This window comes from Phodopus roborovskii, unplaced genomic scaffold (assembly GCF_943737965.1).
Source record: "Phodopus roborovskii unplaced genomic scaffold, PHOROB, whole genome shotgun sequence".
In the NCBI taxonomy this organism is placed as follows: domain Eukaryota; kingdom Metazoa; phylum Chordata; class Mammalia; order Rodentia; family Cricetidae; genus Phodopus; species Phodopus roborovskii.
Window position 1 is genome coordinate 17,433,748 of NW_026126469.1, and position 130,063 is coordinate 17,563,810.

At 43.0% G+C, this 130,063-nt stretch overlaps 5 protein-coding genes and 2 non-coding genes across 7 annotated transcripts in view; 4 read left to right on the plus strand and 3 right to left on the minus strand.

The window, feature by feature from the left end:
* The window catches only part of Nrros (negative regulator of reactive oxygen species), an 18,022-nt gene extending 16,545 nt beyond the window's left edge, over positions 1-1,477 (minus strand). The window contains 1 exon segment of the mRNA XM_051191324.1: positions 1,409-1,477. The gene's annotated coding sequence lies outside the window, so the exon portion shown is untranslated.
* A 45,589-nt stretch (positions 1,478-47,066) lies between these two features.
* On the plus strand, positions 47,067-47,173 carry LOC127227278 (U6 spliceosomal RNA). The gene has a single exon (XR_007834964.1). It is a non-coding gene; the product is annotated as a U6 spliceosomal RNA (small nuclear RNA).
* Positions 47,174-52,585: 5,412 nt separating this feature from the next.
* Positions 52,586-69,108, minus strand: Fbxo45 (F-box protein 45). Its single transcript, XM_051191325.1, has 3 exons — positions 68,815-69,108; positions 60,507-60,863; positions 52,586-54,257 (listed from the first exon to the last, which is right to left on the minus strand). The coding sequence occupies exons 1-3, from the start codon at positions 69,106-69,108 to the stop codon at positions 54,072-54,074; spliced, it is 837 nt and encodes a 278-aa protein (XP_051047282.1). The 3' UTR covers positions 52,586-54,071.
* On the minus strand, positions 65,070-65,217 carry LOC127227297 (small nucleolar RNA SNORA79). Its single transcript, XR_007834982.1, has one exon. It is a non-coding gene; the product is annotated as a small nucleolar RNA SNORA79 (small nucleolar RNA).
* Positions 69,109-69,398: 290 nt separating the features above from the next.
* On the plus strand, positions 69,399-77,681 carry Wdr53 (WD repeat domain 53). The gene is made up of 4 exons (XM_051191326.1): positions 69,399-69,561; positions 70,358-70,366; positions 73,416-73,900; positions 77,055-77,681. Exons 1-4 carry the CDS (start codon positions 69,399-69,401, stop codon positions 77,649-77,651), a joined length of 1,254 nt encoding a protein of 417 aa, XP_051047283.1. The 3' UTR covers positions 77,652-77,681.
* Positions 77,682-90,278: 12,597 nt separating this feature from the next.
* On the plus strand, positions 90,279-91,458 carry Smco1 (single-pass membrane protein with coiled-coil domains 1). The gene is made up of 2 exons (XM_051191616.1): positions 90,279-90,580; positions 90,957-91,458. The coding sequence occupies exons 1-2, from the start codon at positions 90,279-90,281 to the stop codon at positions 91,399-91,401; spliced, it is 747 nt and encodes a 248-aa protein (XP_051047573.1). The 3' UTR covers positions 91,402-91,458.
* A 3,089-nt stretch (positions 91,459-94,547) lies between these two features.
* On the plus strand, positions 94,548-113,424 carry Rnf168 (ring finger protein 168). Its single transcript, XM_051191327.1, has 6 exons — positions 94,548-95,021; positions 101,539-101,615; positions 103,733-103,912; positions 106,953-107,074; positions 107,951-108,032; positions 110,989-113,424. Exons 1-6 carry the CDS (start codon positions 94,715-94,717, stop codon positions 111,925-111,927), a joined length of 1,707 nt encoding a protein of 568 aa, XP_051047284.1. The 5' UTR covers positions 94,548-94,714; the 3' UTR covers positions 111,928-113,424.
* The last annotated feature ends 16,639 nt before the right edge of the window (positions 113,425-130,063 follow it).

The window sequence follows — 130,063 nt, forward strand, 5'->3', positions numbered from 1 at the left end:
AGGTGATCAATGCCTGTCAGTGTGGTTGCAAGCCCGCTCTGTTCTGACATATGTGATCATCACATGGATGTAGCATGACCCAAGCCATCAGCTCTCCACAGAAGAGTCTGGTCTCCCACTCCCATGGTGGGATGTGTACCATAGACAGAAAGCAGCTTGTGGTCTGCACGGGTCTTTTTTTTTTTTTTTTAAGCCTGGAAGACCAGGGACAGACAAGTCAGGGCCTGTGTTTCTCCTATAGCCCCCCCACAGGACAAAGACACTGGGGAGCCTTCTCTCCTTAGGATGCTCCTGTGGGGATCGGATAGTGGCTTAAGAACTATAGGGTAGTGACTTCTAGGACAGCCAGATTGAGTGTGTGTCCACAGAACTCCCCCGAGGGACCCATCAAATGAAGGCACCTTCTCTGTGAGGCTGTATGGTTTTGTTTTTAACCTAAAGACAGGTGTTGAGGTTTTTATTTTCCTGAGCCCATGAATCTATAACCTCTTCTAGGAACTCTGAGGCTCACAAATATAGCCTATGGGGGTGTCCGACCAGACTAGAAAGATCCCAAACCCCTGCAGCCATGGAAATAGTCAGTGCCTTCATCACTAGCAAAATGGGACTCTGGAAAACCTGCCTTCCTTAGTCTGTTCCAACCCTAGTCACAATGGGGCACGTGTTCATCTCGGTAGAGCAACGTGGAGCCAGCGACCGCTCTGAGAGTAAAGCTTCTTCCTGGCTGTTTGTGGGTATATGGGTGTGTTTGTGCCCGGAGAGGCCAAGGGGACTACAGCAGAGTACTGGAAGGAGTCTGAAGAGCCTGGCTCTACCCTCCCTCTGACTCCTATAGCTGTGGATCAGAGTAATGTCCTAATAGATTTTACCGGGGCTGAACACACACACAGCTGGCCCTAGGGAGCTCCTGATAAGTCCTTGTGACTATAAATGAGCCTCCACGTCTTTGCCTGTGTAATGGTGGGTCTCAGTTTATGTCGAGGGGCAAGAGAGACAATGCAAACACCCACATGGTGAGTGTTCCCAGCGTTGTCGTCTCTCTATGTCTGGTCAGCCAGGCCAGGCAAGGATGAGATGAGAAAACGGAGGCTCAGAACGTTCACTGACCTGTTCACATTCGCCCTACAGAGGCAGGAACCGAACCAGAGCTGGTTCTAAAGTCCTTCTGTCTCAGCTCTAAACGTTCCCGAGGGAAGGACTTCCACCTACACCAGAGGTGTAGCCCCCAAATCCATCCCGGAGGCGGGGTATCTACAAACCGCAAACCCAACTTCACAAGGAGCGTGCGCGCGGGGGTGGGGGTGGGGGTGGGGGCTGACCTCCCACCACCCAATTCTTTCCCAGCTCGTCCGCCTCGAGAAGCCTGGCGATGCCGGGCGGTGAGCCCACGCACGCACGAAATACTCACCGCTCCCGCAGGCCCAGGCGGCTCCGCGGGGCGCATCGTTTCCAGGGCCCCGGCCTCCTGGACAGCAGTCGCCCCCTGCCGCGCTGCCTACTCGCTCTGGGGCATCAGATTATTTTAGCACTTGCGGAAGGAACCGACGGAAACTGAAGTCACATGGAGAGCTCGCCGCTCAGCGATTCAGCTCTCACTAAGCGTCTTAGAAGGAACTGCGACCGCGGGGGGCGCGGGGGATGGGACAAGGACGTGGGCACAAGGCCCCTTGAGGATCAGCAGGTGCAGCCTGCGAAGATGTTAGGATAGCTAAGCTTCCTCCTCCGTGAGTGAGCACGGGAGCTGGGAATCCTGGCTTGTGGTCAGTTATCCCAGGAAGGCTTTTTCACGCTTCTGTCCAAAGGATCAAGTTAGGGCAAAATTTGGTGAAGGGCAACACAAGTTTGTTTAATTGAAAAGGGGGACGAGTCCTCCATTTTAGAGGGGTTGTCCAACCATTATCTTCGTCATTATCTACTCAGCTAGTCTTTAACAATCTTTTCTTTATTCTTTTTTTTTTTTTTTTTTTTTTTTTTTTTTATGGGCACCATGCTTTTTAAAAAGGAGGGGTGGGGAGCTGGAGAGAAGGCTCTGCGGTTTAAGAGCCCTGGCTGCTTATCCAGAGGATTCAGGTTCAATTCTCAGCACCCACATGGCAGCTCACAACTGTCTGTAACTTGATTTCTAAGGTATCTGACACTTTCACACCAATGCACATAAAATAAAGTTAAATAAATTACTTTTTAAAATTAAGTAAATATAAATGGAAAAGAAAGTTGGGAATGGTGGCACACACCTGTAATCCCAACCCTGGAGAGGCTGAGACAAGAGGATCAGACTGTAAGATTGTCCTGTCCTAAATAGCAAGTTTGGGGCTGCCCTGGGGTTTGTGAGACCCTGCCACAAACAAATAAGCAAGGACAGAGGAAGACAAAGAAAGGACAAGTTTGACTTGTTTTTAATGGAACTTGTACTGTAGACTGTCAGTACTATGAACTTGTTGGCTCTATTGAGTATGGGTAGGTTGCTTGATTTGCTGTGTAGGAAGTTCTCTGCCAATGATGGAAGCATGCATAGGCCTTGCACAGATCCAAACCAGACCTGGTCTCAGGGCTGAGATGGAGAAGCAGACATGAGCTCACATCCCCAACCACTCACAAAGGAAAAATTAGTTTCTCCAAGGGAGTCTCACTGGGTATACAAACTACAGGTTAGGACAGGCCCTATGCCCAGCAGTAGATGGCCAACACAAAACCCAACCTTGTTCATCTCCAAGTTAACTCTCATCCATCTTTCATGGGGCATGACCCTAAAATAAGTGGGATCAGTTCCTTCCTTCCTTGGGGTCTTTATGGATGGCCATTGTACCCTTTCTCTGGACCACTGTCTAAATTCAGGTTCAGCTGGTTTAAGAGTTCTAAATTCTCATATCTCTCTCTCTCTCTCTCTCTCTTTTTTTTTTTTTTTTTTTTTTGAGACAAGGATTCTTCTGTGTAGCCCTGGCTGTCCTGGAACTTTCTCTGTAGATCAGGCTAGCCCTGAACACACAAAGATCCACCTGCTGGGATTAAATGTATATACCACCACCACCTAGCTACTTTTCTTTCTCTTAAAACAGGGTCTCATTTTAGTCTAGGTTGGCCTGGAAGTCACTACATAGTCACAGCAGGCCTTTGCCTGATCTCCTGCCTTCCCTTACCAAGTGCTAGAGTTTCACCACCCCCAGATCATCCACTTGTATATGATTTATGCACTGGCATTCTCTGCAAGATTTCTTTCAAGGAAACTTAAAAACTGGCAGTCTTAAAGGTTGTGGAGAGACAAGGCAATTGGCTGGAAAATGCAAAGACTGTTCTCCTATAGTAACAGCAGAAGTACCCAAAGACTTCCAGGGAACACTAAGTCAAAGTTGAAAAAAGGATGTTTCTCACACCAGCAGGGCTGAAAGCCTGACTGTTCAGCCAGGATTTTCCTACTTAGATGAATGCTCCATGTTCCCTTCCAACACCCAGATCAAAGTCCTTGGTCTCCAACTCAACCCAGAGTGGTCCCGCCATCACTGGCCAGGCATAACCCTCTAAGCATAGCTGTATGCCTCTTTCTTGGCCTATGGGGTTTGTTTTGGCTCCTGTTGAACAATGTAGGTTTTGTGTCAGATTATTAGTGTCTTGTCTTGTTGCCATGATGATATCTGACCCAAGTGATTTAAGGCACGAAAGGTCTATGTTGGTTCACAGTTCAGGCTCTATCGTAGTGCAGAAGTTATGGTGGTATGAGCCTAAGATAGCAGGTCACTTTGCATCTGCAGTTGGGAAGCAAGAGGAAGGTGAACTTTAATGATCAGCTCCATTTCTCCATCTAACCCAGTGGAGGACCCCAGGACACCGAATGGTGGCAGTCACAGTTCAGGCGGATCTTCCCTTCTCCATCTGACCTAGATAATCCTTCACAGGCATGAGGTTTGTATCTTCTGCCAGATCATACTGTCACACGTGCTCTGCATTCCTGGGTGAGAGACCTCCTTGGCTGGAATGACCTCCCTGCCTTTCCCATCCTCAAGACATGTACAGTTCCCCCTGGCCTCATGACAGGCTTATGCAGTGATTTATCTTTTGGGAATTATGTCTTGTTTCCCCAATTATACTGTAAACTTTTGAGGGTAGCAACCACGTGCTGTTCCAAAAACTGTACTGCCTAGTGTGCATAAAGAGGCCCAGTAAACATTTGATCAAAGAAGAAAGGGGGAAAGGAAAGAAGAGAGAGGGGCAATAAATCCATCCACCTATCTTGTGTGTGACTCTCCAGTTACTGACTTCTAAGAGTTGTTTTAGGGTGGCTTAGATGAGTGTGATTCCCATGTGCTCTTACGTTTTGAATACTTGGTGTTGTACTGCAGTTTCCTCTGAAAATACTCCATCCTGCAGGGAAGCTCCTTAAGCCAGAAGGAAAACAATTCAGAACAGCTTCAGGAAGTCCCTGAAACCCACCAGATTCACTGGGCACCTTGTTGAAAGAGATAACAGTAAAAGCTAAGAAGACTCTCAGATAAGACCCACTGCCTGGAAGAAAGAGAAGTCAGCTGAGCTGCCTGGAAGAGGTTTAGACCAACTGAGTCACTTGGAAAGGACACTGTCCCACCTGTGGAGCCGCCTGCAGGCTGTGCAGTGCGCTCCAGGTTCCCAGCTTTGTGAGCTGTCACCCATGCTTGGTGTGGGCTTTGGTGATGCAGCTGTCTTTGAGTCGTTTCTGCTCCTGTAACTGACCCCTTACTTGTATTCCTGTATGTAGCTTGTAGTGGTTTGGATAGAAATGATCTCTATAGATTCATGTATTTGAATGCTTTATAAGTAGGATGTGGAACTATCTGAGAAGGATTAAAAGGGCTAGGAGTTGTGGCTTTGTTGGAGTAGGTGTGGCCTTACTGGAAGAAGTGTGTCACTCTGGGTGAGCTTTTATGTTTCAAAAGCCTACACCAGCCTATGCCAGGCCCAGTCTGCCTGCCTGCCTACCCTGGGATCAGGATGTAGCTCTCAGATACTTCTCCAACTTGCCATGCTTCCTGTCGTGATGATAATGGACTACCTTCCTCTGAGATTATAAGTAATCTTCCAATTAAATGCTTTCTTTTGTAAGAGTTACCTTGGTCATAGTATCTCTTTAGCAGCAATAGAACAGCAACTATGGCATAACCAAGTATAACTCATGGTTAAACAAGTTGGGCTTTGATGGTATCCATACTTTGATCTGTCGTGGGTACCCTTCCTAGGGTGAGTAGATGTGTGTGTTGCATCTCCCTGAGTAGAGTCTTGTACAATATTTGGTCTCCAGTTGGCAGCTGTTTGTGAAGGATTAGGTACAGCTTTACTGGAGGAAGTATGTTACTAGGGGCAAGCTTTGAGGCATCAAAAGACTCAAGCCATTTGAGTTATCTCTCTCTGCCTACTTGTGGTTCAAGGTATGAGCTCTTGAGATGTTTCTGCCACTATGGTTTTACTCTGCCATCATGGACTCTAACTAATCCTTTGAAACCGTAAATCCAATTAAACACTGTCTTTTATAATTTGTTTGGCCATGGTATTTTCTCACAGCAATAGAAAAATAACTAAAACAAGTATCTTTTCTTTCTCTCCCCCCCCCCTTTTTTTGAGGCAAGGTTTCTCTGTGTAGCCCTGGGTGTCCTGGAACTCACTCTGTAGACCAGGGTGGCCTGAAACTCGAAGAGATCCACCTGCCTCTGTCTGTCAAATGCTGGGATTAAAGGTGAGTGCTGCCACCCATGGTTCTATTTCTGTTTCTTAAATTAAGCTTCCTAATAACTTGTCACTTGTGAACCACTCAGTCTCTCAAAGAGATGAAAGGAACTTGCTTTGTACGATGGCAACCAGATACTCTTCAGGTCCAGGGTCAAGAGAGGCCTATAGAGAAGACTGAAAGTTCATACATCTGGGTAGGAGCAGGTGGAGGAAAGGGGCCAGCTTCCTCCTCCTGCAGAGTGGTACTTGGGAAAGAGGAGACAGTGCATGTGAGCCAGCCATGGAGTGGCAAGAACTTGGCCTAGAAGGTCACTTCAGGACCATTTGCTTCACCTCTGGCATTTTCCATCTGCCTGGGGTTCTCGTCCCCTCACCACAGACAGTGCTTATCCTGGCCTTTTGTCTTGGCATCTGGGCCAAGCAGTGAGCTGGTGCATGCTCTATTTCTCCCAGCATCCTCACATGACAGGGAGGGGATTTCCTTTGTGGCCTTAACTGGGAATTGTCCTCTTACCCCACGTCAACTAGTTGCTACAGAAGACTCTTCAGTAGTTTCATTTCCCTCATCTGGAATAAAGTTTTAAGAACCAAAAATCCAAACCAGAAAGAGATGAGGTCAGCATCCACCCTGGTACTTCATGATGCCAACCCTGGGAAGGCTTGGGGTTATCAGAAAGGCCCCTGAGCTTTGGGGAGGGTGAGGGTACCAGTTGCCACTGGGTCCTTCCCAGTGTGTCATCCTACTCTAGCTGTCTGGAGGATGAAGCTGGTCTCAAACTCGAGGTCATCATCCCCTCCTGGTCCTGGTCATCCTCAGCCACCAACTGCAGTGACTTTCCTCTATGGGAGCACCACCTCTTCCTGTTTGAGAAATGCTGCCAGTATAAAAAATAACCGAAGATTGAATACTGTGCCAAGATAATGAGATGTGCTTGGAAGTCAACTGTCAATGCCAGGTCTTGGTGGATAAGGGGGAGGAAGGTGGGGCCTCACAGATAACCACCTCACTTCGGTGGACAGGAACTGGGTGCTGGGCTTTGTGTGGGTCATATTGACAAGATGAAGAAAACTTTAAATAAGGCCTAGGCCAAAAGGAGCAACTGTGGGAAAGAAGCCTCTCCATGTGTCTGTTCAATGCTGAAGGGGAATTACAGTCATCTGCTGTGAGTCTACACATCCCTGGGGGTCCTGAGGTCTGAAATGCTGGGGTCATGGTTTAGTCCGGTTTATATGTTTCCTTAGCATAAGGGCCTTGTAGGGGCTATGCAAGTGTGTTTCTTAACCAAACAAAGGTGGCTGCCATTTCCTTCACAGTGTTTGAAGAGGCTGAGGACTTGGGAAGTCATTCATTGGTAACTGAAGAGTACTTTTCCTTTTTAAAATATTTTTTAGGTTTGTTTATTTTATGTGCATGAGTGTTTTGCCTGCATGTAACCCTGGCTGTCCTGGAATTTGCTCTGTAGACCAGACTGGCCTCGAACTCAAAGAGATCCACCTGCCTCTGCCTCCTGAGAGCTGGGACTAAAGGCGTGTGTCACCACTGCTCAGCTAAAATAAAATTAATTTTAAAGAATTTTGCCTTGGAGCTTTCACCTTTTTCCTTCCTAGGTCTAGAATGTTCTTAGGCCCCTGTGTGCTGTGGAACAATCTTTGTACACTGCAAATGTATTATTCTCGTTGGTTGATAGAGAGTTGACTGGCCTATAGCTGGGCAGGAAGAGATTGGGCAGGAAAGCCAGACTAGGAGAACGCTGGGAAGAAGATGGGCAGAGTCGTGGGGACATGTACAAAACGAGGTAACAAGCCATAAGCCACATGGCAACAAGTAAAGGCATAGAAATGGGTTAATTTAAAATGTAAGAGCTAGTTAGCAACAAGCCTAAGCTATCTGCCAAGCATTTATAATTAGTAAGTCTCTGTGTGGCTATTTGGGAACTGGCTGGCAGGACAGAAAAGTCTTCTACACCTGTGTACCATATTTGCAAACAGTTCATGTCTTACATTCCTGTTAGGTGACATCTCCCCAAAGAGGGCCTCTCTAATCACACCACCTAAATACCAACCCTCTGTCACTTTCTTTTCCCCAACTTTGCTTTTTCTTCATGTTATATTTACTTATGTCACTGCACAGTACTTTATTATATATAAACTTACTAATTAATTTCTCCCAATCACCAACTAGATTATGTACTTCTAAGGAAAGCAGCACCTGTAAACTCACTGCTATAACCCAAGACAGAGCGTGGCACATGCCAGGTGCTAAAGAATTTCTGTGGACACGAATAAGTGAGTGATGGAGGTTTTCCTTCTGTACATATGTTTCTCTTATTGGTTAATGAATAAAAACACTGATTGGCTGATTGGCCAAGCAGGGAATATAGGCAGGGCTAGGAGATGAGAATTCTGGAAAACATAGACAGATGGAGTTGTCATGTAGAGTCCAGGAAGAGAGAACATGCAAGGCATTCTTAGGTAAGCCAAGACCACGTGGAAATACATAGATTAATAGAAATGGATTAATAATTGAAACAGAACGAGTCAATAAGAAGCCCAAGCCACCGGGCAACAGTTTTATAATTATTGTGAGTCTTGTGTGTTGATTTGGGAGTCTCAGGGGTGGTGGGACCCTGCCAGGACAAAGAACCTCTGGCTACAAGTGAGTGAGTAAAAGATTACACACAGAGGTTTCAGTGGCGTGGGGGAGGTCAGGAGCCCAGTTGCTTGTGTTGTTCAATTAGTAAATTGGGGTGTTAGGGTGAAAACAGAGAAAGGCAAGCACTCTTTCAGAGGACCTGAATTTGGCTCCCAGCAGCACATCAGGTAACTCAAACTGCCTTTAACTCCAGCTCCAGGAGATCTGGTGCCCCTTTTCTGGCCTCTGCAGCCTCTGCAGCATATACACGCACAAATACTCAGATGCACACACAAATACTAAAATAAATCTTTAAAAACGGGAATAAATATATATAAATTGTACTGTACTGTCCCTGTCTCCCTGACAAAGGAGATCAGTGTAAGATGAGCAGAAATAGGACCTCGTTTATAGTTTGGTTTTGACAAAGTGAAAAGCCATCTGATTATGGTGACATAGTCAGAGCAGAGGGAAGAAACCTGAAAGTCGCACCTGTAAAAACACAGGAGCAGGCTGGAGACAGCTCAGCTGATAGTGGTACTCAACATCACGCCTGACAACCTGATTCAATCCCCAGAATCCATGTGGTGGAGAACCAGCTCCGCAAGTTATCCTGCCTGTCAACTGTGTGACCCCCACACCCAGTCACACTAGATAAATGGGGGTGGAGAGAGACAAGTGTCCTGTGGGGACTCTCAGTCTGCACTACTTTCTATGGAGACAGTAGGCAACCCAGACCTGGCAGAGAAGAAAGCAGACTGGAGCCCAACACCACAGCTCTTTCCATCCAGGTACACACATTATATGTTATCTCTCGGCGACTCTGCTTATAGGTACAGCAATCCCAATTTACAGTGGAGGAGAAAACCTGGGCTCAGGCTGGTTGGTTGAGTGACTTACCCATAGCCACATAGTAGAAAGTACAAGCACCAATCAGGTTTTGAGTTTTTCAAACATTAATTTTAAATTATGTGTAGATGCCGGTGTCTGCATGTGGCCAGGAACACATGAATGCAAGTGCCTGTGAAGGCCAAAGGTGTTAGATCACTCGGAGTTGGTGGTTACAGATGGTTGTGAGCCACCCATGTGGGTGCTGGGAACCAAACTCAGGGCCTCTGCAAGAGCAGCCAGTGTTCTCAACTACTGAGCAATCTCTCCAGCCACATCAACTAGACATTTTTTTTTTGTAATATTGGCTGTGTTTTTTATAAAAATTATTTGGGGACTATGAGCACTTACTCCCTTAGTTTGTTCCCAGCATCCACATGGTAGCTCATAACGGGCTGTAACTATAGTTTCAGGGGATCTGGCAGCTTCTTCTGACTTTCATGGGCATCAGGCACACATGTGGTGCACATAAATATATTCATGCAGGCAGAACATTCATACACATAAAAAGTAATTTTTTTTTCTCTATGTAGCTTTGGAGGCTGTCCTGGCACTTGCTCTGTAGACCAGGCTGGCCTCATCTTGCAGAGATCTGCCTGCCTTTGCCTCTCAAGTGCTGGGATTAAAGAGGCATGCCACCACTGCCCAGAAAAAAAAAAAAAAGGTACAATTTTTAAAATTATTTTCTGAGCTGGGTGGGCAGTGGTAGGTTCACGCCTTTAATCCCAGAATTTGGGAGGCACAAGCAAGTAGATCTCTTGAGTTTGAGGCCAGTCTGCTTTATAGACAAGAGTACACAGAGAAACTCTGTCTCAAAACCCAAAGTACATACAGATTTTTTTATGACTACTAAAGAAAGGCAAAAAAATAAGAAAAGTCCTGTTAAGTTATTGCTACCATTATATTACCTTTCAAGCTTTCCCTATGCATGTGCATTTATATAAATAAATTATATATAAATTATATATAGTAATATCATTCTCCATACTTGTAAATTTGCATTACAATGTATAACTTGTAGCATTGTCTTTTCACATACACAGTTCCATGGACAGCCTTCTTTTTTGGGAGGGGAAGTTTTTTTTTTTTTGGTGTTTTGAGACAGGGTTTCTCTGTGTAGCTTTGGAGCCTGTCCAGGCACTTGCTCTGTAGACTAATCAGGCTGGTCTCGAATTCACAGAGATCTGCCTGCTTTGCCTCCCGCGTGCTGGAATTGAAGGCATGCACCACTATGGCCCGGCTTTCACATGAATGTACATAACTATCTTGTCCTTTGTGTGGCACTTTAGTGCAGGTCCAAATCCCTGCTACATAACTACAGAGCTTTTTAGAATTCAGACATGGTGTGACCTGGTGAAGGGAATACCCACTAGCCCAAGGAACTAAAAGGGAGATGAATTCCTAGAACAGGGAGGTAGGGGTGGGGGTGGAAGGTCAGCTGTAGCTTCCGGAGTTGTGAGGAAATGCTCAGCTAAGAGGAAGTTCTTGGCAGCCCAGAAGAGCCCTGGAAGTGGGGCGAGGTGCAACTGTCACAGAGGCCCCCAGGTCACGTTCACATCACACCCACCTATCACCAGAAGGTATACACACCAGAACAGGACCCCACAAGGGAGCCCCTGCCCAGCTCCCCGAGGAAGGAAAGCTGGTGCTGCCTCCCAGCGATGTGGGCCCGGGGCAGTGCAGTGAGCAGGCTCTTCCTGCTCAAATGTGGCTTACTGTGGAATGCTAGCATATTCTCCCTCAACAGGGGCAGGTGGAGGCAGAAGGCCTGAAAAAGAGCATTAGCCGGCGGTGAACAAAAGCGATTGACTAAAGCCCCTTTCAGCTGAAGTGCAGGCTGAATGGAAGGAACTGAGACTTCTGAGTGGTGCAAGGCATGCTGGGAAATGTGGGTTTTAATTGGCAGTTGGGCAGTTTAGCCACAAGCAGGGAGCAGGGTGGGGTCGGTAGAGAAGAGGGGCCGCTGAGGCGGAAACGGGGAACCTTTTTTTTTCTCACACCAACAAACCAGAGGAAGATGAACCCCAGAAGCATTTACCAGCTTAGCTCTGAGCTCAAACGCTAAATTCAGACCCCTCAACCGATTTTCCTTTCCAAGCTTCACACAATATTTACAAGCACCCTCACTCCAGCCCCACCCCTCTCCTCCTTCCCAAGCTCCCCTGTTGCTCTCCCAGTCTGAGTCTTTTCTATTAGTCCTCCCCATTGCTTTCTTGAGAATTGCACACATGCCTCCCCAACACTTGCCTCTCTACTTGCATAAAAGCTCTGAATTCTCCCAGAACTTCAGATTTCTGACAACTACAGTTGCCCAAATTCTACCAGAGAACTCTCAAAATAAGATCCCTTGTGCTTGGGAGAAGCCGAGTGGTCCCCCCCACCCACATCGTCTCTAGAGCAGTGGTTCTCAACCTATGGGTCACAACCCCTTTGGGAGTGGCATGACTCACAGGGGTAGCATATCGGATATCTTGCACATCAGATATTTACATTACAATTCATAACAGTAGCAAAATTACAGCTATGAAGTAGCAATGAAGTAATTTTATGGTTCCACAGCTCTAGAGTAGTAATGTCTATTTAGAATTGTGAGGACACGGGTCAGGAGCCAAGGAAAAGAACACACAGAGATGTGATGATGTAGTCTTCTCTCTACTTTTGAAAGACTTTATTGTTTTTAATTGTGTATAGGAAGGGGTCATGCACATTCGAGTGCAGATGCCTCCAGAAACCGAAAGCATTGGGCCCCAGTTTACAGGTGGTTGTGAGCTGTGGACATAGGTGCTGGGAACCAGCTCAGGTCTTCTGGAAGAGCAGTACACACTCTTAACCAATAAGCAGTCTCTGCAACTTATCAACTTGCTTTCTTGTTCTTGATAGCACTGTGTCCCAAAGTCAGGCCTCTGCATCATCAGGAGCTTAAGAGATGTTCCTCAAAAGACAGTTCCTTTAGATATAGCAACATCACTTATGTAAGGAATTCCTAGGTTGGAGGTGTAGATCAGTGATGGAGTAATTGCCTACCATGTGCACCAGACCCTCATTTCAGTATTCACAAGGCAACGGGTGGGAGGGAGGAAGGAAGAGCGATCTAAACACAGGCAAAGGATCCGAAGACACATTTTTTTCAGAGATCTGCCAAAGGCCAATAAGCACGAAAGTGATGTTCACATTCACCAGGGAAATACAAATTGAGACTTGCCTTGATAACTAACTCTGAGGGGGATAAAGTGGGAAATTCACAGTATCTATAAGACATGGAGAGATCGGGTCCCTGACACGCTGCTGGTGGGAATGTGTGACGGTGCAGAAGCTTTGGGAAACTGCCTGAGACTTACCAGTGCTTGCCTGTTCTGTTCTTGGGTGATCAAAATATATGCACGCTCATTGCAACATTCATGAAAATGGGAACAAATGGCCATCGCTGATCAGTAGATGAAACATGGCACAGTCGGAGGGCTGACTCTAAGGCGTAGGCGTCAGCAGCCTTGCAAGCTCTAGCTCCTTGTGTAAAATGGTTCCGTAGTGGCCAGCATGGTAGAGGGGAAGAACCAACTCCCACAAGTTGACCTTTGATCTCTGTGCATCAAATATACAATAAACAAATGCAATTTAAAAATTTTGCGGATAACCTATGAACATCATCACTTGTACATTTATTATTTATGTGTGCACACATGTGTTTGTGCATGTTTGTAGGTTGGAAGACTACTTGCAAAATCAGTTATTGCCTACTACTTGGGCCCTGGGGATCAAACTCAGGTTGTCAGACTTGGCAGCAAGCACTTTACCCACTACACTGACTCACCAGCTCCTCCCATGTACATCCCTAATCATTTCCCTAATATGTCCTCTATACCTAAAATGCTGTGATGGTTGTGTAAAATGGTGTGTAGATGGTTGTTATGGACATGGCAGGAAAAAAATCTAACCTTACATAATAGACGTTTAATTTATTCTTAAATTTATTTTTAGATTAGTATATACCACGATGGGTTTCATAAAGGCATTTTCGTACATATGTATCATTATCCTTTGTCAGGCATGGTTTCTTCCTTATTTTGTTTTGCTTTAGACACTATAGCCCAAGCTAGCTCACACTTTCGGTGCAGCTGAGCATGACCTTGAACTTCTAGTCCTCCGGCCGCACCTCCCAAGTGCCAGGATTGTAGGCAAGTACTCATGCTAGTGAGGACATGGGGAAAGAGGAACCTTTACCCACGGCTGGTTGGGATGTAAACTGGCACAGCCACTATGGAAATCAGTGTGGAGGTTCCTCAAAAAACTAAAAATAGAACCACCAGCCTTACCGCTACCCAGATACACCACTTCTGGGTATACACTCAAAGGAATCTAAGTCCACCCAAGAGATACTTGCCCATCCGTGCATCCTGCTGCCTATTAACAATAGCCAAGATATGGAATCAACTCGAGACTCATCAATAGATGAGTAGAGTTTTTAAGTGATATACACGCAATGGAAGTCTACTGAGCAATAAAGAAAGAAAGTATAACATTTACAAGAAACAGATAGAGTGGGAGATCATTATGTTAGGCAAAATAATTCAGACTCAAAAAGACAAATAACACATAGTCACTCATATGTGAACTGTGTGTGTGTGTGTGTGTGTGTGTGTGTGTGTGTGTGTGTGGCCTGAAATCATATAAAAGGGACTGTGAGGGGAAGGATGAGGTCTAAAGGGGGCGGGAACAAAGGGGGATAGAAAACATGTGACATGAAAGCAGAAGGGACTGTTGGGGAGGAGGACAAGGACTAGCAAGAAGGGGCTGGGGTGAATAAGAACAAAATACAATTACACACACACACACACACACACACACACACACACACACACACACTGCCACAGTGGCACCCATTACTTTGTATACTATCTAAAATTTTTAGTTTTTTGGTGGGGACTGTGTGTCTGTGCTTTTGTTTATTGTGTGTGTGCGTGTGTACACATGCATGTGTATGTGTGTATGATAGGGGCAGTATGTATGCCATAGTGTGGGTATAGAAGTCAGAGGTCTATGTGAAGTCTGCTCTTTCCTTCCAACTTTTCATGGGTCCCAGGGACCAAACTCAGGTCATCAGGATTGTGCAGTAAATATTTGACCCAGTGAGACATCTCCCTGGCCTCATAACTAAATGTTTGTAAAAATCATAAAAATATACTTTCTATCCATGAGTAGTTGAATCTATGAATGATGTAGACTCCTTATACACACAGGGCCAATGGTATATTCATTTGATGGGGCGACAGCTTATCATTAAAAGGATAGAGTGAGGGTTGGCATTGTGGCTCAGTGGGTAAGAGTGCTTGCTGTGCAGGCATGAGACCTCTGGTCATGTCGCTGGCACCCAGGTGAAGGCAGGGCACTGGGAAGCACAGCTGTGATTCCAATGGCAGGGAGTTGGAAACAGAAGGTGCCTGGCTCACTGGCTAGCCTGGCTGAATTAGTGAGATTCAGATTCAGTGAGAGGTCATTTGGCCATCTCAAAACATGAAGTGGAAAGTCGCTGAGGAAGACACTAAGCATCATCTCCTGACCTCTGTGCATACAGATCCACATCCACAAACACACCATGCACGTAGAAAATGGCACGCTGATGCATACCGGAAAGACTATCTCTAGTGAGAGGGGCAGTGACAAAAGGCTGCACGTTCTCTGGTTCTGTTTTGTGTATGAAAAACCCAGAATAGGCGAACAGAAACAGAAAGCTCTGTGGTCACCTAGATTTAGTGTGGTGAAAACAGGAGTAGCTGCTGCTGAGCACAGGGCTTTCTTTGGGGGATGATGGAGATGTTCTCAAGTAGTGATGGTGTTACCATGTTGTGAATCCACTGAGAAGAACACTGCCTCAGGCACCTTAAATTCATGACTTCTGTCATATGTGAACTACAATACATTAAAACATAAAAAAAACACCAAAAGTAACCAAAAGTAATAATCACAAAGCAAGAACCAAATTCCACATGCTCCTGTCTTGATTATAAGACATGTTAAAAAATTTTTTTCAAAAATAATTTATTTTTATTTCATGTGAAATCATTGTTATGATAAAGCTCGAGGTGAACCTTGTGTGGGGGACCTTGGTGGATTCCATGGCAGGCAAGGGAGACTGAGGCAGAAGGACAAACATGCCAGGCAGATAGAGCTTATTAGAAAGGGAAGAGGGGGAGGAAAGAGAAAAGAGGTAAAGAGACATAGAGACACAGAGACAGAGAGGACAAAAGAGACGGGAGACAGAGTCCTGTCTGCCCAGGGGAACCGTGGGAAAGGGAGCAGGAAAGAGAGCATAAGTGGGCGGGGTCTTTCTTTTAAACCATCCTTTGCACCTGTATGCAGACTAAGCAATCATGGAACCCTGGACTGACCAGGGTACTGCCTGAGTGTGTTCTGCCAGGTGATAGGGCAAGCCAGCATAATGCCTGGATCCTTACATTCATGTTTTGCCTGCATGCATGTCTGTGTAAAAGTGTTGGGTCCCCTGGACCTGGAAAAACAGATATTTGTGAGCAACCATGTGGGTGTTGGGAATTGAACCCAGGTTCTTTGGAAGAGCAGCCAGTGCTCTTAACTTCTGAACAATGTTTCTAACCCATGTCTAAAGATTTTTTTAAAAAATCTTAATGAAAAGTTAACAGTTAAATTGATACTTGCCAGTTCTCAAGAGAATCTATTTTTTTACAGTTTAAAAAAAATTTAATTGCCGGGCGATGGTAGTGCACACCTTTAATCCCAGCACTCTGGAGGCAGAGGCAGGCAAATCTTTGTGAGTTCGAGGCCAGCCTGGTCTACAAGAGCTAGTTCCAGAACAACCTTCAAAGCCACAGAGAAACCCTTTCTTGAAAACCTAAAAAATAAATAAATAAATAAATAAAAATAAAATATATAAAATTATTATATATATAAATTTTCTGTCATGACATTAGTGGTCAAATAGAGTATTATTTCTAGAAATAAGCTTCATCTATCATCCTGTATGTGTTTTCAGGTTTGAGTCTGAAGCAGGTAACTAGGAACTAAGTTTGTACCCCGATATATTTAAGAGATTGTGGTTGGTCCTTTAACCTCTCAGATATCTTCTGATTTGGCATTGGAAATGTTGAAGTTTGTTGCCATAAAAATGTGACCATTCCTAGCAGTGACCTTTGAGGTCTCCAAGAAATGATGGGGCCCTGCAATGACAAATCCACCTGGATTGTGGTAAGGCCAAGAAACACCACCCAAAGATCAGTTCTGGACTACAAACTGCTTAGGACAACCTCAAAGAGGTTATCGAAGATGGTCCAGCCTTGCGCACTACTCCAGCCCTGATTTCAGATAAGCCCTGCACTTTCCCATCACACACAGACTGGACAACAAATGATACAGCTAGCTCTCCCAGGACTTGACTATTATCCCAATTTTATTAGGGTCCCTCTAAAGCTACTCCCTTCTTCCCTTTGAGAAGAGAGGGTTATGTTCCCAGAGTTGGGGTCTATAATAGTCTGGCAACACCCAGACTCTTATTATTCAGGTAAACATTTCATTATATAGTCTCAAGAAACAGACTAATTCTCTGGTTGTATAATCCAGGCTCTGTTCCTGACTGTGAGCCATGCAAAGCCTACTGGTCTGGAACTCAGTGTAAGGATGCTGCAGAGACCTCTGACGTCTCCCTAAGTGACAGCAGAGCCAGAGGCAAAGTTCAGCAGCCACAGTAACAAAGGCTTCCAGCCAGCTGCTGCGTGGGTGTGATGACTAGGGTGTGCTCACATCTGACCTCCTCTGCCTGATGCTGCCTGCTTCCTCATCTGGATTTCCAGCCTTCATACTGGTGCCTACCCACGGGTCCTTCCAGTAAATTCCGCTCCTGCTGTTGTAGCCAATCATCTTCCACTGCTTGGAATCAGGAACCCTGACTCATGTGGAACAACTAACTACAAACTGCTTGAAGCCAGAAAGATGGCTCAGAAGAGAGATGGGAAGGAGGTAGCACAGGGATCTAGAAGCTAAAATAAACTCCCTCCTGAAGTAACCAGGAAGTAGTGATAGCTACCAGTCTCCCAGGAGCAAACTTGCATTGCCTGCAACTCTGTGGGTGCCCTGGGACCCCCAGGGAAACCAATGCTGTGGTCCAATATAGCAAACATTGAAAATGACTGTCAGCTCGCTCCAGAGGAAACCAAATCTCTTGAGAGGATGAGAGAATTCCCCTCCAAGAGAGTCACATCTGATGTGCTTAGATGTTTCCCTAGGGAATAGGATAGGGCAAGTACGTATGGGCACACCTAGAAGTTCAGTGTTATCTCAGCCTGAATAATAATAATAATAATATAGGAAGAAATGACATATTAGGCGCATGCCCAAAATGTAAGCAGAAATATCAGTAGACAATAAATGCTATTGTAAGGGAAATAGTCACAGAGCAGACTCAAAACTAAGAATAAATAATTGATTATGACCATAGACAGGCACATTTGATTTGTAGTTTGGGTTACAATTACTATTGAAACCATTCTGAAATTACAATTCTGTATCATGTAACTCTGAAGTGATCATTGGAATTATTAAGAAAACAGTATTGACTTCATGATAGCTTGCAGATTCAATTTAATAACAGTAAAGTTCAGGCTATTTTAGTGAAATAGTATTTTCTACCTAAATGCATCAATCACATGGACTATTTGAAAATAATAGAAAGTTTGTTGGGGGAACTGACAGGTTTGTATAGACTGGATGGCTACCCTCAGAACTGCCTGGCTCTGTCCCTGTCAGCCTCCCTGTGCTTCAATCTACATTTATAAGGAATTTGGTAGGAGAACATAATTCCAGACTCATCAAAAAATGAAATGTTGCCTCTGTCAGCCCTTGTAATTCAGTGACCATTAGCTGTTTGCATCATGACCATTGGGGTTTTGGTTACTTGACCTGAAATTCAGAGTACTCTGAGTTGCTACAGAAGCAGAAGCACACACACGCATGCACGCACGCACACAATTTAAAAATAAAGTCACAAGTGCACATCTTTAATCCCAGCACTCAGGAGGCAGAGGCAGGAGGATCTCTGAGTTCCAGGCCAGCCTGGTCTACAGGGTGAATTTCAGGACAGCCAGGGCTACACAAAGAAACAAACCAAACACCAAAGTAAAAAAAAAAAAAAAAAAAAAGAACCCTGGTGGTGTGGCATTGCACAAACACCTACATTTGTGGAGAAAAAAAAATACACAACCTTTCAGAAGAGGAAGCACAGCTCAGACTGTTTGTTTTGAATATACCACTGATATAGTCCCCATATAGAGGCCTCGAACTCTGGGGCCTCAGTGAGAACTGTCAGGTTGAGGACTCCTGGAGAGTGATGGAGGAATTCATGTGAGGAACAGAGTGGAGCCTGGGTCACAAGGTGCTGAGCAATGTGGTACAAGCCTGTGGTGCCAGCACTTGGGCAGCAGAGGGAAGACCATGCAGTGAGCTGGGCTACGGTTCTCTGTGCCCAAAGCTGGAGCACTGCAGGTAGTCTGCCCACCGCCACAGTAGAGCATCTGCGTGCCCCTCAAGGCTGCCCCAACCTCCCTTTCTAGTAGAGAAACTGGCTGGCAGATGGGGGAGGCAGGTTGCTGGGTGTTTATACAGAGAATATATTTTTGAGTTGTTGTTGGAAAGTTAATTATAAGCAGTTTCTAAACAAAAAGAACTTTGAAATTTTGTCAAAGACAATAAACGTTGAGTCAAAATGAAGCTTGACAAAAGATGAGGAGGAAGAGGAGAAGGAAGAGAAAAAAAGAAAGCCAAGAGTGGAAGGAGGAATTCCAGAAAGGAGGTATTATAGACATTCGGGAAGGAGTAATAGAGATCCCAGAACCAGAGTTAGGATATGCTACAAACCCACTACCTCCCCATGGCGAGAGTAGCCTTGGCAGGGAGGTGCTCAGGGCAGACCTTGATGTCCTCAAACTGCTGCAGGTTCACCGTAGAGGCCACCAGGGCCTTGTGCTCACAGAGAAGCACTAGAGAAACCAGGAATGTTAAACACACAGGGCTGTCTCTTCAAGGGAGAGATGTATACCTGTTTTCCTCCCAGAAGGCTGGGAACGGATGTAGTTAGGAGCCTGGTGACCTGTGCTATCTGTAGGGCCAGGCTACACCTGACTCACGCAGATTTTCATGTCAGTCCCAGACTCTTCCTCCCTACACCTTTGAACGTTGCTTCTCAGTCATCTGAACCCATCTGCATGGAAGATGCCACATGTACTTTGAAAAGAGTTTCAATCTAATCACGCCTTCAGCTTTGTTGCACACATGAGACTGAGTTCATTACACCAGGAAACCTTTTCCCAAATTGTGCTATGCCGAAAGTAAACTGCGGGGGTTCAGACTCTACGAGTTTGAACCCCACCAGCTTCTGAGTGGTGTTGCACCAGATTTTCTTCTTGCCTCACATGGATGGCACTCTGCTGGACCCCGGGGTCTGCTGGCCCCCACCCCACCCCACCCCACTCCCCAGTCTACCCGGACTCTGGTAGTTAGTCGGCATAGGAGCCTGTGTTTGGGCTCTGGAGTCTGAGCTTGGCTGTGATGCCAGAGCTCCACTACCTGTCACGGATGAACTGGAGCAAGGCTCTGCTTCTGCCTGCCTACATATCCTGTGGGAAAGGTGCCTCTCACACACGAAGGGCTCAGGAGGTCTCAGCTGTTACTAATGCTGATTGACAAGTTCATCTTCCAGAGAGCCAAAGGAAGTGACAAGGGGAAGTGTACTCTGCACCTAGATTTGGCCAGAAGGAGGAGTTGGGTGGCACAGTGGAAGAGACAGTTTGGGAGAAAGCTGCTGTGCTGTCGAATGTGTGACAGTTAGATGCATTTGCTAGAGCTTTGACAAAGGAGGCAAGAAGGTTCAATCTATCGTTGGCTCCATGGTGTGCCCAAACTGCCATACGAGATCCTGTCTCAGGAAACAGAGAAAATTAAATTAGGGGACAGAGAACGGCTTCACAGTTCAGAGCACTTTCTGTTCTTGTAGAGAACCTGGATTCAGTTCCTAGCACCCACATGGCGGCTCACAACCATCTGTAAATTCAGTTAATGTCTCTGCATGCAAGGGTTCCATGTGCAACTTGGGCACACACATGAAATAAATAAATGAATCATTTTTTAAAATTAGAAGAATATACTACAGCTTGAGGAAATACCATGTTGGGAGAAAGCTGAAGATTTTCATAAGTTTGCTGGGGTGGGGGTGGGGTGTCAGACCACTAGGGACCAAACCCCAGGGCCTTGCACAATCTAAGCAAGTAGTTCACCACTGAGCTACACCCCAGTCCCTGGAACAGCTAAAGAACATCCCCTTGACCTGTGAGATTTGAGTTCAGTTTCCAAAGGGAGGGGTTTGAAGAAGCCTCCTGGCTCAGCCATTTCTCCGACTGTGGAGAAAGTGAGGCCAAGCTGGACAAGGGAGAGCAACCACAGAGGAAGGACTGAACTAGTCCTCTGGGAAAGTGAAAGCCACACAGGAAGGAGGCCTGTGAGGGGCTTTGTAAGGCAAGAAAGGGACAGGCTGCTTGTGGTTGGCGCTGTCCTGATGGCGTCGACAGAAAGCAGAACCCCACAAGATGTGTGCTTTGCTTCCATTTTCTCTGTCAAAGTGAATGAATGTTCTGAGAACTGAGTCCCCCAGAGGAGAAGCCAACCCAAGATGGGAAAAAGGACTGCAGCACACTGCTGTGGGGCCACTCTTTAGGTCAAGTAAATTACTGTTCAGAGTGTAGGGGGATGGAGGGATGGAGGGATGGAGGGATGGAGGGATGGAGGGGTGGAGGGGTGGGATGGGGATGGAGGGATGGAGGGATGGAGGGATGGAGGGGGGGGGGGGGGGGGGGGGGGGGGGGGGGGGGGGGGGGGGGGGGGGGGGGGGGGGGGGGGGGGGGGGGGGGGGGGGGGGGGGGGGGGGGGGGGGGGGGGGGGGGGGGGGGGGGGGGGGGGGGGGGGGGGGGGGGGGGGGGGGGGGGGGGGGGGGGGGGGGGGGGGGGGGGGGGGGGGGGGGGATGGAGGGGTGTTGCATGGTCCTCAGGCATTGTCTAAGGAGCCGACAGAGGTCTGGAGGTAGACGTGGTAATGTTCAAAACTAGAGGAAACTCAATTCCAGGAACCATAAGCCTTGTGTTCATGTAGCCCATACCTAAATGGAAACTTAATAAAGCTTGTATCACTCCTTGTATGACACAGCTTCCCCCCGCCCCCCGTCTGTAGAGGGGGCTTGATATTTTGATCCCTGTCACTCCTGGCTTGGGACAAAATAGTAGCAGAGAAGATTTTTGGAATGTCTGAATATAGATTAAGTACCGTTTGTGTTAGAAAAGTATAGTTAATCTTGTTTACTTATATTCTTTTGTTTGAGATGATATGACAACCTTATGCTTTACACGCTTATACTGAAATATTTAAGAGTGGATTGGTTTATCACCATGCCTTTAAACTGACTTAAAGTTTCAACAAAAAGCAAGAAAATGAACGGGGGTGTGATGGCGCACACCTGTTATTCTCAGCACTCTGGAGGCTGAGGCAGGAGGATCTGATTGGGAGTTCTAGCCCATCTGGGCTACATGGTGGCTTCTAGGTCAACACATAGGAGAAAGCATCAGGGAAGTTACAGTTGTGCTAAATGCCAAGTTTAAATTAGCACTCAGACCCCAAGGAGGAATGTCCATCCCTGCTTTGTTCTCTCTTCCTTCCTGCTTAGATCTGCTTCCTGACTCCCTTTTGGGTTTGTAAGTTTCTGGGAAACTCCTGCCTTCCAGGGGATGCTCCCAGGGGTGATCTAGAAACAAGAGTCTCCAGGGCTGTCCCAAGGGGCAGGGGGTCCACCTGGACCGATGGAGGCAGACTGTGGGCCAACACAAAGCCAAATGTTGATCTGGGGAAGCAGCAAAATCCCACCTCTGGAAATCTCAACTGCAGCAAAAAGTGTGGTCAGGAGTGATCTGGAGCAAGGAGGAGCCTTGAAGACCACTTTGCCAGACCCAGATCCCCGCCCCCAGGCTGGGACGGTGGAGTCAAAGGGAGGTGACTGCTGACCCAGCTGGGCCTGGAGTTCATTCTGTGCTTTCTGGTTTCCCTGATGGGCCCCAGCCCCTAGCCTGCTTCCTTCGATTTCCTTCAGTGTCTGATTTCACTTGATAAGGAGGGGGAGGGGAAGCCCCCACCAAGCACCCCAGGGAACAGCGATGGCCCTGAAGCAGAAACAGGTGCTCCATGTCAACTTCCTGCCCTATCCCTGTCCACACAGGCAGCAGGGAGACTTAACAGGAGAGCAATGACAAGCCTAATTAAAGCAAGGGTTGTTTTGAACTCTGTGAATGCTGCCTGTGAATCAGACAAAAAACCATGGCCAGCATATTTCCGAGTTCTAGAGAGGAAAGCACAATGCAGTCGGGTCAACAAAAGGGACCCTAGGGCCACTTTGTGCTGGACAGGATATAAAGATGAATAGCTGTTTTCTTACCCTCAAAACACCCCCAGCCTTCAATTGCACCAGAAAGCTAAACATCAAATAAAGAAAAACCCACTGTAAAGCATGCTCCATCCTGCTGTGCCAGAGATGATGTAGAATCTTCCTGGAAACTGCAAGCAAGTAGACTATATCCCATATCTGTCTTAGCTGCCATGGGTAGTTTAGATGTAGCCACAGAGAGCCATTGGAAATGGTCTAAAATCAATGTCTCTTTGGTCCCATCCAGATCCAATTTTAAAAGTAGATTGCCTTATTAGTCTGCCATGGCCCCCAAAAAAAGAAAGAGCTAGGAGCCAGATCCCTTGGAATAACCCTACCCTGTCTGTCCTGTCTTGCCTTTTCGTAGATCCCCAAGTAGCAAGGATCCAATTTTTCCTACCATGATTTCATTTGGTTCAATGGACCTGTGAAACAAGAGCCAGTGGGCTCTTAAAGAGCACTGGGGTAAAGGACTATTTTAAGTTCATAGAGATGGCTCAGTGATAAGAGCACTTGCTCGGAAATTGTAAGGATGGGAGTTCAGATCTCAGCACCCATGTAACAGGCCTAGAGACTGTCCCACAAATACCTGTAACGCTGTTTCCTAGGGGCCAACACCCTAGAGATGACTTTTGTGCCTCACATACCTGAAGGGACTCTAGCCAGCCCGAGCATGGCGAACATGGCTCAGGCAGGCCTTGCCCTTCTCCCCCATTTACTCTGCCTTACTAAAACACTGTTAGATTACATCTCTAAAGCTAGCCACAAGGTCTATTCCCTTATTTGGCTACTTCCTCCTCCTGAAGCTGACTGCCAAGGTCAGCTATCAAAAGCCCCCTTTGGCTGCTCTAGTTAACATGCCCAGTTAAAATTAAACAGCTCACACTAACACGGGGGTTCCCCTTGTACCTTTATAAAATGCCATTTCCTGATGGGCCACATCTGTCTCCTATCCAGAGGCAGTCCTTACCATTGCTGTCCCCCCACAGGACAAATCCCCCTCCCCCTCCCCGTTATTCCCTTCTCTTCTCCCTCATCCTCTCTCTGTCTCCTGTCTTTGTCCCTTATTCTCTGCTCTCTGTCCCTCTGGGATAAATAAATCTCCTTTGTACTGAGAACTTGGTCTTGGGGTGTCCTGATCTGATACTATTCCCTTTCAATACACACATGTACATGCATTCATGAACACACACACACTACATGAACCTTTAGAAAATGTTTTAAATCATGCCATTATAGTGACACATTTCCCCATCATCATCTTACTTTAGTACATTAATCATGTGTGGTGTTATTACTAGCCGTTCATAGACCAGAGAGTGGAGGTTCAGAAAGGACCAGTGACTTGCCTGAAATCCAGCAGGTAAAGTCAGGCAGCCGGTTGAGAGATAGTATTCTCCACACTGCCTCTACTGTGACATTGCTGTGATGAGGTTATTTAGTGTGTTGTGCCTGTGGGTTCTGGAGAAAAACAGAAGGGCCTAGGATCAGATTGTCTGGAAGTCTTCCCAGAGCTCTTCGTTACCCAAATCATGCATGTCCTGTTCCTGGCTCCTTCCCTGTGTGTGCCAAGCTGCATGCCCGATGGCAGGCAGAGCCCATGCCCTACTGTCAAGAGAAGAGTCAGCAAATGAGAGAGGAACACAGACATGAGTAAACGGAGGGGCCCTTGCCTTCTGGATGGTTGTAACCTTGGAGGTCAATGTGATGGGTCAGGGCTAGCAGCCCTCTACTTCCTGCTGTGTCCCTGAGTTCCATGGATTGACCCACAGTCCTGACAGTGACAGAAAAATGGGGGGGAATGTCAGAAACCAAAGATGTCGTGGTTAGTCATGTCACCTTAACAGAACCCAGAATTCTCTTGGGAAATGGGTCTCTGAGCGTGACTCTGGAGGAAATATCTTGATTGAGTTCATGGAAGGGGGGAAATCCTGCCCACTGGATTCCCCCAGTAAGGCAATCACCAGCACGTGTGCCTTCCTTGCCCCCCCCCCCCCCCCCCCGCTTGACTGAGGAAGAATGTGATCACCACCCTCAAGCTCCTGAGGTTTGAAATCCGTACTGTGAACCCCTCTCCCTTAAGTTGCTCTTGCCAGGTCATCTTATAGCAAGAGGAAAAGAAGCTACTATAGAAGGGACGAGGAGCAGTGAGAGAGAAATTAGAACTTTCGGGCTGAAGCAGATGATAACGCATGCATTAGGTAAAAACCCAAGAACAAAAAGCTGGGTCCTCAAGAGGATCCAGCCAATCCTCCTGCCAGAAGATTCCCCAGCTTTCCAGAAAACATGGTGGCAGACCTCACCACAGGGTGTGGGGTTGACTGGCAAGTGAACTGGGGAACAGTCAGTTTTCTCCACTTCGTGTGCTTCCTCCTGCAAGCTTCTCCCTGGCGATTACCCCTGGCACCCCAACCTACTCCATCTTGAAGTGTGTTGCTGCTGCCCCCTGCTGGACAAACCCTGCAGGACCCCCTTTGGAGGGCTGCCACTTTCCATATCCAGGCAAGCAATGTCTGTAGGTGGCAGACAGAAAAATAGTATTTAAATATAGCCCGAGACCAAAATAATCTGTTCTGGAAAAGTCTAAAACCTCTGGCTACTAATCAATATTCAAGCTTGTGAAAGGGGACAGCAAGAGAGAATCGGGGGCAGAGAGCCAGCTGAGGTGGGCGGCTTAAGGCCTTGACTGCCTGCCTCGTGCCTTGGGTACTTCCCACGTATACTCCCTCCCCAAAGGCAAGAATGTCTGCAAAAACTACATGGCTAAGAGAATAGCGTCCAGGTCTTTCACCGATCCTTTCTTTCTTCTCTCCAGGCAGCCCCTACCTCCCGTGTTAGCCTTGCTTCCCACGCTCCCTCGTCACACAGGATGTGCTCCTTCCTCTTCACAGCGCCCACGCTGTCCCTCCTCTCTTCCCACTGCTGCTCTAGTGTCCGTGTACTTTCCTACCTGTACACTTACACATCTATTGATAGCAGTGTGTGTGTGTGTGTGTGTGTGTGTGTGTGTGTGTGTGTGTGTGTGAAACAAAACTGAACAAAAATGAGAAAACATACAGAGAGAGAGGGAGGGAGAGAGAGATTCTCTGTGTGGTCATGGCTATCCTGGAACTTGCTTTGTAGACCAGATTGGCTTCGAACTCATAGAGATCCCCCTGCCTCTGCCTCCCAAGTGCTGGATTAACGATGTGTCTCCTCTGCCTGGCTTGATTTGTTGTTGTTGAGATAATTTTTTTCCTAGCTAGCTTGTTCTTCCTTCCTTCCTCCCTCCCTCCCTTCCCTCCTCCTTTTTCTTCTCATATTACATCCCCACTGCCGGTTCCCCTCCTCTCCCTCCCCCAGTCTCTCTCCCCATCCCCCCTCTTTGCCTCCCCTCAGAAAACAGCAGACCTCCCAGAGACATTAACCAACACACTATAACAAGCTACAATAAGACCAGGCACATACCACCACATCAAGGCTGGACAAGGCAACCTAATAGGAGGAAAAGGGTCCCACAAGCAGACGAGAATCAGAGACAGCCCCTGCTTCTGCTGTTAGGAATCCCCCAATAACAACAAGAATGAGTGTGCAGAGGATCCAGGTCAGACTCATACAGACTCCCTGATCTCTGCGAGCCCCAGTGAGTTCTCGTCAGTTGATTCTGTGAGCTTTGTGTGCCATCGTTCCTGGTGTCCCTGACCCCTCTGGTTCCTCCAGACTTCCTCCCTCTCCTCTGCAGGACTCCCCAAGCTCTGGCTAATGTTTGCTTGTGGGACTCTGCATCTGCACCCATCAGTTTCTGGACGAAGTCTCTTGGGTCTCTTTGATGATCATTCTGCTAGACTCCAGTCCTAGGACACTCTTCAGGCAAGAAAAACTGTGGGTCAAAGGTTTTGTGGCTGGGTGGTGTCCAATCCCTCCCCTTGGGGCCTTGCTGGTTACACAAGATGACTGTTCAGGCTCCCTGACCTATTATTAGGAGTCTTGGCTAGGGTTATTCTCATTTCCATGAAGTTTCCATTGCACTAGGTCTCCATCTCACCCCCAAAATGTGTTCCCTCAATTCATTTCCCTCAGTATTTTCCCCCTCCTCTAGCACAGGCCACCACTAAAATCTTACTTCCCCTTCCTAAGGAGATCTGGGCACCCCTTAACGAACCCTCCATGTTACCTAGTCTCTCTGGATCTGTGAATTACACATGATTATCCTTTATTTTACAGCTAATATCCACTTAAAAGTGAGTACATAATGTTTGTCTTCCTGGGTCTGGGTTACCTCACTCAGGGTGATTTTTGTTGTTGTTCCATCCATTTTCATGTAAATTTCATCATGTCATGGTTTTTAACAGTTAAGCAATACTCCATTGTGTAAATGTACATTTTCTTTATCCATTTTTTGGTTGAGGGACATCTAAGTTGTTTCCAGATTCTGGCTATTATGAGTAAGGCTACTATGAACATATTTGAGCAAGTGTCCTTGTGGTGTGGTAGAGGTACAGCTGGGTCTTGAGGTAGATTGATTCCCAATTTTCTGAGAAACCCCATACTGATTTCCAAAGCACTGTATGTGTTTGCACCCCCACCAGAAATGGAAGAATATTCTCCTTGTTGTACATCCTTGACAGCATAAGTTGTCATTTGTGTTTTTGGTCTTAGACATTCTGATGGGTGTAAGACAGAATCTCAAAGTCATTTTGATTTGCATTTCCCTGATGGCTAAGGATGTTGGACAGTTCTTTGTTTCTCAGCCATTTGATATTCCTCTGTTGAGGAATTCTCTAATTAGATCTGTACCCTATTTTTCATTGTATTATTTAGCTTGTTGATGTCTAGTTTCTTGAGTCCTTTATATATTTTGGATATTAGCCCTCTGTCAGACATGGTAGTGGGGAAAATCTTTTCCCGTCTGTGGGTTGCCATTTTGTCCTATTAACCATGTCCTTTGCCTTACAGAAGCTTTTCAGTCTCATGAAGTCTCATTTATTATGATCTTAATGCCTGCACTATTATTGGTGTTCTGTGTCAATGAGTTCAAGGCTTTTGCCCACTTTCTCTTCTATCAGGTTCAGTGTATCTGATTTTATGTTGAGGTCTTTGATACACTTGGAATTGAGTTTTGTGCAGAGTAATAAATATAGGTCTATTTATATTCTTCTACATAACAACATCCAGTTAGACCAGCACCATTTGCTGCTTTCTTTCTTTTCTTTTTTTTTTCTTTTCTTTTCTTTCTTTCTTTTTTTTGTGTGTATTTCTGGTTTCTTTATAAAAAAAAAAAATCAGGTGTCCATGGGTGTGTGGATTTATATCTTGGATTGATTCCATTGGTCAACGTGTTTGTTTTAATGCCAATGCCGTGAGGTTTTTATTACTACAGTTCTGTAGTGTAGCTTGAAATTAGGAATGGTGATACCTCCAGGAATTCTTTTATTATATAAGATTGTTTTAGTTATTTTGGAATTTTTGTTTTTTCCATATGAAGTTGAGTATTGGTCTTTCAGGGTCTGTAAAGAGTTGTGTTAGAATTTTGGTGGGGAATTTGTTGAATTTGTAGATTGCTTTTGATAAGATGGACATTTTTACTATGTTAATCCTATCAATTCATGAGCATGGGAGATCTTTCCATTTCTGAATCTTCTTCAATTTTCTTCTTCAAAGACTTGAAGATTTTATCTTATAGGTCTTTCACTTGCTTGGTTAGAGTTATCACAATATATTTTATATTTTTTGTGGCTATTGTGAATTCTTTCTTAACCTGTGTGTAATTTGTATATAGGAGGGCTACTGATTTTTTTTTTTTTTGGTTAATCTTGTATTTAGTAACTTCACTGTTGGTGTTTATCAGCTATAGGAGTTCCCTGGTAGAATTTTTGAGGTCACTTATGTATACTATCAAATCATCTGCAAATAGCAATATTTTGACTTCTTCCTTTCCAATTTGTAATCCTTTTATCTCCTTTAGTTGTCTTACTGCTCTAGCTAGAACTACATTGAGTAGATATGGAGAGAGTAGACAGCGGTTGCTTGGTCCTAATGTCTTCCTCAGGTGAGGGCCCGGAGTCAAGGACACAGACAGATGAAAAGTAAAACAGCAGACTCCTTTATTTAGCAATGGATACAAACTTATATACTCTCAGCACCCAGGCATTCTGATCCGTTGACCTCTCATTGGCTAGGCACAATCAGGACCTCTGACAGCTCCTGATGCTAGGGCCTCAGGCAGGACTACTGTATAGTTGCTTCTCATTGACTACTGACAGACTGTCAGATGCAAATGGGGGGGCTCTCTAGGCCTGGTAGGTCTTAACTTCCTACAGACAGCCTTGTCTTGTTCCTGATTTTAGAACTGCTTTGAGTTTCTCTCCATTTAATTTGATGTTGACTATAGGCTTGCTGTAAACTGCCTTTATTATGTTTAGGTATGTCCCTTGTATTCCTGATTTCTCCAGACCTTTATCATGAAGGGGTGTTGGGTTTTGTCAAAGGCTTTTTCAGCATCTAATGAGATGATCATTTTTCTTTGTTTATATTTAGTTTGTTTATACAATGGATTACATTGCAGAGTTTTATATGTTGAAGCATCCCTACAATTCTGGGATGAAGCCTACTTGATCATGGTGGATTATATTTTGATGTGTTCTTGGATTTAGTTTGTCAGTATTTTATTGAGTATTTTTTTATCAATATCTTTGTGTGGCCTCATAAAATGAATTTGTCAATTCTTTGAGAGTCTGGTAGAGTCTGCACTAGAACCATTTGGCCCTGGGATTTTTTTTTTTTAATGTAGGGAGACTTTTAATGACTGCTTCTATTTCTTTGGGGATTGTAGGTCTATGTAAATTGTTTATCTGATCTTGATTTAACTTTGGCAAGTGGTATCTATTGAAAATATTGTCCATTTATTTTAGATTTTCCAATTTTGTGGAGTACAGGTTTTTGAACTATGATCTAGTGGTTCTTTGGATTGCCTCAGTGTCTATTATGTCCACGTTTTCCCCTTGATTTTGTCATTTTGGATATTCTCTGACTTTTTAGTTAGTTTGGACAAAAGCTTGTCTATCTTATTGGTTTTTTTCAAAGAACTTGTTCTTCATTGCATTGATTCTTTGCATTGTTCTCTTTGTTTCTATTTTATTGATTTCATCCCTCAGTACTGTTTTTCTACCCATCTACTCCTTTTGTGTGCATTTGCTTCTTTTTGTTCTAGAGCTTCCAAGTGTGCTGCTAAGTTGCTACTATGAGTTCTGTCCAGTTTCTTTATAAAGGCACTAGTGCTATGAACGAAGTTCCTCTTAGCACCACCTTCATTGTGTCCCCCAAATTAGTTTATTTCTTTTGTTTTTGCTTTGACACAGCAGTTGTTCCATAGGTAGTTGTTTAGTTTCCATGAGTTTGTAGGCTTTTCTGCTCTGTCTGTTGTTGAGGTACAGCTCTAATCCATGATAGTCTGATAGGATGCAGGGTGTTATTTCAATTTTCTTGTATCTGTTCACACTTGCTTTGTGATTGAGTATGTGGTCAATTTTGGAGACTGCTCTATGATGTTCAGAGAAGAAGGTATATTCTTTTGTGTTTTGGTGAAATTGTTCTGTAGATATGTTGTGTCTATTTGATTCATAGTATATCTTGGCTTCTTTATTTTTCTGTTTAGTTTTTTGTCTGGATGACCTGTCCATTGGTGAGAGTGAGGTATTGAAGTCTTCGACTATTGATGTGTGAGGTTCAATGTATGATTTAAGCTTTAGTAATGTCTCTTTTACAAATGTGATTGCCCTTGTGTTGGGGGCATAGATATTAAGAAATGAAATGTTATCTTGGCGGATTTTTTCTTTGATGAGTATGAAATGTCCTTCTGTATCTCTTTTGATTAGTTTTTGTTTGAATTCTATTTGTTAGATAATGGACTACACCAGTTTTCTTCCTGGGTCCATTTGCTTGGAAAATCTTTTCTCCAGTCCTTTATTCTGAGATAATGTCTATCTTTGATGATTAGGTGTTCTTCTTATATGTAGCAGAAGTATGATGGGTCCTGTTTTTAGATCCATTCTGTTAGCCATTGATATTGACAGATAATAATAATCAATGATTGTTAAATTTTCTTATTTTGTTGGTGTAGTGATGGTGTGTGTGTGTGTTCCTTCTTTGGGTTGGTGTGAGATTATTTATTGCCTGTTGGAGTTTCCCTTGTAGTACCTTCTGTAGAGCTATATTTGTGGATAGATATTGACTTTGTCATGAGATATCTTGTTTTTTCCATCTATGGTGATTGAAAGATTTTCTGGGTATCTTAGTTAGGGTTTCTATTGCTGTGAAGAAACACTATGACCACAGCAACTCTCTCGGGTTTTTGCTTGTTTGTTTGTTTGTTTTTTGTTTTTTTTTTTTTTTTTGTTTGTTTTGTTTTGTTTTTTCAAGACACAGTTTCTCTGTGTAGACTTGGCTGTCCTGGAACTCACTCTGTAGGCCAGACTGGCATTGAACTGCCTCTGCCTCTCAAGTGTTGGGATTAAAGACGTGCACCACCAACTGGCTCAACCGTGCCAACTCTTATAAAGGAAAACATTTAATTGAGGTAGTGGCTTACATCATCAAGGCAGGGAGCATGGCAGGCAGACAGACATGTGCTGGAGAAGGAGACTGACACACTGGATGTGGCTCGAGCACACACTTCTCTCTCCTGTTAGCAGCTTTCCTGGGCAGGTGTCTACCACACTGGGTATAGTACTCTGGCCTGGCATGTGTGGTCTCTTAGAGTCTGCAGCACATCTGTTCAGGCCCTTCTGCTTTTGGAGTCTCCATTGAGAAGGCAGATGCCATTTTAACTGGTCTGCCTTTATATGTTATGTGACCTTTTCCCGTTGCGGTTTTTAACGTTTTTCTTGTTTTGTATGTTTGATGTTTTGATTATGTATCTCAGGAACTTTATTTTCTGTTCCAATCTACTTTTAGTGTTCTCTAAGCTTCTTGTACCTTTGTCAGCATGTCCTTGTTTAGGTTAGGAAAATTTTCTTCTATGATTTTGTTGAATATATTTTTTTTTTTCAGTTTTTGAGCTGGGATTCCTCTCCTTCTTCTATTCCTATTCTTATGTTGCAGATTTCTTGGATGTATTGTGTCGGGAATTTTTTAGATTTAACACTTTTTTTGACCAATGACTCTGTTTCTATTGCATCTTCAACACCTGAGCATCTCCCTTCCATCTCTTATGTTGGTGATGCCTGCATCTGTAGTTCCTGTTCACTTACCTAGATTTCCCACTTCAGACTATCCTGAGTTTGTGTTTTCTTTATTGCTTCTATTTCCATTTTCAGAGCTTGAAAAGTTAGTTTCCTCCCCCTGTTTGTTCAAGGCCAAAGAGAAAGAAGAGAAGGAAAGCAACCCATTCCAGGTATGGGGCAGGGAATGTGAGATGAGCCTTAGGACATGTTTTGCATCTGTAGGAAGAGAAGGCTGGCATAAACTAAATCCCCAATAGGCTCAGGTGTTTGAGTACTTTGTCCCCAGTTGGTGGCACTGTTTGTGTAGGCTTAGGTGTAGCCTTGCTTGAAGTACTTCACTGAGAGTGGTCTTTGAGGTTTCAAACCTTTATGCTTGGTGTTTACGGTTCAAGATGTAAGCTCTCTGCCTCCGGTTCCTGCTGCCATACCTGTAGTTTGCTATCGTAGTTCCTCACCATGACAGACTATTCTCCTTCAGTAACAAATAAAGCAAATAAACCCTTTCTTCGTTGTGTTGCCTTGATCATAATATTTTTTCACAACAAACTAGGCTGGGAGTGGGGGCACATTCCTTTTATCCCAGCACTCCAGCGGCAGAGGCAGAGGCAGAGGCAGGTGGTCAATCCCTGCAAGTTCAGGACCAGATTGGTCTACAGAGTGAGTTCCAGGACAGCCAGGACTACTATTTCACAGAGAAACACTGTTTCAAGAAAAACAAGAAAAAAAGAAAACCAACACAATAGCCTTTTCTCCTCCAGTTTACTCTCTTCTTCCTAAGTATGGTTGACATGTGATCTCTTGACCTGGCTTCCTAATGTCGTGCCTTCCTTGTCACTATGGACACTCCTTCTGGAAACTTAAGCCAAAATAAACTCTTTCTTCTGTAAATTGCTTTGGGTCATGGTGTTTCATCATAGCAACAAAAAGCAACTAATAAAGGTAGCAAATTAGAAACCTATATAAAATGTTTAGACACTATTTTTGTTTTGTTTTGTTGTTCAACACAGGGTTTCTCTATATTATTTTGGAGCCTGTCCTGGAACTTGCTCTGTAGACCAGGCTGGACTCGAACTCACAAAGATCCACCTGCCTCTGCCTCCTGAGTGCTGGGATTAAAGGCATATACCACCAACACCTGGCTAAACACTATTTTTTCATTTGTGTCACACATAGGGACAAGAAGCCACCATGTGCCTTTCATGTATTTGGTGACCTGTGGTGTAAATGTGTCACAGTGCTGTTAAATGAAAACAAGTTACTTAATAAATTCCCAGGGCCAGAGGTGTAATGTAGATATGTAAACCAGTTGTCACCTGGGTGATGTTTGAGAATGTCTTTCCAGAAACCCAGGAAAAACTTCAATGTACACATGCTCTCTGAATCACTGGGTTGTTTCTTAGTCCACAAAGGTGGAATTCAGATGGTCTCCAATCCCTTCAAACTCCTCCATAAATATACAAAGTAACACAGAGTGCAGCATGGCTGACTGTACCCAGCCTGGGCCCTTGTCTGTGTAGAATGCAACCTCTTGTACCAGTGCATGTCTATATTGTTGCATTGTCTGTGCTAGTCGGGGAGAGGGGAACTATTCTGAGTATTATGATAAACAACTTCATCGTCATCACCATCTGTGTGTGTGTATGCCATGAGTATATTCCTCCTTGGATACCAGAAGAGAGTGTTGGGTTCCCCGAAGCTGGAGTTACAGGTCATTAGGAGCCATCAGACTCAGGTGCTGGGACTTTAACTTGGGCAGGTCCTCTGTAACTGCTGAGCCATCTCTCCTGCCAACCCCTGTTTTGTTTATAACAGTGGTTCTCAGACTATGGGTCAAGACCCCTTTGGGGGTCAAACAACTCTTTTACAGGGGTCACCTAAGACCATTAGAAAACACTGATATTTACATTCTGACTCATAACATTAGCAAAATTACAATTATGAAGTAGCAACAAAACACTTGTGGCTCGGGGTCACCCCAACATGAGGAACTGTATAAAAGGGTCGCAGCATCAGGAACCACTGGTTTATAATAATGAAAAGTTGAAACAACCTAAATAGTAGTCAGGGGGAGAACAGCCCAGACCACAGAACCCCAAAAATCCACCACCAAGGACGAGACACACTGAATATAAAACAAAGGTTTCTTTTTCCATTTGGGTTTTTTGAAATCTAAGTTATTAGACTTTTATTAATTTTGCCATTTCATTGGTAATGCATTGGTATGTGGTGGAAATGATTTAACAGCTCTATTTGTTCTATAAGTAGGTCACAAGACTGTATGTTACAGAATGACATCAGCAGCATTATGGCGCAAAAACACACACATAGTCATGTCACATACTGATGGGGACATGCTGATTTCATCATTGTGTGGCTATTATAAGGTATAATTGTACATACCTAAATGGTATCATCTACTACATACCATAGCTATACACTGTAGCCCATTACTCCTGAGTTACCCATTTGTCCAGCCTGTTACACTATGGTACTGACCAGTGGGGTACAATGGTAACCATTTGTGTATCTAAATGTATCTAAACATAGTACAGTAAAAATTCTAACGACCTGTATCAACTCTCCATAACTGTTGGTGCCATCATTGTGTATGTGGTCATTTTGTGGCTGGTGGCTGTGTGTACACATGGTGGTTTGGTAATGCACAAAACCTTTCTTTATGGAATCATTCCTATGTGGACAACACAGTAATGACAGCTGTTACCTAAAGGAGAGGGAGGACTGGAGTTGCAAGCTCAGGGGTAGCACAGGCTGCAATTTTATCAGCAGTGCTTTGCTTCTGAATTATCAAAGCTGAGCAGGGAGCAAATGTTTAAATACTCTCTTCCCTTTGAAGTTTTCTCAAATGACACCTCCTCCATGCCATGAGGTCACTTGGATTAAATCCCTGCCTCTCTCCAACATTCCTGTCACACAGCATTCCTCCTGGAGTCCCTTGGGCTCCTCCTTTTCTATCTAGCCTATGTTACAATTGCTTAGATAGGCCTTGATTTCTTTGTTGGATTGCCAGATCCTACAGACATCGGCTCCTTTTCCTTTGCCTGCCTGAAGGTGTGGTGCTCTTGGTGCTTGGTAGGAATGTGAAAGGAGAGACCGTATAGAGGAAAGAAACAGATAACTCCGAGTGAATGCCTGTGCCATCTGTTGCTGTGATCAACAGGGTGAGCAAAATCACCTCGGGGCAGAAGGGGTTTATTTCAGGTAAAGTCCATCCCTGACAGAAGCCAGGGAACTTAAGGCATGAGCCTGGGGACAGGGGCCTGAGGAATGCTGCTTACTGGCTTGTTCTCTCTGGATTTCTTAGTCCGATTTCTTATACAGCCAAGAACCACTGGTGCAGGGGTGGCAGTACCCAGAGCGAGCTGGGCCCTCCTGCATCGATTAGTAGTGAAGAAAATGCCTACAGATGTGCCCATAGGCCGGCCCATCTGATGGTGGCTTCACCCGAGGGTCCCTCTTCCCGGGTCTGTCAAGTTGACAGCTGAAGCAGATTCTGGCCGCCACTGCATTGTCTGGGTGGGCTGTGCAGGTTTACTGTCTCAGATTCACTTCGAGTCATGTGCTCTGGCAGCTTCTGCTGCCGGGCTCAGTCACAGCCCCAAAAATGCTGATGCGGCTCCAAGGAGATGCTTTCAGAAGCATTGTGGGAAAATCATGCCTGCTGCTCTACTCAGCAGCTAGATTTATGCTCAGCTCTAGGTCCTGGGCATAGGGCTACTGAGGATTGGTCTGAACCAGCAGGAAGTCTGGCTGGGATGTAAAGTTTTGCTACATCAGTGAATAAAAATAAAATGAAAAAGGAACACAGTCTCACCTCACCTTCATCAGTGTGACTGTTACAAACAAAAACAAACCCACAGAAAGCAGCAAATGTCCTTCAGGATGCAGAGAAATTTGAATCACTTGAGTACTGCTGATAGAAGTGTAGAATTGTGCAGCCACTTTAGAGAACAGTATGGCAGTTCTTCAAAAAGTTAAATACAGAATTCCACATGGTGTGGCCACTTACTTCTGGGAAATGTTAGGATGAATCAAAAGCAGATCTTAAGTGTATTTGCAACCCCAGCACTGTAGCATTATTCACAGTAGGCAAAAGGGGAAGAACCCCATGTCCAACAGTGAAGGAATATGAAAATGTGGTATATGCATAAGGGAATATTACTCAGTCTTAAACAAAAGGAAGGCTGGGGTGCCTCTATCAGTAATGAGCTGCTCTTGTGAATGTGAAGGTCTGAGTCTGGTCTCCAGAACACAGACAGGAATGCCAGGCATGGTGGGGTGTGCTTGTAATCTTAGCACTGGGAAAACAGACTGGAGGAGCTCTAGGGCTTGCCAGTTGGTGGGTTTCAGGCCAATGAGAGACCCTGTCCTTCAGGAGCTAGACAGGCTTCCTGAGGATGACACTTCTGCCTCCCCCACCCCCACAAACACCTGCAGATGTCTTCTGGTCTACACACACACACACACACACACACACACACACACACAAACACATGCAAGTTTTACAGAGAAGGCAATTCTAACACATCCCACAAGAAGATAAACCTTGAAGACTTTATGCTTTGTGAAGCCAGTCAACAAAGGACAGAGTTTTTATGATTCCATTAATATAAAGTATTTTAGATGAATCAAAAATCATAAAGAAATTAGAGTGCCAGGGTTCATAGGATGGGGATAGTGCAGAGTTTTGTTTAATTTCTTTATTTTTCTTTCCTTTTGATTTTGCAAAATGAAGAGTTCAGGAGACAGAGGGTGAGGTGAGGACTACACACATTATGAATGTATTTAATGTCACTGACCTGTATGGCCAAAAGGGAAGTAAGACACCAAATTGTATGTTTCATGTACTTTTATCACAAGAAAAAAAAAATGGGGAAAAATACAGGATGATAAGGTTAGAGATGGCTCACTGGCTAAGAGCACTGGCTTCTTTCATAGCACCTGGGTCGGATTCCCAGCATGCCATGGTTTACGTCACCCGTAATACCCTCTTCTGGTCTCTGAGGGCACTGTACATAAGTGATGCGCAGACATTCCTTATGCGCAGACATTGTTTTTGTGTTCCAGGCTGGCCTCCAACTTACTATATAGCTGAGGGTAACCCTGAACTCCTGGTCCTGCTGCCACCACACCCAGTTTTGTGGTGCCTGGGACTGAACGCAGAATTCCATGTGTGCTGTGCAAGCACTCTGCCCACTGAGTTACATTCCTACCTCCCATGCCTTTAACTTTCCAGTTTGCTTCATAGAGTGATAGAATTGCAAGAAAACAGTTTAAAATTAGACCCAATGCAGTCACATATGAACAACATCATGTTAGCCTCTCTGGATCCCAGTTTCTTCTTCTCTAAAGCAATGGTTTGAGCTCTGACTTCTATGGCCCTTATGAGTAAAATTTTATGATTTTTCTGTTCTATCTCTGTAATGAGCTCTATTTGTTTAAATTACTTCAATTAGTTTTAAAACAATATTTTTAAGCTGGGCAGTGGTGGTGAATAATTTTAATTCCAGCACTCAAAGGCAGGCAGATGCAGGTGGATCTCTGGGTTCCAGTCCAACTTTGTCTACTGAGCTAATTAGTTTCAGGATACCCAGGGCTACAGAGAAAAACCTTGTCTTGAAAAACCAAACCAAACAAACAAAAAATCAAAAAACAACAACAAACCCACCACCACCAATATTGCTATTCTTAACTATTCTTAATTTTAGAAACAGTTGCATTTTGTATTAAAAAGCAACTGCAGGCTAGGCTAAGTGGCATACACCTTTAATCTCGGCATTCAGGAAGCAGAGGCAGGTGGATTTTTGTGGGTTCAAAGACAGCCTGGTCTACAGAGCGAGTTCCAGTACAGCCAGGACTGTTACACAGAGAAACCCTGCCTTGAAAAACAAAGCAAAACAAAAACAGCTGCAGTCTATTCACTTCATCCTCATGGTTGACTTCTAGTATTGGCTACTTCCGATAGCTCAGAAACAGTAAGGAGTTCAGTAAATCTCTCTATACTCCTGACACTATCCTAAACAGATCAGTGTGCATTAACCCAACCATCATATTTTAGACTGCTTAGCTTGAACAGGCACAGTCATTTGCACCACACCTGATGGACTGAGTTTGATCCCCAGAACCCACATAGAGGAAAAGACACAATGCACCCTTAAAAGTTGTCCTCTCATCTCCACATGTGTGTGTGGCACTTGAATGTGTACACACACACACACACACACACACACACACACACACACACAAAATCAATCAACATTAAATGTAAAAATACCCAGCACTACCTCTAATCTCACTGTGTATATCAGGGGATTAGGCACAGAGCCTTCAATTACCCTGTCCAAGTAGTAACTGGTTTGTCCTGGGGTTTGGATACTAACAGCCTTTATTTCAGAACCTGAAAGATTTTAGTTTGCAGAGCAAGGATGTAGGAAAAGGGCAGGAGAATAATTCTTGCAAGTGGAATATAAAAAATCATAAGGCATGAACATTGACATGGGAGGAGAGAACAGAAATTATGAAAACAGGAAAGTTACTATGGTGAGGGGGGCTAATGGTCATGCTAGACTGATCTTGTTAAATAGGGTTAGTTACAGCCAAGAGAAAGCCAGAGTATGAAAAAAAGTTTCTCACAGGTCTTGGCCCACAACAAGGAATTAGGCCCCAACCCTGGAACAAATGGTCCCAGATGAACAGCCCTGTCTGGGTCACTCCTGGCCAATGGACAGTCTGGGACTTTCCAAGTCATTCTATGGTTTATCCTTTGAATAAGAAAAGGTCATACCTGGGTGATCTCTCAAACATGAGATCATACTTTGTAATCAGTTACCTTGTGTCCCATGCATGTGTGCTGATTGTGGTCTTTCTCTATAAAAAGGAGCCTGAACCCTTTGGGGGGTGTGCAGCTTTCCCCAAGATTGCTGACACCAGAGAGCACTCGTTCAATAAACACCTCTTGTTTGTTGCATCTCCTGGTTTTGGTGTGTGTCCCAGGGCTCTCCCATTGGCCCATCAGGACCCCAGAATTAGGGTCCAACATTTGGCGAGCCAGCCAGGAGGGCAGAGAGTCCCCTGACCCATTTCCAAAACCAGAAGGTAAGTCCAGACGGCACATTTAGATTCATGTTTTATGTTTGTCTATTCATCTGTACCTGTGCAGGCTCTGTAGAGACTCAAGAGGCAGGCTGACAAGACAGGAGACCTCTGAGTCTGGCCCTGGAGGATGCTCCAAGGGTGATCAGGCAGCTCTCGCCCCCCCAGCAGTGGATTTCAACCCCCCACCCCCACTCCTACCCCCCCACCCCCTACCTCCCCACCCCTCACCCCCCCACCCCTGAGCCCATCTGATATTGTACTTTCGGTTTGGCGCCAATTTGTAGCTGCGGGGCCTCAGGCCTGATTGTCAGTCTTTGTGTCGTTGCTACTGTCAGTTTATTTTGTGTTCTTTGTTATTTGTGTTCTTTGTTTTATGCCATCAATCTGCTATGGGGCAGCAACTAAGGACTCCTTTGACCCTTTAGATCACTGGAAGGATGTCAGGGAGTGAGCCACTCATCAATCTGTCACTGTCAAGAAGCAAGAGTGGCAGACACTTTGCATTTCCGAATGGGGCCACCTTCAACATTGGGTAGCCTTGGGACGGTAGTACTTTTAACCTCTCTGTAATTAATTCTACAGGTCAAGGACAGAGTTTTTGACACCGGACCTCATGGGTACCCCGCCTACATCGTCACCTGGGAGGATCTAGCCTGAAGACCATCTCCCTGGGTCCCGCCCTTCCTTGCCCAGCACCCCCTGCCCCTTCAGTCACCCCCTTGACCGCCCCCACCTCCTCTCACACCACTCACTGCTAGGCATTGTCCTGGGGGAAAGGCCCAGGGCCACTGCTCTGTCTAATTCCTCTTCCCCGTATTAACCCTTTCTTTTCCCAAAATCCCTGGCCCTGGACTCATTGAGTCCATTCTGATGACACATCAGCTGACATGGGAAGATTGCCAACAGCTCCTCCAGACTCTCCTTACTACGGAGGAAAAACAGAAAGTTATCCTAGAAGCACCCAGCTCCCTAATGAGATTGACGCTCCTTCCCCCTGAATAGACCTGATTGGGACTACACTACTCATGCCGGTAGGGAACAACTCTATCTTTACTGCTAGGTTCTCCTTGTGGTGCCAGGAGACGCCCAACCAATTTGGCCAAGGAAAGAGCAGTTACCCAGGGAGGGGAAGCAACTCCTGCAGCATACCTAGAGAGATTGATGGAAACAGGATTTAAAAAAAGCAAGACAGAAAACAGACTAAGGAACTAAGCAGAAATCAGAATCTTGGCCACCCGTAGTACAGCCCAGACTAGAGATAGAAAGGCAGGAAAGGCCCGTGGGAGACAGAAGGCACCCCTGAAGCAGAGACTGTAGTCCGCCAGCCTCCCAACCTCTGGCTCTCAAATGCACGCATGGCCCACGACCAGACTCTGCTCTTGGCTCCAGAAAGAATACAATTTGGGCCAATAACCTCCTTGAACCCCACCAACCCCCTTGTTGGCCAGAGAGAAACTTTTTTTCCATATACCCCATATAGACTCCCTCATACAGCAGGTAGTCAGCAACTGTGTCCCCTGTGCCAAGGTCAATGCAGGGAGACTAAAACTACCGGAGGGTGTCAGAGCCAGAGGCCATTGCCCTGGCATATATTGGGAAATTGACTTCACAGAGACCAAGCCTGGCATATATGGTAACAGATATTTGTTAGTCTTTATAGACACATTTTCAGGATGGGTTAAAGCTTTCCTCACCAAGAGAGAAACGGCTCAAATAGTAGTCAAGATACTGGAAGAAAATTTTTCCCCCGTGTGGCCTGCCTAAGGTAATAAAGTTGGACAATGGGCCTGCTTTTGTCTTACAGGTAAGTCAGCTGGTGGCCAAATTACTGGGGCTTGATTGGAAATTACATTGTGCCTATAGACCCCAGAGTTCAGGACAGGTAGAACTATCAAAGAGACCCTAACCAAATTAGCACTGGAGACAGGCACTAAAGACTGGGTTCAACTCCTACCAATGGCTCTCTATAGAGCAAGGAATACCCCCGGCCCCCAGGGACTCACACCATTCGAAATCTTATATGGGGGACCACCCCCAGCCATTACACTTTTTGATTGTGATATATCTGCTTATGCCAATACGGCAACCTTACAGGCACACTTGCAAGCGCTGCAAGCAGTTTAGAAGCAGATTTGGAGGCCCTTGGCTGCGGTCTATCGAGAAAAAAGGATCACTGGCCAAGCCTCACCCCCTCCAGATCGGGGATAAAGTCTAGACACCAATCCAAGATGTTGGAGCCCCACTAAAAGGAACTTTACACTGTGCTCCTGACCACCCCAACAGCCCTAAAAGTCGACGGGATTGCTGCCTGGGTACACACCTCGCATATTAAGCCAGCCCCACCTTCAGACCCAGAAGCAGAAGAATCATGGCAGCTTCAACACACCCAAAATCCACTCAAGATGAGACTCTCAAAAAAAAAAAAACTTTTTAATGATTTTTATGCTCTTAAGCCTAATATTCCTAAGCCTCTGTGCAGCTCTCAACCCCCATGCTCCTTACATCACTACCTGGTGTGTTTGGAATCCTGAGACAGGAGGAATTATAAACCAGACCTCCTCAGGGACCTACCCCAGGGATGCTTGGTTTCCAGACTTGCAGGTGGACCTCTGTGTCCTAATGAGTAGAGGCATGGGAGGGCTAATCCCCAGATGTAGAACACCCTGGAGATGTGACACTATAAGAAAATTGGGGTTCTATGTCTGTCCTGCTAGCGGCTGGCCCAGAGCAAAAGGAAAAAAATTGCAGAGGTACAGCGGATGGGTACTGTGCTGAGTGGGGATGTGAAACTACAGGAGATGTCTATTGGAAACCCGGTTCGTCATGGAACCTAATCACCATGAAACCAGATTACACCCCTGAAAGGCTCTACCTTAGTGCCACAGGGAAGACGGGGATAGATGCAATCCTCCTCCCACACAGGCACCAGAGCCCCCATCCACCGGGCAGCGGATATTTAATTCAAGGAGTCTTTTCAGCCCTTAACCAGACATAGCCCAATCTCACTAACCCTTGTTGGTTATGTCTGGCCTCTGGTCCCCTTATTATAAAGGGATAGCCACCACAGGGAAATATAATAACACCACCTCAGCTAATGGATGTAACTGGAAAACTTGGAAAACTGCCCACAAGTTGACCCTGACTCAAATTTTGGGGCAGGGAGTCTGCCTAGGCAATCCACCACCCACGCACCAGCCCCTCTGTAACCAGACACACTACTTACTTCCCAAGCCTGGACTCTGGTGGGCATGCAATACTGGGCTGACACCATGCATACATACTCGAACCCTAGATGCCACCAAAAACTTCTGCGTCCTGATTCGCCTGCTACCCCGAGTCTTTTACCACCCCGCTAATTACTTAGAGCAGATCTATGAAGGACACCCAAGCCGGTTTCAAAGGGAGCCGCTGTCACTCACCCCAGCTGTCCTTATGGGGATGGGGGTGGCAGCCAGAGTGGGTACAGGGGCAGCAGCCCTCATACAAGGCCCCCAGCAATGCAAGGAATTAAAGTCAGCCATGGCAGAGGACCTAAAAGCTATAGAGGGCTCTATTACCAGACTAGAACCCTCCCTGGCATCCCTAGCTAGGGTGGCCCTTCAAAATTGCAGAGAGCTCGACCTCCTCTTCCTAAAAGAGGGGGTAATATGTGCGGCCCTAAAGAAAAAATGTTGTTTTTATGTTAACCACTCAGGGGTTATCAGAAACTCCATGGCAAAACTTAGAGAAAGGCTCAGTCAACGAGAAAGAGAAAAAAAAAGCCCAACAGGGCTGGTTTAAAGAATGGTTCAATAAGTCCCCTTGGATGACTACTTTAGTGTCTACTATGTTAGGACCCCTGACCATCCTCCTCCTTGTGCTCATCTTTGGGCCTTGCATTCTTAAAAGCTTCCTCCAATTCATTAAAGATCGCCTATCTATAACCCAAGCCCTAATTCTAACCCACCAATATCAGTCCCTCAAGCAACAAGAGGGACCTTAAGTTTTAGGATTAAAACCTCACAAAAAGAAATGGGGGAATGAAAGATTTTACTTTGCAGAGCAAGGATGTAGGAAAAGGGCAGGAGAATAATTATTGCAAGCGGAATATAGAAAATCATAAGGCATGAACATTGACATGGGAGGAAAGAACAGAAACTATGAAAACAAGAAAGTTACTATAGTGAGGGGGGCTAATGGTCATGCTAGACTGATCTTGTTAAATAGGGTTAGTTACAGCCAAGAGAAAGCCAGAGTATGAAAAAAGTTTCTCACAGGCGTGGCCCACAACAAGGAATTAGGCCCCAACCCTGGAACAAATGGTCCCAGATGAACAGCCCTGTCTGGGTCACTCCTGGCCAATGGACAGTCTGGGACTTTCCAAGTCATTCTATGGTTTATCCTTTGAATAAGAAAAGGTCATACCTGGGTGATCTCTCAAACATGAGATCATACTTTGTAATCAGTCACCTTGTGCCCCATGCATGTGTGCTGATTGCGGCCTTTCTCTATAAAAAGGAGCCTGAACCCTTTGGGGGGTGTGCAGCTTTCCCCAAGATTGCTGACACCAGAGAGCACTCATTCAATAAACACCTCTTGCTTGTTGCATCTCCTGTTTTTGGTGTTTGTGTTGCGGGGCTCTCCCATTGGCCCATCAGGACCCCAGAATTAGGGCCCAACAAACCCACACCTTTTTTGCTGTTGTTGTTTTTGAGATAGGGCTTCTGTGAAACATTCTTGGCTGTCCTGGAACTCTTTCTGTAGACCAGGCTGTCCTCAAACTCACTGAGATCTGCCTGCCTCTGCCTTCCAAGTGCTGGGGTTAAAGGAGTGTGCCACCACTGTCCGACTCAGGGTCCACATCCTTAACCATTACACCATGTATTTTTCAAACACTGGGCTACAACTGCAACCCAGCAAGAGACTTCCCATTGACTACTAAAACTATCTGTGGCTTTTGTTTTAGTAAATCTTTAAATCTGAAATCAAAGTTCCCTCCAGAGAGAAAAAGCAAAACTGATTTAAAAAAAAAAAAAAAGTGTCACAAACTGGATGACAATAATGTCATTGCCTCACTGTTCTGAAAGATAAAATCCCAGATCCAAGTGCCATCTGGGTTGGTACCTCCCAGGCTTCCCCCTAGTTTCTGGAGGTGTCTTGTTTCTAGCGGGCCACCCAGCCCATGTCTTCATCTTCCTAAGGCATTCATCTGTGCCGACGTCTTGCCTAAGTGTCTCTGTTTGAAAGGACTTTAGCTGTTAACCCCCTAGGCACACAGGCACCCAAACGGCCAGGCCCCTCCCCGCTGAGGACCTCCCTGTCAGGTTCCACCCACTGAACACTAACTGTCCTAACATCCTGACCTGCCCCCACCCTACAGAGTAAAACGCCCAGGCTCTAGACTTGAAATTCTACCCAATCCCCACTCTGGAAAGCTTCGCCTTGAAAAGGTCCACCCCCACCCCCAAGAAATTCTCTATAAACCCTGCCTTCTGCTCAGTTCTAGGCTGTTTCTCGCAGAGCAGAGGCAGCCATCTTCTTGTTCCCACCCCTCCCCCGTCCCCAATAAGTCTCTTGTTTGAGGTATGTTGTGTAGTGGGACTTTGTGGTACCCTTGTCTCCCAATCCTTCCATGCGATCTGTTCCGCTTTCATTAGCCATAGCACATTAGGACCCCGTCTACCCTCATATGGCCTCATCTAAACTAATTACATCAGAAATGACCCCGTTTTCAAAAGGACACATTCAGAAGAACCTAAGGGTTAAGAATTTAACATATGGTCTTTGAATTCGAGGCCAGCCTGGTCTACAGAATGAGTTCGAGAACAGCCAGGGCTACACAAAGAAACCCTGTCTCAAATAACAAACAAACAAACAAACAAAACAAAAAACAAAAAATTTAACCTATGGGCTAGAGAGACAGCTCAGCCATTAAGAGTACTTACTGTTCTTGGAGAGGGTTCCAAATGACAGTTCACCTGTGAAAACATTCTAGGGGAACTAATGCTCTCTTCTGACCTCTGTGGGCTCCTGCACACATGTGGTACACAGACAGACATAACACACACATATACATATACACACAAAATGAAGTATTTTAAAATTTTAACGTATGACACAATTTAACCTATATCATTAGGTTTATTTTTTTTCTATAGTAATTTTCAATAATTAAATCCTCTTTTGTCAAACAAGTAGAAGCTTGTTTCTCAGATATGACCAACAGCAGCTACAGCTTCTTAGCTTTGGTTTAGCAACCAAATTTTATTGCCACCCACTTCAAGAAGGACCAACCAACTACATGGTTTCTGGAAAAAAAAAAAAAACAGGTAAGAATATTGACGTCTAGGCTAGTTGAGGTGGTACATGTCATTAATCCCAGTGGTTGAGAGGCAGAGGCAGGAGGATCTCTGTGAGTTCGAAGCCAGCCTGTATACATTGTGAGTTTCCAGGACAGCTAGAGCTACATAGACCATCTTAACAATGCAAGGCACCAGAGGACATGAAGTTGGGGAGAGGAATGTAGTGGAAGAGACTTTGAGGGGAAATTGGAGGGGGGACTTAAGGGTGGGTGTGATGAAAATGTATTGTATACATGTATGAAATTGAAAAAGGAATATTCCATTAAAGAACAAACACAGATGGATCTGTTCAATGGGCAAATGGGTTTCCACACAAGCCTGGAGATCCCCCCAGAACCTATGTAATAATGCAAAAAGAGAACCAACTCCCAAAAGCTGTCCTCTAAAGACCTGTACACATGGCACAAATGCCACCTGTTGTAGAACATTAATTATGTAAAGACATGTAGCTTTTGTTTCTGTTGTATTTGCTTAGCTATGTAAAGCTGTGTTGCTGTTTCACCTTGCCTGCCTAAGGCACCTGATTGGTCTAATGAAAAGCTGAACAGCCAATAGCGAGGCAGGAGAAGGATATGCAGGGCTGGTGGGCAGAGAGAGGCTAAGTAAGAGGAGGAATCTAGGCTGGAGAGAGGAGAAAGAGAAGGAGACACCAGGGGCCGGGCTGACCAGACGCGGAAGCAGGAAACCAGGGTGGGCAGTACGTATATGAGGTAAACAAGCCTCAGGGAAGGAAGCACATGATCAATAGAAATGGGTTCATTTAAGTTGGAAAAAAATAAAGCTAGTTAGAAACAAGCCTAAGCTAAGGCCGAACATTCATAAGCCTCTGTGTCATGATTTGGGGGCTGGTGGTCCAAGAAAGGCTGCCATGGCCACACCCTACCTCATGAACACAGACATTAACAGTAACAAATAAATAATTAGTGTCCCTGGTCTGGTAATGGATGGGTCTGGATTTAACTTGAGTTTATATTGACTGTATTAATTACATTTTACTGATTTACTTGGTATACAGGTGTATGTGGGTGGGTGAGTGTGCTACAGCATGGGGGGGGTGGGAGAGGACAGTTTTCAGGAGCTGTTTCTCTTCCTAGCATATGGATGTGGAGAGTAAGTTTCAGGCTTTAGGCTTGGTGGAGAACCCCTTTACCTGTTGAACCATCCTGTCCATCTAGTTTAACTTAACTGTGTTTTCATCTGGCTCAAGGGAAAATTACCTAGAAACTTGTAACAATATCTGTATGAATGTTTGAAACTGTCCTCCCACTTTGCAGAACTTACCCAGGCATTCTTTTTTAAAAAGGCTTCCTGGACATAGTATCTTAATTATTACCAATACATATGTGTCAAAACCTACTTGATCTGATTACCTATCTAGTCCAGGCTCACACTTGCTATGTAGCTGGAAGGTGACCATGATCTGGTCCTCCTGCCTCCAACTCTGGATCACAGGTCTACTAGATTGTAGAGTTAGTAAAGCCAATGAGGAAAGCAAGACACCAACCGCTTTTTAAAGGCTTCCTTTTTTGAAGCAGGGTCTCACTATGTAGCTGTGGCTAGCATAGAACTCAGAGATCCTCCTGCTTCTGCTTCTGAGTGCTGAGATTAAAGGCATGTGCCAACACAGTGTGTCTCTTTACATTGATTTAGTGTGTATACGCATGCATGTTCATGCCATGGTGAACATGTGGTGGTCAGAGGATAACTCGTAAGCGTCAGTTTTCATGCTCACTTCTGCAGCACATACACTAAAATTGGAACAATACAGAGAAGATTAGCAAGGCCCCTGTGCAAGGGTGACATTCAAAATCGTGAAATGTTCTATATTTTAAAGAGTCGCTTTCTCCTTCCATCATATGGATTCTGGGGATCAAACTCCAGTCCTCAGGCTTGATGCTAAGAGCTTTTACCCACTGAGCCAGCTCACTGACCCCATCAGCAGCTCCTTTATTGGATATCATTCATTGTCTGCCTCAACTACAAGCTAGTTCTGACATGTTTGAAACTGAGATCACTACCTCCCTTCTAAGTCCTTTTCAGCTCCCTATCTTAATGAAGGGCCAGCCCTAGTCTCAGCTGATCACAGCAACACTGTTTTGTTGTTCGTGTATGAAGTGTCACTGGCCTTCCCATTCTTTTCTTGGGGGTGGCGTAGAGGGGCATGTGCATGGGTAGATGTACATTTGTACATGCATATGTATATTGTCTTGGTCAGATTTTGACAACTTGACATAAGCTAGTGGTTTGGGGAAAGGGATTCACAGTTGAGAAGATGCCTCCATAAGATTTGGCTCTAGGCACCTGTAATACATTTTAGTAATGATCGATGTGGGTGGTGCCATCTGTGGACAGGTGGTCCTGAATGATGTAAGAAAACAGGCTGAGCTGGGCATTGGTGGCACATGCCTTTAATCCCAGCACTGGGTTGGCAGATGCAGGAGGATTTCTGTGATTCGAGGCCAGCCTGGTCTACACAGCGAGCTCCAGGACAGGCTCCAAAGCAATAGAGAAACCCTGTCTTGAAAAACCAAAAAAGAAAAGAAAGCAGGCCTACATGGAGGAAGCCAGCAAGCAGAGTTCTTCCAAGGTCTCAGCTTCAGTTCCTGCCCCCACGATGCTGCCCTGGCTTCTTCACTCTTCATGTCAGGACTAGATACTGTAAGTGGAGATAAATGTTTCCCTCCTCCAGTTGTTTTTACCATGGTGTTTACCACAGCAACAGAAACAGTACGACAGCAGTGTAGGCCAGAGGCTGATGCTGGGCATTTTCTTTAGTTGTTTTCCACCTTTTCTGAGACAGAGACTCTCACTCAACCTGGACCCCACTGATTCGGCTAACCTGGCTGGGCAGCAAGTCCAAGGGATTACCAGCCTCCTCTGCAGCACTGGGCTAACAGTGCCACCAAGCCCAGCTTGTGGTGCTCAGGGCTGCTTCTGCAGCAAACACTATTAACTGAGCCATCTCCCCATCCCATTGGCATATCTCAAAGCATCTCTCCTTCATATTCTCAGTTGCCTTGGTTAGGCCTCAGTCATTTTCTGTCCTGACCACCTGTTACCGTTTGCAAGTGGAACACTCATAGGAATATGTCATGGATCATGCTGTGACCCTGCTGCAAACTTTTGAATGGCTTCCCTACGAGTCAGGATAAACCCAAAGCAGTTTGACAGCTATGAAGTGGCCTCAATATTCTGGACCTATACTCTCCCTTCTCCAGCACAGTTTCCAGATCCTACTTCATCACAGCAGACTGCCATCTGCCTACAACAGTGATTATACACTCTCATCTCCTGAGACTGTCCTTAGACATCACTCCAGGTTTAGAGCATTCACTCTCCTCTGCCACAGGGGACCCCATGCTTAAGTCCAGTAAGGCAACGATTCCTTTGGCATTGTGGCCATCTTCCCATCTAACTCAGGAGCAACTGCAGAACAAGAGGGTTGTTTCTAGTTTTGCTCACATCTTTATACTTATATCTATAGTAGCTGGCAAGAGCCCCACATGTGGTGGATGCTACAAAATATTTAATCAATTCTGAATGGATTTTTGATTTTTTTCATTCTTTCTAAATTCAAGTAGGTGGCTAACAGCAGGGTGGTTGGTGAGATCTTTCATAACATCAGAAGCTGCAGTTAACTACAGCCATGTAAAAACACATGAAAAGTGTAGACTAGGGAATCACCAACACTTCCATGGGATGACTTGCATAGCATCTAAGTTGGCTAGAGTTTGTGCTGGAAAGGGCGGGCAGCACTCAGCTGTTTCGGGACACTTTGTGCAGCCAGCCTGTCACCTTTCAGTGAGTGATCCTGTGTGCATACCACCACCACTCTGGGAACCTTGGCTAGAAAGGACTATCACCTTTTAGCTTCTGAAGAGGACCATCACTGGCAATTTTCATTCCAATCTTTGTTTTGAGACAGGGTTTCTGTGTAACAGCTCTGGCTGTCCTGGAACTCACTCTGCAGAACTGGCTGGGCTCAAACTCCACCTGCCTCTGTCTCCCAAATATGGGATTAGACGTGTGCACCACTACCACCACCACCTGGCTTTCATTCCGATCTTAGAGCCCTCTTTCCTTCCAAAGTGAAGATGTGTCATGAATGGTGGCACACATCTACAATCTCAGTACTCTGAGATACCAGCAGAATGTCCAGCCTGCTCCACTCCCTACAGAGTTCCTATTTCCAAAAGCAAAAACAGTGACTCAAAAGCTGCACTTTCCATCATAGGCAAAGTCTAGATTTAAATGCACACACATATGACATCAAAGTAGAAGGGCTGGAGGGAAGGCAGAGGTAATGGGAAGGGTGTGACCAAAGTGCATGGTATACAGAGGAAAACAGCCTAGCAAAACCCATCATTACTCCAATGAACACATTCCAACAAAAGAACACAGAAAACAAAATCTCTTTAAATACAGATTGGGAAAGAAAGCAAGTCAGGTTAAAATGAAAATGTCTAGCCTACTCCCATTATCATATGCTTAGAATTAAACTCCAAACATTACCATTTTGTTATTTACTTATAGAACTAGGGATTGAACCCAGGGTCTTATGCATGCTTGACAAATACTCTACCACTAAGCTGTATCCCTAGTCAGACATTAGCCTTTAACAATATATTATCTTTACTTTTTTTTTTTTTTTTTTTTTGGTCAGCACACATGCATGTATGTACTTGTGTGCCAAAGCCTGCATGTGAAGGGTAACTTTTGGAAATCTTTTCTTCCAAATTCATGGACTGCAGAGATCAAACACAGGCCATAGGGTTTATTGGCAAGTGCCTTTACTTGCTAAGCCATCTTGACAGCCCAAGTTTTAACTTTTCATTAGGAAGCTAAGGCAAAACAACCATCCCAGCACCCCAAATTAAAGCACAATATTCTATTTTCTATACTGAAGAAATAAGAAATCTACACTATGAACTAGAAAGTCATTTTATCTGTATTTTGGAATACAGAGGAGTGTCCAAAAAGCATAGGCAAGAGCTGCTTCAGTCACTCAGATCTGCATCTGCCTCCTGCTCCACCTGGCCTACGACAGTTTACCTCATCTGTCTTTGCTTATACTTTGGTCTGTATATTTAGAACTGCTTTGGTCTTTCTTTCAAATTCTTCTTTTTCACAGAAAACATTTGCGCCCCTGCTTACTAAACTTAGAGACTGGGCACAAAGGCAATGAGTACATCTGAGATACTGTGTTCATGGAGGGGAGCGAGACACTAGGAGCAGGCTGTAAAGCCACACAGTTTGAGTCAAGTATGCATTAAAAAATAAAACTAGAGAAATTGCAATGAAGGAGAGACTCCATTGAGGGGGAAGTGAGAAAAATGTAAAATGTTATGAGGGCAGTATTTGGGTTGGGCACAGAGTATTCCAATAGTCATCAAAGCGGCCTTGCCCACACAATCTCAGCCGTGGTGGTCATGACTTATAGAATTTTTTCAACGCTTACACTTTTAAAAACTCCTCAATTGCTGTCTCATCAAACTATTCATTTCTTAAAATAGTTAAAAGATACAAAAATGATGAGGTTAGCTGTAATTTCTATGCTGTTTTTCAAGCTTCCCAGTCAAGTCAGGACCAAGAGACAGGTGATTTCTTCAGCAGAGAGCCATTTCAGATGCTCAGCTGGGCAGGAAACTTGCTTCAGATGGTCTGTCAAATCTGTATTTAAGCTTATTTGAGTAAAAATGAGAGATGAAGTAAGATGGCTTGACAGTCAAAAGTCAACAATGCAAAAATAATGGCAACTATGAAATGACATCTACTACCACAGAATTCCTTGTATGATTTTTAATGAATTATGAGCCAATGAACATTACAGAATTATGCCTTAATATTTCTTCTTTCCTATGAAAAACCAGATACTTATAACAGCCTATCCCAAGTAGGACAGAAGACCATAGTGAACAGAGTAACAGTAATTAAGGTCCGTTCCACGCATGCACGCTTCCTCAAAGAACCACGAGAACTCCCCACGGCAACAACATGCAATTACATGTTTTCCTGATCACGGCTGCAGGGGAAATGGAACAGATGCCTGCCTCTCGGCAGCCTTTCAAGCACAGCACCAGCACTCTCGGTGTTCTCTCTTGTACCCTCTGTGCCCTTGTGAGGTAGTGAGGGAGCAAGGATTCCCTACTATGCAGATGAGAAAACGCGAGGTGAGATTCAGCACAACTGCTTTCACCCTTGGGCAGCACTCTGGAACCAGCAGGACATTTTTAAACCCTCATAGCCAGAACATATAACACCAACAGGTTATCAGGATTAGGGGGCCCAAGCTTAAGTATTTCTTTATATTTCTCCAAAATTCAGTTGAGCTGGGATAGCACTGATTTGAGTGACATACTCTGCCTTCAGGAACACTGTTTTCTTCTACATGCTTTCTAAGCACCTTCAACACTGAGCAGTTTGCCGTAATGATCTGGACAGCCACTACTGGTCTCTAGTAACAAACAGACCCAGCTATAAATGAAGGCTCTCTGCTCACCTGATGCTCATCCTATCTGGGAACAGTCAATTCTTTGAGCTAGGAATGGCTTGTTCTAGGAAAGGGGAATATACTTGTATTCCCAGTATTGGCGAGACTGAGGCAGGGAAGACCACTGTGAGTTCAAGGATAGCTTGAGCTACATAGCGAGAACCAGTCCTAAAAAAATCAAAAACAAAACATGCAAAGACTGGCTTGTTGTTATATAGTTAGGCAATCATCTGATTTTAGGTTCAATGAGGAATGAATAACCACATCATTTTCTTTTCCAGTCAGCACCCTCAGAACTGGGTTGCAAATGAACATTTATGACAAGACAAAAACAAAGTTATAAGCCAAACTCATGAGAAGCTGGAGGACTTGTCACAACCTGAAGATGCAGCAAGAACTTAAGGCCTGCCGTCACCTTTTAACCCTTAGCCAGGTCTCTAATCAAATTTTACACATCACCAAACTGAGTTGTTCTAGACCAGAAACAAAACAAAACAAAACCAGTTCCTGGGCCAGCTATCTTCCTTAGTATGTTTAACATATAATTCCAAGTTGTACAAGGCTTCTTCTTGATACAGATTATAAAAAAGATCTTTAACAAGTGTCTCTTTTTCAAGCAACATAGCAAATACACAGTAAATACTAGTAACCATTTCAGGAGGTGACTACAGACCTGTCCTATGGTTGGGGATCCCTGTTTCATAGCAGTATTGACAAGTTTAATTCTCAAGGACTCCAAGAACCCCAGCAAGCTGCTCACTGCCCCTAATTTTATTAGATTTAAAACAAAATATACATACAGCAATCATGTAAAAAGTACAAAGATTTTACTTGCCTTCATCAATTCTTATGTATCTGAACCATATTAATTATACTTTCATACAGAAAGATGTGTCTGTTGTAAGAAAAGAAAAAACAAAACCCTCAGCTCATGTGTGTTGAATTATTAATTCCAGAGAGTATTAGTGAGAAGGTTTATGGGTCAAAATAGAAAATAATGTTCAACTCTTTCCAAAGAAACTTTCCAATTGTTGCCAACCTAAGTTTTCAGCATTAAGTCCCATGGGGCAATACCTAGGTGATTAAGAACACTCTTAACCAGGTTCCGGGCTGGCACTGTTTCAAGTGGGTGAGTAAACATTTTGTTGACAGCCCCAGTGGAGACTTAGAGGCTTTGATTGTTGTATAATGTAAACAATATGAAATTAAAAATTCTTCACAACATCTACAGCATTATAAAGTTAGGAAACAAAAGAACCGTTGACCATGTGTTCTAGGGTTTATACTAACAGCGCTCATACTGAGTACTGTAAGAGCAGCTGGGACTGTTCTGTGTGGTGACCAGTTTTCTCAGAAGGCCAAAAACTAAAGCCAAATGTCAAGAGACTCACATTCCTATTATGTCTGCATCAGCCTTGCTGGCAGATGCATAATTGTAAGTAGCTCCATTTCCCCCAGTCTTTAGCCTGCTGAGGAAATTAGCCAGCTGAGGAACATTTACCATAATTCTGTTACAGCCATGGACTATAAGCCCAAACACAAATGAGTTAGTACATGTCTCCTCTTCTTCTTTGTCTTGTTCTACTGTCCCCAAATGTCACTCTAATTTTGTACCATGTAGTGATTTTTAAGAAACTGAATTAGAACAAAGCAATCCCTTTGTCCTTTTGTTTTTTTCTTTACAGTTTTTATACACATTATATATACAACTTTTAAAATAGCTGCACAATTTTATTTCTCATCTCATTGCTAGAGAAGTGCAGTCCAGGCAGACCATGCTTCTCAATATATTAAAAAATATTAAATAAAACCCAGCCAGTTTCATACTTTCGAAGTCAAGCTGGCTAGAAGTAAAGGGACTGGAGGAAGAACAGGCAGTTGTAAGATGGGACTGAACCTTCTTCATAAACACTACATAAAATCCTGCAGCTCCCTTCTACAGCCATCTCTACACCTCACCTTTGAGCTGGAGTAACATACTGTTAACGTAGAGAAGAATCTGTGGCAACATGCATATGTCAACTGCCCACTCAACCAACTGCAACCCTGAGGATTTTTCTGGCCCAGTGGAAAGAGGAAACACTAAGATCATCTCTGTTGTAAAGTTGCTTCTCCAGTTCTCAACTCCACGTGTTTTCAGGATGTTCCTTGGGCATGCACACATGATACTAGCACTTCATGGCTCTACTTTCCACAAGTAGATCTCTTCTCCACTGTCCTTCTTCCCAGAAAGCCACTGTCATCCATCCAAAGGTTTTCCAAGATAAACCAAAGTCACTTCTGTGTTGCCATATACAGCAGACACTGCTGGGTATAAGCAGGCCTTCGGAAGTCCTCGAAAGGCAACCCCCAGGAACTCATACCCACGCTCAAAAGCTAAAGTCTTATCTTCCATGTCCAAGATGACTCGGATTCTCTCTCCTATCTGTAAACAGACATCACAGGTTAGCAGGGTATCCACCAAAGGATGACTAGAAGACTACAAATTAGAAAGTGGGAGAAATGCAAAGGTCTTCTAATTATCTCTGCAAACAAGAGATGTTCTGTGGCAGGTAAGAACCCAGAAGAAGGAACACACGTCATTCTCAATACAAGAAGATTCACACGGGATCTACATTTAATTACCTTAAATTACTCTTTGCTCAAAGCCTTTTCTTAAGGAAGTTAACACACTACTGTCTATAGCTTGATACATTTTACCAAAAGGATCCATTTAAATTACTCCCTCATGTTGCTGTAATATATACCAAATAAAATATTAAGCAGCCAGAAAAAGAAATGATTTTGTTTGTTTGTTTTGGTTTTTCAAGACAGGGTTTCTCTGTATAATCCTGGCTGTCCTGGAACTCAATCTGTAGATCAGGCTGGCCTCGAAGTCAGAATTACCAGCTTCTCTCTCTGGAGTGCTGGGATCAAAGATGTACACGCACCTGTGCCACCATGCCTGGCTTTAAAAAGGAATAGCAGCACTGACCGTTTAAACTGCAAACTCAATACATTCAGCTCCTTCACTCATTTTGAAAAGTGAAACAGTAAGATCGACATCTTTATAGTTTGCAGCCATAAAGGAATGCTGTATTTATAAGCTAAAAAGTTGAGAGTAGGACTGGCCACAGAGCTCCTCTGATAGATTGCTTGCCTGGCACTCTTGAAGCTCTGGGTTCAATCCCCCAGAACAACATAACTGCCAGCACTTGGGAGGTGGCAGTAGGAAGATGGGAGTTCAAGGTCATCACTGATTATTCGGTAAGACCATGTGGCTACATAAGTGTCTGTCTCCAAAAGGGGGTAAAATATGTAGAGAGTCCCAGGACTTATAATTGAGATTAATATTTTCTGATTATGGTAACTCCTGCTGTTGTCATTAACTTTCCATCATTTATTTCCTGTTATAAATGACCACCAACATCTTTGATTATCCACCCTTTGCCCAATTCACACGGGCATACCCAATCTTGCAGGCCTCTAAACCTTCTTTACCATGCCTACCAAAAAAAAAAAATACAAACAGAACAACACTCTTGGCTCTGTCAAGCAACCCTGTCTACTGTCCTAGGAGTCCTCTCACCAGTATCAGGAATTAATTATTTTTACTACATATACAGTATTCTGTCTGCATATCTGCAAAAGAGGGCACCAGATCTCATTGTAGATGGTTGTGAGGCACAATGTGGTTGCTGGGAATTGAACTCAGGACCTCTGGAAGAGCCAGTCATAACACTGAGCTATTACTTCAGCCCCCAGTATCAGGGATTAACCTACTTTGTAGCAGATTAAGAAGACACAACTAATTCTGCTGAAATTCCCAAGTGTGTTTCACCTTGAAACATACCACATGTATGTTTATAGTAAAGGAACTGAAAAGCACACGACTCACTAGTGTTGGTGTCGGTGGGTAATATGTGGGTAGCCTTTAATCCCAGCACTCGGGAGGCAGGCAGAGACGAGTGGTTCTCTGAGTTCAAAGCCAGTCTGGTCTATAGAGAGAGTTCTAGCACAGCCAAGCTACACAGCACTCTATTGTCTCTAAAAATAAACAAAAGTGTGGATGGTAGAACAACCAGACACTGAGGAAAGGAGTAAAGGAAGAAAGCATCCAAATCTGAATATGGGCTCCACCCAGATCCATGTGAGACCACAGAGATGACACAGGCATGAAAAGCTCCCAGGGAGAAGGCAAAGAGGCCAAGAAGACCTGAGCCATAAACTGCTGCTGCATACTGCAGGGGCACGCAGTTTGCAGCTTTGAGTTCCATCAAGCTAACTGTCTACCATTACAAGAACACCTACGCACACCAGAGAATAAAGCAGTTTCTAGAAAAAGAAGACATTCCAGAGTTGCTAGTACATCTTACCCACACATGCAATTTTCAATTAAAAACAACCATCAGGATAAAATAGGAAAAGTATGACTCTCGAAGTGGTGGGAAATCAAAATAAACTGACTTGCCAAACAGTGGTTGCACATACCTTTAATCCCAGAGCTGGGGAGGCAGAGGCATAAGGATCTCTAAGTTCGAGGCCAGCCTGGTCTACAGAGTGCGTTCCAGGACAGCCAGAGTTGTTACACAGAGACCCTGTCTTGAAAATCAAATAAACAAACGAAAAAATTGACCCTTATCTGGACATAGGTTTTCTAATTTAACAAAGTAAAAAATTCAAAGTACTTATAGTTCTTATGTGTATATACATAATGTACGTATATGTAACTGTGAGATGGAATTAATTATATATGCATTAATATATTACAGCCATTTGAAACATGTCCAAAGAAATAAAAAAAAAAAAAGAGGAAATCGCCCCCTGCCCAGGGGTGAAAGCTGAAGGATCAGAAAAGCAGAGCAGCCAACCACTAGAGTTCTTTCCTCTACCAAGGCTCAGACTGAAGGGGCAATCCTATCTCTACGAATTCCTCAAACTGAATATTGTCTCTATGAAACTTCATACTTCATGCTCAGACTGAATCCTCTGACTGCATCTGTCATCTCCTCCCACCTTATATAGCTCTCTCCACTCAGCCCTATCACTCCTGTCTCCACCTCCCTACTCCTGGGATGAAAGGCATGGGATCCCAAATGCTGGGATGACCTTTGTGTGAGCTCTGTTTCTCTTTAGACAGATTCAAGCTCGGGGTGGCCTTGAACTCACAGAGATCCATCTGCCTCTGTCTCCTGAGCACTGGGATTAAGGGTATAGCCACCACTGCCTTGCCTCTATAGCTAACTAGTGACTTAGCTCTGCACTCTGATCTTCAGGCAAGCTCTATTTGTTATATTACAAACAAAGTATCACTATGTTATAACTATTGCCAAATCTTATAAAAATAATTAAAACCTATATGCCACCTCTACTAAAGGAAAGCAGGTAGTAAAACAGGAAATCTTAATAGAGAAATGGATACAGAAAAAGAAACCAAATGAAATCTATGTCTAAAGCATACAATAACCAGAACTCATTGGCCTCGTTCAACAAGTTGAGATGGTAGAATAAAGGCAGGCAGTGGGCATAAAGTTAGAGCAATATAAATTATGCAGTCAAAGAAGACAGAGAACCAAGCATGGTGATGTACACCTTTAATTCCAGCACCAGCATCAGGGAGGCTGAGGCAGGTGGATCTCTGTGAGTTCCAAGTCAGCTAGGGATATACAGTTAGACCCTGTCTCAAAAACAAAAAAAAAAAGAGAAATAAGGCTTGTGGATGAAGAATAAAAGGATCATAAATTAAGGTTCAAAAATATAGTATTAAGTGGTCCAACAATTTAAATATGTGTAAATAGACTAAACTTTTTTTTGTTTTCCTTTGAGGCAGGATTTCTCTATGTAATTTTGGAGCCTGTCCTGGAACTCACTTTTGTAGAGCAGGCTGGCCTCGAACTCACAGAGATCTGCCTGCCTCTGCTGCTGAAGTGCTGGGATTAAAGGTGTGTGCCACCACCTTTAGCCTGGACTAAACAGACTATAAAATGCTGTTAACTGAGGAAGACTCAACCATATGCTATTTAGGGATCCCATTTTAACAACAAGATGAATCAAAAATAAAAGGCTGGAGGAATGCTTTGTATTAGTATTCCATACAAAGCTGGAGTGGCTACATTAAAGTCAGATAATACAGTCTCAAATACAACAATACTGGTAGAGTCAAAGGTCATTTTTTAATGATAAATAGGGGAATGTAATAATTACAGCCCTTAAGTATATGAAGCAAAAACTGACAGACCCGAAAAGAAAAACAGAGTAGCTAGAAAACTTACAGAGTAGCTAGAAAACTTAGTTGGAGACTTTTATTCAGTGAAAGAACAAATAAAAAGAAAACACAGTAACAACATAGATGACTTAAATACTATCAATTCATCTAAGAAGTGGCTAAACTAGTATACATATATTTCAAAAAATGGAAATAAGATGGGCAGTGGTGGTGTACCTTTCTTTAATCCAGCACTCAGGAGGCAGAGGCAGGTAGATCTCTGAGTTCAAGGCCAGCCTAGTCTACAGAGTGAGTTCCAGGACAGTCAGGGCTACACAGAGAAACCCTGACTCAAAAACAAAAAAACAAAAAAGGAAGGAAATACAGAATGATCTCTGAAAGCAAGAACTTGAGGATTTTCACTGCCCCTGAAGGTAGTGATAAGACTTCATGTTCAGTGATAAAATTGCACACTCTTCTCTATAGGATATATACAGAGCTTAAAGAGACAATGAGGAAATGATTTTATGAAGGAAAACCCTTGCAGTTTTTGCACTTCAAGAAACAAATATACATTTTACTTTTTACATTAGCATGCCAGAGCTGGTAATTTTATGATTATATTTTTTATGTGTATAGGCCTTTTGCCTGAATGTATGTCTGAGCATCACCTGCACAGCAGTCCCTGTGGAGGCTAGAAGGCATCAGATCCCTGGTAACTGGAGGTCTAGTTGAGAGCTGCCATGAATGCTGGGAATTGGACATGGTCCTCTGGAAGAGCAGCTAGAGCTCTTAACCTCTGAAGTATCTTGCAAGCCTCTGTAAGCATTACCAAAACTGGAGACTTCAAACTGCCTGTGGCTCTGAAATACAAAATCTACAGCCCCTCAAGACTTCTGCTTTGGGAATTTTTAAAAAAAGTAATGTAAAAAATTGTGTGTTTTAGCTGGGCAGTGGTGATACATGCCTTTAATCCCAGCACTTGGGAGGCAGAGGCAGGTGGATTTCACTGAGTTCTACAAAGTGAATTCAAGGACAGCCAAAAACATTACATGGAAAAATCCTATCTCGAAATAAATAAATAAACAAACTAATAAATAAATAAATGTTTTAATATAGCACTGAATAAATGATGTGAGTTGCCAATGGATGTGTGATCAACTAAGAGGTCTCTTAGTAACTAATTTATTTTTCTTCAATAAAGTTGCAATAACAACAACAACAACAAAAATTGGGTGTGGGCCATGGTGGTGCACACCTTTAATTATAGCACTAAGGAGGCAGAGGCAGGTGGATCTCTGCAAGTTCCAGGCCAGTCTGGTCTACAGAGTAAGTTCCAGGACAGCCAGGACTGTTTCACAGAGAAACCCTGTTTCAAAAAACAAAACCAAAAATGTGTGTTTATGTGTGTGTGCAAATGTTTGTAGGTGCCCACAGAGGTCAGTTAAGGGAGCTGAACCCTCTGGAGCTGGAGTTACAAGTAGTTGTGAGCTGCTCAAGGTAGATGATGGGAACTGAACTCTGGAAAAACTACAAATACTCTTAATCACTGAACCAACTCTCCAGTCTACTTGTAATCTTATTGAATTGTTTTATCCTCTGTTGAATCTATAATAATATGGCTTTAAGACACAAGGATTATAATTTTAATTCTAAAATCAAATGAGCACAAAACATTAAGATGGAAGAATATGGAGTAGAGAATTAAAACATTGCCTGTTCTACCAGAGGATCCAGGCTCAATTCCCAGCACCCACATAGTGGCTTACAATAACTGTAACTTCAATTCCAGGGGATCCGACATCCTCTTCTGGCTTCCAGGGGCACCAGGCACACATGTGGTACACAGACATGCAGACAAAACACACATACCCATAAAATAAAGTTTAAAAACAAATTTAAGATAAGAAAAATAAAGTAGCATTTTGCCTGAAATTGTCAAAACCTCCAAGGACTTTGAATCCATGTATATTAGTAAGAAGCAGAGGGTAAATATACATACATGTATATGCACCTGCATTAGTTGTGACGAGGTAACCATAGAAGAGAAAAAAAACAGACCTGGATGTTTCATGACACAGGGAAGATGACAATCTTGAACATGATCCAACACACTGGCCATGCAGCTCACAAATGAGGTCTTTTGAAGCACAGCCATAGCACAGCTGTACTTTTTTATTCACACAGATGATGTGATGCCACACCACGAGCTGAAAGTGCTTCTGAGACAGCATGGACAGCAAAGCCTAAAATAGTTACTTTGGCCCCATACAGGAAAAGTGTGGCAAGCTCTGACCCGGGGCAAAGATGGATTACTCAAATATGTATTAAGAAATACTGACATATAACCTTTTACCATTTATTTTAAAAACTACAAAAAAAAAGTACAAAAAACAAAGACAAAAGCCTACAATGGCTTTGTAATATACTTTAAAGAAATTAAGATATGATTTGAAATGGCCCACAATGAGAAAAAACATCATTTCTCACCTGATATTTTGGTGCATTGTTGCACTGTGGAAAACTGCCATTGACTTCCCCATTATGTAGTAGATTATTGTCCACCAGATTCCAGCCCCAGCTCTGGTCATCACTCCCTAGCAACGCCACATAACCTTGGCACTGCATAGGGGCCCGTTTCGTAGCAATTCCTATCACTGCCACAGTGCCCAAAGGGCCCTCCCACCATACTTCCCACGCATGGCGGCCCTCACTGAAACCAATCTTGGTCCTTGCACCATCGGTGCTCTGAGCGATGGGGTTCCGGTGTAATGTAAAGCCATTCTTCTTAATATAGACATTTCTGGAGCAGTCATTTGTGCTGAAGGCATGTTGGAAAGCACGTACCTAAAACATGATAAATAGAATAAAAGAATAGACTTGATTTTTTTCTTTTTCTCTTTTTAAATTTTCTCCCCTTCCCCTTGGTCTTTTTCTTTTCTTTTCTTTTTTCATGTGCATTAGTGTGAGGGCCTCAGATCCCCTGGAACTGGACAGTTGTGAGCTGCCATGTGGGTGCTGGGAATTGAACCTGGGTCTTCTGGAAGAGCAGCCAGTGCTCTGAACCGCTGAGCCATCTCTCCAGCCTCTGATTTTTTTTCTTAAATATTAAAATGTAGCAAGCTAAATGTGGTGGCTCACACCTATGATCTCAGCCCTCTGGGACGCTGAAGCAGGATTCAAAGTTCAAGGCCAGCCTGGGCCACTTAGCAAAACCCCATCTCTCTCCCCTGCCCCCAAACCCATAAACAAAAACACCTGAGGTTTTGTGTTTACAGATAATAAGATTATAAACTTTTAAATGACACTTATTTCCAAATAATATATAAAGCTTCTGGATGGTAAACAAACATTAAATATTGTATCCCATTAAAAATAACTCCCAGCTAGAGCTAGGCATGGAGCATGCCTGCAGTTCCAGCTACTCCAGATCGCGTGAACCAGTTTAAGATGAACACAGTAAACAGAGAAACCCTATCCAAAGAAAGGGAGAGAGCAATCCAACTGTCTTACTGAAAATTCAAACTATAGTGTAACTTCTACAAGTAACTTAAAATGTCAAAACATAACACACAACTATTCATGTACTTTTTCAGATATATTACTGAAATGTTTATGCATAAAACAATGATACATGGTGATTGCTTTGAAACAGCCAGAGGCAGAGTAGAGTAAACATGAAACTAGATGTCACACATGAGTCATGGGTAAAGTTTGGTGTAGATGACATATAGAAATTCAGCAAACTATGTTCTTTATTTTTATTTATACTTAATTAAGTGATGGGGTGCCACATTGTCAATGCTGTGATCAAAAAGAATTACAGCCTAGTTTGGCACACGCTATGATCACTGCTAGGTAAGAGGCAGAAGGACCCTAAGTTCAAGGTCATCTACAGCTACATAGTAAGCTAGAGGTCTACCTGGGCTACATCAGGGCTAAGTTCATTGGTAGAGTGCTGGCTGGCCCAGCATATAAAGGGGAAGTGTGTGTGTGTGTGTGTGTGTGTGTGTGAGAGAGAGAGAGAGAGAGAGAGAGAGAGAGAGAGTAGTGTGTGTGAGAGGTGTGTGTGTGTGTGTGTTTGTATATGCATGAGATCAGTGCCTGATGGAGGCAAGATGAGGGAATTAGATTTCATGAAACCGGATTCCATTAAGGAGTTAGTTGTTAGTCATCTAACAAGAATACAGTATGTGCTCTTATGTTGGGCTATCTAGCCCTTCAATATATGCTTTTATCCATCTAAAGAATCACAACCCAAGGGTAAACAAAGGAGAAAAATATCCACAAGCAAGTATTTTCTAAATCAAAGAGTAACACAAAGAAAGTTAAATCCTCATAATAATGTTAAATTAATATATCCTCCGGGCAGTGGTGGCACATGATCTTAATTCCAGTACTCAGAAGGCAAGGGCAGCCAGACCTCTGTAAGTTTGAAGCCAGCCTGGTCTACAGAGTGAGTTCCAGGACAGCCAAGAACAGCTAAGGCTACACAAAGAAACCCTGTCTCAAAAAAAACAAAACAAACAAACAAACAAAAACCCAATAAATAAATATACCTTTAAAAAAAGTTTTTTATTCACACAGGATAGTCAGACTTATTGCATGTAAAGACTAGCTTGGTAAAAAGACAAATGAGAAAGAAATAAAATGTAAACTGCACAGTGTGTTAGAATTGTTTAAAAAATGAATATTTCCTCACAGCCTATTCCACACTTCTTATGCATTCTAGTTGCTTTTTCTCTGACTTTGCCCTGTCACAGTGATGTTGATAGCCTCTTCCTCAACCTCCTATCACAGCCTCCCATTTTGCTGAACTGATTCTACTCCCTTCCTCTGCCAACAGAAGCCTACAAACTCAGTCCTTAACCTTAAGCTCTTTCCAGAGCTGTCTTTCTAAAACAGCATCTTCACCCAATCTCCCATCAGCTATAACCTCTTGACAGCTCCACACACGGTGCCACATCAACTCTCAGTTCTCCCTGACTCGGAGCCTTCCAGAGCAGGCTGATGCACGCCCTACCCCATCTGCCTTGCCCGGATCCTAGTGCCCTATCTGCTGCCCTCCTCCCACACGTTCTCTACCACCACCTCCACGAAGGTATTGTTAGCCAGGGCCACTCAATCCCCATCAGTCTCTTCTCCTGAATTCCCATTCACTATTGTCTGTGCCAATAGTGAATGGCACAGACAATAACACTTAGTTATAAGGATCCTGTTTTCTAATGCACCTCTGTTCGGTACATGATTCTAGTAAATAGTATTTTGGAAAAAAAAAAACAAACAAAAACCAAAGCTAATGTAATCTGCATTGGTCAGTGCTCTACACTGTATGCAGAGCCTGCAAGAACAGGGAAAACGGAAGAGCACATTGAGCAAGCACCATGGGAATGAAACTAGAAACCTAGGATGGTAATAAAAATTGCAGGGGCAGGAGGTGGGGATGGAAGCCTATCTGCAGACTAAGATGGCCTATTAAGACTCAGCAGCTCCTTGTCACAAGAATGTATACAGACACTGATTAAGTAAACTATAATATTTAACATTTATGAGGCAATAACGCAATTTTGTATTAAGAAATTACTGTCAGTTTCTTTTTAGAGATAACAGTAGTATCATAGTCATATTATGTGTCTTTGTTTTTAGAATACTGAAAAATTCAAATGAAATGGAAAAATACCTAATTAATAGAGTTTAAGTTAGGTATGCCTTTAATCCCAGCACTTGGGAGGCAGAGGCAGGCAAATCTCTGAGTTGAGGCCAGTCTGGTCTATAGAGTGAGTTCCAGGACAGCCAGGGCTACACAGAGAAACAAATACTATCTTGAAAAACAAAATCAGAGTGAAGTTTCTGCCTTAATTTTTGAACAACCTAGACTTCCTATTTCAACAGCATTAGTACAGACTTCGGGCTTTTGAGTAGTTTCCCCACACTCAGCTCAAAGATCACCCTCATTCTCCAGTATACTCGTTGTTTCTCAACAAACTGTCTCTAATTCTGTTTCTAAAATTAAAGACCTAGCTCAGGATATGTCTGAAATTTAGAGAAGTATAGTTAGACACAGAGTATTTGGGATAACCAAGGCTACTTGAAGATACCTAAGACATGAGTTATAAAACAGAACAATTCTGGAAATGAAGGTGTAGCTCAGTGATACAGTGAGTGCTGAACTTTCATCAGGTCCTGGGTCTGAGCCACAGCATGGAAGGAGAGATGAAAAGTAGGGGAAGGGAAGGAGGGAGAAAAAGATGAACCAACTACACACTTCTGAGTGCCATGTTATCCTCAGCCTAGTCCTTCTATTCCCCAGACCCCTTAGGAGTTCTATTTGATCCACCCTCCCTAATCACACCCAGCCTATCAGCTGTCACCTATGTGGAGTAATTCTGTGACAGCTTCCCCAATCCTGTCCTCTTCTCCTCTATGTGCCCTCTACATCTCATGGCCTGGTCTTATTAAATCATAGCTTTTACTTTATCATTCTTCTGTTCCAACTTATATGATTTTTTTTCCAACTGCAGAATAAAGCCCAAGCAATGTATCAAAAACCACATTTCAAAAGGCCTTCCATGAAATATCTAGTTCCAGGTTACCTTACAATCGTATTTCCCTTCATGCAACTAAAAAATTACTTTCTATCTTTAGCTTAGAACACTCCTCTGATCATTGGCTACCAAGAGCTGCCTATCTGCAATCTGCTGAATATCTCAAAACACTATGAATTCTGCTCTTCCACAAATGAACTTGCTGTCATTCCTCTAAACTCTTCTCAAGTGACACTTATTATGTAAACCAAATAACTAGGAGTCACCCTTAGCTCCTTCTTCCTCATTTCTATTTCAAAGCTACTACTGTTGACTTTTTTTTTTTTTTTAACTGTTTATTTTGTTGGTACTTTTGGTTGCATGTATAGCTGTGTGAGAATGTCAGATCGCCTAGAACCAGAGTTACAGACAGTTGTGAGCTGCCATATGGATGCTGGAGCAGCCAGTGCTCTTAACCACTCAGTCATCTCTCTAGCTCCAAATTCTGTAGTTCTTTAAAAAAAAAAAAAATTGTTTGATCCTGCAACTTTCAGAGAACACATAGATAATTCCAATATCTTAATATTCTCTGAGTGAAAAAAAATTTTTTTTTATTGTGTGATGACCTAAAATCCTAGTGCCAAACCTAAAGGCAGCAACAGGAGGAATAGTCATCAAATTCTGTAGTTTCTATTTCCTAAGTCTGTCCATTTCTCTCCATCTCCTTCACTCCCTAAAGTCCTCTTCCAACCTGTACTCCATAGTGAAATCAAAAATAACCTCTTCAGAACACAATCCCATGACTGTTTTTCTTGCTTACAATCAGAAATGGCTTCACTATAGTTTGTCCCACTCCCTTTCATCTCATTCAACCCAGCATCACCTGTGCTAAGGGTAACCACTAACATTCTTTCTGTTTCTCATACTAGCCAGATTCCTTCTTAGGAGGCTCTTCTTGTTCCTCTTGGCCTGTTTATCCTTTAGGTCACTGAGCTTATGCATCATGTCTTATAAAAAAGCCTTCCTGACCTCTGTACCTAATTAAATCCCCCATTACTGATACTCAGAACACCCTGTAACTCTCATTCATAATACTTACCAGATGCAGTTTTACAAATGCAATTATCAGATTAATATCTGTTCCCCCAGGCTGGGGATGTAGCTAGCATGTATTTAATTCTCAGTGCTGAAAAAGAGAAATATAGGCAGGCATGCACACATGTATATGTGCACACCTCCCATAGTCTGTAATTCCCATAAGGCAAAGTGTTAGTAAGAATGCTCAGAATTTGTCATAATTTTCAAAACCACCTCATCTTAAAGTTCACCTTAGCATCATCTAATTCTCCACTGAATGCTAAGTTTTCTCTTTCAGAGAACTTCTGGTATTCCTACACTACACTAAGAAGAAATACATGCCACATATTACAGTCATTTCTATCAATTTCCATCCTGGACTACTCTAAGGAATTGTACACTCTCTGAGTCCTCCCTCCTAAATTAACCTTCCATCTTTAAAGCATTCACCTAAAAACCCAGGATAAGTACAAGTCCACCTTATAGCTACAGTATACATAGCAGAAAGTTAAAGTATTGGAAACAAACAAAAAACCCTCTCTGGAAAGATACAAAACTAATAGCAATTCAGGTTGCTCCCAAGGATAAGAACTGGCTAACAGGAAGCCACAGGAAGATATGTTAATTACTTCTATTGATGCTCAACTCATATGGATACATTATCTATTGCATGCTACGTGAAATTTTGTTTATATGTGTGGTATATGAATGTGTGCATAAGCCAGATGTGAACATTGGATGGCTTTGTCTTTTGCTCACCACCTTATTTTTGAGACAAAGTCTCTAACCCTGAAGCTTGCAATTTTGGCTAATCCAGCTAGCCATTAACAGCCAAAGATCCACTTGTCTCTAGCCCCAAGTGCTGGGTTGCAGATGCATGTCAGCCTGGCTTTTATAGCCAGCCTGGGAATCTGAACTCAGAACTCATGTTTACCCAGCAAGTAATTTACCTACTAAGTTATTTGCCAATCCTTTTACCTAAATTTTGACTGGTGTAAATGTTACTACCACAAATAAATACAAAAATGTATTAATTTATTTTCTTTTATCTTTTGAAACAAGGTTTCACTCTGTAGTTCAGGCTAGCCTGGTACTTATCAAGCTGGTTTCAAGTTCATTTTGATCCTCCTGCTTCTGACTCCCAGTAAACCACCAAATCACAAAAATAATAAATCTTAAGGGAAATTTAAAAAAAAAAAAAATTTTTTTTTTTCCCCAGAAAGGGTCTTACTAGCTAGCCTTGAATTCAGAGACCCACAGAGGCCGAAAAATTTAAAGTTAAAAACAATGAATATAAAGCAAAGTAGGACAATATTGAAGTCTTTTGCACTCTTCTATAAATTACTATACAATTAGTACCCAATGACTATCTATGATACACAAATACACTCCTGGCAAATAATGTTCTTTTATTTAACAAGAAAAACAAGGATTTAAAGAATGTTTTCTAGCCAAGCGGTAGTTGTAAACACCTTTAATCCCAGGATTCAGGAGGCAGAAGCAGACTGATCTTTTTTGAGTTCAAGGCTAGCTCGGTCTACAAAGCTAGATCCAGGGCAGCCAGGGATGTTACCCAGAGAAACCCTGTCTTGAAAAACAAAAGCAAAACAACAACAAAAAACTCCTTGACTTTCGCGCGCGCACGCGTGCGTGCGTGCGTGCGTGCGTGTCTGTGCATGTTCATGAGCACTCATGCCTTCAGGAGAGCTTGCATCTGCCTGTAACTTCAGCTCCAGGGAATGGCACTCTCTTCTGAACTCTATAAGAACCAGTATTCACATACTTGTGAGTGCTGATGCACACTTTTGAGTGAGTGCATACTTGTACACACATATACACACAAAATATTTTGTCAAGAGTGGCCAACCTGGACTACTAATGAGATCCTGTCTCAGGAAAAAAAAAAAAAAAAAAGACTATCTAGCTGATAATTGACATCTTCAACGGCAATGTTCCCTCTTTCTTACCACACCAAAACTTGTTTTAATACAGAAGAATAAATCAGCAGCAGAGGCCCATACTATAACCCAGAAAGGTGGCAACTTGGAGACCACTCTGAACTACATAGTGAGACCCTGTCTCCAAAAGGACAAACATAATATGGTACATATATATTTATAATACATGCATATTTAAAGAAATAGTGCATCTATTTCACATGAAAAATTACTTTAACACTCACTAGCAATAGAGCATTAAAAAGGGTTATGTTTACCATAATCCAGATCAGACTTTATCATCTCTCATATATGCTCCTACTCTATATGTAGACCAGGCTAGCCTCAAACAAGAGATGCACCTGCTTTTGCCTCTGGAGTGCTGGGATTAAAGGTGAGCAGCACCACACCCAGCTCTATATTTGCTCCTGATGACTGTTATTCTAAGGACCTTCCATCTATCTAAATGAACCTTAACCCAGGGCCCTTTGTCTGGGCTGGAGCATCCTTGATCCTGCCACAACCTGGTACTTAGCATTCTAATTTTTTATGAAGACACAAAAATCGAAAAAAACTATCAAAACAATACCCAGTAAAACAGGTATCAACATATTAGATGATAAATACGACAGAAGAGACATCAACTGGGTAGAACTATGAAAAATCTATCAAAGAAGTAATCAGTAATAGTATCGCTTTATGAGTTATATGGCACCAATGGGAGGATGCTCTATTAAAGTCTTTTTTTTTTTCAAATTAGCAAGATTCGTAATCCCAAACTCACTTGGAAGCATTAAATATTGTGGCTGTATGAGAACGTGGGCGAAAATAATGAAAATGTGTTTATTAATCAGAGCTTGGAAAGCGTGAGGGGAACGCAAAGATCCCAGTAACTGAACCCATTTTAAGGCGACCAAGATTAACTAATGTCATATGTAAGTCTACTTGGAGGCCAGGGAAAACATAAAATCAAGGGTATAGGCTGGTGGTCTGTCTGTAGGAGCAAAGACTGTCGAAAGTAGAACGAATGATGAAAATCAGTGATGGGAAACCACCTAATAATTTAAAAAGTGGGGTGGGTTACGAAGCAGAACTTCAGAGAAAAGATCTTTACGGAGAGGGGTGAGAAAGGTACTGACTGGCTGAAGGCGCGGAAAGGCGGGATGAGGTGAAACATCTGACTCAAAGCTTAGAAGGTAAACCCCAAGAGCGGCGGGCAGGCTAGGAGCCGGGCTTCGACGTGGCCCGGGATTCCCTCACCTTGGCCTTGTAGCTGGGCAGGTTGCAGAGGATGTCCGTGCGCAGAGCCTCTTCTGCCAGGCTGCGGGCGCACAGGCTCCGCCACACCTCGCTGTTCTCGTCGCCGTGGAGGCAGCGGTACCAGTGCTTGCACACCAGGGCGCAGCTCCGCAGCTCGGACAGCTCCAGGTAAGAGAACACCAACTCCAGCACCCGGCTGGGCAGTCGGCCGCCGGCCCCGGAGGACCCCGCGCCCGCGCCCCCGCAGCCAGCGCCGCCCGAGGCTGCCCCAGCCCCCGGGCCCGGCGCCGCCATCGCCTCACCAGCCGGCCCGAGGGCCGCTGCTGCCGCCGCTTCGCCCCGTCTCGGCGCGGGAGGCCAAGCCTCGCCTAGAGATCGGAGCAGCTCGCTCACCAGCCCTTTCAGCTCCAACCACCAGCGCCTCCACCGCTCCCGCCCCTGCCCGGGGGCGTCCGCCGCGTGCCCCGCCTCACTGAGGGCAGACGCGCGGGCCACTCGGGTCCCCGCCCCTCGCAGCCGCTCAGCGCGGGCGCCGGAACCACCCGCCTCGCCCGGCCTCCCCGCGACGCACACCGGGACCCGCCATGCGGGTTGAGGGCAAGAAGCAAGGGCGCACGCCCAGCTCGCTCACCGCGCCTCTCAGCCCGGAAGTGACTTCCGCGAAGGCGCCTCGCTCCCTAAGCTTGATGGGATTGGAGGCTGCGAGTGAGGTCATCGCTAAGCGCCGACCACGAACGGGAAGCCCAGGTATGAGGCTGTTGCTAGTGGGTTCGATCAACTCTCTAGTGTTTTTTCCCACTCTTTTTCGATCAATGGCCTTGAGTCGGCTCTTCTTGGTCTCTCTTCCTACGGAGTTTCCTGTTTCATGTGCTTCCTGCTCAATTTCCACCTTGTGCATGACACCGTTTTTGCTAGTCAATTAGTTCCTGCACCTTTACTTCTCTTGAACCCATTTTCTTTAGCTGTGGGCATTTGAGGACCTCTTGTCTTGGTCAGATTAGGTAAATTTATTTTGGTTTTTCGAGACAGGGTTCCTCTGAGTAGCCCTGGCTGTCCTGAACTAGCTCTGTAGACCAGGCTGGCCTCGAATTCAGAGATCCGTCTACTTCTGCCTCCCGAGTGATAGGATTAAAGGCTTGCGACACCACCGCCCGACTCCATTTTTTTGTTTTTGTTTTGTTTTGTTTTTTGTTACTGTGGGCAATTGGCAGAGTCTTTTCCTGTACAGGACCATAGGGCATCTGTCCCAGTACTCCATTCTAAAAGTAAGGTGACAAAATTTGAACAACCCTCGTAAATACGCAGCCCAAAACAAGTTCAGATAATCTCAAAGTGTCATTTGAAAACTAAGCGTCACAATCTTTTTGAACAAAATGTAGTGCGCTCAGATTCATCTCAGTAAAAATATAAGGAAATGTGTTCTCTGTGTGTGTGTGTGTGTGTGTTGTGTTTTGTTTTTAGTTTGTCGAACAATCCCAAGAGGAATAATAAAGGGAAGACATAAATGGTCTCCAGGGAGGAAAATAAATACTGTATTATTTAGTCATATTACGTTTCCAAAATTTAAAGAACACTTTAAAAAAAGAAGAAGAAGAATAGAGGGAGGGAGTGATGGCTGAGCGGTTAAGAGCGCTTGCTGCCCTTGCAGAAGACCAGGGTTCATTCCCAGCGCCCATATGGAGGCTCAAGGCTGCCTATAACTTCAGTTTGAATTGAGCCAAGCCTTCTTCTGGTTTCATGCATGTCTGAGGTGTATATGCCATAAACATAAAGTAAAATAAAGAAGTAGTACAGTGTGAGCATGCATTATATAAGTCTTTTAATCTGGCTTTTATATAATTCTCAAGATAGCTCTATTAAGTGATTATTATAATAATAGAGCTCACAGACTTAGTCAACTCCAGTGTCATGCAATCTTTATGTCATAAGGAATCTTGACTGAGATCTGCCTATATGTAATGTGCTTCCTGTTTTTTAATAAAAACAAATGGACAGCAACTACCTCCCTACTCTGGTATATAATTACATGCCAATCCCTTCCTAAGAATCTCCTTCGACAAATTAAGTAACCCAAATTCTTGTCTGTTTTGTCAATGCTAATGCCACAGTCTTCTAATTATTTTTGTTGTTACTACTTTCTCCACATGAGGACTAACATCAGAAAACTCGTATCTATGAGGAAGTGTTGACCCACACTTAGTAATGGCCATCTCTCTCCTTGGTTCCTGAATATTGAACCAAATATTGTCCGGAGGCAGTTACATTTCCTTTAAATCTAGTAGATCTGAAAAGAAGGTAAAGAACTATGCATGGTGATTAGATTGAAAGGCATGGACACAGCACCATGCTACAAAGTGTCTATAGCTACTTGGGAGCCTCAGGTGAGAGATCACATGAGCGAGGAGTTTGGGACCAAACTGGGTAGGACAGAGTCAGGCAATTCTGCTTCTCCTTCTCTCCAAGGCTTATACACTTGAATAGCAGGAATTCATAAATAAAGTTGTGACTGACTGATGAAAAACATTGATAGTAGAGATTATTCATTTATCACATACTTGACCTTTATCTTGTCTTCCCCAAGACAAGTCTTTGAAGGATATAATGATATCATTCTGTTCTTCCCTCAACCCCCAGACAGAGTTTCTCTGTGTAGCCCTGGCTTTGCTAGAACTCATTCTAGACCAGGCTAGCCTCTAACTCAAGGATCCTGCACCTGCCTCCCAAGTGCTGGGATTAAAGGTATGTGCCACCATCACCTCGCTGTTGTCACTTTACCCCAGTTATTCAGATGACTTTAAGTAGCATATTATCATTCAACTACATCAGGCCTTTGTCACTCTCTTTCCTCCCTGCAAATCTTTTACCTACTTTTCATGACCCACACCTTGTCACCTATCCCCATGTCATTATGCATTCTACCCGCTCAGAACTGCCTCTTGTAGTGTCCTACCCTTTAATAAAATGTTCTTAACATAGCCTACTTTGTTCGTATGCACTCCCTGACTCATTAGGCGTTAAAGGAAATGATCTATTATCTAATTAAAGTGATCCATAATTGGATATGAGTACATTCTGTGCTTTACCCTTTAAGCAACTACATAGGAAAAGGCAAACATAGTGACTTGATAAACGAGTGAGAGAATGTTGACATTAACATATTTCTACCAGGTTGTCAGTCCAAGTGTAGAAAATCAAGAACAGTAGCTTGCAAACATCTCATTTCTAGATTGTTTTGACTTCGCTCTTATTTAAGTAAATTTTCCTCATAGTCATTATGCCATAGCCTTCTGAGTGTTTGACCCTTTTTTTTTTTCCCCTAGAGGGTCTCTATTTGTAGCCTATAGTGGCCCAGAATTCAAAATCTTCTTGCCTTAGTCTCTCAGGTGCTAGGATTACAGGTGTGTGCCCGCCATTCCTGGATTATTTAACACTTTTGATAATGGTCTCTGGGTATGTTTTATAGACCAAGTAAACAAATGATTTTGAAGGCTCTAGTTGGATCAGTGATAAATGCTTGGTAAATGTTGATGGGCTACAGTAAAAAAAAAAAAAAAAAAAAAAAAAAAAAGCCTCCCTGGATATTTATTCTAACAAAATTTTTTAGATGTATTTATTGGATGTGTATGAGTAGATACTCATAGATATGCATGTCTTCTTGTGTACCATGCCATGTGCATCCTTGGTACCCTCAGAGGTTCAAAGAAAGCACTGGATTTCCTGGGATTGGAGTTATTCTGGTTGTGAGCCAGGGTGCTGGTAACCAAAGACAGTCCTCTGCAAAAACAACAAATCAAAGTTCTCTTAACAACCAAGCCACCCCTGTGGCCCCAAATGAATATACACGTTTTTGAGGCTTTCCTACTTTTTATTTAATAGTCTCATTAATAGTTCTTTATTTTTCTGATTATGTAAGTGATCAATAAATATTCATGTGATTAAGAATTTGGAAATTTAATGTCATTACCCCCTACCCCCAGTGCTTTAAATTAGATCTTATGGGATTGATAAAAAATGGTCAGAGCTGCATTGTTGTCTATAATAGCCCTTTTAACTACAAAATCTACTTATTAACTAACTTTGCATGCTTTGGCGTAGAAATTAGTCAAAAGCACCTTTAAAACTGAGTTAATCTCTTGCAAAACACAAACAAGAAAGGGTAAGATTAGGAAACCTGCAAACACTTACACCTGCCAGTCAGCATGTATTTGGGTTCCTGTGGATAGATGTATACTGAAGAAGCAGAAATACTAGACACAGTTTATGTTTAGGTCTTTGTAGATTTGGTCTTTAGATGTCTTTTGAGAGGAGAGGGAAAGGGGATAATTGAGTTTTTAAGCTACCTTTAAAAACTGTTGAGTCAGGTAGTGGTGCACACCCTTAGTCCCAGCACTCAGGAGGCAGAGGCAGGCAGGTCTCTCTGTGTGAGTTCGAGGCCAACCTGGTCTACAAAGGCTACCCAGAAAAACCCTGTCTCAAAAAAAAAACAAAAAGAAAAAAGGGGGGGGGGACTGTTGAAATGTTGTTTCTTATATTCATCTCATAGCAACAAGTTCTTGTATAAAATCTGACACAGGGTTTTTTCCCCCTTCACAGTTTTGCAGCCATCATGGCAGTCAAGTGGACTGGTGGACATTCTTCTTCTATCCTCTGCCTGAATGCAAGTAAAGAAGGGCTTGTGGCTTCAGGAGCAGAGGGTGGAGATCTTGTGGCTTGGGGTGAAGATGGTACTCCATTAGGACACGTGCAGTTGGAAGGGGCTGATGATGTTACCAGCGTCTTGTTTTCTCCCTCCTGCCCCACCAAGCTCTATGCCTCCCATGGAGAAACCATCAGTGTACTAGACATCAGGTCTCTTAAAGAGCCCCTGGACCATTTTCATGTGAATGATGAAGAAATCAATTGTCTTTCGCTAAATGAAACTGAAAGTCTGCTGGCTTCTGCTGATGATTCTGGGGCAATCAAAATCCTGGACTTAGAAAAGAAGAAAGTTACCAGATCCCTGAAGAGACATTCTAACATCTGTTCCTCTGTAGCTTTTCGACCGCAGAGGCCTCAGAGCCTGGTGTCATGTGGCCTGGATATGCAGGTGATGTTTTTGCAAAGAGCCCTAGGGTAATTTCTGAGCAGGATTTGCCAACAAAATCAAGTATGTGTTTTGTTGGTTTCCTTGGCAGTTCTTGGAATTGAACTCAGGACTGTACATGGTAAACATGTACTCTTACCACTGAGCTGTATCCCAGCTGCTAAAATCAAATTATCGAATAAGTGTTTTCTATTCTCTCCTAACATATCTTTTTTTTTTTTTTTTTCTTTGTTTTTGGTTTTTTGAAACAGGGTTTCTCTGTGTAACATCCCTGGCTGTCCTGGTACTAGAAGCTCTGTAGACCAGGCTGGCCTCAAACTCACAGAGATCCGCCTGCCTCTGCCTCCCCAGTGCTGGGATTAAAGCTACTCGCTACCATGGTCAACTTCTAGAAACTCTTATATGGTTTAAGTGTGGAGGGGTGGGGGCAGGTAGAAGGTCTCTTCTTACTTTAAATCTGAGACATGTTGCTAGAAATGTGTGCGTGAACAGAATCGGAGCAGTGTGTGCAGTGCTTTGGAAGTGACATCACAAATTAACCTGAATTCAGAGACCACTACAAAAGAGCTGGGGGGTATGAAGCACACTGTATAGGGAAAGCTGGTGGGGTTTAATGTTTTGTTCTCACAGGAGCAGATCTTGGATTAATATGAGAGTTTTTAGATAGCTTGAACTTTCTCATAGCAACTGCCCTTCCTCCTGAAGAGGAAAATCTCATCACTAAGGTTGAGTGCTTAGGACTTTCGAGTGCTTTGCACATAATTAGTCATTTCTATTCTTGCCCTCCTAATTATTGTTCCTTTTAAAGATAATTTCATTTTATGTGTGTGGATTTTTTGCCTGCGTGTATGTTTGTGTACTGCTTATGTGCCTGGTATCTGCGCAGGCCAGAACTAGGCATTGTATACCCTGAAGCTACAGTTACAGACAGTTGTGAGTTACCACATGGATGCTGAGATTTGAACCACAGTCCTCTTGAGGACCAGTTTGCTTAACTGCTAAGCCATATCTCTACCCCCACGTTGTTCCTTTTTAAAACTTATTATTGTTAATGAACCACCTAAGTAGAAACAAAATTAATTCTCTGCCCCCAAAATCCATGCTTTGTCTCTACTATAAGAGGTATTTAAAGTCTCATCTATGCTTGAAGTGGTGGTATACATCTTTAATCTCAGTTCCAGGGAGCCAGAAGCAGGCAGATCTCTGTGAATTTAAGGCCAGACAGAGCTATGTAATAGAGAAATACTGTCTCAAAAATAACTACATGCAACAACAGCAAATCAATATTGCCAGGCAGTGGTAGCACATATTTTTAAGCCTAGCTCTCTCAGGAGGCAGAGGCAGGTGGGTCTCTGAGTTTGAGGCCAGCCTAGTCTACAGAGCTAGTTCCAGGACAGCCAAAACTACACAGAGAAAACCTTTCTCAAAAAACTGAAGAGGTGAAAAAGCCGTATCATCCATAAGGTTGGAGGGCATGGCAGTGAAATCAGCAGATGTCCAATGTGCAGAGACACTCCCCAAATAACAAAGAACTCCCCCTGAAAATATTTGTAGTGCCTCTGTTCTATTCAGAATCATTCAATACAGAATTATTCTCAGTGTTTTTACTTTTCAAGATAGGGTTTCTCTGTGTAGCCCCGGCTGTCCTGGAACTCACTATGTAGCCAGCCTGGCCTCCAACTCAGAGATTCACTTGCCTCTGCCTCCAAGCACTGGGATTAAAGGCCTATGCTACCACCAGGATACTTCTATATTTATAGGATACAGTTTTCCCTACAGCCCATAACTAGGCCTTGGACAAACCCTTCCTAAGGACCTTCCTTTGATTTTCAAGAAGCATCTGTATAGCCAGGTAGCTGTTAGTTATAAATTATCAGATATAGTGTGTTTTGGCTAGTCTTTCTTTGATCCTTTGGTTTTCATCGCTGGTTCATTAGTCATTAGGTGTCAGTTATATATGCAGAAGTGACAGGTACTCCTTAGGTTATATTGGAACGGATGGGCTGAAGAGAAGCTCAGTGGTAAGAGTTCACCCTGATCTTGCAGAGGACCTGAGTTGGCTCCCCAGCACCCATGTCAGGTGCCTCACAGCTGTCTGTATTTCCAGCTACAGAGGATCTAATGCCCGCTTCTAGATTTTGGGACACTGGTATTCACACGTACACATGCACATTCACACACACAAATAAAAGTAAAATAAATCTTTCTGGGCTGGACATGTTGTATATGCCATCTGAGCTTTTAAAGGTAGAGGCAGACAGATCTCTATGAGTTCAAGGCCAGACTGCTCTATGTAGTGAGAACTTGTCTCAAAACAAACAAAAACAACAACAACAAAAAAATGGACATCAAAAATTTGACATTTTGAGCCAGGCAAAGTTGGTGCATGCCTTTAATCCAAGCACTTGGGAACCAGAGGCAAGAGGATCTCTGTGAGTTTGAAGCCAGAGTGAGTTCCAGGATAGCAAGAGTCTGAGCTAGGCATGGTGATGCATGATCCTTGCTCTGGACAAACAAGCAGAAGGGTCACCGTGAGTTCAAAGCCAGATTGTTCTATATAGTGGCACCTGGTTTGAAACACCAAGAATTTGTTTGGCAAATCAAATAGGAAATATACAAAAGAGGGTTTTGTTCTTATTTTGTTTATTTTTTGAGACAAGGTTTCACTGGATAGGGTTGGCTGGTCTGAAATTGGCTATGTAGACCAAGCTGATCTTGAACTCATAGAACCCCATGTGCCTCTGCCTCTTGAGTGCTGGGGTTAAAGGGATGTGCCACCATGCTGGCTGGCTTGTTTATTTTTCTTTTCTTCCTTTTTTTTTAATTTGGAGAGTGATGCTGGGAGTTGTATCCAGGGTTTTGCAGGTGGCAAGTAAGTCCTTCTGCCACCAAGCTCTATCCTCAGCCCAGCAACTGTACTTCCATGGCATCGTGCCAATGGATGATTTTAGGATTTGGCCTTGTCAATCCTACCTCCACCTCTGTATTCTAGTTTTAGTTTAGGGTCAAGTAGCATTACCTAGCATGTTGTAGTAGCTTCTGCCCATTTAGAATGTTGTAGGAACTGTGTCATATTTTATTAGAAGCTCAGTAAGCACTGTAGTTGAGCAGCATGTCTAGAACACTGTGTGACTGTGTAACTTCACCTTGTTTAAAGGTGATGCTGTGGAGTCTCCAAAAAGCCCGACCCGTCTGGATTACGAATTTACAGGAGGATGAAACAGAAGAAATGGAAGGCCCCCAGTCCCCTGGTCAGCTCCTAAACCCCGCACTAGCCCACTCTGTCTCAGTGGCATCTTGTGGCAATGTTTTCAGCTGTGGTGCAGAGGATGGTAAGGTGCGCATCTTCAGAGTGATGGGAGTCAAATGTGAGCGAGAACTGGGATTTAAGGGTCACGCGTTGGGAGTATCTCAGGTCTGCTTTCTGCCGGAGTCCCATCTGCTGCTTACTGGAGGGAATGATGGGAAGATAAGGTTGTGGGATGTGAACAGTGAAATGGAAAAGAAACAGAAGAGTCCTGCAAAACACACCCACAGGAAGAAAACAAAAGGAGGGGCTTGCTCCAAGCAGCGGGGGAAGTCCGGTGCCACAGGAGCAGATGAGGAGGAACATGCAAAGGTTTTGCCAAAGCTCGATATTGAACACGGAGAAAAAGTGAACTGGCTCTTGAGTTCAAAAATAAAAGGACACCAAAGTATATTAGTGGCTGATCAGACGAGTTGTTTATCTGTGTATCCCTTAAATGAACTTTAGGACCAATAAAAAGCACTATAAGAACTCTGATGAACTCTGATTTTGTTTCCTCCTTGCTTATTAAGACAGCCTCACCTTTGTACCCCAGGCTAGTCTGGAACTTACCACATAACACAGGCTGACCTCCTGTCTCAGCCTCTGAATTCTGAAATTACAAACATGAGCCACCTCCCTGCTCTGCTGACAGAACCTTATTTTACTTTTTAGGTTAAAAAAATTAAGAGAAAAAACCCTTGTTTTAAACTATTTGTCATACGTAGAATTATGTCAGTTTGAACAAAAGAATATTGATTGGATAATATTTCATATAGTAAGTAACATTAGAGTTTGAGTAAAGAGATTCACTGAGTATTAACTCTCCACCAACTAGTCACTCTATTAATTGTGTGCCAGATAGTTTACACAGTATTTCATTTTTTCCCCATACGAAGTTTGGGGCTTTCACTTTATTTTTCTCTTATTCTGATTTCTTGTCATTTTCTATCAAAAATAATTTTTGTTAGGTTTTACAACTTAATACTTTCCTGTATTTTTCTTGTTTAAGATTATGATCTTAGGAGGCTGGAGAGATAGCCTAGAGGTTAAGAGCACTGGCTGCTCTTCCAGAGGTCCTGAGTTCCCAGTAACCACATGGTGGCTCACAACCATCTAAAATGAGATTTGATGCCCTCTTCTGGTATGCAGGCAGACAGAACACCATATGTAGCAAATAAATAAATCTTAAAAAATTATGATCTTAGAAATAATATTTCCTGGTAGATGCTTATAATCCTAGCATTCAGGAACTTGAGCTGACAACTTTGGTTCAGAGCTACTTAGTGAGATGCTGCCCCAAAGACAAAGTTAGAAGAGGAAAGGGAAGAAGGGGATGGAGACAGAAAGCTAGGAGCGGGAAGGAAGAGTAGGGTATTTTGGTTTGGTTGTTTTTGAGACAGGGTCTTTCTGGGTGTCCTGTTGTTCATTGTGTAGACCAGGCTGGCCCTGAGCTCACAAAGATCCTCCTGCCTCTGCGCCTCCCCACCACTAGTGTTGGGATTAAAGGGATGTTCCACCACACTCAGCCAGAAATACTTTTCTAATGTGCCTAGCTCTGGAGAAAGTTCATGAGTGAATCATTTCTCTACTGTGATACTATCTTGTCCAATGCAAAAGAACCTGCTCTAAAACCAGCTCCAGACACATGATTCAGCAGGTAAAACAACCTCAGTTCATGGTAAATTAATGCTGCCATTTAAATAGCTGTCATTTGGTGTGCATTCAATAATTTAGATTTGAATTCATAGTTGCTAAAGAACTATATGCATAAGGCACTTATATCTAATGTTAGGTTTGGACATATTTAAGCAGCTTTATGCACAATTTTAATATAGGAACTAGTGATAAACCCTAAACATCTAATATTTTACTTTTAAAAGAATGCAGTTGTTGGTCCAGATGTGATAGAGTACACCTTTAACCCCAGAACTCTGAAAACAGAGACAGCTGGGCTCTCTATAGGTTCTAGGCTACCCTAGCTTACACATTGAGTTCCAGGCCAGCTAGGGCTACATAGTGAGTTAGACCCTGTCTCAAAGTAATAACCATTGCAGTCCTCAGGCCCTCAAGGTAGCTAGCTCATCCGGTTGACTGCTTGCTGTGCATGCAAGCCTGCCAACCTGAATTCAACCCTCAGAGATTTAAAAAGAATGTAGTCTTGGTGACTGGGTACTCCCCAATGCCATGACTGCAGGTGGGGGAAGAATGGGCATAAGCAGTTATGACTAAGCCCTACCTAATCTGCCCCAACTGGTCCTGACCATTGCCATTGCCAGTCCTTAGCAGTATGTAGCTTCTGAAACTAGTCACAAGTCTTGCTTCCATGTGACAGAAGCCACCAGGCAGCAAGGATGGTTTGTAGTGTGTCACCAAGGGGCTAAGTAGACATTTCTTTCTCTCCTTGTTCCCCTTAAATATCTTACTATAAGGCTGGCTCCTTTGCCATTAACAGCTCATGCCTTTAATCACAGCACTCTAGGAACAGAGACGGGGATCTCTGTGAGATCCAAGCCAGCCTGGTTTACAAAGCAAGTTTCAGAACAGCCAGGGCTGTTACACAGAGACACCCTTTCTCCAAAAAACAAACAACAGAAAAAACATACTAGTTCTACGGCCACACCTTGTTCCATGCGCCCCCTTTTACACCTCTTTTCATATTTCCTGATGCTGTGAGTTAAACCTAGGAAGCTACCTAGGTTTAATAAATGCCCCACCACTGCCCTGCAACCAAGGCAACTCTATCAAAGAAAACATTTAATTGGTCGTTTGTTTACAGTATCAGAGGTTCAGTCTATTATTGTGGTTGGAAGAATGGCAGCAGGTATGCATAGCAGGCATGGTGCTGGAGAAGTAGCTGAGAGCTACATCGGGATAGGCAGGTAGAAAGACACTGGACTTGGCATGAGCTTTTGAAACATCAGAGCCTACCCTCAGTGATACACTTCCTCCAACAAGAACACACCCCCTTGCAAATAGTGCCACTCCTTTATGACCAAACATTCAAGTACATGAAACCCTATGGGGGCCATTCTTATTCAGACCACCACAAGTCATTTGCTTGGATTATCTTTTTCCAACCTTCTACCCTGATGTAATGTCTATCCTTGATGTTAAGGTGTGATTCTTGGACACAGCAGAAGGATAGATCCTGTTTTCAAATCCATTCTGTTAGTCTCTTCTTATTGAAGAATTCAAACCTTTGATATTGAGAGATATCAATGAGCAATGTTTCTTGATTCCAGTTATTTTGTCATTGTTGTGATGGTGGTGGTAGTGGTGGTGGTGGTGATGGTAGATGTGTGTTTCCCCTCTTTTGATTTGCTGGTCTGGGATTAGTTATTCCTTGTGTTTTCTTGAGTATGGTTAATCCTTGTATGTTGGAGTTTCCTTCTAGTGCCTTCTGTAGAATGGATTTGTACATGATATTGCTTATCATTTTATCATGGAATGTCTTATTTTCTCCATCCATTGTGACTGAAAGTTTTGCTAGGTATAGTAGTCTGGGCTGCCAGTTATGATCTTTTAGAGTTTGTAGAACATTGGTCCAGGGCCGTCTGTCTTTTAGAGTCTCCATTGAGAAGTCAGGTGATATTCTAATAGGTCTGGCCTTATATGTTGCTTTGTCTTTTCCCCCTTGCAGCTTTTTTGGGGGAAAGGGTGGGAGTGTGGTTTTCAAGACAGAGTTTCTTTGTATAGCCCTGGTTGTCTTAGAACTTTGTAGACTAGGCTTGCCTCCAACTCAAGATCAGCTTGCCTCTGCTTCCCAAGTGCTGGGATTAAAGGAGTGCACCACCACTGCCCAGTTTCTGTGTGCTTCTTGTACCTTGATAGGCATTCCCTTCTTTAGTTAGGGTAATATTCCTCTGTGATTTTGTGAAATTCTTTTCTGTGCCTTTGAGCACAGAAGGAGTTTCTTCACCTTCCTCTATTTTTTCCCCGAGATTTATTTATTTATATTTATACAGTGTTCTGCCTGCACACAGGTGGGGGCATTATATCTCATGATAGATGGCTATGAGCCACCATGTGGTTGCTGGGAATTAAACTCAGGACCTCTGGAAGAGGGGCCTGTGCTCTTAACCACTGAGCCACCTCTCCAGCCACTGGCTTCCTTTATTCTTAGATCATTAGATTTGGTCCTTTCATAGTTGAAAGGGCTCTGTACCCAATATTAAACCTCTCCACTGACACAGTAATCCAAATCAAGCTGAATTAAGAATTAAAAGTTCAGGTTTAATGACTAAATCGCTCCTGGATGACTTTTCTTCCCCCAGAGAGGAGCTGAAGAGAAGAGACTGACAAACCACATGGCAATTCTCTAGGGGGCAGCTTAAATACCCTGTAGGTGTGGTCTTGAGCATCTCCAGGGGAGGAGCCACTGGTTGGGGGAGGGGCCTGAGGTGGAGCTTCCACCTGAACAATAGTGTCCTAGATTTTCTGGATGTTTATGCCAGAAGCTTTTTAGGTTTAACATTTTCTTTGGCTCATGTGTCCATTTCTTTATGTCTTCAATGTCTGAATTCTCTTTCGCATCTCTTGTATTCTGTTGGTGAGGCTTGCCTCTGAGGTTCCTGTTTAAGTTCCTAACTTTTTCATTTCCAGATTTCCCTCTGTTTAGGTTTTCTTTCTTTTTTATTTATTTTATGTGCATTTGGGTTTTGCTAGCATGTATGTCTGTGTGAGGGTGTCAGATCCTTTGTAACTAGAGTTATAGACAGTTGTGAGCTGCCATGTGGGTGCTGGGAATTGAACCCAAGTCCTCTGGAAGAGCAGACAGTATTCTTAACCATTGAACCATTTTTCTAGCCCCTATTTGGGTTTTCTCTATTAATTCTGTTTCTACTTTCAGTTTCCACTCTTCACTCACTTCCTTCCACTGTTCGTTTTTTTCCATAGATTTCTTTAAGGGATTAGTTTATTTCCTTTTTAAGGATCTCTCTCATATTGATAAAGGTTATTAAAGTCTTTGTTAAGTATTGGATGCCCAGTTGCTGGGTTCCTCCACCCGTGCAATAAGTCAAATCAAACCGAATAAATCCAAATTTAATAAACATGGCAATGCAAGGCAGAGAGAGCACTCCTGGGTGACCCTCAGGAAGGCAGAGGACAGAACAGGAGGGTACATGTGGCAGATCTAGGCCAGGTCTTAAATAGCCAATAGGTGTGGTCCTGGGCATCTCCAGGGGAGGAGCCACCTATGGCAGGCCTTCAGGAATGAAGCAAGGTTTAGGGAGAGAGAGATGGGGGACAGGAATTGAGGTGGAGATCCCACCAGAACAGCGTTGTGCTTCAGCTGTGTTGCAATACTCAGAGAATACTGTGGTCGGGTTGCCAGGTTTTAGCACAGACATATTGTCCTGGCTGTTGTTTTGTTTTTATACTGGTATCTAGGCATGTGGGTTTGGGAAGATTGTCTTGTCTTTGTGGGATGGGTGTTTTGTTTCTTAGTGTCTGTTGCCCTCCCTGGTTCTTAGGAGACTGTGGTGACTATGTATTACCTGGTAGGAAATTCTTCTGGGGTCCTGGTAGGTATGGCAAGGGGGGCAGAGTGTTCTAGGTAAAAAAAAAAAAAAAATAGTGGCAGCTGACCCTTAGGGATGTGGGCAGGCTGAGGGGGTCCACAGGAGGGAGGGAAACAGGCTGTTCCAGCGGCATCTGCTTAGTCCCCTGGGAATGGGGACAGAGTGAAAAGGCCACACCTGGTAGTCTGCCACAGAACTCATGGGACTGTGACATTGGATATGGAGAAGAGTGGGGACAGTGAAGATGTGGAGCTCCTAGCTAACCTGCTTTGCTGGCCTACTTCTTCTCTGGCAGTCGTAGCTGGCTGGTTCCCAGGGAATGCCATCTGAAGTTGGGGGCTGGGATAAAGCAAAAATCTGGGTTAAAAGCATGAGTCTTACTATCTCAAAGATCCAGATTAGAAGTGGATCGACCTACCTCAAATTAAGCAAAATTCCCTCACAGGTATGCCGGCCATTTTTGGATTTCAGTGAATTCCAGTCAAGTTGATAAGAATCAAAGTTTCAGGTAGGTTTATTGCCCTTGTTCAGTTGTGTCATTAGGGGGCTGGAGAGATGGCTCAGGGGTTAAGAGCACTGGCTGCTCTTCCAGCAGACCCTGGCTTGAGTCCCATCACCCATATGGCTGCTAACAACCATCTGTTAACTCCAGTTTCAAGGGGATTCTACTCTCTTCAGACCTCCATGGCCACTGCATGCATACGGTACACAAACACACAAGCATCCAAAACACATGTACACATAAAATAGATAAACCACAAATTTTAAAAATAAAATTGTGTTGTGATTATTAGTAGTATTTTACTATTAAGGCTTTAGAGATTCATATATATTTTAGACTATTTCCTTTGCTGTCTGGAAGCATTTTCGCTTTGTTATTCCCATGCCTCCCTGCTAGCATATTCTCTGGGGAGAAGGATTTTTACCTTCTCATCATACATAAGTATTATGAAAGACTTTAGTTTGCAGAGCAAAGTTGTAGGAAGGAGAATAGTTCTTACAAGCAGAATATAGAAAAATCACAAAGAATAAACGTTGACATGAGTGGAAAGATCAGGAATTATAAGAACAAGAAAGGTTACTATGGTGATGGGGCTAGTGGTTATATGCTAGGCTGATCTTGTTAAATAGGGCTAGTTACTGAATCATCAAACCTTTGTGGAATAACTGAAGGCTCTAAATGTACAGCCAAGAGAAAGCCAGAGTATGAAAGAAGTTTCTCACAGGTCTTGGCCCACAACAAGGAAATAGGCCCCCAACTCTGAAACACATGATTCCAGATGAACAGCCCTGTCTGGGTCATACCTGGCCAACAGACAGTCTGGGGTCTTTCCAAGTCATTCTGTGGTTTTTCCTTTGAAAAAGAACAGGTCATACCTGGGTGATCTCTCAAACATGAGATCATACTTTGTAATCAGTCACCTTGTGCCCCATGCATGTATGCTGATTGCAGTCTTTCTCTATAAAAAGGAGCCTGAACCCTTTGGGGGGTGTGCAGCTTTCCCCGAGATTGCTGTCACCCGAGTGCACTCATTCAATAAACACCTCTTGCTTGTTGCATCTCCTGTTTTTGGTGTTTGTGTTGCGGGGCTCTCCCATTGGCCCATCAGGACCCCAGAATTAGGGTCTTACATTATCCATTTTATTAACATTTATGATGTTCAATAAGTATTGATGAAAACGAATTATTCAGTGAGTGAACAAACGTAACTTAGTTCTTATAAGCTTATATGTTTTCTTAAGCTCACATGAATCTTTTGATCAAAATGCACCTTCATGAGCTAAACTTGGTGCACACCTTTAGTCCTAGCACTTGGGAGGCTATGGTAAAGAGGATTATGAGGTAGAGACAGGGCTTGGCTAGGTAGCTATAGCAAGCCCCTGTCTCAAAAAAAAAAAAAAAAAAAAAAAAAAAAGGAAGAAGAAAAAGAAAGAAAAGAAACAAACATCTACTTTTGTTCATACAAAGTCTCCAGTCTATAGTATACTTCACCCCCCACACACACACACCATAGTCAAGGGATAACACTTTCCCTTAAGGATAAGACCCACCTTTAGTGTGAGTATTTTCCTAATGACACAGCACTTCCTCTTTGATTTTTGGAATCTGTACCTGTTTACTGCATTTTTTTTCCCAGTTGCTCAAGACAGGGTTTCTCTGTATTGCTTTGGAATCTTTCCTGGCACTAGCTCTGTAGACCAGGTTGGCCTTGAACTCACAGAGATCTGTCTGCCTTTGCCTCCTGAGTGCTTGGATTAAAGGCATGTGCCACCAACACCTGGCACATTTTTTAAATAATAACAACAGGTATCTTATTTTTGTTTTGAGGAAGGGTTCCAGAATGTGGCCCAGTTTGGCCTTGAGGTCATAGGCTGGGAAGATCTTCCTGTGTTAGTCTCCTGGAAGGGTACTATAGCCTCAAACCACTGTACCACAGAGAAATCCTCTTTCACATGTATTTTTCTATCAATTCTGCATTTTATACTACAAGAAGCCCTCAATAATACCCAGTAATTTCTACCGTTGGTTAGATTTTTAATTTTAAAATCATCATTATTATCATAAAGATGTAAGGCACTCTTTAAAAATGGATTTAGATTGTAATTTAGTTTTTAAAAAGCTATTAAAATATGAAACCTGGGACTGGAGAGATGGCTCACATTTGAGCTCTTGTTAGCTGGGCATAGTGGCACACATCCTTTCTCTATCCCTGTTTGGATTTCCCAACTGGCTAAATCCTTCCTGTCCTTTGGCCAAAACAGCTTTATTCATCAACCAATAAGAGAAATATATATTCACAGCATACAGAATGACATCCCCACCAGGAATGGTCACCCTCTTCTGGCACATAATGGACAGACTTATGTGCGCACAAAACACTCATATACAGCAAATGCTTTTTTTAAATGAAAACATCTGTAGGCAGAAGTCTCTGTCCTGCCAGCTATTCCCAAATAAACACACAGAAGCTTAACATTAATTATAAATGCTCAACAGTTAGTTCGGGCTTGTTATTAGTTAACTTTTACCAGTTAAATTAACCCATTTCTATTTGTCTATGTATTGCCATGTGACTCGTGGCTTTACTTGTCCTCCAGCATGTCTTGTCCCCTCTGTTGGTGTCTCTCTTACTCTGCCCTTTTCCATCCCAGCATCCTTAGTTTGGCTGTCCAGCCTATACTTTTTGTCTGATTACCAGCCAATCAACTTTTTATTAACAATGAGAGCAACACATTTACACAGTATACAGTATTATTCCACAGCATCTCCATCAAATTTAATTGTAGAGATACATATATGTTTGTGTGTCCCTGTAAGTTTTCCATTGTAAAGAGTTGTATTTGTGTGTGGTTGCTTGTTGCTCTATAATGGCTCGGTCTGTTTTCAAAGGCAAATGTCATAGTGCACTTCAGGACACCTGTGTTCACACCATTGGTTCTTTGAAACTATATTTGGATGTCCAAGCTATTAAAAGCTTCATGCACTTAGTGACCTTCCAGGCAGAGTCTAGATTGGATGTTCCCATTGCTGCTGCCTGTTGCTGAGTGAAAACCAGCAGAAAATCCAGGATCTCGACCTCTATAGGGTTTTCATCTTGCTTTGTTTTATTTCCTTTCCTTTTCCTAAAGAAGATGAACCATGAAACCACAACCCTGATATCCTTGAAGGAAGCAATGAAAAGGTGGCTCAGGGTAACAGGGAGGGAATAAGCCAGGGTCTGCTATTCTCAGAAGAAGGGGAGTGAAGAATGAAGAATAGAAATAAGCAAAGAATAGGAGACATGATAATTAGAACTGTGTTTGCTAAAGTGGTTTGAGTCTTGCAGATTCAAAAAATATGTAAACTAATAATAAAGAAAAATGTGGGGTGGGGCTTGTGATTTAGCTCAGTAACAGAATGTTTGTGTAGTTGAAAGGCCCTGGTTTTTAAATCCCCTACATCTGCATGTGCATGCATGTGCATACACACACACACACACACACACAGAATCAAGAAAAAAAATCTGCTTTGCTATGCTATAATTCCATGCAATTCATGCTAGATTTGCAGAAATAAGTAAACTATATGACTGTTTCCCTCAAGGAGCTCATAGCCTATTATTATAGAAATAGTAAAATTGTTTTTTAAAGTATAGTTTAATACAAGTGACCTTATACTGATGAAGACTGAAGGAACATGAAGGAGGGATCAATCCATTTTGCCTAAGAAAATGGTTGTTCACAAAGGGATACTTTAGCTGGATCATAGCATCTGAGCGAGTTTATGAGGAAATAAATATGGGGAGGAATTTTATATTGAGGAAACTACATTTTGGCTTCATTAAAGATTGGAATTACAGATTAGCATTTAGAATGTGTGGGAAGACTCACAAAGACCTTATGCTTACTTGAGGAGATTCAATTTGTCTATAAAGGGCATAAAAGATACATTTTTTAGCTAAGTTAAATAATCACAATAGGGCTGGAGTGATGCTTCAGTCGTTAAGAGCACTGGCTGCTCTTCCAGAGGTCCTGAGTTCAATTCCCAGCAACGACATGGTGGCTCACAACCATCTATAGTGGGGTCTGATACCCTTTTCTGGCATAAAGATGTAGATGCAGATAGAGCACTCGTATGGATGGAATAAATAAATCTAAAAAATAATCACAACAGTATTTTAGAGAAGTGTGAAATATGAAGACTGGAGCAAGGACTTAGTAAGATTACTGTAGTCCTAAGACCAGGTGAAAGATGATGGACTGGTTTACTGGGTATGGCAAGTAGGACTAGCTTAAGAGCTATCAGTTGTGGGGGAGGGCTTGAGAACTATTCTTAGATTTCTAATTCACACAACTGAATAAACTGTAAAGCTGATAACAGTGCTAGGGAATTGTGGTAGGACATTACACTCAGATTACATTTTTTAATTAAAAAATTCTCTTTTGACTTATTTATCTAATGTGTTCCCCATGTGTGCCTGGTGCCCTCTGAGGTCAGGAGAGAGCATTGAATTCCCTACAGCTGGAGCTTTGAGCCATCATGTGGGGGCTGGAAGTTGAACCCAGGTCTTCTATAAGAACAAGTACACTTATATACTAAGCCATTTTCTCAGCCCATTTTTTGTATGTTTTTAAAGATGGGTTTGTGTATGTGTGTGTGTGTAGCCCTAGGTGTCCTGGAACTTGCTCTGTAGACCAGGCTGGCTGAAAACTCAGAGATCTGCCTGCTTCTGTCTCCTGAGTGCTGGGATTAAAGCATGCCCATCATCACCTGCCCCCCAAATATAGATACAGAAAGAGGGAGGGGGTGTCCATGCCACAGACATCCATATGGAAGTCAGAGGAAAACTGGAAGGAGTTGGTTTTCTCCTTCCATCATGTGGGACTAAGGGATTGAGTCAGGTCACCAGACCAGCAGCAAACACCTCACCTGTTGGGCTGTCTGTATATTCTTTTAAAACATTTGTTAGAGTGGCTGAATGTCTTTTGGCTGGGTATTCCAAAGAACTGCAATTATAAACTGTTATCATAAGCTAGGGTTCATCTCCAGAGTTAAAGGTAAAGGTAAAGGTAAAGCTGGGCAGTGGTGGTGCATGCCTTTAGTCCCAGTACTCAGGAGGCAGAGGCAGGTGGATCTCTATGAGTTCAAGACCAACCTAGTCTACAGAGTGAGCTCCAGGACAGGCTCCAAAGCTACACAGAGAAATCCTACCTCAAAAAAACAAGACAACAAAAAGCAAATTGTAAAAGTTAAGTCAGTTGGCATAATTTTGACTTGAAAACAGAGGTTGCTGCATATAAGCCTCGCAGGCTTCATACTCCTATAAAATACACATTTCATACCAACTTTTATCTAGCTGCAAATTGGAACCAAAACCAAGAGAAAATTTCTCTATTGTAATTTCTGAATATAGAGGAGTGTAGTTGGTTGGTTTTTTGTTTGTTTGTTTTACTCTCTTGTTTTTTGGGACCACCACCGAGCTCCCAAATTAATCACACAGAGTCTTATTCTCTCTTATGAATGCCCAGTTGTTTCTTGCCAACTTTTCTTAAATTATCCCATCTACCTTTTGCCTCTGGACTTTGTCTTTCTCCATTTCTGTATACCTTTCTTTCCTTCTTACTCTGTGGCTTCCTTTGTAGCTGGGTGGATGCCCCTGGAGTTCTTGTCTCTTCCTCTTCTCATTCTTGATCTTTCTTCCTAGATTTCTCCTCCCATTTATCCTCTCTGCCTGCCAACTCCCCGTTTCTCTCTCCTGCCTTGCTATTGGTTGTTCAGCTCCTGATTAAACCAATCAGATGTTTCAGGCAGACAAAGTAACACAGCTTCATGGAGTTAAACAAACGCAACATAAAAGAATGCAACACATCTCTGCACCATTAAACCCATGTTCCACAGCACAAACAAATGTAACACATCTTAAAATAATAGTAGTCTACAAGAGAGTTCATAATGTTAAGTATAGGGCAGTTGAATGTGATATCTTTATCTAGGGAGAAATGCACATAACAGATGAAAGTATAAGTCTAAGAGAAAAGTGGTACCTGAAGTTCAGTTACTACTGGGAGATCAAGAGAAGATGGTCAAGGGCAGCCACAAAGTGTTCAGGTCACTGGAGAGGTTCCTTCATTAAAGAGAATGTGGTGCCTTCAGGCCAGTGAGTTGTGCCACTCCAGCTCTTTGTCTCCTGCCATGGTGCCCTCTGGTGACCAGGGATCCTCAGAGCTACTTCTGAGTGACAGCTCAGCAGTTCACTCTCATCTCAGGTGTCAGTTGTATGACCTGGACATAGGTTACTACTTCTTTATGAGACCTCTGATAGCTATTGGGAGACAGGGATAATATATCTAAGGAATGGCCACTGATCTCCTATGTAGAATTTGCACTTTATGCAAATAAAACTAAAACAAAAGAATTGTTGGGTGATAGAGGCAAGAGGCAAGGATTCCCTAGAGTGGATTCCAGAAGATAGTGGAGAGCTGGACATAGTGGTAGAACTCTTACTTAGAAAGCATGAGGCCCTAGGTTTAATCCCAGCACCTCTCACCTCTCTCTCTCTCTCTCTCTCTCTCTCTCTCTCTCTCTCTCTTACACACACACACACACACACACACACACACACACACACACACACAACGGAATTTGAAGTAAAAATGAACTTGCAAAGTCAGCATGGTGAAGAAAGTCACTTTATTATGTTCACTGGTTCTAGAACTACTCATTTAAGAGACTTAGTCTTTTTCAAACTTAATTACCTATCAAATGGAAAAATCAGAACTTGTACAGCTCTAAAAAATAAACTTTCCCTCACTAAACAGTACAAATAGGGCTGGTGACATGGCTGAACTGGTTAAAGACACTTGCCGCCTTATCACCTGAGTTCAAACCCCAAAACCCACATAGTGGAAGGCAAAAACAACTCATACAAGTTGCCCTTTGGCTTCCACATGTGCTCCCAACTCCTCCCTTAAAAAGAAACTAATAGCTTCACTTCTTATAGTCATGAGAAGTAATGCTTGTCGATAATCTGTGAAGTATAAAATATTGCACCAGGGAACAAGTAATTAGATGATTCAGAAGCCTGTCAATATGAAGAGCAAGGTCAGCAGAGGGCATGGCAAATGGGAACCTGTTCACATTTTAACTAAGTACCTACCTAAATTTGATAGGTACTTTTATAATCTATTAGAGTCTCAGGTTTACCCTGGCCTGAACTTACCATTGATTCTTCAATCCTGTAGAGTGGACAACAAGCTCCAAGCTCTAGAAATACAGTTCAAAGAACTAGACATCACCAAGGATAAGCTGGCACAGCAATTTGAACAACACAGCAAGACTTTGGCAAGCCAAGCGGCCCAAGATGAAATATGGACAGCAGTTCTGGCCCTCGGGTGAGCAGTGGTTGAGGATTTGTGACTTTTGTGGCTTTGTAAGAGATTCCAGTGGCCATTCCAAAACTGAGTGCAGTATGTCCCAAAGGTATTACTTATGTCTGGGGTCCTTCGTTCAGAAAAGGTTTTTATGCCAGGTGTCACAGTAATCCCCCTTCTGAGTCTCTTACCTGATGGTCTTATTGACATGAATGATTAACAGAATTCCCTCAGCATGGGATAATCATCCAATGGGTGGCCTGAGAACTCAGTTATAAGTTTGGTACAGGCCATACTTTTAAAATTCACAGCTGGTTTCCTCATGGGTTTACATTGAGCCAATCTAATCAAATGTAAGTTAATATTCCATTTAAGGAGCTTTCCACATTTTTCATAGGTTTACCTCAATGGAACTGAATATTTTATACAGCTATGTCATTGAAGTTCTTATTTGCTTGCATATTCAAGTGCTTCAGAAACTTCCAGAAATGGTGAGAAATCTTCCGACCTTAGCTTCTGTCCTTAGACGAAAAGTCAAGAACAAACATGTTAAAATTGTGTGGGAGTCTGTCCTGGAGGAGTATGGGCTGCAAGAGAGAGATGTCACAGCACTCTGTACCTTCTTCATTGCACATGGTAACAAAGCAGAACACTATGCTGCCAATGTAAGACAGATGTACATCAAAGATGTTACGTTCATGATCACCAACATGGTAAAGAACAAGGCTCTGCAGGATGGTTTGCTTCGGGCTGTTCAGGTCATTGAGAAGGGGAAAGTGGTGAGGACTATTGAAAACCAAAGGGCATCCCTAAAAGAGTTGATTCCATCAACCAAAAATTAACCTGTTACCCTATGACTCAGCAATTTCCATTTCAGTAATTTGTATTGCAAAAACAAATAAACAAAAAAGAATAATTGGTGTAGGTTTTATTGTATAGCAAAAGTGGGAGGAGCATTAGAAAAATTATGACAAATTGATACAACGAATATTTTCTGTGTAGCCATATTTAAAAAATAGGCAAAAATTTATAATGAAATAGAGTCTGGGGGTGTAACCCAGAGTACATGCTTTGTATGCTTCAGGTCCTGGTTCAATCCCTAATACAACAAACATAAATAATAAAATAAATTTATATGGAATCATCACTCAGGTTTGGTGTAGTTTTGTTGAAATATTTATCTAATGTTAAGTATAAAAGGGGCAAACCAACTATGTATACATATCTATAATATTTTTAAAAGATATTATGCATTAGTTTAGATGTCTACACTTCTCCAGTGATACTTAAGTAATATTGGTTTAGGTGTGGCTAAGAGGCTAACAGCCAAAGGGGAAGAAATTCTTTTCACTGGATAGTGGAACTTGTCCTCTAGGCATGACATGACATCTCTGTCTTGAATCAGAGAAGCTGTGATCAGCCACAGGACATGGCCATGAGATCAGGCCTATTGTCCTTTCCTCATTGAGGGGAAAGTGAAATGTACTTTTCCCTGAGATTCCAGCTCCAACCACAAGTGATACATAATCTTGTTCTCCCTGGTCTTAGGGGATGCTATAATATACAGGAGGTGAACAGTTGACCATGGTTGGGAACCTAGTGATGAAGCTTTTGTGGGTCATCCCTATGCTAAGGTGGAAACTTTAGGTGGAATTGCTTGCCTTTGAGTCATCCATGCTATTGTAATTCTGCACTCATGTTCCTGTAAGACTAATGAACTCATTGGTTCACCAAGATCAACTTGGATGGAATATCTTCTTTGTTTTTTTTTTTTTTTTTTTTTTTTTTTTTGGTGTCAGGAGGAAAATAGATAATGCTTTATCTCTAGGAATAATCAGACTATTTGTTCACTGTGAACATTCTGAATTTTGAATGTTCACTAATTAATCAACAACCTAAATCTGTTAGGGTGGAGAGACGATTCCGTGTGGAAGAGCTTGTATCTTTCTTGCAGAGGATCCGAGTTCCATTCCCATCACCTGTGTCAGCTATCTCACAACCACGGCCCCAAGACAAACTAGTGGGTCTTTCTTTGTACTCCCAGCTCCCAAATAATGTCATGGAGACTTTTTATTAACTATGAAAGTTTGGCCTTAGCTTAGGCTTGTCCCAACTAGCTCTTAAATTTAAATTAACCCTTTTATATTAATCTATGTTTTTCCATGTGGCTCATTAACTCTCCTCAGTACCATAAGTCCTACTTCCTCTGATTCTTGCTGGTGAATCTCCCACACCTCAGATTCTTTCCCAGAGTTCCTGTCTCTCCCTGGAAATACCATCTATCCTCTCCTGACTAGCTATTGACCGTTCAGCTCTTTGTTAGACTAACCAGAAAGTGCCTTAGACAGGTGAGGAAGGACAGAGACACATCTTCACCCCGTGTACTAAATGATCATCTCAACAGCAGCTAGAGTCTTGATACTTTCTGCCAAGCTGTAGGCCTTAAGTCTTTAGAAAGGAATGCTGCAGGCATTGGGGTTGTGCCATAGAAGGAAATGTAAATGTCAAGTTGTCACAGGTCTGAGGATTCTCTGGCCCAAACTGTTAACTTTCCACTGAGATCAGCCTTCTTACAGATTTACAGGGGAGTTGAGCCAGAGACTGTTTAGACCTGGAACTTTCTATGTTGTCTGAGTTGGACTCCAATTCTAGATCCCCTTGCTTCTGTCTCTACCTTTATTACCTAAATACTGGGATTACAAAACACAAATGACCACATCTATCTCAAAATACTTTTCCTTTCTTTGTTTATTTCTTCCTTTCTTTCTTTCTTTGTTTCTTTCTTTCCTGGAGGGTCTCTTTGAGTAGTACTGGAACCCACTGTGTAGACCAGGTTGGTCTCTAACTCACAGAGATCCTCCTGCCTCTGAAGTGATGGTGTGCACCATTATGCCTGGCCATGGATACGTCTCTAATATTAAACATAGGCTATTGATGAGGATCCAGTTGCTGACTGAGCAATTGAGGCAGGATATCATATAGCCCAGATTGGCCTGGAACCAGTTATGTAGTAAAGGCTAGTTTATAATAATCCTTTTGTGACTACTTCCCAAGGGCTGGGATTACAAGCATGTTTCTTTGTTGAGCTCTTCAGATTCGATAGCAAACTCATGATGAAGTTTCAGGGTGTAGGTCCTAAGCACCCAAAAATCAGGGGAGAGAGCAATAACAGCCAAATCTCCAATTTGCTGAGCTTTAGGTAGTACCATAACGATACTTCCCTCACTTCAACTTTTACAGGGATTCCTTGAAACCATCAATCCATCCTTTTGTTGCTTTCCTTATACCTTACCTGTCTATAAAGCCAACATCTGCACGTCCTAAGGCACATTCTATAGAAACAAAAATCTTTTCGCTGAATTTGTTGCAATTTTTTTCTTTTGGCACTAAAAACTTTGGAAATTTTGATTAGGACAAACAAAAAGTAGTTCAAGAGTACTAAGAGAATAATTATCATAATTACTGTTTGGATTTTGTTTAGAGAGTTCACTTTTGAGCCAGCGACTAACCAATTTTTACAGTTGAATCGCCTAAGATAGGAGGAGCAGCAGCGGGCAGCCCGGGCTCCGCTGCGCGCGCAGCTCCCGGAAGTCCCGCCCAATCGAGCAGTTCCTTGGGTAAGAAGTGCCGTTTTGGCGGGGAATTGTGACGTCTGTAGATCGCGTGTACCTGCTCCCGCCTGTGCCAATGAACTGGTCGGTGGGACAGCGGCTGTGAGTGGCTGGGTCTGTGGAACCGCGAGGCGACCAGAAGCTGGAGCGCGGGACTGGAGGGCTGCCTCCGCCGCAACGGCGGGACGGAAGTCTAGCGGCGGCCCAGCCCTGTTTCCGGGCGGTACGGGGTGCTCTCGGAGCGGCGGTCCCCGGGCCAGGCGGCCTCGCGCGAAGAGGCGGGTCCTCACCCCGTGAGAAGGGGAGCTGGAGCCGGAACCACTCACCGGCCCGAGGCCGCCGCGCTCGTAGGAACGTTCATTCATTCCCTTGCCGGACGCAGGGCTTAACTGTTCGCCCGGCGAAGTTCAGCCTGTCTGGATTCCAGTACGCTGCTTGTATGTCAGAATAAATACCAAACCGCTCGCTGACTTTTTTCCGTACTATGGTTAGCCGAAAGACTGGTTTCTTTCAGCTGTTGACGTTGAGTAGGCCTCGTTAGCTTATGAAGATGGCTGCATCCAAAGACACCATCCCTTCCTTAGCCGAATGTCAGTGCGGGATCTGTATGGAAATCCTGCTAGAGCCGGTAACCCTTCCTTGCAACCACACGCTCTGTAACCCGTGCTTCCAATCAACTGTTGAAAAAGCCAACCTGTGCTGTCCCTTCTGTCGCCGCCGGGTCTCTTCGTGGACTCGGTACCATACCCGAAGAAATTCTCTTGTCAATAGAGACCTGTGGGAGATTATTCAAAAACACTACGCAAATGAGTGCAAGCTTAGAGCCTCTGGGCAGGAATCAAAGGCAATCGGTGAGTAAAATTCAACATGGTTATTGGGTTAAAAAGAAAAAAGCCCAAAATAGCTTAGAGAGGGAACCATCATTTTTCTATTTTAAAAAGGGGGGCGGGGCGGTGATGGCGCATGCTTTTAATCCTTGGGAGGCGGCTATCCTTTGAGTTCGAGGCCAGCCCGGTCTACAGAGCTAGTTTCAAAACAGCCAGAGCTAACATAGAACCCCTGTCGCGAAGAAAAAAATTTGAGTCTAAATTGATCTTGGGAATTTGTGGGTTTATGAGCCCCGTCCCCATACTGGTTAAAGTTAAAGGCAAAATTTTATCATCTGTAATAATGCTCAAGTTGTGTTCACCAGCTGTGAATTGAGTTTTTTAAAATTGCAAAAGGAAAAAAAAAATCACCCCTTTAGAGTTGTCCAACTTCTGAAAGACTTGTGGTCAAATACCGACGTTCTTTGGCTTTGCATTACTTTCTCTGACCTGTTTATTAATTTCCTTCATTTTATTCTCCGTCCTTAGTATGCAGCAAGCCAGTTCCATCTAGTTCAGTCATTTTTGGTTGAGCTCTTTCATTCTGGGGGGTCCAAAGAGCTACAAACTGATCCCTAGTCTTTAGCAGTGTGCCAGTATTACAAACCATTCAGTTTTTTTTTTTTTTTTTTTTTTTTTTTTTTTTTTAGCCTTGAATATGGTGTCAGCCCTTTATGTTTTTCAAAAAAAAAAAAAAAAAATCAAAAAACAAAAAACAAACCTATAAAGTGGCCCTGAGTAGTGGTGCTCGCCTTTGATTGCAGTGGTCAGGCACAGGGGAAGGTGGATCTCTGAGTCCAAGGCCAGCCTAGTTTACACAGAATCCCAAGACATCGAGGGCTACACAGAGAAACTGTGTCTCAAACAACAACAAAACCCCCACAAAATTTGCCATCTTAACCATTTTAAGCAACAAATCTTAAACAAGAGACCCCCAGTTTTGTAGAGATATATATGGTAATAGTTGCATATGTAAAGTACTGCTTAAAGTAGGGTGTAGTCCTGAGTGCCTTTAATCCCATCACTTGAGTGGCAGAATCAGGAAGTCAGATCTCTGAGTTCAAGGTCAGCCTGCTCTATTTATTGAGCTCCAGAACTATAAAGGAGAGACTTTGTCTTAAAACTGATTCTTGTGTCTGGGCTGTAGTGATACACACCTTTAGTGCTGGGGAGGCAGAGGCAGGCGGATCTCCAAAGTTCAAAACCAGCCTGGTCTACAGAGTGAGTTCCAGGACAACCAGCTACACTGAGAGACCTTATGTTGGGGTGGGGGGGAATTCTTATGTAGCTCAGGCTTCTCTTTAATGGGCTCTGTGGCTGGGAGTGACCTTGGTCCTCCAGTTTGGGATTACAGGAATGTACCACCATACCTGGCCTAAGCTTTAAGGTATTTGTTGAGTTAGAAATACTAACCACTTGTCAATATCTCAGAAAGCCTGTTGGAAGTTTAATTGAATTGCATTTAGCAGCTTTCGAGACACTGGAAATTCACCAACTATTATAAAATCCTTATATCCATGAAAGTTATCTTTCCATTTATTTAGTTTTTCAGTTTCTTTTATGGAGACAATCTTAACCAATATAACTTTGAGGTAAGGTTTTAGGAAGTTCCATGCCAGCCAAAGCTACATAGAGATACCTGCTCTAAACAACAAAGGCAAAAATCAAAATATACAGTAAGAAACTATGAAAACTGTATTATACTGTGAGCTGGTGTGAAGTATGCTAAATTCTCATTTCTTTTAGTCATTGAGAGATAATCCATTTGAGATACTATAGTGGGATATACAGGAACTAGTCACCTTCAAAATGGGAGGGGATAGGATTCAGACTAAATAGTACATTGCTTCCATACACAGTGTCCTAGCCTTGCTTCTTTCCCTGCCCTCACCACACACACACACACATGCACTTTTAGTAAAGGAGAATCTGACATGCAGAGAGGTAGAGGATTGGAGGGTGTTTTTCCCTCCTTTTATTATTATTGTATGATTACAGACGTGAGTGACCCTCCACACGTGTGTGGAGGCCAGAGGACAATTTCTATCCTAGGTTCCAGGGATTGAACTCTGGTCATAAGGCTTATGTGGCAAATACTTGAACTCACTGTCTTAGTTACTGTTCTAAAGCTGTGAAGAGACACCATGACCAAGGCCACTCTTAAAAGAGGAGGCATTTAATTCAGAGCTTATTTAATACTCATGGGAGGGAGTGTGGCCACAGACAAGCAGGTATGATGCTGGGGAAGCAGCTGACTGCTACCTCTGATATGCAGGCAGCAAGCAGAAAGCAAAGCACTGGACCAGTCCCGGGCTTTCAAAACCTCATAGCCCCCCTATTGGTGCTCCAACAAGGACACACCCGATCCTGCCATCAGTTCAGCAACTGGGGACTGAGATAGCAAATGTGTGAGCCTGAGAAACTGGGCATTCTCATCCAAACCACTGCACCCATTGACCCATGCCCTGGGCCCCTAGTTTTGTTTTGAGATAAGGTTCTATTAGACAGGGTTTCTCTGTGGTTTTTGGAGTCTGTCCTAGAACTAGCTCATGTAGACCAGGCTGGCCTTGAACTCAAATTCCAGAGTGCTGGAATTAAAGGTGTGAGCTACTACCACTCACCTGAGATTGAATGTTTTAAAAATGTGTATTTAATTGTGTGTGTGTGAGAGAGAGAGAGAGGAGAGAGAGAGAACACATCATGTGCATGCAGGAACCCTTGGAAGTCAAAAGAGGCTTTAGATCCCTGAAGTACAATTAGGACAGTTTTAAACTGACACACAGGGTGTGGAGAACCAACCAAAAAACCAGGTCCTCTGGAAGAGCAGGAAGCATTCTTTTGGATTTTTGAGACAGTGTTTCTCTGTGGCTTTGGAGGTTGTCCTGGAGACAGGCTGGTCTCGAACTCACAGAGATCCACCTGCCTCTGCCTCCCGTGTGCTGGGAGTGCTGGGAGTGCTGGGACTACCTGGTCTACAGAGCTACAGAATGGGCTCCAAAACAATATAGAGAAACCCTGTCTCAGAAAAACAAAAAATTCTGTCTCAAAAAGCTTAAAAGTTGGGGCTGGAGAGATGGCTCAGCAGTTAAGAGCACTGACTGCTCTACCTTTCAAGTGCTGAATTTATCTTTTTGTTATTTAAATGAAACATTTTTATTTCAATGTATAGTTGTTTTCAGGTGATTTAAATATGAAAAGGAAGGTTCTTTTAATTGAAAACATAAAATAGCAAAAAAAAAAAAAAAAAAAAAAATTGAAGTGCCCAAGTGTCAATGAATGGATAAACTAAATGTATATATCTGCAACAGAATATACGGTTCACTCATTAAAAGGAATTGTTAAAGTTTTATGTGGAATAAAGACATTGTTCCCAGCCATCCTTACTAGATGATTATATCAGGAAAGTATTAACTTCATCAATGGGTCAGTCCACTGTTAGGAGGTGAGGCCTGTTTGGAGGAAGGAGGAAATATACTGGTCACTGGGGAATGGCTTTACAAGGTATATATATTGTTCCTGGTTTCTTCTCTGTTTCTTTGCTTCTTGGTTGTTGTTGAGATAAGAAGCTCTCCCTGACCAAGTCTTTTCACCATCGTGTTTCTACCTTGCACAGGCCTAAAACCATGGATGCAAACCTCTGTATGAGCCAAGATAAATCTTTCCTCTCTCAAGTTTATGAGACATTTTGTCAAAGCAGGTTTTTTTTTTTTTTTCTTTTGTGTACTTGCATTCAGGTTATGCCTTCACACACAGTATATCAGTAAGTACATGATGCTATTTTGTCTCTTGTATAATATTCTGATTCCCTGGTAATAGTGGCAGACTTCTCAACTGTATCCCTTGGAATTAATGTAACTATGAAATGTTACTTTAAGACTATGATTCTCCAACAAATTTTCTTTTTCTTTTTTCTTTTCTTTCTTTCTTTTTTTTTTTTGTTTGTTTGTTTGTTTGTTTGTTTTTCGAGACAGGGTTTCTCTGTATTGCTTTGGAGGCTGTCCTGGAACTAGCTCTGTAGACCAGGCTGGCCTCGAACTCAGAGATCCACCTGCCTCTGCCTCCCAAGTGCCGGAATTAAAGGTGCTCACCACCAACCTGGGCTCTCCAACACATTTTCAAGCAAATGATTTAACACCTATTATTACTCTTGCCTGAATTGGTTTCTACAAAATGACAGTTGCAAAATAGGAAATTTGGATATTCTAAAGGTAGTTCTCTGCTGTAACAATCTTTTTTCTAAGAAGTCTGTGTTACACCCATGTGTTAATATGTAGTGTGGACACCAAAGAGATTAGAGGACAACTTTTGGCTGTCAGTTCTTTCCTTCCACCATGTTGGTCCTAGGGATTGAACTCATGTAGTCACACTTGGTGGCAAGTATCTTTATGTACCGTGTCATCTTCTTGGCTCATAGTTCTGGCTTTCCTGGACCAGGCTGTCCTCAAACTCACAGAGATCCACATGCCTCTGCCTCTGAGTGCCAGAATTAAAGGTGTGCACAACCACCACCATCCAGCTCGATTTTTCATTTTTAAAAGCTTGTGTTGAGAGAGGGAGAGAGGAGAGAGAGTGTCTGAGCCCAAGGTACGAGTTTATTAAGTTCCAGGATGGCCTGGTCTATATAATGGGACTGTCTTTGCAAGGGGGTGGGTGGGGGCACGGCGGTTGGGACGGGCACTGTAAGATGCTTGAAGCCATGTCTGACAACTGAATGTGATCCCAGGAAATCCTACATAGAAAAGTTGTCCTCTGGCCTCCACTCACACTCCATGGTGCATGGCCATCCACCCCAGAGTAAATAAAATGTAATAACAATAATAAAAGCTGGATACAGACGGCAAACATTTGTAATCCCAACACTTGGAAGGCTGGGGGCAAAAAAGAGGTCTGCTGCAAGTTTGAGACCAGCCTAGGCTATGTCAAAAGAGTGAAAAAAGCAAAACAAGGGGCTAAGAAATGGCTCATCAATTAACAGCACTTCTTCCAGAGGATTAGGTTCAGTTCCCAGCACCCTCACCAGGCACCAACAACACCTTATTACTTCAGTTGCTTTGGACCTGAGGTCCTGCCCTCTTGTGGTCTCCATTGGTGCCGCATGCCCCTGCTGAACATAAAACTCACAGGCATACACACATATGGATAAAATAAATGTTTCTTTACTAGGAAAGAAAACAAGCAGGGGTGGAGGACAGTGACACATGCTTTTAACCTCAGTACTCGGGAAGCAGAGGCAGGCAGATCTCCGAGTTTGAGGACAGCAAGGGCTACATAGTGAAACCCATCTCAAAAAAACCAAAAAGAAAAAAAAAAAAAAAAAAAAAAAAAAAAAAGGAAAGAAAATGTTTATATATTAGTTTCCTAAAGCCAGAATGACAAAGTACCAAAAACTAGATGAGTTTTTAAAATGAAAAATGTCCTAATAATAGTTGTAGAGGTCAAGTCAAGATGTAACCTTGACTTTTGAAATTGGAAACAGAACTCTTCCTCACTTCTATGTGTGTGTTGCCTGCATGTATGTATTTACCATGTGTGTGCCTGGTGCCTGCAGAGGCCAGAGGAGGCCACCTGGAGTTACAGATGGTTGTGAGCTACTGTGTGGGTGCTGAGAATAAAACTCAGGTCCTCTACAAGAGCAACAAGTGCTTTTAACCACTGAGCCATCTTGTCTTTGTCCAAATTTGTCTCACATTTACAAGATTACTAGTCATAATTAAGATTCACCCAAAGACCATACTTGAACTTTACCTCTAAAATGATCCTATTTCTAAATAAGATCCTACCCTGGAGCACTGGAGTTTAGAGTTGAAACACAGTCCAACATGCTATCTAATGCTTCCTCTTAGGAAAACTACAAAACATTACTTAGAGAATCAAGACCCAGCTGGGCTAGATAGTTCATGGCACGTGCTTCTAATTACAACACAGGAGTCTGAGACAGGAGGATCACAAGTTTGAAGCTTTGTCTTTGTCTTGGTTCTTAAAAAATTATTTTTCCTCTTCCTTAATCACTTAGTAAATCTCTTAGTATACTAGTGGTTACTTTTTGTTTTGTTTTGTATGCTTTTTTGGTGGTTTTTTATGATCCAGGGCCTGATGCATGCTAGATATGGGCTCTGCTGTTGAACCACATCCCTAGCTCTGCCTTTCACAGGTGTTTTGATTTGGTTTGGTTTGGCTTTTTGAGACAGGGTTTCTTGTGTAATACCTCTGATTGTCCTGGAACTCACTTTGTAGATCAGGAAGAGATCTGCCTGCTTCTGCCTCCAGAGTGCTGGAAGTTAAAGGTGTGCACTACACCACCTGGCTTTTTATGGAGTCTAGAAAGTTTGTGTGTGTGTGTGTGTGTGTGTGTGTGTGTGTGTGTGTGTGTGTGTCTGTGTCTGTGTCTGTGTCTGTGTCTGTCTTTCCTTCTTTGTATGTGCTCATTAAGTTTTAATGGGAGACCAAAGTTAGTCATAAAGTTCTGTTGCCCTAATACTATTTCCTTCCCTGTGTGAAACAGTTGATGACTACCAGCCAGTTCGTCTGTTAAGTGAACCTGGGGAGTTGAGACGAGAATATGAAGAGGAGATAAGCAAGGTGGGTATGGAATAGTTTAGTTTTTGATTTTTTTTTTATTTTGTTGAAATTGTCTTTGCCATGCTTCCAATCTCAGAAATCTTATATATGGGACATGTTTTAATAACTATCATATACTGAAATGCTAGTAAGTTGAATGTACTTTATAGCTCCATTTATCCCCATTCATGAAACTCTGGCCTGAAACTCTTGTGGCCCAGGATGACTTTGAACTACTTCCGTTCCTCCTGCCTCATCTCACAGTGGTGGGGTTATTTGAATAGTGGTGTCACACCTGGTTTTAAAAATTGTTTTGTTGTTTTAAGACATGGTCTTACAGAGATCCTGCCCCTGCTCTCCAAGTGCTGGGATGAAAAGCATGTGTCTGTCACCTAAGCACACCTAGAGGTCCCATTTTTGTTTATTTTTAGTGTGGGTGTGGGTGTGTCTGTGCATTACTTGTGTGCCTAGTGTCATTAGAGTCCAGAAGAGGGCATACATAGGATTCCCTGGAACTATAGTTAGTAAACCACCATATGGGTGCTGAGAAGCAAACCTAGGTCCTAGAAGAGCAGCCAATGTTCTTAACCAGTGTGCGTCTGTCTGACCAAAGGTCCCTTTTTAATTATTCAGCAGCAATAATAATAAATTAGCCTCTATTACTTATAATTACTGAGGGATGCTTTTTGTTTTTAGATAGGATCATGCCATGTAGTGGTGGCTGCCTTACTACTTACTGTATAGTGGTGCCTATGCATTTAAATATAAAATTTTACTGGATTTCTCTGGAATTTTTACCTTAAAAAATATGGTGAAGAAGTGGTAGATTGTGGGTTTAGTATATGGGGGTGACTGAAATACACTGGGCAAAGGTTCAGCTTCCAGGGAAACATTTGAGCCTCACTAGTATGGTACCAGGAGGACACTTACCTGTTTTTGAGACAGGATATTGCTCTGTATCGCAGGCTGTCTTAGAACTCATTGTGTAGCCTATGCTACCCTCTTAATTCCATCCTCAGTGCTGGTATTATAGGCAAAAAGCGACATTTGAATTAGTAATTGACTTTTCCTCCACAAAGACAATAAATGATTCCTGTGCCCTGAAAGTTCCTTTAGGAGTTTTATTATTACTAATTGAAAAATAACAAGACTCAACAGGCCAAATGCTGGCTATAAAACATACCAGTTCACAGTAGCACTTGTAGGAGAGCCTATTATTGTGGAAGCAAGCCCAGTGCCCCTTTTTGTTACAGACCAGCTTCCTGGATTTCAAGAGAGAGACTCACTGGGGCTGCTCTGCTTATCCTAAATCTGTGTGGGTGACACAGTTCAACTTGAAACTGGGCAGTGCATTTAAGTCATCACCAACATACTATGGAGGAGTACAGCAGCTGTGTGTGACACCACAGGGTTCTTCTCCCCTCCTCCCCCAAGGGGGAGGGAATGAAACTTCAGAAGCAAACAAGCCCCAATATGGTATTAGCTTTATGATGAAATAAGGCTGCTCTAGCAAATAAGAGCTGTTGACTTATAGGAAGCACAGTTCTATGCAAATGACAAGTCTGTTATTCATGGTAGCCATCATCTAAGACATGAGTGAATGAAAGTATTCACAGTGAGCTTAGGGTCAAAAGCTGCCAAAGAATGAATCAGAGTTCAGGAGTAAATTCCAGAGGAAGAGAGATGAGCTTTACTGACTACACAAGGAATGTGGAGTCTATTGTTGGTAGGCATCCATTTAGAAGCTGCTGCTGCTCGCCTTCTACTTTCTTGGGGGTTTTCTTTTTTCCTTAGTAAATCTGCTAGAGCAGGCAGCAGCAGAGACAGCTAGGTCTACCTTAGTCAGCCCATGGCTTTCCGTGAACTGAGGAAACATTGCTTGTCTGTGCTGCTGCAGTGGAAACTGGTAAGGACTGGGGGCAAGAGGTTTTGAGTCTTTGTCCAACCTTTGTTGGCTGACTGGGGCAGGCTTCCTGAGGTGTAGGACCTTGAACTGCTCTAGAGCAGTTTGCCTATGGAAATTTGAATCTCGTTGGAGATAAATTCTTGACAGTTTTCACTTTATTTTCTTTTACAATTATTGTGAAATATGAATATATTAGAAATTTCAGAAAAGGATGTCCTTTATGATTTTTAAGGTGGAGGCTGAACGACAAGCCAGCAAGGAAGAAGAAAACAAAGCCAGTGAAGAATACATACAGAAATTGTTGGCAGAAGAGGAGGAGGAGGAAAAGCGACGGACGGAAAAGAGGAGAAGTGAGCTGGAAGAGCAGCTGAAAGGCGACGAGGAGCTGGCCAGGAGGCTCAGCGCCAGCATTGTGAGTTTAAAGTTGTTGTTTTGTTTTGTTTTGTTTTGTTTTGTTTTGTTTTTTTTTTTTTTTTTTTGGATATGGCACATGTTTGAGATGTCCCCAGAGTCCCGGAGAGAGTGTCAGGTCCTCTGAAGCAGGGTTATAGGCAGCTGGTGCTGACATGGGCGCTAGGAAGTGACCTGGCTCCTCTAGAAGATCAGTGAGTGGTTTTAACTTGAGTTATCTCTCCAACCCCAAGAAAAACTAATAAAATTAAAGCAACTTTTCTTATTTTTTGTTTTGAGTTTTGTTTTTGTTTGTTGAGATAGGGTCACTGTAATCCTGTGTAGTCAAGGAACTCCCGGTGTAGAACTCACAGAAATCCTCCTGTCTTTCCCTCCTGAGTGCTGGGATTAAAGGCAAGAGCCACTGCTCCTAGTCCAGCAAGCAAGCTTTTATGACTGAAATGTTTTTGTGTGTTTTTACTTATTTGCTATAGTTAGGGACATACTTATCAGTGGTAAAGATCAAACCCCATACCTTGGATATCCTAAACAAGGAAGCTATACCCTCAGCCTGATCCTGTTTTAACGTTTAATTTATTTATTTAGTGTGTGGGCATTACATGAGCTGCAGTCAAAGGACAGAGTTGGTCCTCTCCTTCCTCTATGTGGGTTCTGGGTATCAAACTCAGGAATCCAGGGATGGTGGCAAGTACATTGACTAGTGAGCCTCCCATTGGTCCTCCTAGCCTAATTCTTAAATAATATATTGAACTGGGATTTCCTTACCTTGCTACTAGATTATTGTTTATAAAGAGCAATGAAAGCCACGGATTGTCAAACATTCACCAAAACCTAAGCATTTCAGAACCTATTGACTTAAAGAGCCTGGTATATTGAAGCCAAAGCCTTAGCACAAGCTATAACAGTAAGCTATATACCTTGAGCCCACCTAGGTTTCTTTTAAAATAGACTCTCGGGCTAAAGTGATGTTTCGGCGTTAACAGCACTGGCTGCTCTTTTAGGATCTGGGTTTGGTCCCCAGCACCTTTCACATGTGTTGTGCACAGTCATGCACGCTGGCAAAACACCCATACTTTAAGAAATTAGTAAAATAATGTAAAGTGTTTTGAAAATAAAGTACAAGTTCTCATACCTATTCTAAACCAAACTGACTTGGACTCTATGGGGGTTTGTCTTAGTGAGTACCGTCTCCAGTGAGAGCTAGGGTGTCTGAATTTTGAGGATATAGAGCCTCTGAGAATTAACTCCCCTACTTTTGAAAAACACACCTGAGAATATATTTCACCAAAATGAAATATACCTAAAATTTTTTTATGCATCTTATCATTAATACTGAACTCTTATTTATTTATTTTTGATTTTTTGAGACAGAGTTCCTCTGTATTGCTTTGGAAGCTGTCCTGAAACTAGCTTTTGTAGACCAGGCTGGCCTAGAACTCACAAAGATCCGCCTGCCTCTGCCTCTTGAGTGCTGGGTTTAAAGGTGTGCACCACCACCTCCCGGCAATAATGTACTCTTAAGCTCTGTGATCTTATCCCCTTTTGTTATATCCTTTTCTCAGTCTGAGTAAAAATTTAGAAAGATACATAATCAGAAATTATAAAAAAAAAAAAAAAAACAGCTGAGGGTTAAGCCTTGCACTTTGGGAGGTGGAGGCAAAAGGATCACTGCAATTTCAAGGCCAGCCTGAACTACACAGTTGAAACCGTCTACAAACAAAGCAGAGAGCGATAAGGAGGCAAGAGATTGTCCTGTAAAATGGATGGATGAGTAGAATCAAGATGGAAACATTTGAAGAGGGGAATTCAGAATCACTTGTACCTGACTTTCAGTCTAATTCTAGTTTTCACATGAGGTCCCAGTAGATTTATTGAAATTTTAGGGTAGTTTTTGGCTTAATGTACATTTTAGACATGATAAACAATTATGGCTTATTTCTGTGTATTAATTTTTGCTCCAGATAATACCCTTGGCTCTTTAAGTTAATTACATGAGACTGTCAGGGGCTGCGAGATGGCTTAGTACTTTCTATACTTGGCCAGAACCCAAGTTTGATTCTTAGCACCTTCCATAAATGACAGCTTGCAACCATCTATAACTACAGTTTCAGGATATCCAACACCCTCTTCTGAACTCCTGGGGCATCAGGCATGCATGTGGTACACAGACTTATGTGCTGGTAAAATAAGTTAATATCTTTAAAAAACAAAACGATGCGGGGAAGGTAGCGCACATGTGATCCGATCACTCAGGAGGCAGAGGCAGGCTGATCTCTGAGTTCAAGGCCAGCCTGGTGTACAAAGCAAGTTCTAGGACAGCCAGAGCTGTTTCATGGAGACACTCGGTCTCTAAAAAACCCCAAAAATAATGACATTATCAGCTTGAAGATTAATTAGTATCATCATTTCTTTGAGGGAGAGTGTATTTGTGTGTGTGTGTTATTTCATTTTATATATAGTAACAAATTGTTTCATTTAGATAAACTTAAATGAGCTTATTTTTGTTTATATAGGCATCCTTTTTTGGATCTCATATATATAAAAATTTAAAGGTAGTCAAATATTACATAAAATGGCATAGCTTTTTGCATATAACCTAACAAATCCTCCTGTATGCTTTTTATTACATTTATATATTTGATATGTGTGTGTGGGGGGTGTACACATGTACCACAGCATTTTGGGTGGAAGTCAGTGGACAATTTGTGAGAGTTTGTTTTGTTCCTATCATATGGGTCCTGAGATGGAGCTCAGGCTGTCAGGTTTACCATGAACACCTTGGCCACTGAACCATCTTGCCTCCTTATGGACTTTAAATCATGTATTATGGTCTGTAATACAATGTAAATGCTGTGTGGATGCCTATTGCAAAATAAAGTCTAGGTAATGAAAATGAAGTATGTACATGCTCAGTAGTCAAAGAATTTAAAGGATTCATTTTCTGAAAAATTAAGAATTTGAGTTCATAGAATTCAAAGCTTTTTTTTCCCCCATAAAGTTCTCTTTAATAATGTTTTTGTATGTTTTTCTTGTGACTGAAGAACAGTAACTATGAGAAAAATATTTTGGCTTCTCCTTCAAGTTCCAGAAAATCTGATGCAGTCACAAACAAGTCACAAAAGAAAAATACAAACAAACAAAAAAGCTTTGGAGACATTCAAAAGTAAGTGAACGTGACTGCCATTTATCCATTGGTGACATATGGGTTTTGTTCATATTGACCACTGGTTCTTCAAGTTTTGTTAATGAGCTTATGTTTTTTAAAGGTTTTTTTTTTTTTTGAGATATTTAGTATGACCTTCTATTTTTACACTAAAATACTGTACTGAATCCTGTAGCATGCAAAATAGAAGACCCGTTCAAGCTTCAAGCTGAATATGAGAAAAACAAAGTAGCCAGCCACTAGCTCTTATCTCTACTTCAGCCCAGACCAAAGGGGCAATCCTCAAACTGCTCCCAACTTCACTGTCCCTCAGATTCACTCAGACTGCCATGCTGTCCTCAATGTGACTAGAGACTCAATGCCTTCCTATCTATCCTCAATGTGGCTGGAGAATGAATGCCAGCTCTGAGACCCTATTCCTGTCTTAAATACCCCTCATGAGTCCTGGGATTAAAGGTGTGAGCTCTGTTACTGTTTTAGACTGATTCAATCTCATGTAGTCCTGGGTGGCCTTGGACTCACAGAGATCCATCTACCTTTGTCTCCTGAGTCCTGGAATTAAAGATGTGTGCCACCTCTACCTGACCTCTGTAGCTCGTGGCTGACTTTGCTTTTTCAATCCTCAGGCAGTCTTTAATAAATCATAAATATATCATCACAGAACCCTCCCTGCAGTGCTAGGCAGGAAGCTAGACCTCTAGCTGCTAGCCAGGCACTCTGACTGCCCTAGACTACTTAGGGTTTCAGGTTGTGTCCCTGGAGATGAAATCTGCTCCAGTAAGTTAAATAGCCAGCACACATACAACCTTTAGTGTATTAATTTTTTTTTTCAAAGCATTCAAGGTTTAGTAACTTATAACATTTTTTTGTTTAAAGATATTTGTCACCTAAATTGAAGTCTGGGTCAGCATGGCCATGTGAAGCTGTTTGTGGAGAGGATAAAAGCTGCTTATGTAAGGTATGTTGGTGCTGAGGAAGCTCTCAGGGGCTCTCAGGGGCATTGACTCCTACTATGGGTCACTAGATCTGTGCTATCCTCAGCTCACTCTCTCTAATGGACCAGGGACAGACATTTTGTCTCTGTTATCAGAGGGACTCTGCCATTGCCACCAGTGAGTGCTTCCTTAGTAAATATGCAAGCAGGTAAGCTTATCTGTATCCAGGAAATTTTTCTCTTCCCCACCCCACTCAACCCCAAGACAGGGTTTCTCTGTGAAACAGCCCTTGTTATCCTGGAACTCTGTAGACCAGGCAGGCCTCAAACTCTTGAGATCCACCTGCCTCTGTCTCCGAGTGCTGGGATTAAAGGCCTGGGCTACCATGCCCTGCTCTAGTGATTTATTTTTACTTTGTGTGCATTGTGTTTTGCCTGTATGTATATCTGTATGAGGATGTAGGAACCCCTACAGTTGTGAGCTGCTATTTGGGGGCTGAGAATTGAATCCAGGTCCTCCAAAAGAGTAGCCAGTGCTCTTAACCACTAAGCCTTCTATCTCATATAAATGTTTTGCTTGTGTGTATATATGTACAAAATGTGGATGCCTGGTACCCAAGAAGGTCATAACAGGGCATTGGCCTGGGACTGGAGTTACAGATAGTTGAAAGCTGCCATGTTGGTGCCAGGAATCAAATCTGAGTCCTCTGCAGGAGCAACAAGTGCTCTGAACTGAGCCAACTCTCTAGCCCAAAACTATCCCAAACATAGGCAGCAGGCTGGACTTGGCTTCTGGGCCAGGGTTTCTAATCTCTGGCTAACATGACAGCATTTGCACAGCTGAATAGGCTACACCTGACACCAGTTTACCTAGAAGATGCAAAGCAGTGTGTTCTAGGAGGGCTGTGTTAGGCATGTCTGTTAAAGAAGGAGTCCTCACAACTGAGACCCTAAGCAGTGACCTAAAAGATAACACCAAGTAAGAGTGTGGTAGCACTCAAAACTCATGTCAGAGTGGTTTCTGGACAGGTGGTATAGACCTATAATCCTTTCACATAGGCAGCTGAAGGCTGTAGCTAGTAGATTTTTTTTTTAAGACCTATTTATTTATTTATTATGTATACAGTTTTCTATGTGCATGTACAGCTGTGGGCCAGAAGAGGCACCAGATCGCATTACAGATTATAGTGAGTCACCATGTGGTTGCTGGGAATTGAACTCAGGACCTCTGGAAGAGCAGCCACTGCTCTTAACCTCTGAGCCATCTCTCCAGCCTGGCCAAAAGATTTCAAATTGGACTACATAGCAAGTTCCATGCCAGTTTGGACTCATAGTTAGACTCTGTTCCCAAACAAATTCAATTATTTCTGGTAACATCCCTAGTGTGCAGCTCTCAGGGGTCTGTAAGGAACAACCTAGTCAGTTATGAGTCACTTCAAACTTTGCCATTTTTTTTAAAGAGTTTATTTTGTCAGGTGGTGGTACATTCATTCCTTTAATCCTACCACTCAGGAGACAGAGGATCTCTGTGTTTGAGGACAACCTTGTCTACAGAATGAGTTCCAGGACAGCCAGAAATACAGGGAGTAAAACTCTTTTGAAAAAAACAAAATAAATAGTTTTTAAAGAAAATTGTGTTGTTTTGCCTCCAAGTATATCTGTGTACTTGGTGCCTGTGGAGGCCAGAAGGGGGCGGCAGATCCCCTGGAACTGGACTTACAGACAGCTGTGAACTCTCCTATGGGTGTTGGAAATTGAATTTTGGTCCTCTGGCTTGGACTCTGGCTGTGCAGCCAGTTTTCTTAACCACTGACTTATCTTTCTAGTCTTGCAAGTTAAGTTATTTATCTAAGGGCTAAATACAAGAAAGTGTATTTTTGCTAGTCTCTAATTTAGTGTTTCTTTTCATGTTTGATGTAGATACCAAACCTTAGTGCTGGACTTTGTGACTTTGTGATTAGAGAAAACACAAGCATTGGCTAGGAATGTGGGATATGCCAGGGTTTGGGAGGCTGAGGCGGGAGGGCCAGTCTGGGCTACTGAGACCTTGTCTCAAATAGACATATGTTCATAAAGGATATTAAAATGAATCTGCACCTACCAGGAACCTGAGAAACAGAATGGGGCTAGTAGATCACTAATACAGTGTGTACACAAAGTGAGGTGAGGTCCAGATTTGATCCCTGGCACTGAGGGAAGCGGAGAGGAAAGGAAGGGAAACGAGCAATATATTTTATTCAAAATTTTTGAATAATCATCTCTTCCTAGATATACAGATGATTCAACTTGTTAATATGTCTTACTTAGTTTATCAATGAGTTAAGAAAAAAAAAAAAAAAAACCTGGCAATGGTGGGTCACGTCTTTAATCCCAATACTCAGGAGGTAGAGACAGGTGGATCTGTGTGAGTTCAAGGCCAGCCTGGTCTACAGAGTGAGTGCCAGGACAGCTCCAAAGCTAGAGAAACTATCTTAAAAAACTAAAGAGGGGTGGGGACTAAGGAAGGGCTGAAGTGATGCCTCAGTTAGGATCACTCAGTGCTCCTTCAGAAGGCCCAGTTACATTAACTGACTATAACTCCAGCTACAGGGGACTCAGTGCTGTCTCTGGACTCTGGAGATTTGTAGTCATGTTTATATATCCCCTGCCACATACATGTACACATAATTAAAAATATAAAACCTTTAAAAGCCAGAGAAGATCTATAAAGGTCAAAACATCCTGGAGTCGGTTTTCAGGGCAGTGGAATTATTTGTCCTAATATTACTTAGCACACCAGGTAAAAATAAGATTAAGAAAGAATTATGATAGACATAGGTTTTGATCTTTGTTCCAATCAGGAAAGAGAAGGAAAGGTAGGTAGCAACGGTGATGCGAACATACCTCATTGTTGATATGTGATGCTGTATAGTGACCCTTCACCTATGGTGGCTTATACAATATTTTCCCTTTAGATAATCTGTAATGTTGTTTTCTACAGGAAATTGACGGTAGTGACATGAAGAGCCCTGTGTGGCAAGACACAGAAATTGAAAAAGATATGCCAACACTTTCTCCGCAGATATGCCTAGAAACTCAGGAACAAGGTTCAGAGTCTTTGGCAGAGTCACCTGTGCCATGGTTATGTGCCAGGGATGCCGAACAGTGCCTTGAAGGAACAGTTGAAACATTATCAACCAGTCGTGATGATTTATGTGTTGTAAATCATGAGGGACCTAAAGCCAAAGTTCCCTACTCTAATGAAGCTACACTTAAGCCTTCTGGTAAAATAGAAAACGAAGAGTGCTCTGTGTCAGGTGTGACCCAGTTAGCTGGTGGTAACAGAGTTCCAGAAAGTAGAGTGTATCATCTAGTGGTTGGGAAAGAGATCTCCAAAAGAGAAAACCAGGAGTCTGTGTTTGAAGCAGCAGTCATGGATCCATGTTTTTCTGCAAAAAGAAGGAAAGTGTTTCTCAAATCTTCGGATCAAGAAGAAACTGAAGTGAATTTTACACAGAAACTAATAGATTTGGAACACATGCTTTTTGAGAGACATAAACAAGAAGAAGAGGATCGATTGTTAGCATTACAGCTTCAAAAGGAGGTGGATAAAGAACCGATGACGCTAAACCGACAGAAAGGATCCCCAGATCAGTACCAGTTGCGCACATCTTCACCACCAGACAGGCTGCTGGGTAAACAGAGGAAGAATTCCAAAGATAGGAACTCCGCAAAGCTGACCAATTCAGAGAGGTCAAAATCTCAGAGGAGCACAAAAGATGAATACTGGCAACCCTCTAAAAGCACATGGAAGGATTCAGTTAATGGAAGAAAGATGCCAAGTTCTACTAAAGATGATTGTAGTAATGTATCTAAACGCACTTATTCCCTACAGTCTAGTAATTCACAGAAAAGTATTATCCAAATGTTTCAGCGATAAACCAAACAAAGCATGGCTAAAGAGAGTGTTCTGTAATCTAGTAAAGCTGTATTGTAAAGGTAGCTCTTTTCCATCATAAAATCTTGATGTGTCATTAACTTCTGCTCAGCAAGCATGCTTACTCTCTTTTCTAAGGTGTGGCTACAAAGGGAGAGTCTAAAAATATGTTTCTGCAAAAGTCATTGATAAGGAAAGATCCTTAAGAATTGTTTCCGTTGTTAATACAGCTATGTTCTAATTGCAGGGGTCTTTAAAAAAAGTGCCTAGGTGAGACATCTTCAGATGCCATGAATGGGTAAGGAATCCACAAGGGTGTCTTCCATAACACTAAAGCAGTTATTCCCATACCTACTAAGTATTCTAGCATTTCTTTTGGTTTAAGATGGACTAGGATCTACATCAAATAGTTGACAAAAGAGCTGCTAGGTTGTCAACACAAAAGGGTTTAAGAGTGGGATGAGGCTGAGTGGTGGGTTGGCAGTTAGGGGTCACTGGAAACTGTAACCAGAAACTGGGTTGAGAATGGGCACCAGATTTCTTGTGGCAGAACATGAACCCTTCTTTAAGTGACAGAAAATATTTTGGGTTTTCAGCTTTTCACACCATGTTATCTTGGCATATTTTTACTGATCTTTTCTAGAAAAAAAGAACTTACTTACTGTAGGCAAATTATACCATAGGCTTCTGTTGAACACAGTCGATACCACCCTTATTGCTTGCTGGCTCGGACTTTAGTGTTTGTCTGCAGGGATGGAAAGTGGTTTGTGGAGTTTGCTCAGGCTTTCCCTGAAAGGTAAATCCAAAGGGAACTGACTTTATTTTGTGAAGTTTAACTTTACTACTATCTTTCCAACTGTATTTCTTCTGGTGTCCTGGCGTCCATTTACTGTGAACATCATGAACTGTCCTGGCACAGTGTTTGGCTTGATCCACATTTTTGTCATTTGAGCTTTTTCTTCTAAATTTTGAGATTGTTTTTATGTTTATCTTGGCATAATTTTTTTCTAAGAGCAATTTAACTTAATAATGCTTTAAGTGTTGGAACTCCAAATTAAAAGCTATCACATTGAATCTTTGTGGAATAGTTCATGACCAAAGGAAAGAAGAAAAAGAAGCCATGGAGTGATGTGGTTAGAATTTATGTACTTCTCCACTGGCTTGTCAATGGGGAAGTCTTCTTGACTGAAGTTGGTTTGGAGATTTGTAGTTTCTCTTTTAACCTTTCTGTTTACTGTTTATGCCTTTGGGTTAGAAAGTATTTTTTATTGGTCATTGGTGTGATTTCCTTATTTCTGTGGGAAACATTTTATCAGAATATTAAAGCTGTGCAGATGTTGAAAATAAATGAAAAAGAGACTGGGCATGGTGATACATACCTAACTGATCCCAGTACTTGGGAAGCAGAGACAGGGGCATCTCTGAGTTCTAAAAATATATATATATATATATAATTAATTGATTAAAAGAATGATTAATAAAAATCGACTCTCATGTTTATTTTAGTTTTTTTGTTTTGTTTTGTTTTTTTAAAAGGCTATAAACCAGGCATGGTGGTACATGCCAACCCTATTGAGACTAGAGCAGGAAGATTTTGATCTGGTGGCCAAGCTGGGCTACATATTGTGGTGCTAGAGGGAAAACCTACAACCTCACATGTGCTAGGTAAGCATTCTCTCACTGAGCTACACTTCCAGCCCAAGTGAAATTCTGTCTCAAAAACTTAAACAAAAATTGGCTACATAAAAAATTAGACATTGTTCATTATAACAAAACCACCATAAAATTTAAGAAAATAGATTTTGGGCATGGGCATGTTAGTGCACACCTTTAATCTGAGCACTTGGGAAGCAGGCGGGATCTGAGTTCAAGCTCAGCCTGGTCTACAGAGTGAGTGCCAGGACAGCCAGAGCTACACACAGAAGCCCTGTTTCCACCCCCCACCCCAGATAAATAATATAGAGGCTGGAGATGGAGCTCAGTGGTTGAGTACTTCCCTGACAGCCCCAAGGTTACTTAGGTTCGGTACTCAGTGACACACAGTGCAGGTGTGGGGAGAGAGTATGTGGGACTATTACTCCACACTTTTGATGGGCAGGAGGATTGGGATCCCTCAGCTAACAGGAGTTAGAAGCCAACCTGAGATTTACAGCTTCTTTGCCCTGGGGTTCCCTTTAGACCCTGTCTCAAAAATACAAACTGGACAACCTCCCCAAGGTTATATAAACAGTAACACCTGCTGGAGGAGAACAGGTTCTCTGGTGGAACTGCCTGCAAGTTGAACAGGGAGTTTCTTGGATACAGCTTTGGTGAGTGGTCTAGCATGAATTCTAATTGGTACTAATAATAAAACTCAGAATCCAATATTGGGGGGGGGTGTGCTGAAAGATCAGAGAAGCAGAGCAGCCAGCCAGCCATTAGCTCTTACCACATGGGTGGTCCTGTCTTTTTGGATCCTTAGACTGAATCCTATGACTGCCTAGACTGCATCCTCAGACTTACCTGAGCTCCTGTCTTCTCCTCTCTCTACCCAGCCATATCCCTTCCTGTCTCGACCTCCTTAGTGCTTAGATTAAAGGTGTGTCACTCCAAGTGCTGTTCCAAGTCTTTTAGACCCAGGGTGGCCTTGACCTAACAGAGGTCCATCCGCCTCTGGCTCCAAGTGCTGGGATTAAAGGTGTGTGCCTCTGGCTAACTAGTGTCGATAGCTTTGCACTCTGATCTTCAGGCAAGCTTTATTAGATCACAAACAAAATATCACCACAGGGTGGTGTCCATCTGAAGCGGACTTTGCAATGATTCTGCAGCTGCCTTTAGTCACCATGGGCCTGTAAGCAACCTCTCTTCACCCATGCTGCAGGTAACCTCAGAAACCTCACTGGCTTACAAAAAAACAAAACAACCTACAATGGAGGTCTACAAGGAAAAAACATTTTGATATAGTTGGATGTAGTAGCTCATTCATTTAATTGCAGCATTCTGGAGGCAGATGCAGGTAGTACTGAGTTCAGGTCATCCTTGTCTCCATAGAGGCTCCAGGCCAGCCGGGGCTGAGACAGTGCTGCATAAAAGAAAGTGAACCAGCAGGGACTATCCTGGCAGTCTGTAGCCAAGGAATATCACAGTCACACCATACAACTGAAGGAGACCCCACTGCACAGCAGAGGTTCCCTCCCCAGGACCCCCCCCCCCCCAATTAGGCATCAAAGGCATCTGTTTTCACAGAAGTCATTAACAGGGTAGAAAAATTAGTGGTCGCTTTCTGACTCAGAAAACAGCAGCAAATGACCTTGCAGGTGTCTTTTTTTTTGGGGGGGGGGGTTGAGACAGGGATTTTTTGTGTAACAGTCCTAGCTGTCCTGGAACTAGCTCTGTAGACCAGGCTACAGATATAATTTAGACCTGGCACGGATGTAATTTTTAAAAAGAGAAAAGGAAGCCAGGTGTTGGTGGCACACACCTTTAATCCCAGCAGTGGGGAGGCAGAGGCAGGTGGATCTCAGAGTTCGAGACCAGCCAGGTCTACAAAGTGAATTCAAGGACAGGCTCCAAAGCTACACAGTGAAACCCTGTCTCTAAATAAATAAATAAATAAATAAATACATAAAAAGGGAAGAAAGGAGAAGGTCTGTGTTAGAATGGGCTAGGATGTGGTGGTGGTATATTTTGATTAGGAATGTTAACTAGATGAGCCAAAAGGGGCTTTTGCTTACTGGACCTTGGTAGTCAGCCTCAGGAGGAGGAAGTGGCCAAAAAGGGAGCAGACCTTGGTGGCTGCTTTAGGAATGCAATCTAACAGTTTTAGGAATGCAAAGGGAATGGGGGAGAAGGGCAAGCAAGGCTGCCAGAGCCACATGCTCAAGTGGGCTAGTGTCCTTTCAGTAACAAACCTTACACCAGACACACCGGGTAACTGCCTGTGCTGGGGCAAGCAGCAGGGAACTGAGCAGGAGACAGTTATATAGGGCTTTCTTGGGGGCGGGGTTTTCAAGTCCAGAGCTTGGGGTGAGCCCAGGGACTGGTGGGTGGTCAAAGTCCAGAAGAGAGCTACAGGAGAACACAAGCAATCTAAGCATAACTGAAGATGCAATTTGCTGCTTCCAAACCTAGAGGGAGCTCAGGGTGTGGGAGAGGATGGACCCTGCAGACCCAGGAAATAAGTCCCAACTGTTGCTTGTATTCTGAAATTGCTTCGTTAGTCCACTTCTATTAGAGTTGGGGGCTTTGGAGGCTGGAGTCAGACTGGCACTACTGTGACAATGATAAGAAAGCAAAACATGGGGCTGGAGAGATGGCTCAGTGGTTAAGAGCACTGGCTTTCTTCCAGAGGACTCATGTTCAGTTCCCAGCATCCACACGGCAGCTTACAGCTCTCTATAATTCTTGTTCTGGGGGATCTGACAACCTTATACAGACATTCAGGTAAAACATCAATGCAAATAAAATACAAATAAATTACTTTTTAAAAAATAAAGAAAGCAAACCACAAGGAGCTGGAAATGACTCTGCTCTTCCAGAGGAACACGTCCCAGATTACAACTGTTACTCCAGTGCCCAGTTCTAGGGGATTCACTGCCGTCTTCTGATCTCCACAGACACTGCACACACAAGATGCACATACATGGATGCAGACAAAGCACCCATCCACATACTTATATTTATAATAAAATATAAATACCATAAATCTTTCCCTTTGGGTAGGAGGCAAAACATGGTCTCCCATATATAGTACAGGCTGGCTTGGAACTTGCTATGTAGCTGAAGATAACCTTAAACTACTCATCTTGCTCTTTCGATTTCTTGGGAGTACAGCTGTGTGCCATCATCTGGATTCACCCCCCTTTTAAAAAAGTATTTTGAATTTTAATTCCAGCAGCTATTTACTCCTATTGACAGGCAATTTCCTTATTTTTATTTATTTTGGTTGGGGGGGCAGGGTTTCTCTGTGTAGCTCAGGCTGTTCTGATACTCGCTGTATAGACCAGGCTGCCCTGCCTCACTAATGCTGGGATTAAAGGCTTGTACTACCACCTCGAACTCATAACTTTTTTTCTCAACAGGAAGCCAAAGCAAAGGAATCTGGGAATTGTTTTAATCATAGCAGTTCAGAATGGCATCTCGAAGCTGAAGAGAAAGGGGAACAACCCACATGTGTTTTCCTTTAACAGATAAGACTAAGATGACCAGAAACCACTTATTATTTTTACTTATAATCAGAGCCTGCTGTATCCCAGGCTGCCCTTGAACTCTCTAGGTAGTTTAGGATGATCACGGACTTCTGAACCTCCTGCTTCCACTTCAAAAGTACTGACTGGGATTGTAAGTGCCACCACGCCTGGTTTTACTCTATGGTGCATGCCTTAATCCCAACACTCTAGAGGAAGAGGCAGGCAGATCTCTGAGTTTGAGACTGTCTTGGTCTACATAGTGTCATACTTTTCCCAAAGTCTGGCATTTAGACAAAAGCCAGCATTCCCTCAGGGGCTAGAAGGTAGTTTCCACTTCCTGAAAGGAATCATTCTCCTGGCAAAAGGGGTATGTGGCTCTCCTATGAACATATGACTGTAGTGTCTATTAGCATGTCTAGGCTCCCTCAGTCCCTACTCACAAGCCCCCATTCTAGCTCATAGGTTTCCTTCCTCCCGGGTACTTGTTCCCATATAACCCAGGAGATCTCTACCCCACACCCACCCCTGTCCCTTCTCTCTGCTTTCCCGAGAGACAGCCTTCACAACTTGGAATAAACTTGTCCATTTTTCACCCCTGGAGCAGCTATTTCAATTTCTTTATTCCATCTATTTCATTTGATTTGTTTTTGAGACAGGATCTCTCTGTGTGGCCCTGGCAGTCCTAGGACTTGCTATGTAAATTAAAATGAGGACATGTATGATTAAGAAGAAGGGTTTTATTGTAGATATAGGTTCTCTATATCTGTTCTAGCCAGAGGCATCTGGAAGAGTCCGGAGTGAACATGGCCAGCAGAATAGATCCAGCCATGAGACAGGAGAGCAAGTACGAGAGAAAGAGAAAAGAGGAGATGGGGGCCAAGAGAGTGCATGGGAACTAACTAGTAGCCAGAATAGCTGGGTTATGTAGGAATCAGGCTGGGGGAAAGGGGAAGCAAAGCCTGGACTGGAGAGGTTTAGGGTAGGGGTTGGGTGATGAACGAGCCTACCTCCACTCTAGGTTTGAAAGCCATCTTATAGTAAATGTTCACTTATGTTTATGATTAAACCTCTTTTTTTTCAAAGGTTGAGCTATGCTTCACCTATAACCATAACTACAAATTGTTCTGTACAACCTGTTCCAGGAATAGCAATGTCTTTGTTTTAAAAAGTTGGTATGCCTGGGCAGTGGTGACACATACCTTTAATCCCAACACTAGGGAGGCAGAAGCAAGCAGATCTCTGTGAGTTCAAGGCCAGCCTGGTCCACAAAGTGAGTTCCGAGTTAGCCAGAGCTATTTGTTGTGCAGAGGAACCCTGTCTTGAAAAACCAAAAGAGGAACTAAGTTGTTATGATTGTTAATAGAGTTTTCTGTTCCCTGATAAGTTTCTCTGCCAATGCAGTAACCCAGCCTGTTAATGCACTGCAAGGAAGAAGAGAGACAATACTTATGATTCCAGAGATTTTATTAAATCGCCACGTAAGTGGGTCACTGATCAACCAGTGCAGGATAAGGCCTCAGAAGCCTTGTTTTTCCTGACAGCCCCAGACAGGGGCAGAAGTGAGGTTTATAAGCACAAAAATCACAAACATTTGTTGCCATGTTACAGTTACAATTTTCACCAATCACAGGATGTAAAGATTAGGGGCTTCCTTGAATATTCCATTACTGTCAATAATGCAAGCCTTTCAGTCCAACCAATCAGATTCATTTGTCTTTCTGTGGTTAGGAACAGCCATAATGTTTCTAGAGTACTAAAGATGCATAATGACTGTTTTTATGGTTTAGGGAGAAGGTTGGTCAGCCATTGGAAAGCTGTTAGCTCCCCTAGGGCTTGGGAACCTGCATTTTATTTCACCCTGCAAATAATAGAGTCTAAAATCAAAATGGCTCTACTTAGGCCAAGATGCTTTTGCCTGCTCCTTTTATAGATTTATTTGATCGGAGCAACTTCCAGGTGAGTTCTCCAATCCCAGAGATTGAGGCTGGAGAAGCCACATCCCTGAACTAAAGCAAGGAGACATTACAGATTATAGGCCACCACTTAAGTGGAGACTTGGGAGACTGGCGACTTCAGGGAAGGAAACTGCAGTAGCTGCTATGAATGCAGAGCTGGGCTTTTTGGCACCTTTACTTTATGGGAGACTCTTGAGTTTGGAGAGAAAGACAGGACTGGGGCTTTCTAGATCATACAGGGGCAAGCTGGAGGTTCCAACTAAACAAGCATCTTATAACCCTACCTTTGTTTCAAAAGGTTATTATAACCACCTATTGTTTATGACTACCTTATGTCTGCTTCTAGAACACCATCTATTTGACTGCCAAATCCCCCATATGGAGATTCCCTACTCCTGAGCTATAAAAGCCTTTATCTTCTCCATATCCAATGCTGATATCGTGAACCAATTTTAGGGGAAGACAGCCCATGTACATGAAGTTTTAAAAGTTTGCTTTTAATTAGTTGCTAGCTTAAATTAATTTGATCATGATATGGGTGGGTGGTCTATGTCATTTAATCCTTGGGATTTACACCAGTTGAGGTGCTGGGAGGAGTCACAGGTACTGAGTGAGCCTTGTCCCTGGTTTCTTTGGGACCTGACACAAGCAAGCAAGCAATCTGTAAGCTCCTATCCTGACAAGATGGGGAAATATGTGTGGGGAAATGAGGCTCATCCATTCTTCCAGGAGAGAGAAAACTTCAGTAAGGATCAGTTACAGTGCACGCCTTTAATTCCAGCACTCAGGAGGCAGAGACAGGTGGATCTCTGTGAGTTTGAGGCCAGCCTGGTCTACAGAGCTAGTTCCAGGACAGGCTCCAAAGCTACACAGAGAAACCCTGTCTCGAAAAACCAAAAAGAAAAAGAGAGAGAGAGAAGGTGAAGAAGAAAGAAGTTAAAAAAAAAAAAACCACAACAAAACACAGGTACAAAGGTTCAATTGGAGAAAGGAAAACCTCAAGGAAAATAAGGGATGTGCCCCTCTCCATACTTGGGCTGTTACCTAAAGCTGTTGACAATTTAACTGAACCCTTACAAGTCCCTCAAGCCTATGCAATTCCTCACTCAAGAAGGTGCCAAAAATTCCTCTTTGAAATTACCTCTTTATAAAATTAAGCCTTTAGACATAATCATTACATTCCCAGTGCTGCTAGCAGGATACACCCTAGAAATAATAGAGCCGGGGCTCTTGGATAAGATCAAATTTATCTCTTGAAAGGAGGACACATGAACCATTGGAAATGGCACATAATGAAGTAATTCTCCAGAGTAAACCTGAATATCACACACACACACACAAAAAAAATAAGACTAGGGGAAGAGTGACAATTAGCAAGAAGCACTGACCTCAGATCAACCAGACAGCTTAGAAGCAAACAGCTTGCTTCCCACCATTGGTGAGTGCTTAGCAGAACTTGTTTTTATAAATCTAAAAATTACAGGAACTAGAGGCAGGTGAGCAGGTGCATGCCTACAGTCCAGTTGCCCAGGAGACAGAATAATGCCAAGGGTTCAAGGTTGCAGCCTACCTAGGAGGGAAATCCCATCTCAGAGGAAAAAAAAATGAGAAAAACATTTGATATTTTTAAAGAAGAATTTAACTTTTAAACCTGTTTGGAGATGGGAAGTGGTCAGATGTCTTGCTGGTCTGTGTAAGAAATATCAAATAGCTGGACAGTAGTGGCACATACCTTCATTTCCTGTTCACCAAATCTTTTTCATTAGCCAATAGTAAAGTCAAGTCTGTGTGCTGGTTTGGAAGAAAATGGGCCCCAAAGGGAGTGGCACTTTAGGAGGTGTGGCCTTGTTGGAGTAGGTGTGATCTTATGGGAGGAAGTGTGTCACTGGGGGTGGGCTTTGAGGTTTGTGTTTCTCAAAATTTCCTCAGTATGATTGTCAGTTCCTTCCTGTTGCCTGCAAGATAAAGAACACTCAGCTATTTCTCCAGCACCATGCCTGCATGCATGCATGCCACCATGCTCTCCACCATGGACTGAACCTCTGAACTCTAAGTGAGCCCCCTCAATTAAATGTTTTCTTTATTATAGTTGCCGTAGGCATGGTATCTCCTCACAGCAATAGTAAACCTTAACTAATATAGTCAGCCTTGTCCAGGCATGTCAGTTGGAGTGGTGGTCTCTTGCTTTGCAACCCCAAATGTATTTCTAACATTTGGAACTCACCGTACTCCTCAGAGCTACAGAGATGCACTAGAACACTCAGCAACGGTAGTATATAGACAATTTTAAATTTTATATTATTGGAGAAAGAGGCATTTATGTTATGCATACATGTAGAGGTCAGAGATTAGTTTTCTTTTTCCACTTTGTACACTGTAAATATGTATTCTCACTGGTTAATAAAGCTGACTGGCCTATATCTGGGCAGAAGAGATTGCCTGTGGTTCATTGTGAAGGACTGAGGCCTCCTGGGCATAAATAATTTTTTAAAAATTTGGTGGCTTATGCATTAACTGTCCATTAGTATTGTACCTTAATTTCCCAGCTGTGGTATGTGCTTTTCTATAGGAATTTGTGCACAGTTGTTAGATAAAGCATTTATTACAAAAGAAGAGAGAAGGTGTTTGCCTGATGACTTGAATTTGATCTCTGGGACCCACAAGATGGAAGGAGAGAATCAACTCCTGAAAGCTGTCCTTTGACCTCCACATCTATGCACATGCACACAAGACACTGCACAGCACACACAAGACTGCACAGTACACACAAGACACTGCACAGTGCACACAAGACACTGCATAGTGCACATAAGACACTGCACAGTGCACACAAGACACTGCACAGTACACACAAGACACTGTACAACAAACACAAGACACTGCACAGTGCACACAAGACACTGCACGACAGATGTTATGCCCAGTTCATGGAGCCCCAAAAAGTCCACCACCAAGTAGACAACTCACCAAATGCAAGAACAAAGGTTTCTTTACTGGCAAACTGCATCGAGGATTCTACCCAGGAGCAAGCAGAATAAGACTTACAACTTAGAGCAAAAGGGGTGTTTTAAAGGGAAAATTCAAAAGACAGAGTCTCAAGATTACAAAGCTTCTGTAGTTACATAGGACAAAACAATAACTGTATGTTTAGGCAGGATACAATTAAGCAGAATAGTGTAAGGAAATAAATTTGTTAATTATCTCCTGTGCCAGGGATTTTTACAACCTCGAGTTGATGGCTATCTGGTCGTCTTTAGGACAGAGAAGTGTTCACATATTTCTCTGGGGTGTGTTATCTGGTCTCAGGTCTCTAGTCATGTACCAAGCTCTTTGTTTAGTCTTATCTCTCGGGCTGCCTTTTGAGAGCTCGGAGGAGCTTGAAAGTTTTCTTTTTTCTATATGAGCTTTGGATTCTTAAGTTTTTAGACTTTTATTAATTTTTCCTATTTCACTGACACAAAACACTACACAATATATGTGAGACCGCGCATAACACACGACACAAGACACTATACTGTATACACAAGACACTGCACAATATACAGGAGACATTGCACAAGGTCAATTAATTTCAAACAACAAAGAGGTTGACATGCTTCTGTGTGTGTTGGGGGGGGGATAATACCTGGACCTTATTCAGCTACTTCCACTGAGCTACCCGCACTCCAGCATGAAGTTAGTTTTTCTTTCGATGTTCTGGACCATTTGTATTTATTTTTCTGTTTGAGTCTTTCAGTTGAGATGTTGGTCTTTTCATTTTTTATTTTTTCTCTCTCAATTTCCAGAGAATTCTTTATACACTTGGAAAATTGACTTTTTCTCTGTAGTGAGTTACAAAAAATTTCCCCAGGAGAGTAAGACTCCTTGTGCTCCTAGGAAAACATTGATTTTTCAATCTATATCCATGGTAACAAGTAACACCAGAACAGGTTATAAACCTAGCTAATCAATCAATGACAGCTTGGTTCATGGAAAACACCTCTGAAAACTGAATGAAAATGAGGACATGACCATTCCAAGGTAAGGTTGAGGATTAGGAGTCTATTGTAGATATGAGGAGAGTACAGCCAGAGGCATCTAGAAGAGTCCAGACTAACAGGGCCATAAGAGGAGGGGGAAAGGAGGAGAGGAAGAGAAGGAAGAGAGAAGGAGGGCAATGAGGAAAACAAGAGAGCCCATGGTGGAAATAGCAGGCTTATACAGAAATGAGAAGTGGGGGGAGGGGAGAAAAGCCCCTGGGCTGGAGAGGGCTTTTTGGGGCTGGGATAGGGAAGTGCTGGGAGGAGTCACGGATGCTGAGTGAGCCTACAAGTCAACGTGCACTTTGGTATGCTAATGAACAGCACAGTTAGCCAGTGCTCTGGGTTTCTTTGGAACCAAACAAAAACCAATCCCTAACAGGCTCTTTTTGTTTGTTTGATTGTTTGAGACAGGGTTTCCCTTTGTAACCCTGCTGTCCTGGAACTCAGAGATCTACCTGCCTCTGCCTTCCAAGTGCAGGGATTTAAGTAAAAGTGTGAGCTACCACCACTTGCTTTGAAAGCTCACCATTGGTGGTCTATGCCAGAAACACCCTTCTGAAGCTGACTGCAACCTATTCCTGCTTCACAGTCAGACAATACCATGCTATGTAGCCTAATACCCTGAGTCCTCATCACATTGCCTATCACCAGTTTGTGTCTAACCATCACTCTGTCTCTCTTTTGCTTAAGTGGTAAATTCAGATTTAGGGTCTTAATTTTCTCATTTTCGTCTCTCATGTTGACACTAGTTTTTCATTTCACTTGCAGAGACTGTATGCCTATTATGGTGATTTTTAAAAATCCATGCAATTGATTCTTTTAATATAGTGCATGCCTTTAATCCCAGCGCCCTAGAGAAGGGGGCAGGAAGATCTCTAAGCTCTAGTCTACATAGTGAGTTCCAATTCAGCCATGCTATTTACTGAGACCCTGTCTCAAAAAAAAAAAAAAAAAAAAAAAAAAACAAACAAACAGAAAACCAAAACAAAATCCTGAATTTGAATTTATGTATTTTCTGTTTATGAGTGTTTGATTGCATGTATGTATGCCTGGTGCCTGAAGAGGCCAGAAGAGGGCATCAGATCCCCTAGAACTGGAGTTACAGATGATTGTGAGGTGCCATTGTGGGTGCTGGTAATAGAACCTGGGTCTTCTGGAAGAGCAGTGCTCTTAAATTGCTGATCCATCTCTCCAGTCACCCAAGGACTTTGAGTCTTTATTGTTTTGTTTTTTTCTGGGAGAAGGGAGGAATTGAGGCCAGCCTGGTAGCATAGTTCTAGGTGGGTCTACTACCTAGTTCAAACTGGTACACCTTCACAATCTGCTAGGATGCTAGGAAAAATGTTATGCCCAGATCGTGGAACCTCAAAAAGACTGCTGCCAAGGAGACGACTCGTCGAATGCATGAACAAAGGTTTCTTTATTAAATCAAGCTGCAGCTTGTTTGAGAAAAAGTGGAGGGCTGAGGGGGTGTTTAAAGGGGAAAGTTCGAAAGATTGGATGCCTTAAGATTACAAAGTTTTTATGGTTATATAGGATAAAACAACTATGTTTAGGCAGAATGCAATTAAGCAGGAAGCTGTAGAGGAAATAAGTTTGCTCATTATCTCCTAGGCAGGGACTTTTACAACTATGAATGGACTACTATCTGATCTTCTTTAGGAAAGAGAAATGTTGACACAGCTGGGAGGCGAGGGCTGTTGTCTGTTCCCAGGCCTCTGTACCCAGTTCTTTATTTAGCCTTATCTGCCAGGCTGTCGTTTTGGAAACTCAGTGAGGCTTAAGAATTTTTCTGTTTGGGCTTTGGGGTCTAAGTTTTAGACTTTTATTAAATTTTCCCATTTTACTCCTTTCAAAAATAAAGTGGTCTGTTGTATGGTTATTGTTTGTATAGTTTCACTTTGTTATTTATCAACTTGACAAAAGCTAGAGTTATCTAAGAGGGGGCCACCACAATTAAGAAAATGCTTCCATTAGATTGGTTTGTGGGGTATGTTTCTTAGTGATTGATGTGAAAGGGCCCAGCCCTTTGTGGACAATGTTATCCCTGGGCCGGTGGTCCTGGATGGTACAAAAAAGCAGGCTGAACATGCCATTAGGTCCAAGTCATTAAAAGGTTCTTTCACGGCTTCTGCCTCAGTTCTTACCCACAATCCCCAGTCAGTGCCCAGCTGGCTACTCAGGCTGTAGCCTGGAAGGCTTTCCAGTCCCAAGTGTGGCTGCACAATATGAAGATTTAGATTAAGTCTCCATCGTTCTGTTTACCAATAAAGACTCAGATGTGGGGGTGAAAACCTGCTAGATCAGAGAAGCCCATAAGCAACCAAGGACTCTGCTTTTTGTCCAGAGACCTAGCAAGAGCCGTGTCTCTTCACTCATCCCCAGCCCAAAGGAGAGCCAAACTTTAGTCTCACTCTTTCCTTCCTTTTTGTCTCCTCTATCTAAATTCCTGGCTTCTCTATGGCTAATTCCAATCAGCTAGAAGCTGACTCTGTCCCATTATTCAAGGTTAACTTTACTCAGTCTCTGAGTGTCAGTTTGATCAAATATCCCACAAAACCTGGGTCTCTTTCTTTGCTTGCTGTCTGAAGATCAGGATGTAAAGCTCTCAGTTACTGTTCCAAAGCCACATCTGACTGCTTCCTTCCGTGATCATGAACCATCATCCCTCTAAACTGTAAGCAAGACCACAATTCAAAAAAAAAAAAATACGTGCATTGGTGTTTTGCTCGCAGATAAGTCTGTATGAGCATGTCAGGTCTTGGAGTTACAGACAGTCCTTGGCTGCCATGTGGGTGCTGGGATTTGAACCTGGGTCCTTTGGGAGAGCAGACAGTGCCCTTAACCACTGAGCCATCATCTCTCCAGCCCCAGAAGACTACAGTTTAAAAAAATTATTTACTTTTTCAAAATTTATTTTTGCTTTATGAGCATTGGTGTTTTGCCTTTGTGTATGTCTATATGAGGTGTCAGATCCTCTGGAAGAGGAGTTACTAAGGACAGTTGTGAGTTGGGAATTGAATCCAGGCCCTCGGAAAGAGCAGTCAGTGCTCTTAACCAATGAGCCACTTCTCCAGTCCCACAAGACCACAATTTTAAAAAAAATTATTTTTTACTTATTATATACAAGTGCTCCGCATGTATGTCTGCATCACAGAAGAAGGCATCAGATCTCATTACAGATGGTTGTGAGCCACCATGTGATTGCTGGGAACTGAATTTAGGACCTCTGGAAGAACAGCCGATCTTAATCGCTGAGCCATCTCTCCAGCCCCACAAGACCACAATTTAATACTTTCCTTTATAAAAGTTGCCTTGGTTGGTCATGGTGTCTCTTCACAGCAATAAAACAGTAACTAAGACAGATAGCAATGAACCTTTGGAGACTAGGGCAGCAATGACAGACAAATATTTCCTCCTTTCAGGCAATCGAGTGCCTTTATCCAGGTCTTGCCATTATGAGAGAGAGGGATTTCTCAAAAAGGAGTACTTTGCTTCTTAAGTATGCCCTCTAACATCATAGTCAATGAGAAAAATGCAGAAATCTGATGGGCGTGCTAAGGATATTTTACCTTGCCTTTTCCCACTTTTTTTCTTCCTTAAACCTTTAAAACCATAGAATAGATGCTTGTTGTGACAGCTGGAGCTACAAAAGCTATCTTTCAAACATGTACAAAAGGCTAAGAGATCAGTTCTGACTGTTGTGTGTGCGTGCGTTTGTTTTGATGTAGGTTCTCACTTTATAGACCTGGCTGGTAATGAAGCTGGCCTTGAACTCACTGATCTGTACACTTCTGCTTCCTGACTGTTAGGGTTAAAGTTGTGAGCTACCAAGTTAGGCAAATTGTTTTTCATTTGTTTTTGAGACAGGGTGTCACTAGATAGCCTTGGCCAGCCTGGAACTGCTACGTAGACAATACTGGCCTGGTGCACACCTTTAATCTCTTGTCATCTAGATGCTAAGTGTCACCTTCTGTGACTTATGGCTCTTCTCTGGAAATGTTTAGATCCTGTTAGGTTATAAGCCCTGTGGCAGGGGACAGGGGATGATTTCCAGAGAGCATACAGAGTGGTCAGTGGTTGCTCAGAGACTGTCGTTAGACTATTCTGTCTTCTGTGTGCAGATGCACACAGCTTTATGTTCTCTGGGGGAAATCAACTCTTCAGAATCTCCCTTAAGGGTTCTGGTTCCTGAGGAGATCCAGGTATGAAAACAACGATGTAGTCACGTGGGTGATAGCAAGCCTGATCCCCACTGGAGCCCATGGAGCTAAGTGGTGCCTGGTCCCACAGCCAAAGTTCAAGAACCTTTCCTGTCATGACCCTCAAACCTAAGGCCTTCAATAGAAATTCAGATACCAACCAGATGAGATAATGGTGTTGTCAGTACCCACACTGAAAGCAACTTGTTAAAACAAGAAATAGCCATCTCATATTAGTGCTGGGGGACTCATCTGTCTCTAGAGTCCCACAAAACCAGCCTACCTCCTCACAACTCATCTGTTCTGTCCATGGCCTCTTGGAGGTGACAACTGGCTTAGCAAAAGGGGACATTTAACTGTTTACTAAAGGCTTTGCAATAAAACATCCTATTGCTATCCATGAGAATAAATACTTTTTAAAAAATCATTACATTTTATGGTGGTTTGAATGAGAATGGCCTCCACAGGCCTGCATATTTGAAAGCTTGTCCACAGGTGGTGTAACTGTTTGGGAAGTATTGTTAGGAGAGTCATTTGGATAAAGATCAAAACCCATGCACAATCCTTTTGCATTGGCCTCTGTGTGCTAGGATTACAGACATGTCACTATGCTCAACACAGACTGTTTTAAGTGACCAGCCATCTTCAAACTGCAAATCTTCTGCACTGTCTTAGGTGAGTCCTCATAGCATCCTTTAATTTATCCCTATCCTCATATTTATTCTAGTTTGAAAAGTAGAACTCGTTAGTTTAACTGGTAAAGATTTTGCCACAAATATGTCACAGATGCTACTTGGCACTTCCTAACACATTGCATTAAGAATTCCTTTTTCTCAATGTGTAATTAGGAATTGAATCAGGGTCTTGCTCATGTGAGGAAAACAAATCCCTAGCTCTCTCTAAAACAACAACAACAATAACAAAAGTTTATCTTTTTTTGTTTGTTTTTCCTGTGGCTTTGCTGGAACCAGCTCTTGTAATTAAAGGCATGTGCCACAGCCTCTGGAGCACCTGGGGTCACAGCTTGCACCACCATGCCGGCCTAAATTGTCCTAATTTCAGTAATGTTAATTGTCATCAGCTGGTTAAAATGATGACTGCCAATTAGCCTCCCATAACTGAAATTTAAAAATCTCAAGAAAGTTTTCTGGCTTCTTTAAAAAAAATTTAAACATTTTGTTTGATGCATTGGACTGTTTTGCTTGCGTGCATTTTTTGTGTATAATATGTGTTCCTGGTGCTCTCAGAGGTCAGAATTGGATCCCCTGGGACTGGGGTTATGAATGGTTGTGGCCCACCATGTGGATGCTGGGAACTAAATCTAGCTCCTCTGCAAAGCAGCAAGTGCTCTTAACTGCCGAGATATCTGTCTAGTCCCATGTTTTCTGGCTTCTCGTAAAATCAAACATAAACTCACTATATAAACCAGTATTTCTTTATCTCACTGTTTTCCTCCAGAGCAATGAGATAGATGTGTTAATACAGATACTTGTATGTGGCACTAAAGTAGCTTTAATTGTAATTCTTGAAGACAGATATATATATAGTTTGTTTGGTTTTTTTTTTTTTTCAAGACAGGGTTTCTCTGTGGCTTTGGAGACTGTTCTGGAACTAGCTCTGTAGACCAGGCTGGGCTCAAACTCACAGAGATTCGCCTGCCTCTGCCTCCCAAGTGCTGGGATTAAAGGTGTGTGCCACCAACGCCCAGCTGGGGCTAGAGAAGAGCATTGCAGTGTACAAATACATGCCATAGTAAAGTACAGGTGTATTCAAAATGGGTGAGTCAAGGAGAGTTTTATTTATGAATCAGGATCTTGGTATATAATTCCAGGTTGGCATGGAACTAGTAATCCTCCTGCCTCAGCTTCCTGGGATTTCATTTTTGTGCCACAATGCTTGCAACAAGAGGAATATATAAATGTGAAATTCAAAGGAGTACATGAAATACTCTGAGACTATAGCCACTGGCAACAAGTGTCTATTGCGTGATGGCTTCAGTCTGAGACTGAATAGACAGGTGCTGGGCCAGCATCCTCACTGGGGTATTAATTGAAAGGTACAATGGCCTTTGTGTAAGGCTATGCTTCCAGAAGTCTTCTGTGAATACTTCTTGCTCTCCAACCTATGCAAATGGGATTCTCAGCTTTTATTCCTTATGAAGGATTAAACAAAAGTGCCTTTATTTTAATTCTGACAATCTTCACAATATCATTTTAAATGTTTTTAACCTTTATTTTATGTGTATGTTTTCCCTCTGCCTATTTCTGTGTACCACCTGTACAAAGTGCCCGAGGAGGCCAGTTATTGGATCCCCTGGTGTTGGTATTATAGACTGCTGTGAGCTCCCACATGGGTGTGGGAATTGAACCTGGGTCTTCTAGAAGACCAACTAGTGCTCTTAACTGCACAATATCAATTTTTAAATTTCATATTGAGAGGTGCAAGTTTCTAGTGACTGTGTTCCTCGTATAGAAGAACCCGGAAAAACTTACTCAGAAGGAGAACCAGAATGAAGGGAAGTGGGGGGAGCATTTCATCATGTCCACAGAAGTTTTATGAATGGAGAAGAGTTTAACATCAATTCCTCCTCCTCTTTTCTCCTTTTCAAGTACCACATTCTGGAGCTTGAAAGCACCTTCCTCCACAAAGCCATATGCTATACTAAACCAGTTCCGTTTCTCCCCCCACCCCTTGGCATAGGGACTGGGTTAGCAAGGGAATTGTAACTCAGTTCAAACCAATGGGTTCTGAAGGAAAACCTCCAAAGAGACTTCTTGAAAATGGTCCCTTTC

Coding starts and splice junctions, on each gene's coding strand:
- Wdr53 (XM_051191326.1), top strand. CDS start 69,399: ATGCGGGTTGAGGGCAAGAAGCAAGGGCGCACGCCCAGCTCGCTCACC. Junction 73,901..77,054: donor CATGTGGCCTGGATATGCAG/GTGATGTTTTTG, acceptor CCTTGTTTAAAG/GTGATGCTGTGGAGTCTCCA.
- Rnf168 (XM_051191327.1), top strand. CDS start 94,715: ATGAAGATGGCTGCATCCAAAGACACCATCCCTTCCTTAGCCGAATGT. Junction 95,022..101,538: donor GCAGGAATCAAAGGCAATCG/GTGAGTAAAATT, acceptor TGTGTGAAACAG/TTGATGACTACCAGCCAGTT. Junction 101,616..103,732: donor ATGAAGAGGAGATAAGCAAG/GTGGGTATGGAA, acceptor ATGATTTTTAAG/GTGGAGGCTGAACGACAAGC.
- Smco1 (XM_051191616.1), top strand. CDS start 90,279: ATGAAGAGCAAGGTCAGCAGAGGGCATGGCAAATGGGAACCTGTTCAC. Junction 90,581..90,956: donor ACAGCAGTTCTGGCCCTCGG/GTGAGCAGTGGT, acceptor CATTTTTCATAG/GTTTACCTCAATGGAACTGA.
- Fbxo45 (XM_051191325.1), bottom strand. CDS start 69,108: ATGGCGGCGCCGGGCCCGGGGGCTGGGGCAGCCTCGGGCGGCGCTGGC. Junction 60,864..68,814: donor TGCCCAGCTACAAGGCCAAG/GTGAGGGAATCC, acceptor ATCATGTTTTAG/GTACGTGCTTTCCAACATGC. Junction 54,258..60,506: donor ACAATGCACCAAAATATCAG/GTGAGAAATGAT, acceptor GTCTGTTTACAG/ATAGGAGAGAGAATCCGAGT.